We start from the raw sequence: 144,179 nt of genomic DNA on the forward strand, positions 1-144,179 counted from the left end.
TATGCTTCATCCCCTATTCCGACCTTCTGGGAATGATGTGCCGAGAAGTGTAGCTTACCTTGCTACCAGGCGACATTATTTCAGTCGATTCTTCATATCAGACATTGTCAGGCAGAACGGCCAGCAACAGCTTCAACGAGCTGTTAATAAAGAAGCATACCACGGGGGCGTAATTCACAAGACAAGGAGGAGAATGGAAGCGTGTCGTACTTACTTATACACACCGCGCCAAGCTCATATTGAGGCGATTCTCTCAGGCTCCCAGCTTAACTAGAACCAAGGCTACACACTCTGGCAATAATCATGACGGGAAGAGGACAGACGATGTATTATAATAATCGATCCATATTTTATATATTCCGTTTCAAAATTAGAGACTACCTAAAAATTTTTCGGAGATTTTCCGACAAATCTAATCACGATAAGAAAGCCTGAATAATATATCGGTCTACCGATACTTTACATTTCCAATAGTAAGTTGAAGGAAGCCTTCAAGAGCTTACAAAGGCTTTTCAGGGAAAGCCACAATGACAAAACTAGAGAGGATCTACCATAATCGTCTGCGTAGGCATTAAGTAAACCGCAATAATGAGACCAAACGGTATCTCCTATCGTTGTCTACATAGACTTTAAGAAATCCATAATAACGAGACCAGAGGATATCTACGTGAGTCGTCCTGATAGACATTATAATTTTAAAGTTGTGGGAATGCTTTACAGAAAAAACTCTTTGAATAGTCCAGAAGAAGTAGGGGCTCAATAATAGCGATAAGGAAACGAAAGGAAGTATGCGACGGATGTATTATCATACTTTATGTTTCCGGCCTTAAAGCAGTAAAAAGCTTTGTAAAGATTCTAAGCAGGGGTAAAATAACGTCGGTCCATACGTCATAATTCCTGCTTTACAGAGCGTGGCAGAGATTCTACAGGCCTCAGAGGAAACTAAGCAAAGCCGCAGTAACTTAAGGATAAGAAGGACGGAGACCGTGTGCTGTAATGGTCTACTCACATATATTTCTCAAAGTGAAAGAGATCTCACAGACTTTTCTAAAAAGTACCTTTGACGAGTCTAAGAAGGCCACAGTAATATGAAGTGAGGCAATGCGACATAATCGCCAACTAGTCAGGATCTTATATTTCGAATATCGAAGTGGACGGGGTGCAGGCCTGCCAGGAAAAGTTATACGAGGAAAAAAGTCTCCAAGGCGCCTGGTCATCTATGCAAAATGAAGGACCAGATGGCTACATTTCTGCAAAAGTTGCTACGGAACAGAGAGATAGTGCCGCAACTCACTGCTTGTCACTGCGTGTGCTCTTTGACAACGGAAGTGGAGTATATAAAAAAAAAAAAAAATTGGAAAAGAGTCCTAAGTTATGCTCAGTTAAGTCATACAAGTGGCAGACATGAAGAATTCTATCATATCCGAATTGTTTTTTTTTTTTTTTCTGTTTTTCTTATAATTTTTCTTAATTTCGTTTTGCGAACATCTTGAAATTGTGTTTGACAGTTGACGAAAATTGAAAAAGGAAAAATTCATTGGAACGTTACATACAATAGACTAATCGTGTCATAAATTTTATTTGCCTTTAGTCAAAAACAAAAAAAATATGTGTTTTTAGTTTGTCGAGTTAATGTGACCTTCACAGTGATGAGCGAGAGGGAGAGAAAAAAATATTGTAATTTGTTATGCTGATAAATCAAGTAAACTAAAAGCAAAAACAAAAAGAAACAAAAAAGAAATGAAGGAAGAAAAAGGAAAGACAACACTACTCCTACATAGTGCAAGCAGAGCATTGTTTTTGATAAATTGTTATCCTTACAATCTATAGGTTACCTTCTGATTGAAAATAGACATTGAAATAGACATTAACGCTCGCAGACATGCTGGCAAAGATGCAAATACAACGCAATTACAATATCTAGTATATAATATATGGCACTGACCTTGTCACGTTTCTTTTCGAAAATCATTATTTCTATAACTATAAGAATTTTGTTACTAACTTTCCTCAATGTATGCGTTCGTGCATTTGTTTATTACAATATGAAAAGACATATATATATATATATATATATATTTTCACAAGAATTGTTTAAGGCTTGTTCGTCTTGACTGCATCGTGTGTACAGTCAAAAATCACTTCACAATTTACTTCTACTTAAAATAACCTTTCGGACCGACCACCAACCTACATAACAAATAAAATTTCTTTTACGCAGTTTACGACTCGATGCAATTATTTATGGCAGGTTATCCGATTGCATTTTCCCCGTCTTTGATGGACATTGGACATTGTTGTTTTACATATCACGCCTTTTCTACCTTTTATGACAATTCTTTCTTTTCTTTCTTGTTTTTCTTTTCTGATTTTTATTTTTATTTTTATTTTTTTTTTGTTACAAGATTAGGTATAAAGTTAATTGCTTTTATAGCTTCGTATGCGAATATACTTGCTTTGCTTTCTTCGGAGGCGCGATAGTAGCAAGGTAATGTATGAAGAACTCATCAAATATTTATTATAATAATGGTTGAAATGCCGTTATTCACTATTTCAGTGATTAACTTTGACTGCAATAAAACGATTGCAAAAAAAAAAATTATTGCCAATAAAAATGTAAATAGTTGGCAGTGTATAAGTTAAGGTTTAAATATACGGGCATAAGAAAAATCTATTCCCAAGTTGTTTAACTAATTGGAGAGATGACAGCAGAGAGAGACATATCGTGCAAGGAAACTGCATTTGACTTGATCGACCTTGGCAAGCTTGAGATGTGGATGAGGAGTCGCATTTGTTTGCTTCATTTGCCGAACGGATGGCCTCCGCTCTCAGAATTTTTTTTTTTTTTCAATTTTAATATAAAATCACTTGATTGCTTCGATTCCTATCCATATATATATATATATATATATATATACTCAAAATCAATTGTTTGATAATAAATATGAATAAATAAGAAAATGATTTGTGGTTAGGTTTGCATCTCGCATAACTGCGATCATTAAAACTTCGACGTCCCATTGTTTGGTTTATTATTATGAAAATGTCTATGGGATAAAATTTATCATCCATGTCGGCCGCTATCTTTAGTTTTTGCGATAACCAAATATATAGATACGTAAGCAGACACCATCGAAAGATCAATGTTTCCTTTCGATCTTGCGGCTCCTTCCCATAAAAGATGAGGATCCTCTTGAGAGATAGCTCCTTATATAATAATAAGTAATTTTTAGCCTTCTATGACAAAGTAATGTCAAGAATTGTATAAGCGAAGTTCACGGTGTTTAATAGTTGGTTTTGTCGAACGTTTAACTTGTCATTGCAAGAGAAGTCTAAAGTTTTCTAAATATATTAACTATAGCGACTTGTAAACAGACCCAAGTTAAAACATATAAGCAGATATCAAAAGGATAGGAAAACGGACGGATAATCCGGCTTAATCAAAATCATGTTTTCAGCAAATTGACGGGATGGTATCTCAAACATTTCAAACCTATGGAAGGGACCCTTGCTACAAATAAAATAAGATTTTAGAAGACAAAGTCCAACTTAAAGTTCCACACTGAAGTCTTTAGAACAAAGCAAAGCTATCATTTATTTATTTATTTATTTTTTTTTATTTTTTTTATTTTTTTTTTATTGATAATAGTGAGATAAGCTTATCCAACGATTCTGTTGACTTTCAGATTTAACTTAATAAAAGTAGCGGTAGGAGAAATTTGAGATTACCTTTATTCAATTAGCCCAAGCTTGTGGACTGTTATGCAAACCTCACGCAGGAAGGAATTTTCATTGACAACAAGGGGTTTAAAACTAACAAGTAAGAAAATGATACTCGGCTCACCATCTTTATCGGAAAAAATGACAAGCAATAACAAAGAAATGGAAATAAATTTCCATACAATTCTATAGTTTTAGTATTAGGTGGATGTGGCGACTTTCTCCACCACGCGGACACGCGGAAAATTTTTCCGTTTTAGTTGCTGCAGTTAACAAGTGATGAGCAGAAATTAAATTTTTTTCTTCCTATCGAAAAAAAACTTTGTTTTCAGTTTACATGGCACTAAAGATGTGACCTTAGAACGATTTGCCCCATTTTCAAGGAGAAACTTTTAAACGTTTTGTACGAAAGGACAACGTTTACCTTAGATGGACAGACGGACATGTTTAATTCCATCGATCAAGAATATATACGCACCCTCTGAAGCATCCTTCTGGATATTGTAAACAATTTGGCAAAATGCATAGACCCCTCATCCTTCGGTGACGGATATCAAAAAGATAAGCTTTCTATTGACCTGTGAACACATTTACGCACATTCTTACTGAAATTTTCCCGGATTGTTTTGAGACGGTGCTCAATGTCTTCCTTCAACGCATTGAGTGAAATCTAGTAAATGGTCAGTAGGCCTCAATTAAAGTGTGTAAGCAAGCGATAAGAATTTACTGTAGAGCATTTCTCGAGAACGTAGTGGTCAAGTTGATGCCAAGTTGATGTCATTAGGCTCTCAATAACATTCTTACTAACTATATGGAGACTTTTTATTGACAGACAGCTTTAGTTTCCCAAAATCTTTTATCTAATCTTTCGTTTATCGTATTAATAGAGCGAAATGCCAATCGTTTGACATACCCGTGAATTCTTTTGAAGCGGTTTGCTTGCAAAGTGAATACAAATTTCTTAATTAAAAAAAAAGCTTATTAAGTGGGTTTAAAAGAGACAGAGAGAGAGAGAGAGAGAGAGAGAACGAGACAGAGATTAACTTAATCACATATAATATAATTAATTAACTTTCCAACTATCCCACCCATCATGTTTCCGTGAATGAATGTATGCAATGCTGAAAGTATTAAATTTATTTATTTTCCATTGCGTATGGCTCTGCTCTGTTGCGATGCTAAAGAAAATTTCACCAAAAATATTTTACAAAAAAAAAAAGAAATTTTTTTTTATTTTTATTTTTATTTTTTTCCCCCTTAATACGTTAATAAATTAAAAAAGAAATTCTTTTTTATTTTTTTTTAAATGAAAAGCAAACATTGTAAACACAGAAATACTAGAAAATTTGTAAAAATTTAAATTCAAAATAAAAAAAAAAAAAAAAAAAAATGAAAAAAGTAAATAAATAAATAAATCGACAGCCTGCTTAGAGGCACAGCAGTAAGCCAATGTAAACATGCACGCCAGGAGCAGCAGCAATAGCAACAGCAGCAACAGCAGCAGCAGCAGCAGCATCAGTATCAGCATCAACGAGCATTAGCAGCCTCCCAAATAGCAGGAATAGTAAGAGCAACAGCAACAGCAAGAACGGCAGCGATGGTAACAAAACAGCCGAAGATTCCTCAATAATAATAATGCAACCTAAAGGCATTTACAATATATCGCTACATACATGCGTCACGATGTATGTATGCATGTGTATATGCACGCCGGGCAATGTAAAACACTTGTGAATGACTGACTGACTAACGCGAGAAACGTTGTGTTACCACCTGCATTATTTTTCTGATATAATGCCATTGGATGAATTTGCTCTGCACACGATGAAGTGGGAAAGCAGGAAAGGGGTAAAGCAATCAAAAAAAAAAAAAAACGCATATTATTTGTGGAAAAATATCTTGACGGGCGGTAAAATTTTAAGCATGGCTACTGTTGATGTATGTGGCGAAAACATACAAAGCTGCTGCTGCCTAGGCATAGATATTTAGAATAAGGCTAAGAATAAGAAGCAAAGCAGCAGAGATACGCTAAGCTAATCAAATAAAATCAATGTTTATTTATGAAATCACAACAAATTGGCCATACTTTCGACAAACTGAAAACAGATTCAACAAATGCAATAACAAAAACAACAACAACAATAATAAAAAGAGCAACAACTCGCACTGACAACTCAACTTTGAGGGTAATTTAACTGACATTAATGTGAAACAATTTCAAGTAAATTACATCAAAATTTCAAATACATTAACGTTAAAAGGCGTTGAGCGATCTCCATCAAAATGTGAAGAAAAAACAAAAAAAAAAAAACAACAAATGAGAAAAAAAAAAAATAATAATGAACCAGAAAACAACTTAATCGTTGTCGAGTATGGATGATAGAGGTGGTGACGTTGGTGTTTATACTTTTTCTTCACATACATACATACACGCACATACACATAATTCTTTCTCTCTAATGTATATATTTTTATCCGACAAGAGATTTCCTAACAAATCAGTTTGACATGACAGGTACACTGTGTACACTGTAGATTTCCACATTCGTGTGTTAGATAACGAACTCCATTTTCGGTAAAAGCAAGAAAGAATCAACAAAAACTTAATTTATTTATACAAAAAAGAAATGGAATTTATTTGCTTTGTGTGACAATTGTATCAGAGAGTTAGCAGTTATACCATTAAGCCCAAGCAAATAATTCAAGTTCCACATAAGTAAAATGGGCCGGCAGGCAAGCAGGCTGGCAGGCATTCAGATCGATCTAAGGAGTACAGAGCTGAACTAAATCTTAAGTTTTTTTCTTTTTTTTTTTCTTACTTTCTTACTTTACTGTGACATTTTATGCTGTCGTTGAAGTTACGGTTATTGTTGTTGTTGTGTTGTTGTTGTTTGTTATTTTAAAACCGCCTGTTGCTTTTGTGTTATACATACTTGAAGAAATACATAAATTGAGCATACATACACTTTACACAAGCACACACACAAGCACACACACACAGACGCACACACACGCAGGCACACATGTATGAAAACACAATCACATACATTTAGAGCCGTTAACAACATTTTGTAAATTTTCAACATTCTTTTTTTGTTGTTAAGAAATCCAAGTCACAGAAATGAACAACAAAAAGAAAAAAAAAAAGCCAACAACATAAGGCGTGTCATAAGCGTTGCAAGCATAATTTTCAAACAAGACACAACACTCACTCGCATACACATACACAGCGGCAACTTTGGCCAAATCAACAGCAAGAAGCACTTGCCACACGCTGAGTGGTTTCTTGCGGCTGTTTGGCGTTTTGGGATTAGCCACTTTTTGCACAACGGACTCACTTATTTACTTGCTTTCAATGATTGTGCGCATGTATTGCGCCTGTATATATGATTGGTTTTGTTTGTCATTCCTCAAGCATAACCCATAACATACGCTTACATATATCCTTGGTATTTAACATATTTAGAAAGGTTTGTTTATTTATTTACTTTTTTTTTTAATATTTTTTTCAAGTATCTTTGATTTATTTGAATTAATTTTTAAAAAGATAATTGATATAGAGAAAAATAATTATTAAGAAGGATTACCTGCATTACTGCATTCATAGATATATTAACAGTAAAAATTAGACAAGTTTCAAAAAAAAAAAGTACGACAACATTGAGGTTGTCTTCAATCGCTGCAGTCATCAAACGCCGGTCAAAGTTGAAAAAAACAAATGAAAGCTATTTCATCAAATCTTTTCAATATAACAGGTATGTAAATATGAAACGGGAATTTTTGTATAGAAAATGCAGATGATTACGGTGAAAAATATTCCATTCAAAGTATGGCCCATCGTTAGCTACACATTTTATCTATCTGTCGGATAATTTGTGAATGCCATGTCGAGAAGCGATTGCAAATTAATCATTAAGACATTTTGTAAATTTTTGCTCAGGAAGTGCTCGCCCCATCGACGTCAATAAGTAGTAATTGAAATTACTAAGGTCTGGCGAGCTAACCGCGTAGGCCAGCATTTCCCAAATGAGTGCATGCGAATGATCGCGAAAGAGCGGGTTTCTTATATGCACAGAAGGACGGATGGACGGATATCAAAATTACCTTGCTTTGCCTTTCGCTAGCTCGATTAATTGTTTTGGTTAACTGCTAATGGCAGACGATGCTGTCCTAGTCTTCTTCTTCAAACACAGAATGTCGATGCAGTCTCGTGAATCAGTCTGTATGGGTCCATCCTTGGATCATGAATCTATGCTGGAATTCTCTAAGTAAGTTCCATTTTGGATATCTACTTATGATACAATGCAAATAAGACTTTCTTTTGTATCGCTTGCAAAAAGGAAAAAATACTGTTGATGAATGCCTCTTATTGGGTCCCAAAGTCGACAAATTTCATTGTCAGAAAAAATACCTTTGCTTTGCGAGTTATGTTTCTATTACGAGTGATTATTGTTGCCAGCTATTCAAGTTATGACCATCTATGGGCAAATTCCGATTTCATAGTTACACGTTTATTAATGAATTTCTTTAGCACGCGATCCAAATCTCACGGAATATATCGTACATATTTAATTTTATTTATAATTTTTGTAAATAAAGAACATAAGCTAAAGCAAAGGAGGAAATTGAACTTTCTTTCTAAGCCAAACTTTCGTATATCCAGAGTTGACATTATCTCCTCTCAAACAGAACGATCGACTTTGTTTACTGGTTTTCATCAGTAATGAAAGTCGTTAAAGAGAGTGAGCGCATTGGGGTCAGATTCAAAATATTGATCTACGCCATCCAAACGTTTGACAACAAATTAGAATACCATACTCTTTAGCGATCTTTTCGCGGCCTTTTTAAAATAAAGCGTTATATGAGGAGAGATCGACAAATCCAATCTATTTGCAATAGTGGTAGGTATTCATCATCATCAGTGTACAAATTTCTGCCAAAATATCTTAACAATTATGAATTATAAGTTTGTCAAAGATTTTGGACGGACAGACGGGCAGATCTGCCTTTTTGTGTTTTATGTGGATACCTGGCGTGAAGGCTAAATTGCACAGTGCCCAATAATACAACGAAAGTTGTAGTGGGAAAGCTACATGCATCGCTTCGCTATGGACGCGCCCTCGCCTTTGGCGAAGCCTATGTCAAACCTCTGGCTTTTTCTGGGTCAGACACCCAGTTTCAACGCAACTCCACAACAAGGAAGAAGGCATGTTTTTTCTTGCACCACCGTATGAAGGCAGAGACAAACCTCAATTGACTTAGAAACTAATTTTGAATCGATCGGTGCAATAAATTTCATGCTGCCGGAAAGATAACAAGAAGTTGCAGCTAGCGATGGGGTCTTTGCCTAAAGTAAACAAAAAGCAAAACCGGAGCTTAAGGCGAACCTTATGGAACCCATGAACACTTGTGCGTGTTGTGCATGTTTTGTATCAGTTATGAAGTCAAGGACCCAAACCCTTTGTATTTTGCGCCATAAGCAAATTAAATTTCATTATGCAAAAAGAAAAACAAAAAAAAAAATTATGGAAATTTCTTAATAAAGTTAAGGGTTAGGAGGCTTTAACAACCTGCCAAACTTCTGGCAAGTTTACCTCAAAATTTAAGCAAAAGCAAAATCTCTTAAGCGAGATTCGATTAATGTGAACACTTTTGGCCCTGATCTGTGATAAGTCATCCAAATATGTCTCTCTGTCTGACAACATTCTGCCGATCCGACTCTCCGAGACCTAAGCGGGATTCGATTAATGTGAACACTTTTGGCCCTGATCTGTGATAAGTCATCCAAATATGTCTCTCTGTCTGACAACATTCTGCCGATCTGGCAGGGGAAAGACTCTCTCTCTCAATCAAGATTGATGATAGCCTTTTAAACTCGCCAGGCTCAGCGGGCAAAATAAATCACAAGAACTGTTCCGTTTTGCTTTAGCTTCAGGCTTTTGCTGTAAATAATAATCCGTAAACAGATCGTTAGCATAGCTTTCGTTTAAAATATTTCAAAAATAAATAAATAAATAAAAAAAGAATTAAGCCATAAAAAAGTTGAATATATTTCATGTACGCAAAAAAAAAAAAAGGAAAAAAAAACATTGACATATACATCCTTGAGATGCGGTAATTGAAAAGAAAAGTGAAGAAAACCCGTCAATTGAACTGAATTGACTGTAAATCACGAGCAGACATTTATTAGCGCATCATTAAATGTAATCGAACACTTTTATGATAAGCGAAGATTAAAAATGTTTAACAAAAGAAAGCAAAATAATTGTATTTTCTCAGGCTAATATAAACCAAGATTTGAATTGAGATGTTTTTCATACACCACAGTCCGAACGTTCGCTAACTAAATGTCATAACTTTATAACGGCCACAAATCACAAAGAAATACTTAAGCGCCAGAGGGCCATGGCAAGCACTTGCATAAAATGCAAGAAGAAAAAAAAAAGAAGAAAAGAAAACAGTAATAATAATAAACAAAGTAAACAACAGCTTAGCTGGCTGGTCAGGCAGCCAACCAACAATGATTAGGTTGGTCTTGCAATTGATGATTTACTTTAAAGAAGAGCAGGAGCGAGCAGGAGAAGAGGGAGAAAAGTTAACTTTGCTTTAAGCTTAGTGCTTTTTTGTGTTTTCTGTAACTGGCATCATACAATGAAAGTCTTCTAAGCTTAGCTTTGCATTTGTCACGTCTGGAGTAAGCCAGAATTCGACAAAGCATCAACATATGCCTCCGAATTTTTTCTGTTCTTGATTTTCCAATTAAGAAAAAAATTCTTGCAAAAACTTGAATCCTATCAATGATTGCCCCTATGCCTCCATGCTCTGCTGCTTTTGCTGAAACCCTTTCGTAAGTTCTTCTTCGCTGGTTGATACGGCCAACTTATGGACTGGTCTGTACCTAGTAAAAGCTGTTATTTAAGAGACCAATCATCAAAGCTGCCGGCATATATACTTTAAGTCGGGAATAAAAGCATCAGCGTTTTGAAGATATATTATAATATTATATATATCGGTTACCGCAAAAGCCAGGACACACACCCCGAGCTTAAGAAAGATATTCGCCTTCAAATTTTAAGCGAAATTTCGTCGGAAATATTTTGGTCGGTGTCAAGGTGCAGTTTGCAATACTGCTTTATGACTACAAAGCTGGGGTATAATCCGTTTAACAAAAACAACCATCGTACATAACCTCATTATCGATCATTTCGAGACATTCACGACACGAAAAAAAGCTTGAAGTACGGCTGCTGTATGCTAGTCCAAATCCAAACACTCGACCGAATTTGCAGAACAAGCTTCAAGAGGTTTCAAATGCTTTCTCAAGGCTGAAGACAAGAGTTGCTATCTTTCTGAAGAATTACATGTGTCCGTATTAGAAGGCCTGCTTTATGGGGGCAACTACAGTACGTATGGTAAATAGAATAATCCGAGGCCTTTCTGAGAGCGATTCCTGAAAAAGCTATCGATAGTTGAATGACATCAAGTCGCGTGATTACCTAATTTGCTTCTAGCTTTTGTTATGCACTAGAAGGCTAGGCCTTATTCTTGACCATTGCTGCAGAAGAATTTGCTATGCTTACTCCATTTCCTACTGCACCTTTAGACAACTTATTAGATGGTAAGTCCTCCGCCCTCTCAAAGGACTTTGGATACATTTACGACAGCTGTAAAAATACCCAAGAGACGATGTTGGCCATCTATTTACTAAGCTTACATCATTTCTCAGTGCAGCCCATTAGCTCCACTTGCATCTTGGCCTGCTGCAGGTTTAGCCACTTTATTAGAGGAATAGGCCTTGTTTCGCAAAAGCCCCCTAAGATTCGGCATTCAGCTTATCTCATTCCGGAGAGACCCTATGATCAAAGCAGATTAGAACGCCCTCACCACGACTTTTGTGAAAATGCCCAAGTTTCCGAAGACAATCGTAGCCATTGCTGTAAAAACGCTCAAGGTTCCACACCGACTTAACCAACTATTTGCTCAGCCTATGTCTTTTCGTACTTGCTTCTGCTCGCATTTAGTGAATGTTAGTCATTTCACAAAACTCTTCCGGAGAAGTCTGTAGGGCTCGGAAGCTACTAAATCCAGTAGCCACCTGTTCTACTTTTATCCTTCCTTTCTGCTTGTAGACTACGCGTGAATCTCTTCTACAAAAGCCCTTCCGAATCAAGCAATTACCTGCTACATTTGTATCCTCCCTTTCTGCACGTAGACTGAACATGCTTCTAAACAGTCCCTTCAAGGCGACTAATTCACGCTCGTGATCAAATCGAGCAGTCGTCTTTTCTGCATTTATTCTCCCTTTCTGCAGGTAGGCTAGGTACTCTGCAAAAGTTGTTAAGACACGCAAGCGACCAACTCGAGCAACCGTCTGTTCTACTTATACCCGTGAATTTTGCATAGACTCGTACAACCGTCGACTTGGCTCGCATTCGTCTCTAGCCAACATTTACATTAACATTTTTGTAAAACGTACTCCATCATGACCGTTCGCACTACGTCAAGTAATCGATTGTACAGTCAACAAAATATGACATAATGGGACTTCTTAAGATCTAAATGACTCAAGTTGTGATGAGGGTTGTCGTTTTAACATAACCTAACTTATCTGTTTGCTGTTTGGTGGTTTAAAAAGCGTTGTGTCACCTTAAGGCAAATTTAAGTTTCTTATCATTTTTACGATTTCTCTTCAAATCACTTCGAACACTGTATGTTGCATTTGCATATGTGAAGGAATAGTTGGCTGATGCTAAAAAAAAAAAAGAACAAAGAACAATTTTATGTTGACAAAATGCCATTTGGCATGCAAATTATGAAACTGTTTAATATTCACACCGTAAGAACAAGAAGAAGACGAAGAAAAAGAAAAATGAAATCTTTTGTAAAATTTTTGTCGCTGTATGCATGTCTTTAAGGCAGTTAACAAATGTCATCTTAACAATTTTGTTAAAGCTCGATTTCCCGTGGAAAGCAGCTCTATTTATATTGTACTTTATTTGAGGCCATCTTTGGCCATCTTTGCCCAGCACACCTACCTCTTGCTCCTTCGCCTTATTCTTATTATTGTTGTTGGTTGGTTGGTTGGTTGGTTGGTTAGTTGGTTCGTTGGTTTTGTCTTTAATAAGTTTCGTGTTTAGTTTTGAATTATATTTTGATATTTTTTTCGGGGCCATTTGTCTGTTGTTTATGATGATTATCCATCCACACAAGTGACTGTGTGATGCATTTGTTTATATGTCTGTGCATATGCGGATATTCATAAAAAGGCGTATAGCTGCAGAGAAATATTTTGCCTACATATGGTATGACTTGGGTTTGGTCGTGAGCGTTTTTTTTTTGTAACTGCGTGTGTGTGTATATGTGTTTGTGTTTGCGTTTATATGCATACATGTTATATTGTTGTAAATATTCATTCATTTATTCATTCATTTGTTGTGCATATCTTTTGCATTTTTATGCCCATTAACTGTCATGACAACAACTCTTTGCCATTTTATGTGCGTGTTTAACGGGCGTACTTTTCTTTTGGCGTTTTATTATAAGCTTTGTTCTGTTTATTTATACGTTTTTTTTTTTTATATTTTTATTTTTATTTCATTTTTCTTTTTATTTATTTTTTTTTATTTTCTTCTCTTAACTAAAGACATAATAAAATTAAAATATTTATAAAAGCATACGCGTATATATGGATAGACGAGTGTCAGGCGCTAAAGTGAAGTCAAGAAATATGTTCAACGAACGTGTAATGAAATGCAGTTAAACATGCTATTATTTTAATCTTTAAATTTTTTTCTTGTTATAAACTATTTTTTATTTTTATGTTTTTTTATTAATTATTCGTTTTTCTTTTCTTTTCATTTAAATCAACTATACTTTACAAAATAACTTTAATTGTTTGTTGTGCATGAAATTTACACTTCTCCACAATTTACTGAGATAATCAAATTAAATATCAATCTCAAATGAATTTTTCATAATTAACATTAGCATAAGCAAAATATTCATGAATTCATTTTGTGAACCTACTCTTTAAATGCATATTATTGCCGGTTGTCTACATTTTCAATTTCACTTCATTTTAAGGATAAATTTCGAAAAAAATTTTAATAAAAAAAAAAAAAATCCAAACATTACCAATAGCTTTCTTTCTTGGATCAAAACAAATCGAAGTATCAAGAATTTCTACCCGTATGTTGAACACAAAAATACATGGATAGACAGACAGCCATAGTAGGCCTCTGAATCAAAATATCTCGAAAATTTCGACATATACGTTGAATAGAAGAGAACAAGATGGACAGCTGGACAGACAAGTTTAAATCGATTCGATAAGTGATGCTGAATAATAGATGGGCTTATCTCAACTTGTTCTGGGTGTTGCACACACCCATACAAACTGAATAATATAAAAAAAAGAAAGAAAGAGAAAAGAAAAGAAAATAGGCGAGGCATGTACACATCTAGCATGACGGCACACCCGCACCTGTATAGACCCATACTCTCTAAGCCTTTTCAAACTTACAACAGCTTCACAGTTGATAATAGTGTACATACTCACTTTATTATACCAAAGGAAGTTTTAATTCAGCTACAACGTAGGCATAGACAAGGGGAGCTAATTTGAGAGAATGTAAAAAAACCGATATTGAGATTACACTATAAATGTCGCTTAGGTTTTTGTAAAGGAAAGCCTAAAAGATTGAAAAGCTAGTGATTATATCCAAAAATAAAGTTCCTAGAAGAATAGTTGGAAACATTGAACTTTGTCTCGCTGTGATCAGACCGATTGAACAATCACACGAAATGTTAATGGTTCCTTTGGTCTGCTTAATGGCTTCTTGTATTTCCGATAATGCCATGCTCTAGTTTGAATTAAAAACCCAAATGCTATGGCTATGCTCTCCACTCAGAGGTCGATTCATTCAATGTTCCTGAATACTATATTTTTTACACTTTAGCGTCAAGTGAAAGTTTTATTGTTGCACAAATCTTAAAGATAAAAGTTTATTAAGGTGAGGTCAGTCTTCGAGAAATTCCGTATAGACAAAGTAATTCCATACATTAGGAAAGCTGGTAAAGTCTTTTTAGGTAACTGTTAAGAATTGTCTCAGTCTGATCAATTCCAAGAAAAATTGTCCTTAGCAATACCGCCTTTGTTATAACCTTGAACGAGGTGGCTTTGGAAAAGTTTGTCACCAAACATCTTTTACATAAACCTAAGCCTCCATCTGCTACCTACCTAAACCTAAGCAGCAACGAGCACTGTGCTCACACATTAAGGCGAGGTTTGATTTTTTCATGAATTCACAATTAACATTTTGACTTCAAGTAAGATGAATAGAAAAGAAAATTTGCTGAAAATCTAGCAGGCTTTGTGAACTTACTCACACTATTAAACATTTTTGCAAAATGGTATGAAGCACTGATAGAGTTATACTGCGAGCTCCATTGGCAGTGAGAAAGTAAATTATTTTTTTAGGGAAAACGCAGTAATTTAAAGAATCCCGCCTTAAAAAAGCGTTCTTATTAGGTGGTCCCGGAATTTCTTGCGGTTTTTCACTATGAAATAAGATAATTTTCTTTTTCTTTGTATAAGGAATAAAGGAGTTGTCGCTTTGGATGAATTAAGTTTCTCGTCAATCTCACGAATCGTTATGCAACTTTCTGCTACACTATTAGAGCGTATCACAGGCAGCGTTGCATATGTTTCTGCCGTCCTAATGTACTCTCTGTGATTTTCCATTTTAAAAATATCCTTTCATTATTACAACACAACCGATCAGTTTGAAAATTTTTAAAAAAATAAAGATAAGCCTTCTCTACATACCTATATATAACATTAATTCTTTTCTTCTTCTTCTATTCGACAAAACAACAACTAAAGATTCGCGAAAGAGATATGTAAAACAGCCCCATTAGCTCAGTCGGTAGAGCATGCAACTTTTTAACCTAATTATCTTTCTAGGTATCTGAAAAGAGTTAATTTAGAAGCAAGAAATTTCCGGACAACCTAATATCTATTTATATCATAATGAAGACATCATTATATACCAAAAAATCGTATCTAACTTTTCCGGATAAGTTTCATACACTCTGTGTCGAAGCTACATAGCTAAAAGTAAATTGAGAACGACAGATATAAATAGTAATATTAATAAAAAATCGCTGATGTGTGTGTGTGTGTGTGTTTAAATAAGAAAATTTTACGTTAATCAAATTTGAAAATTAATTTCCATTATCAGCTTAGTTAACTCCGTGAAACTTAGTTAGCTTGAAAAAACTTAACCAACTTGTATTAACTTATGGATAAATATTGACAAAAACTCGCAAAGCATGTATCCATTCGCCTTCAATGCTTAAATCTGCAAACTTCAATGGCTAACACAAATTTAATTGTTACCGAAGTGAAGATAGCTTAACGAGATAGGCGGCCTTTTTCGGAGGTTTAAGTGTTTGTTAAGAAATGCACATAAAACAACTAAGAAAATTATATTTGGTTTTGACCGAATTCTTTATACCCATCACCGTTATCCTGGAAAAGACAAAAAGAGTAAAAGAACTAAATTTTCATGCTCTGCAATATGGAGTGAGCGCAGTAAATTTTTTCTATTCTCAAAATAAGGAGTGTATCCTTGGAGAAGTTTAAGTCACTTCCAAATCCTTTTGTAAATTTGTAGGCGACATCTTCATTTCCGCTAACGGGAGAATATTTACCACATGTACTACACAGTTGCGCAGACAGACAGATGGACAGACGAACAAGGAGACTTGTTGCATAACAACATTTGAAACTGGCCGATAACTTTTGTATTTTGCAAGGTTTTGCAAGCCTTTCAAAGACATTAAAAAAACCATTAAATTTTGATGCATTATAATATTGGATAGGCGTGGTCAATTTTTTATAATTTTTTCGCAGATAGCACAACATCGCCCATACATGCTTTAAAATTTTTGTACATTTATCTGCTTTAGTTTGTGAGTAACGCGGAAAAAACCATTTTTTTATTCCTTTTAAAACACGGAGATGTTCTCAGTTTACGTGATGCTATGGGTGTGTCCTTCGAATGAGATGGCTCGCTTTCAATACCAACGAAGCCTACGAATTTGCAAAAGAATTTGGAGTTGACCTAAACTTTTCATAGGACGCGTCTACAACGCCCCTAAGCCTAAACGACAAAAGCTTTTATTTTGAAAACAGAGAAAAGTTAGCTGCGCTCAGTCCATATTGCAGAGCATGAAAATTTAACACTTTTACTTCTTTTATCTTTTTTTAAGATAACTGTGTATAAAAGATTCGGTTCTGATCAAATTTATTTTCTTACTAGTTTTAGTTATGCTTGTATTTCTCATCCGCCTGATTGGTCGAATAGACAAAGAATCTCGACTAAGAACTCACTTGTTGCGGATCCAAATCTCAAGTGCGGCGGAGTTAATTTCTCAGTAAAGTCGATAGCCTCAGATGCTTCGTAGCCTAGCTTAAGACTTTAGGCTTAGAATTTATTTCCCTGACCAAAATGGTTATAATAATTAAAATAATAATATTTTTGTTTAGTTAATCATTTCGTAATTTATTGATTAACATCCAATTATAACTTGCCTTACACAAGGTTGTGAACCGAGCGTGAACACGCATAGTGAGCTGACTTGACGCCTGTAACGTCAAAGGACATTAGTTCATAACTAAGACACCCGCCTTCCAAGGTGGACAAACTGAAGTGTACTTGCTCGAAAGCTTAAAGCGGATATCGGCGAAGTCATGCCTCTGTCATTCTTCATCCTGGAAATCTTTCCTTTTCTCAAGCTTCCTTGTCTTTGAAGTTTTTATGCCCACAACTTAATAATATAAATGCAAGTACTATATAGTTTCTCATCTATTAATTTCATAAAACTTGTCAATCAATATCGGATAACATTTCAAATAAATAATTTTTTTTTTTTTTTTTTTGTTTGTTCTCGAACACATGTCATTATTTTTAATGTTCTTACGTTAAATGACATTGATTTCCAATTAAGTTAAGAAAATCGCAACAGAATTGAAATAGAATGACTGACAAAAATCATGACAAGCTATCAAAACGATCAAAGCAAAATGGCGATGAAGGAAAATAGCTATTAATAAAAACTGCTTGCAAAATAAAATACAAAAAAAGACGACGACAAAAAAAAAAAAAAGAAAAAACACTTCTTATGCAATGCAACAACGAAAACATATATGCTAATGAAAAATATAAAAAATTCATTTAATTTATTAACGAAAGCATTCTTTAATAGAAATAAATTTTCATGAATAATTTTCATATATTTTTTTGAAAAAATATTAATAATATCTCTCTACCTGCTGTTGCTAATTACAAACAACATATTTTCTACTAACTAAATAATTACTTAGTTAAAACAAGTCATTAACCAATCCCGTAATTATTTTATACAACAAAGGTAACAGACATGCGTAAGCACGCCTTCTCTTTTCCTTAAAGCAGGCGTCTCTATTTTAACAAATCACTGCAGATATGCATATAAGGCGTAGGTGGAGAAAAGGTAAACAAAAAAAAAAAACACAAAATAAAAATTTACTCTTTGCGGTTATATTGTATATTATTTTACTTTCTTGTCCCATCAATTCAACCACCATTGTTAAAATTGTGTACATTCAGGGGAAATATTTTTAATAGGGAATAGGCAAAAAAGAGATGCAAAATCCTTTAAAATGATTCTAATTAGATTTCTTTTTTTATTTTACTTCTATATTGTGCTCTCTCTCTTTCTCATTATCTTTTAATACAATAGGCAGCCATTTGTTTTATTTTTTTGTAAACCGCAATATCTATAACAAGGACACTAGTTGTCTCGCTTTAACTGCTAAACATTCAGTCAATTGGACAAACTCACCTCTTTATTTAAGGAAATTCAACACTTTACTCATTTTCAATAGCATTCTCTCTCTAATTTTGTATAAGCATAGCATAGAGTGGAGCTCTTCTCGCTCTTGTATATATTTATATATGGAAAACTTGTTTTTACTTTTTACTCGAGCCATTCATATGAAGAAATTAAATTTTCTCTCTTTCTTTGCTTTTGAAATAAGATTTTTGTTTTTGTTTGGGATTCTTAGTGTGTTTATGCATACTAACTTGTTTTTGTATTATTTTGGTGAATTAGCTGTTGACTGACTGCAACACCTCGGTATGTGGCGCACGATTCCGCTACGTTAGATACTTTTTACAAACATACTGTGCTGGTTGATCTCGCTTCAGTTTTTTGTTATAAACGTGCCGTGCGCTTATATATATATATATTTCTCGCGCGTTGGCCAACAACAGCGGGCTTATAGAATGCTGTTACTTTCAGCACTTATGCATCGATATAGAGAAGAAGAAATGCATTGCGCAGCCAGCAACAACAAACACATAAGAACGCATATTACGATGCTTGGCTTTTTAGACACACACCCCAGCCAGGGGTCGTTAAACACAAGCCCCTTAGTGGTGCTTACTCGTATATGCTGAATACACTCATTTTCATCGTCATCGACATCGTTTGTTGTGTGAGTTGAGTTAACACATTTGCAGGAGTCAGTTCAGTCCTGCTGCGCATCTTGTATCGAAAAGTTTAGTCGTAACACAGCTGCCGCATGCTGTTTGCAATATTAAAATGAACGCGAAAAAATTATTCACAAATTAACGGATTATTTACAATTTAAAACAGAGAAGATTAAAGCAAACAAAAAATAAAAAAAAAATAAGAAAAAAAGGGAAAAAATTGAAAAAGAAATAAGAAGGAAAGAATACGTAAAGTGTTGTTAATTAATAAAAGAAGGAATAAAGTGAAGAAAAATGTGAACCTAACTTGTGTTTAAAAAATTTGCTACAAAAAAAGAAAGAAAGAAAAAGAAGAAAATTTAGAAGAAATTACCAAAAAAAAAAAAAGAAAAAAGAAAAAATTTATAAGTTAACAAATAAATCATTATAAATCATTATACATTAATTAATAAAAGTTTCCTTAGAACTTAACTTAACTTAACTTAAGCACGATGATGATGAACGCTTTTATAGATCCATCGACAAATCAACATCATCTGGCTTCGTACGGTCTACGATTGTCGCCCAATACACCGGGCCATCAGCAAACCGATCTAACGGGCCAACAACAGCAATTACATCAGCAGCAACAACAACAACAGCCACATGATGATCCCCAAAGTCATCAGCAAATGGACAGTAGCGGCCTTATGTCTACGGATATGTCTACGCCTTCGGCGGCCTATCAAAATAGCGGTTACACTCCTTTCAATCCTCAACTAAGTTCTTACTCATCGCGTGATTTTCTTTTGGGACGTCGGGCAGATCAGGATTATATAACGGCGACGGGTGGCAGTGGTCAAACTGTTGGCCAAACAGCTGCCGATTCAATGCTGTTTCCTACGTTTCCTGCCTCCCACGCTAACCATCCCGATCTGACTTCGTCCTTCGGCAATCATCCCTTTCATACTCATCCTCATCATGCCGCCCATCATCATCATCATCATTCGCATCAAATGCGCATGGGCATGGCCGACTATGCACCGCATCATCCCTATGCTCATGCGCAACATCATACTAACTTTCCGTCGGTACATGCTCATCATCAGCACATGAGTATGCATCCTGCCGGAGCTGGGGCATTTTTACGTTACATGCGCCATCAGCCGCCCACCGCCGCCACAACAATTAAACAAGAAATGCAGTGTCAATGGATTGATCCCGATCAACCGGGCGGACCAAATTCTCGTAAAATTTGTAATAAAATCTTTCATACGATGCATGAGATTGTCACCCATTTAACGGTCGAGCATGTCGGCGGTCCCGAATGCACAACCCACGTATGCTATTGGATTGGCTGTTCGCGTAATGGCCGACCGTTCAAAGCTAAATATAAACTTGTCAATCATATACGTGTGCATACTGGCGAGAAACCGTTCGCTTGTCCTCATCCTGGTTGCGGTAAAGTTTTCGCACGCAGTGAAAATTTAAAAATACACAAACGTACACACACCGGTAAGTTTATTATCAGAATTGAAATGTTTTTTTTTTTTTTTTTTTTTTTTTTTTTTTGTTTAAAGCCTTTCTCCTTCAAACCGTTACAAAAGGCGATGCGCATATATATATATATATATATACATCTATATATGGTTATTGTGCATAAGTGTTAAGACACCTTAAGCTGATAACGCGGATTTAAAAGTAGGCGTTTGCGCTGACTTCTGTGCTAGGCTTGTTAAGCGATTTTCGGCTTAAATTTCTTCCTTTTCTTCTTTTTTTTTTTTTTATTCTTGTGGTTTACTTTTGTTAGTAAATTTAACTCAAAAGTCATAAAGTTAAGAATTTTGCCTTTCATATTCATAAAGATAATGTAAATACCTACTTCTGGTTAGGATTAAGCAAAGAGAAAAAGGTGCGATTTTTTTCTGTTTTTCAATTTGAAAGACCGCTTGTAAATAGGATTAGTGAGGAGTATCTCCTATAGAGAGACTTAAGCAGAACTTGATAAAGTTTTTTAGTTAGAAAAATTGTTTTGCACACACACACAGTTAAACTGATTAAACAAACAAAAAAAAAAGAAAAAACAAAATGAAAATAAATTTCAAAAAGATCCGAGAATTTTTTATTATTTTCATATCCCACATGACTTCTGATGCAAACTTATAATTATAACCTTATGTGGAAATATGTATATAACAGCCAGAAGGACTTGAGATACATTCATCACTTACTATACTCGCTCGATTCAGATCACTTTCTAGGCTATTTTGTCCCTCTGTCCACCTGTACTATCTTGTATTCTTGAGTTTAATCGACAGCTCGTGGCATAATAATGCCAATCAATTCGGGATCACTGTCTACGCTAGTTTGTCCGTCTGTCATGTATTGTTGAGTGTGTACAGTGCGAAAGTCTTAAGATATTTTGATTAGGCCCACATGTTTTCGCCTAAGGAAGAACAGCATGTTCTATTATGTCAATCGATTCGGGATCACTTTCTAAGCTTGTTTGTCCCTCTGTCTTGTGTTGTTGAGTACAACCTTCAGCTCGGAAACTTTTAGATATTTTGATTGGGCCCACTTATCTTTCACTCAAAAACGAACAGCCGGAAGGACTTGCTCGCCTTTTTCGTTTGGTCCGAGGCGTAATTTTTAAGATATTCCGATAAAATTTTGTAGCTTGAGAGGTTTTGCTTCAAAAACAAATGCTATTGAAAGTATCACGGATCGGAACACTTTCTCTACCACTTGCTCTATATAGCGTCTTATTTTAAAAAGTTTTCAAACGAATAATAATGATATCTAAAGATGGAGTCTGGCCCACTATAATGCTCTTATTTTATCATTGTTATAGTTTTTTACCTCAAAGAAATATATTCTCGGAATGAAGTAATATAAGTACTTAAGTAAGGTGGCAGTTAAGACCATTGGTTCTGAGATTGGTTTTTATTATTATTATTATCTACAATATAAATTTTAGGACTGAAAGTAGATTGAGCGACTAAGACTATCGTCTCTTTTTATTTAATATTATCTGTCTGATCAGTATGGGAAAATTTTTTTTCTAAGAAATTTTTTTTCACTTGATTTATTATCGCTATTATGAATACAAACTTAAAGCCCAATATCCATAACGGCAAGGCACATAACTATAAAATACGTGACAGATTTTTGCATAAGTATGACATATAAGTCGATTAAAGGACTACTGATGTATGTAATCACGGCGCTCCTTACTCGCAGGAATCATTTCCTGATAGCGAGTAGAGAAAGAGGAGAAAAAGGGAAGTATTCGGTCAATTTTCCTTCAAAAGTATTCTGGGAATCACCAAAAGATTTCAAAAACCAGCAGCAACGCTTTCTAATACCGAGTTGCATGGGCATTAAAAGAATCGTTCAGCCAAAGGGATAGAAAAACATGATATTAGTATAGAAGAAATTCTTGGAGTCTAATTGAAGAATGAGCATTTTAAAAAGGTCATGAACGCAGAAAGAAACGTGGTCCCTGAGTTTGACATTAGAAACAAAACGTAATAAGATTGGCAATAAGTTGGACAATAAGTTGAACAGTGCGTCATACGTGGTGTATATATGTAATTATCGTATAATATGTATATACATATATAATGTATATATAACGTACAATGTACGACGGGCATATGGCAAAGACTTGAGTACGAGTACACATAATTAACATTAGTATGAGACATGAGAAGAGACCGAGAAATACCAGACTTGATTCGAAGAGACATCTCGATCTCAAGATTGCACAATTTTCGAAATACTTGCAATGTGGAGGCTCAAGTTAAGTTTGGATTCAGGGATACCTGGGATACCCTAAGGCATTGCATTGAAATACTGGGAGCAACTCGGGGACATTTAAAAAGTAAGGCCCCACTCATACTTGTGTCAATGCAAAGAATATTATCCAACATGCCAGAGTTAAAACTTGTTAAATATTTGTTTTTTTTTTTTCACTTTCGAAAATATACAAGTAATTTATAAATTTTTTGTTTTTAATTTGTTTTAAACGAAAGTAGTTTCTCAACAGACTTTTCTTTGCTTAGCTATGGTTATAGACAAAAACAATTTTGAGAAGATTTCTCTTTTTAATAAATTGTTGTAAATGGAATTGGCTTTGAATGCGTGTCTGAGTCTTCCCAGCCACATGTATCCTCCTCCGTACGCGAAATACAAAATTTAATCATTTTTAAATGATTAGCTTTTTTTTGTTGTTTTGTGCTTATAAGAGAAAATATATATTATTCGTAATTATCGATAGTCAAACAACCAAACGCAAATAATTTTATTTATTATATATAATATTAACCACTTAGCTGTGTAATTTATTTTTTAAAACCCACTCCCACACAAGCGAAAACGCACACACACATACACGGTACTTTAAAAATTCCGCCACAGACGCACATACTGTACATGAATGAAATCAAGTAATGAAATGCTTAGGCATCAAATACATCAATACATAGGTTCGTATAACAAATTTTGCCGAAAAATCAAAAAGATGCGAATATAACTTGGCCCAAAGAAGTGGCTTATTGGATATAACGCTTTGACCACTTTTGAGGCTTGAATCCATGACCATTGTTCACATGCTTTGCCTACTCCTTCGTTTAAGGTGGATGTGAAGCGAATAAGATATCATTTTTATAAGAAAAACAAATTAATTTATTATTGAAAATTTAAAAATTGCCAATAAATTAAAAAATTCATAAATATAGGAAAAACAAGAACAACAAAAAGTACTATAATGGGCCACAACTCCATTGACCATTAAATGTTCTCTACGTCACTCTACAGTTACAGGTATTCATGCAAAGGAGTTTCATAATAAGGTTTGGGGTTGAAAGTGGCTTGATCCGAACCATTTTCTGTACCTTGTTCTTCCTTGAGCAAAAAAATACGTAAATGCACCAAATTTCATCAAAAAATCTCTCAAAAATTACTGCCTGTGGGATAAACACAAGAAAACAAGACAGATAGACGGATGGACAGAAAAGATTAAATCGATTCAGAAAGTGAATCAGAATCGAACGGTATAATCAAAGGTGGTTATGTATCAAGTTCTTCTGGGTGCTGCATACATTCGTCCAAACTTAATATTTCCTTACGCGACAATCGGCGCGGGATGTAAAGAATTAAAGAAGAAAACAACATTTTTTTTTCATATAACACATTTACGAGATCAAACACCTAATAGAAGGAGATAGTGGTTCAAGAACAAGACATTTTCTTATTGTACTTTTCATCCGTTCTCTTACAAGTGTACAGTTATTCTATTACTTATTCTATTGCTCGTGTCATTTCCATCCATTTTCTTGCAATAATTAAGGTCTACTTTCCCGTGCGGGAATCATCTACGTGCTTCTATTTTGCCTTCTCCATTGCTGCAGAGCATACTTGGTTGTAGCGATAGTGAGGCTTAAGTTGTTGATTGTGCCCGCACGAACTAGGCCGCGTCCATTCCTTACTTCTATTTCTTTTCTCAATTATTTCTGACCGTATTAAGCATATAGGCGGTATGTCCTGAGTAATTTTTCAGATTAAATAAAAGAAAGCTAGAGCGGGCATTAGCAAATTTCGCTGATGGTCAATTAAACGAAACCTATTTCATGTTAATTAATGATGAAAATTGTTTCATGATAATTAATGACATCACGCTACAAATGATTTACGTCTGCCCGCACTGTCGCGTTGTCGAGCGGAAACGATTGAAAAGTTCTATGAAATATTTTTGCTAATGTCAGACGTGCTTATGTGCTATATAGCTTGCAATATGCTGTTTTTTTGGTGACCACGCCCTTTTTGGCTTTTTTTTTTTTGTAAAATGCATTAAATGTTTGCTTCAAATTTTAAAAGCTGTTTTATTTGGCATTTAAAACTGAATATTAATGCAAAATTTTAGGTTAACCTATCCCTTATATGCCTACACCTATGCATATGCTTATACATATGTATATATAAATATATGCATATATGTATGTATTGTATATTTGTAGAATGTATATTTATACATAGATGTATATATATATATATGAATTGTCGCTTATTGCAATAATAATAAGTAATTGATTGTCGTTAAATATCGAAATTTTATGTATGTTCAACAATATTGATAAAGCGATTGCGCTTGTCAGTAAGCCTGAACTCCGGCCATAACAGCACTTCTGCTTAACTTTGGCAATCTGTTGGGCAAAAGACAATAAAGAAAATTTCACATTATATGCTAACTTTCAGTCCCCTATTCCTTTATAAAATAAAAATGTAACTGACATAGGGACGGACTTAGTAACTTTGAGTCTTCTGCGTACTTATAAAGCGGAGAAAGAACGTACGAATGGCCAACTGGACGTGCAATTTTACAATAAGTTTCCTGGGACTTTGCTTATAAAGCAATGATATATAGACGGACATAGGGACAGACGAATGGCCAACTTGACTTGCAATCTTACAATAAGTTTTCTGGGACATTACTTATAAACTAATGATGTATAGACGGACATAGGGACGGACGAATGGCCAACCCCGACTTGCAATCATATAATGACTTTTCTGGCACTTTTGACAAATATTTCGCAACCGTCGGATCAGATAGCAAAACCATGATGTATCCTCAATTTTTTGCGATAGTTATACGGTAAAGATATTTCAAATAAAAAATATTATGCTTATCATGTTAAATTAATTAATTTTTTTAATTTTACTTTTATTATTTTTTTTTTTTACGCATGCCCACCTGCATGCATGCATGTATATAAAATCAATATAATAAAAAATTAAACATGTGTATGCGTTAAACGAAACATTCAAGACATAATGATGGATTAATTTCATTTCAAATAAAGGAACTAAGAGTTAGAGCTGAGTTTGAAGAAAGAATTCATTAAAATTACAATTTTTTTACATCAATCAAGAAAAAAAAAAAAAAAAGAACAGAAAAAAAGTGATTTACGAATGATGCGAACACCAAAGCGAAGATAATTGCCAATCATTACAAGACAAATTTTCTTGTTTTGTGTTTAATGAAAAATTATTTATTAAACTATTTGTTAATATTAAGAATATACAAATTATAATAAAAATTAAAAAAGAAAAAACTTTAAGACGATGACGAAGCTGAAAATGACGAAAACAAAAGCTTTCTGATCTGCTTATCATAATATTGAGAATATAATGCGATGAATGAGTTTAAGTGATTATCAAGAGATGTAGTATCGACCAGTGTTCTCGTATTGGATAATATTATGGCCAGCTATTCCTAAACAAAGTATTATGTTATGCGAAAGTAAACAGTGCCCGTAACATGTATTCGTCGGTTTTAGTTATGAATCACAAAATATTACTATAAGGGAAGCGTTTCTTTTTAAATCGTAATGAAAACGCTGCTAACAGTCATTTAGGGGTGTCGGTTGGGCAAAGTGAATACAATGGTCAGTGGATCAATTTTGTTTCAAATATTTTCCTTGTTTAAAAAATTCCTTTGACATTGAAAGGAACTCTACTGAAGGTAACCAAATAAGCTTTAGCATCTAAGGGATTCTGTTGCAGGCAAGCGCAAACTCATCTCTTATGAAGGCAAAGATACTGACAGGTGATTGGGGTTAGGAGCCCTTTCTTGGTTGTCTCAACGATTGATTAAGCCATAGGTACTGATTACAAGTTGCGTAAATATGAAACCGGAATTTGCCCTTAAACGACTCTGACAGAACGGGTCAGAAATACATATTTCTGAAAATGTGCTGGCAATAATAAGCGGCTGCAACACAAATGCATACCGCAACACAAAAACTTATTTCCTAACAAACAATATGTCTTGTTCGGTGCATTCCTCGATAGCCATTGTTTTTTTTACCCTAAGAATGCAACAGAAAGTCTTTTTACACTTGTATTTTAACTGGGAAGACGAAAAGTTGATCTATATTTAGAATGCCGGACGTAAAAATTCTTGCATATATCAAAGCGTGCCATCCACATCGATTGCTAGATTGAATCGCTTTGGTAAGAAGACGGATACTCGATGTTTGATGGGTTCAGAAGGGTTTGGTCTTTTATTTGCTGTATTAAGGGTGGTGGTGGAAAGATTAATAACGAACACTACCTACCAACAGCGATTAATCAGTTTGAAACTTTCGCTATTCAACAAAGCCATTTTCTTGCATGATATCCGTGGCTCCTTCCATACAACAAAACCCATTCGCGGGACGTTGAAAGCATTCAAGTGACAATTGCTAGCCTAAGTGACTTATTCAGGAAATTTGTGACCTTCCGATATTGCTTTTTTGCATCGATAGGATGTGTCCTTGCTGAACAGGACATAAATTTCCAGATAGATGGGGAATTAGCTAAAATTCCGGTTTCATATTTACATATCTGGTATATGAAAATTTATTATTGATCTCATATCTTTTGTTTTTTTTTTTTTTTGATTATTAATGTCCTTTTTTTCAATATTGATCATCATGTCGTTAAGCACGCGTCACATTGTTCTTGTAATCAAAATAAATTGTTTTTCGATTCTGCTTAAAGAGACTCCCTGTGCAGTTCTGTAACTAGCTAGCACGCTTCACAAGAAAGAGAAGATTGCAAAGAGATTTATTGCTGCAAAGGGTAAAAATGTTCACTTCTTTCATTCTGGTATCTTTTGCCAAAGATAGAGGAACGCAAATTTTTGGGAAAGCGATCGTTCCCGGGCGTTGCAGCCATGAAATTTTTGTTGCATTCTACAAAGACTTTGTCTCAATTGACTGCAGTATTGATTGGTTATCCATTTCGATAGCGATGTTGTTCGATCTTTCTGGCCATCAAGTTCCGGTCGAAGACTTTTTTGATTGATTGACCAAAACAAGAGGATTTTCACAGATTTTATGAATAGAGTCTTAAGTTTACCACGCTCGAGGCATTCTCTTCATATAAGCTAAGCACGTTTTCTTTTCTTTTTTTTTTTTTTAGTTATGTGCTTTGCCTTTAAAACGTTGTCATGCTTTTTGTTCCTATTGCCATAAAGAAATATTGAAATTGCATTCAAAATCTTTCAGATAAATACTTCAAAAATAGTTTTCTAAAAGATCGGTTTAAATGTCAGCTTTTATTTGACGTACAATATGTATGTTTGTTTGGTTAATAGATAAGCGAAAAAAACATTCGCAAAGAATACATATTCTAAAGTCGTTAGAGAGTTAAGTGTCCATTAAATTTACTATGAAAATTAAATCTCGTATATTGTTAAACTATTAAACAAGAAACATTAGGCATTTAAAAAAAAGACCCAAAGATATATCAAACAATTGGCATTAAATTCACCCTACACCACTCCAAAGTAATTCATATCGCAATTCTTCAAAGCAAAGGGTTATATAAGAAGTGATTGAAAAAGTGGTCCTGAATGAACCATTTTCCAATAGCGCTTGTCCTTGAGCCGAAACATGTTAGTGTACCGAATTTTATCGAGATATCTTAAAAATTACGATTTGTAGCCTGAATACAAAAAAAAACCAGACAGACAGACGGACGGACAGACAGAGAAGCTTCAGAAAATGAATCTGAATATATCGGTATAATAAAAGATGGCTCTTTCTAAAGACCTCCTGCATGTTGCTTGCGTCCACTCGAACATGATATATCCTTGTACCACAAGCGAGATATGATATACGAACTCGATGAAGGTTTTATCTTTTGAAAATATATTTTATTTTTTGTAATATTTACTTACGTTTTGCTACCAAAATTTTGAATTTTTATCTCTTGCTTTCATCTTTGTGTTGACCTCAAGAATATTTTTGTAGAACGTTTAACGAAATGAGCAAAATTCTGGAAAAAAAAAGAAAGAAAGAAAAATTTTATTGAAGTGTTCTTCAATAGATTAGATAGACGATGAATAGATGTTTTTTTTTTTTCTTTGTTTTTTCTATTTATTTATCTAAAAGTGTTTGTTTGCTTGTTTGTTTGTTTGTTTGTTGTAATCTCTTCCTCTTCAGTTAGTTTATTTCATTTATTCATTCATTCATTTATTTTTTTATTTATTTATTTTTTTTTTGTTTTTTTTTTTTTTTTTTTTTTGCTTTTTCAATATCTCTGAAGTGTATAATAGGTTTGTTGTTCTCCAACAATTCTTTTTTTTGACACTTTACATGCTGTGACGACACGTGTCAAAACTTCCCGTTAATCGTACGTGTAATATATAATCATGAGTGTTTGTGTACTTGATACCCCCTCTCTTATATATATTTATATATATTATTTATATATAAGTAGAAGGATTTTTTTTTTTTTTTTTTTTTTTTTTCCAATAAAACCTCCATTTTATTCGAGCACTTAGCTTACCATTGCAGTTAAGAGTCCAGCTTTTTTGATAAGTGTGTGTTTTGGTTTTTAAAGTGTGTTTGCTTTTTGTGTTAATAACTTTAGATATGTGTGTGTGTGTGTGCGCATGTGTGCGTATATATAAAAGGAAAGAATTTTAATTAAAAACATATCAAGTAAGTGTTAATAATGTATTATTATGAATTTTTCATTTACAAGAGATCAGCTTTGGCATTGAAATTGATATACGATATGACGATTTATATATAATTTATAATGAAGTCATTATGTGCTCCTCACAAAACTATTTTGAATGAATTGCAACATACTTATATAAGCTTAAGCATGCTTACTATTCTGTTTAGTGCGTGTGCAAGAAAAAAACAAAAAAAAAGATTTTGATCTTGTCCATCCCTTTCCTTCCGAATAGCGAGTACAATCGTATTACAGGAATAACAAATTTTGTGATATAAAAAATGGTTGAATTTAGCTGAAGAAGCAGAACATGACTTAAATCCAAAGTCCGCCTGCGTAGCCTGCGCAACTCTCAGGTTCAAATCTCAATGCGTAGGTGTAGTGAGTTCCATGTCTATGATGACATAACACTTAACCGACTGGACACGTCATCCACTAAGCCCTCGCTTTCTTTCTCCATTTCTTTCTGATTATCAATGTGTTACCCTTATAACGGATAATTAGACCTTATTATTTACTCGGCTGGAGTAGCCCTATACGTAAGAATCGCGGCTAACAAATAAGCCTTCGCGCGTTCAAAAATTGAAATTTACTTTCTTTATAATATAATCAGTGTTCAGGTGCTACGGACATAACACATATCGAGTGAGAATGTACGCATAATACGTGCTCAAGAAATTTGTAGTAAGAGAAGAACGATTACAGCCGAATAAAACGGCGTCTTATTAAATGAGTAGCCGAGTAGGTAAGAATCGTGACTAACAGGCGAGCGTTTGCGGGTTCAACTCTCAAGTGCTGTAAAATTTACTTTGGTTGTAGCTAAAGTGAGTGCTCCGCCGGTAAAGACATAACCCTTACCAATGGGGATGGGGACATGGAACCACTAAGCGGCATATGATCTGACGACCGCAGAGATTGCACAAAATCCGCCAAGTAAACTACAGAAATCGAACATAACCTCATTGAACGGCTATAAATATCGGAAATAATTTCGTTTAACGGAAGAGAGAGAGAGAGAGAAGAGAAAGAGAACGGACAAAACATCGTTTCATAACTGAAGAGATCGGATAGGATTTCATATGAAAACTATAAAAGTATAATGTCGAATATCTAGGATTATGTTAGCTAACGAAAGCAGAGGTCGAACAAAGCCTCCTTTGCTAGAAATCGAACACAACATTATTTGAGGACTGTACAGAGAGCGAGAAGGAGAGAGAGAGAGAAAGAGAGACTGTACAGCATAACCTTACTTGACCACTACAGAGATCGCACGTAACATCGATTACCAACTAAAAAGATGAACGCCATAGATATCTAAGACTATAATATCTGATATCTTAGTATATATTATTTGACGATCACAGAGACTGAGCAAAACTTGATTGTGATCTTGCAGGGATCAATCGACATATAGAGAAATCCAAGACGCTATCATTTGATAATTAGAAGGATCAAACCAAACTTATTTAAGAGTACGTGGAAATCGAACATAACTTCCTTTAACAACTAGAGGAACCGACTAGATGATGACTAGTAAGACTGAAAATAATCCCATATAAGCCCTTTTTAAGGCTTGAAACCATAAATATAACCTCCAAAATAATTCATATCTGAATGTTGCGGACTTCTTCCTTTAAGTTTACGCAAGGATGCCACGAAATTTGGAAAAAGGAGGAAATTTGAGTTTGGATTTTGTAGATAGAAAGTTTAAAAGAAACTACTTAAACTGCCAGGTGTCGGCCAGCCAATGTTATTGAAACCAAGAAATTTCATAAAACCCAATGTCATTCCCTTCCTTCCCAGAAAAGTATTTCATTTCGTTGCATTTTCAAATTTTAAACGCTTTCTCGCACACATACCTAATATGCTTTCTCTTATTTTCATTCATTTTAACTAAATTTCCTTTTGAAAACAATAAGAATAACGACAACGGCAACGACAACAACAACAACAACAACAACAACAACAACCATAGTATATAACCTTTCAATGCGATCTTATTGTGTTTATGTCAGTGATTGATGACTTTATTACGGATTTATTTGTGCAACGTATGTTCATTGCTGTGTTACGGTGCTCTCCATGTTGTTTTCCCAACTTTGACAAGCACAAAACGACATTTTACACTTAGCAAAAAACGCAAAAATGATGCACTGACTGACTTTCAGTCTGTCTAAGTGTCTGCATGTTTGGTCTGCTCTGTCGGTCTGTCTGTCTGTCTGCTTGTCTGCCTGCATTCACCTTTACACACTGTGTGTTATATATATGTATCTGCATATTAAAGGAGAACAACAGGAGAAAAACGTTATCCTTCTTAGAATTTGTTTTGTCTGCCACAAATCCTCACAAAACAATCAGCGCAACGTTATGCCCACATTTTTTGTTCGTTTGAGCCTTTTTTTCTTTGGCATTTGCTGTTTCCTTTTTTGCAAGCAGGTATAAAATCTGTACAGTGTCCTGTGATGTGTGGGTGAAGCAACAATTTGAAAATAAATATCGATTAGTTACGCTGTCCTCTGAAATAATTGTTTTTGTTGTTATTATTGTTGTTGTTATTGTTATAGTTCACCTTGAAAATTGATTTCTCTTCCTTCTCCTCTCAATCTTTTGCTCGCTCGCTCTCTCCTCTTTCCTATTTTCTTTGAAAGATTTTAGTTGAAGAAATTTGTGCATTTAAATCGACTTTTGTAAATTAGTTATGCAGTAATTTAGAAAAAAAAAACAACAACAAAAAAAAAAAATTAAGAACTTTAAAGGCTTGCTGCTGTGCGGATGAAATTAATTTTTTTTTTAAATACTTAACAAGGTATGACAATTTTTCGGAAACTTCTATAACATTGTCATTAAAATTAGAAGAAGTGGAAGAAGAAAAGAAGAAGAACAAGAAGTAAATCTTTCTTCTTTTTTTTCCTTAAAAAGAAACTGTGAATATCCAGCAGTGTAGGTTATCTGAAGTCTAACCTTGACTTTACGCACAAAAATTCATAGTAAAAATCGAATAAATTTTAAATGTATTTTGAAACAATGTTGCAATCGATATGATAAGATTGAGGTTATGTGTTATGCTAGTTGTAATAAATGAGTTATTTGAAGCTAGGACAGTGTTAGTAATTCTGGTAACTATCATGTAGTAAATCGGATAGTCGAGTGAATACTAGATATATTTTTGATCACATTCCTATGTACATTTTCGGCCAATAACTCTTTGTTCGTTTGGAGAAACAATCAATCAATTTCATTCAAACAAAGTCAAAGCAATGAGTTTTGATTGACATAAATATGTTTTATTTTTGACATATATTTGGACTGTGTTTCAAGCTTCACTGATCCGTGGGTTATACATGATCCTAAATTGAATTTTAATTTGCAGGTTCATGCCAGCGTTAGTAAAGCCAAAGCTTCGCAAAGGGTTCATTAAACCGTAGCCGCTTGAATTTAAAGACCCTTCTATTGGGACGGGTTAGGCCGATTTCGGAGAATTCACTTGTAGCGTGTGGGGTCCCCGAAGTACAGATGTTATCTAGATCAAATTGAGGCGACGCAGAAAGCTTTTGTTAATTAAATTGCTTGGCTTGGGATAGAGTCCGACAGATCCGTTTCCACTTACTATTCCGATCGTCTTAAACTTATATATCTTCCAATCTTGGAAAGTACACGTACTTGGTTCAGTGTCTCGTTTCTAATAAGATAATTGTCGTTCGTCCTTTTTGCTGAATGAGTTAAATATTGACATTTCGGCCAGAGAGAGAGAGAGAGTTATTAAGCTGCGAGATTAGTTTTTCTACCTGCATGATGCTCTCTTCCATGAAAGTCTTACTTAAAGAAGGCAGCCAAGCCACGACGCACGATTCTGATAAAGTCTTGCTGCTACATCGGGGTCACTCTTTCATCAAATCGAGACGAGGGACTTTTCAGAATATTTGATTAACAAAAGACTACGAAGTTTCTGAAGGACGTACATGGTTTCTGGTAACTTTTTGCTTCTACTTCATGATAACTTTTTCATAAAATTCTTGTTTAAAGAGAAATGCTATCTCAATGACTTTGCCGAGCGCGTAGTTAAGTCAAAGCTACGAAGTTTTTGAATAACACAAACATCACTGCTTCTTCTAGTAAAATTTTTTATTTTTACTTCGCTTTCTCTCTATCTCTCTCCTTTTGCTATTATTCTCTATATCTCTCTCTTATAAAAATCTGGTTTAAACTAGAAAGATAACGGACATTGTCGAACTTCTTCACTGAGAACTGCAAGGTTTCTGAGGGAAATAAATTTCTAAAATTTTGTGACTTTTTCGTAATCGCTGCTTTCGTCAATTCTTGCTTGAAGAAAATAGCCGAATAACTTCAACGAGCGGAGAGTTTGCTAAATGCTATTAAAATTAAATGATGTACTCCTTGTTCTTGCCTACTTCTGGATCACTCGTTCTTTCGCTTGTTATTTAAAGAAGAGAGTTAACTAAAGGCTACGAACTTTCTCGATGACACCATTGTCCGTCCGTCATTTTTAGTCAAGTTTTGGTATTATTTTATGGTTTCCCTTTCATAAAATTCTTAGTTAACTAAGCTGTACGCAACTTTTGATTGAGTTCAGTATCACTCACCACAATTCTTATTTAAAACAGAGGGATAAGCTTCTCTGACAAACGTGTTTACTCAACGCTACGAAACATGCTAGTAACATAAACTTCGCTCGATTCTCGTAAGGTTTTGCTATTATTTCATGGTCCTCGCTTCAAGACCCGTCGCTATACAAATTTCACCAAAAATATATCGAAGATTGCCACCGATAGTTCGAACACAAATTGAGATGGACAAACGGACGGGCAGATTTAGACCAATTCAGATTACGATGGATTTAACTTAAGCCCTTCTGCATGTTACATGCATCCCCACTAACTTAATATATCCTGTACCAGGAGTGGTGTAAGGTATAAAAAAAAAAACAAAGCAAATTACATCCATAGCTTAATAACATCGTCGTTTTGCATGGTTTTTAAAGGACCTTGATACTTGTGCGACATAATGTTTATAATCATTGCTAAATAAGTAAATTACATAAATTATCGTAAAAACTGAGAGAATCTATAAAAAAAAAAAGTTTAAGTAAAGTTTTTGTTTAATTTGCACGTAACCGGTAATAAAATAATGAATTTTATTACAGTAACAAGAAAAGAAAAAAAAAATAAATAAAAAATTTCGTGTTTTTCTGTCTTTCATAATTTCAAAAATAACAAAAAAGAGCGACAAACTTAAGGATCATTTACTTTTCTGTGACGCAGTGGCGTTGTTTTCAACTTTACTATTTATTTATTTTCAATAAAATCTCATTTAGTTCCCGCCCAACCATTCATTTATTGCATTTAATAAATAAACGCAATATTTTCATAATATCGGCACCAAGAACCCAAGCAACAAAAACAAAAAGGCGATCATAATCAATAAAATTTGCATAATTTTCTGCGTATTTAAGTGCATGTGTATGTGTGTTTGAATCTGGTCTTTACGTTTACGCTATAAAATATGATTTGTTTGCGAGTGTATTTTCACTGTTTTTGTAGTTTTTGTTAACAAAAATCTTTTTAATTGCTTTTATTTGAATTTTCGCCAAAAACAAATCACAAAAAAAAAACAAAATTTCATATTCATAACTTGGCTTATATTAGTTGGCTCGTTGTTTTTTTTGTTTTTTTTTGTTTTTTTTTTTTTTTTTAATAATTAAAGCCATTATGCGATCCCAACAATAACATTAAAATTTATTTATCGTCGATTTAAGGCACAACAATGTATTTATAGAAGGGTATGATAATGAAAAAAAAAAAAAGCCAATAACTGAAGGATGATAAGCAAACAAAAGTCCCTCTCTGTCAAAGCAGTAATGAGAAGACAAAGAAGAACAAGAAAAACTACTGTCATTATTAATATATTTAATATTTCCCTCAGTTTAATTTTTTTCTCAAATCAATCGTCCTGGCTTGAGAAGATGCTTTGCATTTAATTATGAACCAAATTGATTCAGTGAAATGGCGTTGATTACTTCGTCCATAACTAAGAGTTAGACAGACAGTTAGATTAACAAAATTGAAAAATTATTTCATTTGGAAAATCTATCCGAGCAAATGTTTTAGTTATTTTCACTACGTTAAGGTCACCCCGGAGAATGGCAAAGTAATTTACTTATGCCACAGACTATGATTTCAAATAAATACGATATGCGAAATTTACGATACGATATATGATTGATATGTTCAATGAGGCAATCTGTCTTCAACCTTGCTAGCAAATTGTAGAGTATACAAGTGAATGACGGGTATACAAAAAATTCAGCATCAGTCACCAGTCATAAGGAAATTGGTTTACAAGGATGTATTCACTTTGTGGGGATTGTCAAAACTTCCAGAAAAACTTGAGATGGACCCACGATTATATTCAGAATCACTTTCTTGATCGATCCATGCTTGTCTGTCCATCGGACTGTCTCGTGTTCTTATATTCAATCTGCACGACGTTATTTTTGAGAAATTTTGATAGAATCTGGTATAACAAGGTCTTTTGGTCCAAGAACACCCACCAAATGCAAATGATTTGGATCGGACTGCTTTTTCGAACACTTTTCATATAACGCCTTATTTTAAAAAGGGGGTAAGTGAATAACTCTATTAACCGATTTGGTGTAGGGTTTTCAGTTGCGACCATTGTACTGTTTCTGCTTATTTTTATAAGCGAATTTCCTAACCTAACAACTATGTTTTATTATAAAATTAATTTTGAATTTTGATACCGATATTGGAGAATTTCATTGCGAGACTATAGCTCCGGAATACCAAATTTGATACAAACTCATCCAAACTACGACAAGGAAACATATTGCTTTCATTTATGAGTAGTGACTGGTCACAAGGCTACAAGTAGATACAAGTCCTTTCTTGTTGTGTTCAGTGCAGAAAACACATTAGATTCGTCGAACGCCTGCAAAGCTTAGAAATAAGTAACGGACGGGGACTGCGAACTCTATTACGAACTCTTGATCGGCATCCATTTCGGAATAAATGCAATCATGACCGTTTGTATGAAAGTTGACTGTACCTAAAATCTTGCTTGCGAAAAGAGCTGTTTGTCGTACAACCTTCAATACTATCCGAAGTCGTCTGCATGAACTTTTTTGTTTGTAATCCGCTATTATGTACTTACAAGATTTGCTCAAAACTTGGATGCACTCAGGGGATCAAAGAAGCACTAGTGTAACTGTGAGTAAGGTATTTCTGTATCAAGACTTTTTTTTGCTCTTCTTTTTACCATATAGATGGGGACTCAGTTAGTCTTCTGTCAACTGTTCGACAAAGGTTCAAGTTACATTTAACTGTTTTTGGAGAGTCAAAAAGTGCATATACGACGTGTAATGCTTTGGGAATTCAAATAAGACAATAGCGCTGAGGCGGCAGCTGAAAAAATAGGTAGCGCATACGATGAAGCACTGATAACTGAACTTTCTGAAGACACGACGACTTTAAGAGACGGGACGTCCTTCCGACTTTGACGACAATTTTTTAAAGGGAATATTGAAGCAAGATCCACACCAATCAACAAGGTTGAATATCTCACAGTCAAGTCTTAAATTAACACAATTTTCTTATTCAATAAAAACAGAGCAAATGTCTGATAAAAGAATGGAAATTACTTATGACTCAATGTTATACATTCTTCATCCTACGAATTTATTGAGTAACGTGTTACTATATCATAAGAATCGCAAAACTTTTCGAATAAAAGGAAACGATCGCGCCCTTGTTCATTTATGCCATTACCTTCGGATCGAACAAACTTCGGTCAAGGTTTTTTATAGGCTTTATGGGTTCTCCAAAAGGACGTTCAAGCAAGAAAAAAAACCTTCACAGAAAAAGTTACAGTCTAAGAAAACATTAATCAACTACTCCTTTGGATGGTTTCTTTACCCAGATTAATAAAGTAATCTATCTATCTCGTCGTTTGAAAATTTCTTTTATTTCGAATAAAATTCAATTAAAGAAAACTTTCCAACTTTTTTTGGTAAAGTTTGTAAATAATAATAATTACTACACAATCAAGGACGGGAATTAGCCTGCAATTGATTAAAATTTTTGCAATATTCACCAACTTTTCAAGCTTAAGCTGACCGAAAGCGCAGAGAGGATTGGGGTGGCGGCGAGGTGGAGAGAAATTGTAGGTGTTATAGCTCTTGCTGTTATTATTATACGTTTTAATGAGGTTATAAAAACCGTAATTAAAAAGCCACTACTATGATGCTGGTTAACAATTTAACCTTAACATCTACAATTATCACAACAACAACAACAACCAAAACAACAACTCTAATAAAATTAAAATAAAACGTTTAGTTTAAAGCAAACAAAATATCACTATTGTAAAATTGATGGAGAAAAAGAAAGCAAGAAAGAAAGCAAGAGAATGAAAGAGAGAGAAAGAGTAGATAAAAGAGAGATAGTGAGAGAATAAACGGAAAGGGATGAATGAAAATTCCCCCCTCCGCCCCCTTCCATTTCCCACTTCGGAAAGGAGTTCATTTCAATTTATTTTTTGGCACAAGAGTTGGACTTTAATTTATCGTCATTTCAGTGTCAACTGCAGCAGTAACACAACAACAACAACAATAATAATAATAATAATAACAACAAAAACAACAATGCCAGTAACAGAAGCATCATCATCAGTTTTTACGATGAAACAATTCCCTTTTTAATTGACGCCATGTTTGTTTTCTGGTTTGTTGTTATTTTATGTTGTTATGAGAGAGTGCCTTACATTCTCGCTTATAGAAGGATGCAATGCAAACGAACAAAGGCAATAAAAAAAAAAAAAATAAAAAAGAATTAAATAAGTACAACATGCATACATGTATACATAGTATGTATATAGATGCTAGCGTATATGTTAACTATATATATATGTATATATATATACATAAATACATATATATATATATATTCGCCATGTAAACAACAAACCAAACCAAACCAAGCCAACAAAGTGCAGATTGTATGGTTGATTGTGTGGTTTTGTTTGTCTGTATATGCTGCCAAACCATAAATGAAGGTGTTGATGAACAAATCTTGTTTCTGTTGTTATTTGTATTGGTTGGTTTGGCTGGTGTAACATTAACAGTAAAATAAACATGAGCATACATACACACACACACATATGCATACCAGCATAGTCAGAGACACAATGGCTTTAAAGAACAAGTTTTACGTCGGCAAACAAAATATTATATGCATATACATATATATTTATGTATATATATATATATATAATATATATATACATGTATTCACATATATTACACGCCGGCACAAATATTTATGCATTTCATGTTATATTGTTGTTGTATTGATCTGTTTTTTTTTTTTTTCTCATTTTTGCAAACTCCATATTCTGCTTTTATAGCCAGAAAAGGAGGGTTTTGCACATTTTAAGTAAATATTAAATTAAATTGTTTAACAAAGACAAAAAAAAAAAAAAGGATACCAAGAATACCATAATAAGCATTCGAAGTCAATTCAATATTTAGTAAATTTGAAGAAGACAAAGACGATCGGGATATGTTTATCATACCAGCAGTTAAACGCATATAGCAGGCTTATGATTTTATTGTGACTTTAATACTAACAAGCGTGAGAGAAATTAAATTCAACTTAAGATGAATTTAATTGGAATGAAACCAGAAAAGTCTTAAATATATATATATATAATTATTTTATAATAGATGACGATAAACGATCAAAAATTTAGGTTTGTAAAAGTGTGAATACCAAAAATGATATTTTTATCTTGGTATTACTTTGGCTTTAAGAGAAGAAATTTAGCTTGATTTTGTTTTTCTCTGGACTAACTCAGAGAAGGAGCGGCCCTGATCCAAACTCCCTATATATAACGTCCTATATTGATCAAATATTAACAAGAAACCATTATATATATATAATCGATTTCGTCATGTCAGTCCGTCTTAGCATTCCTTAGCTGACAGAAACTCTTGTAAGACCTCAGCTCCCAATCCTGACTTATAATACGTTAAAATGCATAGTAGATACATATTCGATGCAGTCATGCCCGTTATTCATATCATCCCTTAACTGATAGATATCCGTGCTGATATATAATATACTATACTGATCAAAAACTAACAAAAAAACAATGCGTAATAAATAACCCACCAACCCGAACCATCCGTCTTAGCATTTCTCTGTTGGTGTTTTGCTATTCCGGCCTTCCCGCTTTCCATTTATCAATCTGTTGATCGTCAACACTAAAAATAAAGACAACCTGTTGCCGCTTACTATGTCCTTGGCTTAATCAAAAACTAACGTGAGTCCTCCAATATTGATCTCTGTTTTTGGATATCAACGCAGTTTCCGTTTGAAGAAATGCTGTCACAATTCCTAGTCAACTAGGATTTTCAATGAGGTCAACGACTTCGCATCCATCGTATCTATAATATTTTCGACAATGTGATATTTAACTGCTACGAACTTATTTCGTAATTCTTTTTGAGGTTCCAGTTATCAAATACACTCTTTCTCCTTTATCCCTTACTAAATTATTTGTTTAATATAAACTTTTTCGTAGTTAAGAACGAAGGTCGGCGGTCTCCCTAATTTAGCCAAAACATTTTCAAAGCCTAGAAGGAAGCTTTAGAGATCTTTTAAAGTGTTTGGATAGCCTTATAGCTAATTCTGTCAATTTGAATAAATCCGTCCATATGTCTGCGTGTGGTACATATTCTTTTCGTCACAAAAACATATAGATTATGTTCAAATTTAGCGAAAGCTTTGAAAGTTCTTTCACACTACCGCCAATTAAAAAATCTCTGTTTTCGAAATATATATATAAAACCCTTCCTTCTTCGCATATATACTTTAGCAATAAGTTACTTACTTCGTTAGTTTGACGATAAAAAATTTCCATGTATATCCTAGGGACCGGCACTAGTATTTACGCAATCCCTAGCCCCACCTTTTCCGAGTTATTGTACGCAACTTGCCGCATACGCGTATATTGAGGCTGTGCAGCCCACAAAAAAGATGGAGATAGGTCTATGTTTTAAGCTTTTCTGTTCGTCTGTGCGTCTTTTTTTCTATGTACAGCTTACAGGCCGCACTTTTTGATACATTTTAATAAAGTCTGGTACACAGACCTGGTTTGGGTCCAAAGACGAACTCTATTGAGAATGATTTTCTGCACATTTTCTTATTACGTTTATCCAAATCTATATTTATACCCTATACCACTTGTGGGACAAGGATAGATTAAGTTTGTGACAATGTGCACAATAGTCATAGGGACTTGAGGTAGATTTATCTTTTTTTACACTTAACGATTCAGAATCATATCCTAAGCTTGTCTGTCCGTAAGTCCAATATGTTCCCTTGAACCTATAGGACATAATTTTTGAAATATTTGCATGAAATTTGCTACACCAGCTGAATTTGAACCCAGCGAAGGACGCTATCTAAAATGATTCAGACCGGACCACTTTCCATATGACGCCTTATTTTGAAAAGTCACTATATGAATAACTGTATTGAATAAAATGGCATAGGGTATTTAGTGGTGAGCCCTGGCCAAACGTACTCTCTTCAGTTGCTTTCTTTAGTCAATCCAAGGTCTATTCATGTAATTAATGAAACTTTAAGAAATTAGTTACTGGCGTGTTTTTGCCCAAGAACTAATTCCAACAGAAACAAATTTGATTAAAGGATTTTTACAATGTTTCTCGAAAAGCCACCACGAAAGTAATGTAGAGTACCTAAAGATCACCCTTCCCCCTCATTTGTCATATTCTCACTTACTTTTGTTAACTAATTTATCCAAAGTGTCCAATATTTCTCACTTCATTTATAGAGTCCAGAGGGACGGGCGAGTTAGATGAGCCTAAACGAATTTCATACTTTGTATGAGAAGATATTAAATTGCAATTGCCTTCGCGGAAACCTAAAGGTTCAGTTCAATGCTAGAAATATGGATTAAACATGAATGTCACTACGTACTCAAAAGCTTCTATATCAACAGCATATCAATATCAAACCGTAAAAAATTCAAAAATAAATCAAGAATTATTAAATCGGCGAATCATAATGATTTTGAATATTCTTTTTCCTAAATCAGTTCTTTACTTTTATTGATCTATGTGTGAACTCAAGATGAAAAGAGTTCGCTATCTTTTTTATATATATATTTACTTTTGACGATGAGTGTGTTCAAGTTTCGTCTTAGAACGAATACAGTTTTGTTTAGCAATTTTCTGCTTTATTTCTTCTATAACTGTAAACCACCTGATTTATATTTTGCCGAAAATCACAACAAAAAAAAGGTTTCTAAATTTTTATTTGTTCCCAAACATCTCAAATTTCAGTGTGTTACGATTTCCAATAAAACCAGTAGCCGGTGTTTATAATTCAATGGGAATATCAACAAAGCGAAATGAAAAAAAAAAAAAAATAAAAAATTATTTCATTAGGAAAACTTTAGGCGAAACCGTTGATCCGTCTTTCTTTTCCTATAAAGTAAACAAATAACTAAAAAAGTTGTGCACGCTTCAGAACGAATCTCTAATAGCCATCATCTTGAATTAGCCCAGATATCCCAAAGTACTTTACTAAGAGTTGTTTCCAAAAAAAAAAAACAAACATAAACGCTATATATGGCCACGGCGCACCATTAACTACCTTACATCCCTTCGTTTACTGTAGTCCTTCATAAAATCACTTTTTAAAATAAAGCGTTGTACGGGATGTGATCGAAGAAGTGGTCCGTCCCTGAGCTAAAACATGTCGCTCAAGCAGATTTCATCAAAATATCTCACAAATTATGGCTTGTAGGATGAGCGCAAGAAAACAGACGGACAGGCAATCTTAGGTCGATTCAGAATCACTTTCAGACCTACAATCTTAGGTCGATTCAAAATCATTTTCTTATCGACCTAGGATTGTCTTTCCGTCTTTTGTTTTTTTTTTGTAAGAATCACTCTCTGATATTTAAATTGGAATGGACGATTTTTCTCGTTTACCTCTCGGTTGAAAAGAATTTTGAGAGTTTATTTGAGTGAAAAGCTGCTGACTGCCTTTCATTTAAGTACTTTTCAAACTAAGTAATTATATGGAAAGTGATCGGAAAGGTGGTGGGATTTAAGCGACTTTCAATAGCGTTCGCCTTTGGGTGAAAACCCGCAGTTGTGTCCATCATTCATCAAAACATATTAAAAAATAGCTGTGTCCGAAGGATAAACGCAGGAAAACAAGATGGTGTAGTGAAAAGACAATAAAGATTCCGATAAATTGACGTTTATTATACAACTCTTTGTTCGACTTTAATTCTGACCCAACTGAACTGTGCTCAGTATCTTATATAATAAATTGTTATGCTAGCTTAAGCACAATAGTACTTTTAAAATTAGGTTATTACTAAAGTTACATTTAATGTAGGTTATAACTAAAGTAGGTTATCTTAACTAGGTTATAGCTAGATTTAGATTGTGCGGAAATATAAGAAAGTGTAAACTAAGCACAAGCGATTAATAAGTGAATAGTATTCGATGAATCGATAATTCTACAATGGACAAATAGATAGAGAAACTTAAACCGATCCATAAAGTGTTCCTGCCACGGCCAATTTAATAAGTGATCCCAAGTATCCCAAGCCCTACATGCACACCCATAAATTTAATATATGCTACGCTTGCATCTCCAATTGTCTAGAGCACAAACATACTACCCTTAGGTCTTTTAACTAAAAAAAAAAAGGGCCAGATATGTCCATCTTTGGTATGAATTATAATATATATATATCGTATTACTTTATTCTTCTGGCCATTTTTTATTCATATCAACGTAGCGACCGACCGACCGACGGAACAGTTTATTCATAAAAGTCTACGATACGTGCGCAGCAGCCATGCAGCCATTTAATAAATCTCTATCTCAATGATTTATACAATTCACTCGAGGAATCTACGTGGGAAACTTTTCAACGAGTAGTTTATCAAGAGATACAAATTATCAAAATCTACAAAGCGATATGCAATCCGATTAGTTAGTCGGTTGGCTAACATTGCGAAAGTAAACCGCAGCTTGGTGTTATGATCATTCGTTTAGAATATCATATAGCATAGCATATCGTTTTTAGATACATAACTGACTCCCTCAGTGAAATTAAAATCATGCTTAAGTCGCTTTTAAGACGCTTTTAAGATTAAATGTCTTAGTTACCTTTTAAACTGAAAATAAGTACGAGTAAGTATGTGTTGTCTTTGTTTCAGGCAAAATAATTGAATCTTTGCTTTTACATGTGCGTATGAATGTGAAGAAAGAAAAAGTTGAAAATTTAATTTCCTTTTGTATATATATATATATATATATATATATATATAAATCGTAACGCCCCTCTTATTATAGTTGCACTTTGTTTTCATTTTCCGGTTGCTTTGTCAAGTTGTCAAATTTAATAAGCCTTCATTTGTTCGCACTGTTTGGCGATTATTTATTACTCAATTCCCTGTGATTTTGCTTTACTAGTGCATAGGTACACTGTATATTGTGTGTATGTTTGTTTGTTTGTTCATTTCATATATTGTTTTCTGTTATTAAAGTTTGAAAACCAAAAAGCAAAAAACGTTGCACTTAATCGGCTCAACCACGCAACGTTGCGCTTATCAACAGATAATAATGAATATATTGTTATTATATATAACAGTAACAACAACATGATATATATATGTATATATGCATATATATGTATATATCTATAAAATAAAAACAATAATATCTACAAACATTTTGTCATCATTTAGAAGTAAACTAAAAAAAAAAAGATGATAAAAAAATTTAGGGTAGTTTTTTTTTTTTTTTAATATAACACACACGCGCACAAACATATGAAAAATTTCCTTTATAGTTACAAGATAATAATGAATAAAAAATGGCTACTTATATTTGCGAATATTTCCTGCACACTACAATATGATGTATGAATCGCAAAAACAACCCTTTCCTTTGTGTTCTCGTACGTAATAAGGTAAAACATATACATATAAACGGACAGACATTTCATGGATGATGAAAACTAAAAAAGTGAAAATTACCACCATTCTTGTTATCACCTAAAAAAGGAAAAAAAAAAAAAAATAACCTGAGCTTGTGTGTTGTTGTTGATGTTGTTGCTTTTTGTTTTCTACTACACACATTCACTTAATACCCATATTATGTACCTTGAAATTATAATGAGTTGTTAGCTATTTGTAAACTATTTTGACATTTCCAAGTAGTTCTCGGTTTGATATGCTCTTCACACACACACACACACAGAGGTATGCACACACATACACATACACACATAATTGTGTACAGATTACTTTTTTTAATATTCATAAGAGAATCCTTTTGAATATTAACAAAAAAAAAAAAAAAAAAAAAGAGAAGAGAAGAAAAAGGTTTTTTTTAATAACATAGCAAGAAAAAAAAAAAAAATAAAATAAATTAAAAAGAATCAGCGAAAACACCCTTAAATGCTAATTTGAAAGGAAGAGAAAATAATAAAAAAAAATTTTTTCTTAATAGTGGGGTGACATGCATATGTTATAATTTAAATAATGTTTGCTCTTCTAAGGATTGCAGTCGCTTGATATATTGAATGATGATTAGTTAAATGTTTGGTCGAATTTTTAAGATATAGATCGACAAAGATCGACACTGTGAAAGCGAAGGGAGCTGCTGAACAAGATCATTTGAATGATTAAAGTCTAAATGATTTCATAATACATGGCATCTTGGAGACTAAAAGTTAAAACGTTTTCATCACTTCACCAAGGACTTCTGAATTTTGAATTTACGCCTTTGTATTGGGAATGATGATAAAAAATATTTTAATCGAATTCAGGAGTCTAATCTCCTGTGAAAATATTCCAAATATATTTTATTGAATATCTCAGAAATTTTCGAGAGATATCTTGAATATAGGTATGTGGACAGGTGGACATTAAAAGCATAGAAAGACTTGAATTCTTTCAGAAAACCATTCTTAAGCAATCAGGACACAAAAACAGATTTCTCTCGGAGTCGTTGCCGGTGTTGCTTACATACGGTGCGTCTACATACATTTTTATGCCTTAGCCCAATTATGGTACAAGGTAGATTATATCAGTGCGGACGTATGTAATACGCAGAAGGGCTTACGATAAATCCAGCTTTCATGATAACGATCGATTCAGAATCATAATCTGAATTGATCTAGGTCTGATGTCTGTCCATGTAATTCTGTATTGCTTGCCTTTTGTCCTTCTCATTAAGTAGAACTTTTAATTAGTCATAATAGAAACAAGTGCAACCGGTAACTGAAGGAGCAAGATATAAAAAGGAAACACTAACAGACGTATTGTGACTAAAATCACAGCTACGTCACAAGTTCAAAGCGTTTTTTTTCCTTGAGTTTTTTGTAATTTAACCATCGCAGAAGGAGTTATGATAGATCTAATTTTATTGTATCGATCTATTGATAATCACAATCTGAGTCGACCCAAGCTTTTCCGTCTGTCTGGCTGTCCAATTTTCTTGTTCTCAACCTCAACAGACCGTAATTTTTGATGTATTTTGATATGACACTTAGGTGACTTGGCCCAAGGGCGAACGATATTGAAAACGCTTCGGATCGGATCACTTTTTCAAGCACTTTCTCTTATAACACTTTCTTTTGAAGAGTCGTACTGTGTAGTGTTTTTACTAGGTTTTACGACTCTAGCGTTTACCATAAAGCTATTATCTAAATTCTATTGTTTTGAAACTATATCCGATTTCTTAACAAAAAGCGTGTGCGAAAAGCGATCTAAGAAAATATCTAAAAAAAATGTATTGCAAAAATTTTAATTAAGCAAACGCTGCTGACATTGATTAAATCAAGTTTGTGGTGATTATCAACAGACAATATTGATATGCGCCCCATTGCCGGAAGCGAATAGAGGACTTGCAACAGGTTTAGGAAATTTCTGGCAACAAAACTTACCACACACTGTAATCAACTAATCGCTATAAATGTCCATCAAAACGATTTCCTGATCCTTTTCAATTGGCATTTATCAAGCAAGCTTGACACGCACTTCGCCGAGACGAATGCTTTGTAACCAGTCTACGAAAGTTCTGCACGGAGGTTTACATTTCTCAAGTGCGCCTCGCTTGACCGCCAACTAGACAAATTTCATTATTTCATTAATTTTCCATGTCCATCGTTAATCAAAATGTGGTGAGGAATAACAGTTGGGCTCCACAAAAGTAAAGAGCATTAAACCAAAAAGAATTCGGGGCTATAACCGAAACGAAAACTAATGACAGCAACGGGTTGGGGGCGAAGATGCTTTAAAGATATACACATACGGCGGCAATGTCGTGGCAAAAGCGATGACTTCTTTCAAATCGCTCTTAGTCTCATATCCACACCGTGCTTGTCTCAATAGACTTGCAATAATGTATTTTGGTTCGGAAACGCTTTTAACGCGGAATCTAAACATGACATCTGTTAATGAATAAAAAAAGTTAAAAATCAACAGGCAAGACCGTAAGGAACTTATGTTCTCTTATGTCCAGGTTCTAGTGGATTCAAAGCGTTTGTTAGGTTGATAAAAAAAAAAAATCGTCTCCTGAGAAAATTTGAGGTGGAAAGATCTCAGTTAAAAAGTTTCTAAGTAAATCAAAAATTCTCCTTTATTTTTGATCAAATCATTCGCGAATTTAATATACGGATAAAATGTACCTAATAAAAAAGATCGATTTTCTGAAAAAAATTCAATTAAAAAGAATCTAAGTAAATCAAAAATTCCCGTTAGAAATTTTTAGGTAAAAAGTTTATCGTTAATTTTTGATCAAATCTTTTGCGGATTTTGAGGCGATAATGTATATATATATTAATAAAACAAACATTAATATATTAAATATTAATGTTTGTGGCGGATTTTTTGATATTTGTATATATATTCTAGAAGAATTGCATGATTTTGGAAAAGAAAATTTAAATACGAAAATGTAATGCTTTTTGGGAACTTCGGAAATGCATATCTTGTTATCAAAGCACATGTAGTTACAGAGACGGACGGATAGACGATAAAAGATCGATGACCAGACATGTTTTAATCAATTTAAAATCTTACGTTTCCCAATACCATAAGTTTTTGAATAGTTTTTATCGTATATTGCCGGAGACTTAACCCTGCTCCCTGCTTTCCTTGACATAGCTATTGCCAGAAAATAAAAAATATTTATAAATTATTTTTCTTATATCAAAAAAGAAATATTTTTTTTTTTTTCGTTTTCTTGTTTTACTTGTTTTTTTTAATTGAAACTATCAGAGAGTGCATACTGAAAACTTCAAACTCTATGCCGAATGCGATCAGTCTTTCTACGTCGACTTGTTGTAGACACATGTTGACATGAATGTCAAATTTGATTAGTTGACAATTAGTGTAGTGGAAAATTGTAAATTAAACCTTCTGGCCGTACATATGTAACTAAAACATTTTCAATAATATTTACGCGTATGTATGTTTAAGTGAACACACATTATATCAACCGAGTGTTTACAACTATACTGCTACTAACACTATTTGTATTGTTTATTTTTTTAAGCCAAAAAAAAAAAAAAAAAATAGAAGGAAAAAAGGAGAAAAAAAAATTTGCGGTGTTTTTATAATTAATTGAATTTAAAGGAGACTAAATAACACGCACAAACAAACTTACGAAAAAAATTTGGGTTAAATATATCAAACACTTTCAAAATCGCACAAATACATTTATAATGTAAAGCAAAAGAAGAAAAAATTGACTCTAAGGCTTTGAGAAAACTTAATATCAACCGAAAAGGCGTTGAAGCATTAAAAAGAATTTTGTCAATTAACGAAAAGAATGAGAACACCGAACAAACAGCTACACGTTGCTACACATACGTACATACGCATTGAGATGGAGATGGAGATGTAGTATTAAAATACGCGACTACATACGCGACCGCATCTCGTAGAGAATTTGGTGGGCAGCATGTCAAAAACATTTTCATATACGTATACATAACCAATGACTTTAATAACAACTGATGTGACAACAACAATGACAACACCGACAACATAGAATATATTGGTTAGCCATATCACAAAGATGAGGTAGACATTTAAGGAGAGGAAAACAACGCAAGAAAAGTAATAGAAAAAGAAATAACAAAATTAACAAAGAAATTATCTTTGGATTAATACGAATCTTATGATACCCATCAGCACTCGCTTATCGTCATATATCTCTAGGAAACTCGCTATCGTTAATGAAGTTTTTTATAGGAGCGCAGAGATGCTAGAAATATTTTATTAATATTGTCATCATATATTATTTTTGTAGTTATCATTAATTGTGATCGATTCATATAAACAGATTAACATCAGGCTTTGCTGTTTATATATGTCGAGAAATGATTCGCGTCTATAAGTCAATGTTAAGGTTATGTTTAATCTTCGGAAACCGCAACAGTCTATTGGAATCGATTTCATTTCTCAACTTATGTGTAAACAGTTTGCAAACATTTCGCGTTGTCTCGAAATATTTCACCGGTCATTGTTGAGGTTATGTTTGATGTCATTATCAAATGTCTAATAGTTGCAACCCTCAATAGCCAATCGGAATTGAGTAGATTTGTCGACTTACATATAAACAGTTTGCAAATATTTAACTTTGTCTCGAATTAGTTCAGCGGTGATTGTTGAGGTTATGTTTGATTTCTCTACCATTATCAAATGACTTATCTTTGCAATCCTCAACAACCTCCTCGAAATTGACTAGATTTCTCGAATTGACTAGATTTACGTATAAACAGTTTGCAAATATTTGACGTTGTCTCGAATTAGTTCAGCTGTGATTGTTGAGGTTATGTGTCATCTCTTAGAACATTGATTTGACTGGCATTTGTTGTAATAGTAGCCACCAAATCGACAAAATAGTAATGATTAACATATTCGAGCAAAAAGCATTTTGAGAATGTCAGTTTCAAAAGCAATTTATTTGCAAAAGTTGAGGTTATGTCCGATTTTGGAGTCAACAAATGGTAGTTGAAGTCGCATAATGAAGGCGCAATCAATGTGATTGAAATAAAAAGCATTTTGGAGATGAAAATTTCTAAGGCAATTTATTTTTCATCTTTGAGGTTTTGCCCGATCTATATAATCCTTGAAAGTCAATAAGCATCGATTAAAATCTTCATTTCAGTCGACCCCAGTAATGACTAGATGATACGTGCGAAGAGCACGTTGGAGATGATATTCTCCGAAACAATTAATGGGCAAATGCCTGAATTCTACAGTCATCGCATACCATTTGGAATAGTTAAGGTTTTGATCTCATCGACAGCGCTAATGATGAATCCGATGGCTATGATCAGAGCGCTGAACATCTTGAAGACGTCAGTTAGCAAAATAATTTATTTACCGAAATTGAGTTTATATCCGATTCCTACAGTCGGTTTAATTGAAATCAGTAGGGCTTGCAGATGAGAGTGAAGAGTATCTTCATTTAACACAATTTATGGCCCAATGCGAGGCTTAAGTGCGATTTTTGCAGTACCCGGAGGATAATAGGTGTTGGTTAAAAACCATCATTAACGACTGAACGATAAGAGCGAAGGTCATTTTGCATACGACTACTTTCAAAACAATTAGTTGGGCAATGTTGAGGTTTGGTCCGATCTCTTGTGCCATGAAATACCTACTGGAGTGAATTAATGCCTTGATTTAATGAAAGTCGAATATGAGCAAAGTTTACCTTGGAGATGACATTTTCCGAAACAATTTACGACCCATTTTGAGAATTATATGCAATTTGTGCAGTCCGGAAAAGCGATTTGGAATCGCTCTTTACTTCACTTAAAACGAATCTCACATTTTTCATTTTACTCTTTGGTATAACAGTTGGGCTCAACATATTTTTATAGCGTGTATTATTAAAAGTCCACTAGTAGTAATTATCAATTCATGGATGCGAGCATAGATTAAGAAAACTTCTGATAAATTCTGAAATTAATTTTCTCCAAAAGATGTTACCCGAGATTTTCGAATTTATGTTGGGATTTATTGGAAGAACGTTCGAATTATTTAAGCTTTTTAAAGTTGTTCGAATACTAACAGACGATTGAGAGACAGTTTAAAATTGACTTTGAATTTTTCGCCGACCCTGATGTCCTCGACAGGTACTTTCTTTCCATTAAATTATATCAAGTTCTTCATTTGGACTGTTCCATGTTACTTTTTCAATTTTATGAGAAATTGACAGATAAACATGATTCGATCGATATCTGAAATAAGCATACGTTACAATCGTTTGTTAAAATTAATATACATTCTGCTTAGTGGATATGCGCGAACAGAAAAAAAAAAAAGGTGAAACAAATTTTTATATGAATAATGATTTTGTATTTCCCATAAAATTTTTTTTATTCAACCCATTTGGCTTAAAATAATTTCTTCTCTTTTTTTTTTTAATGTGTTTTCTTACGTTACTTTATATATAAATTTTTATTTATTTATTTTTTTTTTTTTTGTTCATAATACATGCAATCTTGTGTTGGGTTCTTTGTAGCTATAGCGTTCTTAACGGATTAGTCAGGCTTTCATATATACGTATATGTAGATGATGTGTGTGCGTGTATTGGCTAAAAGGACTTGCGTTCTTGAATATCTAAAGTTCTCTGTCTTTTTTCCAATTCTTTTTATTATGAAAATATACAAGTTGACAGTTTAATTTTATGGTTTGTCTGAAGTTGTGATCTGCTTTGTTTGTGTTATTTTCGATTATGATACTTTTATAATAATATTTTTTCTTTGCCATTTTTTTTTTGTTTTTTTTTTTGTTTTTCGAGTTCAAACTAATTTACTGAAGACAAGATTTTTTTTTTTTTTAATCTTTTTTCCAATGTTTACTAGACGAACTTTTTATGGACGATTTTTATAGAATTTTTATATTTTCTAGATTTCTACCTGAATGCGAATAGTTCTTGGTAAAGATTTTCAAAATTACTTTAGTTTTTATTTACTTGTACTTAAGAATAAACGTGAACAGTTAGTTGTGCTTACAACTGATAGAGAAATAATTACAATAATATTATATAATATTAAATTAAAGAAAAAGAAGTAAAAACGCTATTAATATCTTAAATCGCCTTAGGACTTGAACGACTTTTCGAAATAAGGCTTTATTGTGGGAGGCCGACCGAAAAGATAACCCAACCTGAACTATTTTCAATAGCGTGCGTTTTTATTCCAAAGCACACCATCTTAGTAAATTTCATCAAGACGAGGGTGGACAGACGGACGGACAAGTTAAAATCGATTCAGAAAGTGATTTTGATGAATGGTGGGCATATAACTTAACTCCGTTTGGAGTTTTTTGGTTAAAGTTCGGCAAACGTCCGCGCAAACTTTATGTGACTTTTTACCACAAGCGGTATAGAGTACAAAAAATTATTACATTGCGTAATAAGGTAAACTTCTTCCTCGATTAAGCCTTGCTTTTAATAGAAAGACGAAGAACATGTACACATATGTGTGGCTTATAGAAGCCAAAGATGCGAAACCATGGCCATCCAAAAGATCAATACACGTTAAATAAATGTCATAATCTAAAGTTCAATTTGCGTAAGTGAGTTATGTAAAACCTTAGTTGTTTGAACGGCCAATGGGGAAATGGAGAAAACAATTATCTCAACTCAAAAATTAAGCCTGATGTCGATCTAAAATTTTGAATAAACATTTCTATCCAGTGGTCCTTCCGTCTTTCCAACAAATTACTTTTTCTTGTTAAAATTTCAAAATAAAAATAAAAGACCTTAGGTCGAAATTAGAAATGGGCAATTCTATTCAAGCACTCTGACTCTACTAGCATCGAACAGTCGTTGATTCCAAAATTCAATTTGCAGTACTCACAGATGTAAAGTTGAATTTGTGGCAGCGATAGATGTGAAAACTCAATCATCTAATAGACATCGAATTCGGTGAAAGATATCGACTATCTGACTATCATCTTCAATTCCGATACAAATCTCTTTGATAATGGACTAAAGACCACACCCAAAACTATTCTATATTTATAAGGTCGTAAGATTGGCATTCGGTATTCTTATTCACGATCAGCATAAAGTTCATAATCAATTTCATTCTTTCGTTTGTCTATCTATCGCTCTGTCTATGATTGGAATATTCTTGCAAAAAGCAAAGGCAGATAGGTAGGTGAATCTTGATGTTTACAATTTTATATAACGGCCGATGACACATGTCAGGCGCCATATAAACGATTCCAATTCGACAACCATCCAAAAGGAATGGATTCCTTGACACACTTCTTGACGTTATTTTGAGATCTTCAAAGCAATTAAAATAAAGACTGAGTAGAATTATCGCACGGTTCGAGACAAAGGGGCACAATATGCCTTCATTCCTTAAAGTAACAAATTTTTCTTAAACTCTTATAAATTAAATTAAAAAAAAAAAAGTTCAAAATTTTCTATTCATATAGTCAAAGTACAAATTGCTGAACTCAAGTGAATAGTTAGTTTATGAAAAATGTTTAATGCATAATAAATAACATATATGCATATAACATATTAATGGTCGTGACTGTGAATAACTTTGAACAGTTTTAAGCATTTGTTTCTATATAAATTCATTCGCATTTATGTTAAACACAATTCTCGTAACAAAGCACTCACTAATGTACGAATATTTACGTAAGTGTATACACCTAACTAAATACGTTGTATGTATATGCGTGTATGTGAATATGTATATACGGTGTTAAAGCATAAGTTTATGGAAGAAAAATGTGTGCATATGAAGTGCATACAAATGTTTTTGGCATTATGAACATGTCTACAGTATTTTCAATTCAAAATAGGAATTTTCATATGTATGTGTGTGCGTGTATTCTTAACAAAAATTGAAAAATGAAAAAAAAAAAAGAAACTAGAAAATAATAAAGAAAAGAATGAAAAACTACAACATCTAGTTGACTAGTTGTTCTACAAATGACTAAAAGTTTTTCAACTCAACGAAATATGTTATGTTAACAATTTAATATTAGTTATAAAGGCAGTAAGTATTCGTTGAAAAATTTTTCATTAAGACAACAGATATAGAATGAAAAAAATCTTTAAAAAAAAGGGAAAAACTATACACCATAAGATAAAGCGATAATAGTTGAGGGCCGTTCCTCTCCTTAATAGAATAAAGACATTATCGATGTAGTACGCGAGTAAAAGAGTTTCTCTAAGAATAAGTGATTACTGTCCGGATACCGGACTCCTGGTGATTTGCTAGAATAATGAGTTATCGTGTATTGGTTTATAATTGCTTAAATAGAGTAAGGGACGTTCTTCAGTTTATTAGAATAAAGACAATATTGATTTAGTATACAACTAAAAGAGTTTCTGTAATGATAAGTGATTAATGTCTATATCGGATTCCAGGTGATTTGCTAGAATACTGAGTTATCGTGTAGTGGTTTATAGAGTAAGGGACGTTCTTCGGTGTTTTAGAATAACGACATTATTGATTTAGTATACGCTTAAAGAGTTTCTGTAAAGATAAGTGATTAGTGTCTATACCGGATTCCTGGTGATTTGCTAGAATAATGAGTTATCGTGTAGTGGTTTATAGTTGCTTAAATAGAGTAAGGGACGTTCTTCGGTTTATTAGAATAACGACATTATTGATTTAGTATACAACTAAAAGAGTTTCTGTAATGAAAAGTGATTAGTGTGTACATCGGATTCCAGATGATTTGCTAGAATACTAAGTTATAGTATAGTGGTTTATAGTTGTGTAAATCGAGTAAAAGCCGTTCCTCTCCTTATTAGAATAAAGACATTATTGAGTATACGAGTAAAAGGGTTTCTGTAAAGCTAAGAGATTAGTGTCTATAACGGTTCCTGGCAATTTGCTAGAGTTTTAAGTTATTTTGTAGTTTAAATACTGCACTGTGACCGACATTCTGCGATTATTACCATATCACAACTACTGGCGACTTGCTATTATTAATCCGCAATTTAATTTTAAGTTCGAGTTAGCTTAGTCTTAAGTAAGTAGAATTCATCTTATAAATTAAGGTTAAAATTTTATTGTTAAGCGTCGACTTATTATGAAATTAATCAAGACCATTCTTTCACTTAGCATGCAACGAACATAACATAGGGCCATATACAAAATTTATTGTTATTTTTCCGATGTTGTTTCAGTCTCTTTTCCATTCATCGCTTATATGAAGAGCATGGATCAAATTAGCCGCAGAAGTATATATACATCACCGGTATCTCGAAAACCAGACCAAATAGAAATAAGTGATATATCCATATGCGTATATCTGTATACGTACATACAAATGCAATCGCCGGCATGCATGTAATGCAACAATTACTTCAAACTCAATTATCAAACATGCTAAAGTGCCTTGCGATCATTTCCTCGGTCAACAATAACTAACCGTTAGAAAATGCTCGTAAATAATCGCCGAATACCGTTGACGAGTAAAGAATTAGCTTGAGAAATGAGATTCTGTTATTGTAAACTGAAAATTCTGATTAGCTTTCGAGCAAACCACTTAAACTGGACTATCCAAACAATATATGTCTCAATATAATCCTATGTCAAGCCCAAACAAAAATCTAAGTAAAAAATAATTACATATACTTTTTATATACGTATTCCCATAAAGGACAATGGCAGCAAAATAAACACACCACTATTGGTGTATTTGTCTTGAAGGCATCGATTATCAAAGATATTTCTGTGAAACATTCTCTCTATTCATTAGATTGGGCCTTCACATCAAGACGAGCCATCGGCTGCCAAATGTATTCGACAGTCAGCGAAGCGGACGAAGCAGTACAACTAAGTCAACTACAATTCGTAAACTAAAAATTTCATGAAATCTAGACGCGTATCGTTTAAAGGTTGGTTCTATGAAGGAATCATAGGTCTGTCAACAGTGTTGTCACATTTCTGTTAGATAGAAGAGTTCGGTTGAAGGTTGATACTATGCAGAAGTCAAAGGTCTGTCATCAGTGTTGCCATATTTGTGTTAGATAGTGATATTAAATACATATCTACACGACCACTGTCTGATGGCCTAAATAAATGTTATTTATATATATGCATATATGCATATATATATAAATATGTAATGTAATAATAAATACGTACGTATACACATATATATATATATATATATATATAAATATGTATATATATATATATATTTATTGTCTACATATATATATAGATATTTACTTAAAGATATTTATATACAGATATGTATAATGTATTCAAAGGCTGCCGGATAACATAGACAATGTCCTCGTCTGTATTGAAAACTCTACGGCACGTCAGCTTTGAACCCGCGACCATTGATTCGTTAGTTTGCGATCCCTCGCCTACTCAGCCACTCATGCGATCTATATTTTATGTATGTATACAATGGATGGTTATTCAGCCAATCATGCGACCTACATATATGTACACAATGGGCGGTTACGAAATTTTCCAATGATGCTTGTCTCAAATTCGTCTATGAGAAGCAAAACTTATTAGATATAGAGTCACATTTCCATGATAGCTACGAAATTTTTCAATAATTATTGCTCAGAGCCTAAAGGAAGACAACTACATGTCTAAGCCCAACAATAGAAACACATTTATATGTATAAATATAAAAATTAGAATATTAGAATTTTAGTGGTCTAGCAAACATTATTCAATCTAATCTCATGATAAAATAACTCGTTATAGTATCTGCTTCTGAGGAAATCTACAAGTGATAGTTTTTTGTTTTTTTCATTTTTGCAAGAATCCGTTCCTTCCCCGTAGTTTCTTATGTAATCCTCACGCTTTGTTAGAGCAAAAATTAAATTTAATATCATATCAAGATCTTTGTTCCGAACAAATTTTTATTCATTTATATCGAAAAATAAATCCACGATGACATAATATTTGTTCCCTTCAATATTTGCTATAGTTATACTTTAAACCTTTTTATGCTAAATGCGTCTCTTAAATTTAAACGCTTCACATTACTTAAGAACGAAACAAAATACAATGATAACAACATGAAGAAGAATGCGATTCTGATATTATTACCGACATTTAGATGACATTTAAAGTAGGGTATCAACGTACTTAACAAACGCTTGTATACATATGCTTGTTGTTACGCTAAGCCTGAGTTAAAAAGGAACACAAAAAAAAAAAGAAAAGAAGTATGAAAAGAAAGAAAAACACCTTAAAAACGCGCAGACAATAAGTCTATGAAGTGTTTTTAAGCCTATTGTCAGCGATATCTTAACCGAAAGCAAATGAAGTGAAGAAAATTACCAGCAAAAAAAAAAAATTAAAAAAAAAAAAAACAGCAGAGAGGAAACTAAACGAAATCGGGTAGAAACCCAAAAAAAAAAAGAAGAAAAATATGTAACAAAACACCTTAATAATAAATATAAAAAAAAAAAAAAAAAAATTAAAGAAAAGTAAAAAAGCAAAGAATATAACGAAGACGAAGATTAGCCAGCTCAAGAGAAGCACCCAAACAACAGAAGAAGTAAAAGGAATACGTTAAGGGTAAGACCGGGGAGGGGAGAGAATAGAAGAATGCGAACATATATTATCATCTTAAGGATGAGTAGGCAGGCAAAGGCAAAAGATATATAACCAACATATAAACACTTTTGCCGTCGGTAGATACCAAAATCATATTTAAGGGATTTAATGTTTTTTTTTTTCTTTTTTTTTTTTTGGCAAAAGAATCGAGAAAACAACAAAACAAATAAAGACAATATAAAACAACTAAAGTGTTGACATTGCCAGTAAAGTAGAGTAAAACAGATGATAATGATGACAATGACAATGTTTTTAATACTTAAAGCTGGTGCGTATATACGATAAACATACACTTACTACCACTTTGTAACGGTAAGCAACATACAGAATATATGCATATGCGTGTATGTGTGTGTATGCATGTTTTGCTTTCAATCTTAAAGAAAAATGATGTTAAAATTTTCTCTATCTTGCTGAAGAAGACCTATGAACAGAAAGTGACAGAGGGAAATGTGGTAGAAAGAAAGAGAAAGAGAGAGCGGGAGAGAGAGAGAGAGAGAGAGAGAGAGAGAGAGAGAGAGATGAAATTAAATACGATCAAGAATGATTTCTTTCTTATTGAGATTTTTATGAATGAAAAACTTAAAGTGGTAACTTACACTTACATACACTTACTCACTTATAACGAAAGGAGATATTCTTAAATACATACATAAATCGATCTACTTAAAGATTATATATCTAATCTTTTATCGAAAGAGAATAAAAAAAAAAACAATTTAAAAACGCAATCTGTTCGTTCCTTACGAAGGAGGGAAACAAAAGCAAGATAAAAAGAAGAAATTAAAATATCTCGTAAAGATTTCAATCAAATAACACAACTACTTAACTCTTTGTATCTTGACAGTTCATCTCTTCTCTCTCTCCCCACCGTTCTGCACTTTATATTTACATTTGTCAATTTTAACAAGATTTCTTATGATTTTGTGATAGTAACTCGCTCGTGCTGTTGATTTCTTGCGATTAATTTTTTTGTTTTTTTTATTCCTTAACATTTGTTTTTTCATCTTTTCTTTTTTTTTTTTTTGTTTTTTCTTTTTCAATGACGTCATTCTAGTAGAATTTTATAACTTATTTATAAGAAGGTGTGTATTTACGTTTTTCCATATTCAAGTGTAACAAAGACCAAGATGGTGTGTCATTATTACGATGATCAAGTATTTTTCTTCTTTTTTTTTTGCGAACAGGATCTGGTAGTACTTGGCAAAAGTTGCTTTTCTCATTTGGTTATATTTTTTTTGAAATCGGTTATAGTTTTAAAAACGAACTATTTTGAAACATTTTATATACACAAACAATCTCTTCTCTATTTATAATCCTTCCTGATATTCATTACAACTCGTTCCGTTCATGATCTAAGTGGCTGATCAAATGAGAAAGCCAAAACAAAAAGAATGAAGGTTTTGTCTGGCCACTGTAATCCTTACTTGCCTATCGAAATTGATTGATTTGAATGCTGATTTGATGAATAGACGAAGAAGAAGAAGCTGTAACCGAAAGCAATTTAAAAATATTGCGATAATATCTAAACGCCCTGCACATCATTACTGGCCAAGGACGTAGTTTATTGAAGGCCTGCCTGCATGCCTGCATGGTTGACATTACGTCCGATGGCTAAAGTCAGTAAATTCCCGTCAGTAATTAAAAACTTTTGCAATGAGGTTTCCCAAAGGTTACGGGTTCAATCATTGCAGTTCATAAAAGTTGGTTAGTGTCGAGTAGCATCATCAAAGTGTTAGTGCGACCGACCGTTCGCATTTATTCCCAAAAAAGTGTGAAGCAACAATCAATGTCGAGATAAAGTTTAAACTTCATATTCTTCACACGTCGAACCTAAAAGGTCCCGGCGGCTGTAATCGTCCAGAGGAAAGTCTTGAAACAGGTTTAGCATAAACTTTTCCACTATTTGGAAGAACAGTTTTCACTAAAGTCATCCACGACAAACGAACGAATTTATTCAAAATACTTTGGATAGCCATTGAAGTAATGAATAGATTTGATGAAATATTTTAAAGTGTAATTGAAAGATGCCTTAGAACCATGTTAAGTAGAAAAATGAGAGAAAAGTGAGTAGGAAAGGAAATAGTGACAGAAGAGTTTCTTTGGTTTCATTATATCTCCCGCTATTTATTGTATTCGGCGTACTAAGTTTGTGTGGACGTGGAAAGCATTTTTGCTGCACCTTACGATGCGATTTAAGGGCCGTCCTTTGCTCTGTCTGTGTGGAAAGTTTCTTTGGTGTCATTAAATCTCTCACAATTTTTGTTTTTTTTTTTTATTGGACACAATAAGTTTATGCGGACGCATGTAAGACATAAATACACTTGAAAAGAGAGAGAAAAATATTTTACTGTACCTATCGATGCGATTTAAGCTCCAACCTTTCCTCTTTCTGTCTGGAAAGTTTCTTTGGTGTCATTATACTCCCCACTATTTATTATATTGGACACACTAAGTTTAAGCGGACGTATGTAGCACATGAAATGACTTAAAAAGGATTTCGACTATACGTCCGTTCTTACCTCTGTCTATGTGCAAAGTTTCTTTGGTGTCATTGTATCTCCAACTATTTATTGTATTGGAGACATTCAGTTTATGCGGACGCATAAAACGACTTCGCCTCGTCCTTCCCTATGTCTCTCTAATCTCTTCGCCATTTTTTTTTTTTTTTGTTCAACTTGCAGATCGCATATATTGCGATATATTGATAATATTTGGCTCAAGCAAGATCCTTATGGAACATGAAATGGATGCAATGCCTTATCGTGACATTTTGGTATTTTCAAAAATATCCATACATTGTATAAATTTCAAATGAATTTGAAAGATTTCCCTTGCTAGGAATGGGAAATGAAGATCACTTACTCACTCTCCAAAACTCACCGCTTACGCTTACTGGCTTATCTTCTCACATTTGTGGTACACTTGGGATGGAATAGCGATGAAAGTGATTAGTTTTTTCGGTAGCTTTGTTACGGAAAGATGTGATTTACGGTATCATATAAAATTCTCTTAGCAACCTTTTTAAAGCTTGCTGGTCTTTTTTTTTGAGCTTTTGGTACTTTCAGATGCTTTGGTTACTTTTGAATGTTTTGATGAATGATAGGTAGGAGTTGTTCTAGCCATAACGAATTCATTTGTTTTCCCAGTTGCTATTTATTAGACAAACTTCCGTCTTTGTGTTAAGGTAGTAGGGACAACTATTCCTTTGCGGACAGGGGTCTACTCTTAAATTCCTATTTGGAGAGACATCAACTTTTATTTGTCTAAATTTTATTCATATAATTATTTTCGTGTAAGGTCGTACGTAAGATTGAACGAGCTAGTGGATGCTTATAAACCTATGGAGTATGTCAGACCAGTATTCTTCTCAATTTCCGTTCCACACCACGGAGTAATATTCGTTTGTCATTATTGCATTATTAACCATTCTCGCGTCGCCTTAGACCAGAACGAGCTAACCAGTTGCACGCTAAAACTTCTAGACAATGCCCGATGGAGTGTCTTAAAAGAGCACATATCTTCATGTGATTATTTGTCTATCCAAGATCAGAAGATCAGAATTCAACCGAGACACACATATACCGTCACACCTGTAATGTCGTTTACGCCATCACAGAGGCTGAGAAAACGCTGCTTAAAGCTAAATTAACCCAGATTACGATCTCGATCTTCGCTGATTCCAATCTCAAAATTTACGATAAGATCGTAGCTATAACGAGGATGCGGTAATTATTCTCCTCACTTCTTTCTGATCGTCAGTATATTACATGAATAGGGAGCATACCCTTGAATGACAGGTAGGTCATATTAAGAGAGAAAAAAAAAGAAGATAACTCAATATGGCAACTCTTTTCATGAAGTCATAAGAAAAATTGTGTTTCATAACAAAATTATATGGACGACACTTTGCTCTCTATTCCCAGCTCAGAAGAGAAGATAGTAGTCACTAGTTACTATTAAATTGAAAATTTTTATCATAGCAGAACCTAACTGACACTGATGCAATGGGGAATGTAAGGCCACTTGAGATTTGGGATTTCTAAAGCTTGTTCGCTGAAGTTGTTGAAAGATTCAATTTCTAGAGATAACTATATTTATTTACATCGATTTGAATTAATTTATCGAAAAACTCTTTCAACTGTACAAAGGCTGGTTACCTAAGCAGGCGAAGGGACAGGGAGGACACGGTTCAATTAATATAAATAGAAATTTCTATTTATCTCTACAGATAAGGAGGATGTCTGTCTTTGTAGCAGATGAAATTCGTATAACGTTTATAGTGGAACTATAGCTCATGTAACAATAACAAAATCAATCTTCCTGTTAACAGACGGTTTCGTTTCATAATTTTAAAGATATTTGTTGATATCATTGCATGCATTCACTCTTCTCTTTTTTTATGATTTTTTTTTTTTTTTTTTTTTTATATCCTTATAATTATCAGTTTATTAAATTGTTTTGTAAATAACTCAAGTGTAAAATGATTAGAAACATTTCCCATTCAAATGCACGCACACAGGCACACGCACGCAAGAATTTAACATCATAATTTATGGTCCTTTGGTAAAATAGTGGAAAAACCACAATGTCTCAATATTATGAAAGGCTGATACGCTTTCCTTTCCAATAAGGAAGGCTATTGTATTTTTGTGTTTGGCAAACAGAAGAGCGAAGCGGCAAAAAGTGACCCCAATTGTCAATTATTTACGTATCACTTGGCAGGGCTTTGAAAACCGACAACAGATATACAAGAGCAAGCAACTAAATTATGATTTTAGATTTTTTCTCTTCTTGCTCTTCTTCTTATTATTCTTTTTTTTTTTGTTTGTTTAAATTGGAAACGCAGACCACCATAAATCACAAACATATTTCAACATACAATGTTTTTTTATAAACAATGCAAATCCACACGCATACCCCGTATGTGTGTAGTTATATATGTCAGAATGAAAATATGGTCATTTTCCCCTTCAACCCTTAGCATGCAAAAAAAAAAGTGAAAATACAAATGGAATCAACCCTTGGGCGAAGTAAAAGATGTTTTGCATAAATCTTCTCATCTAAATATCATTCACTATATATCTTCTTTACGGATAATGTAAAATTGCAATAATATACTTAAAAGTTTTGGCAACTCTGGCAACAAGTATTATTATATATTATAATAAACAGCTGTTTGCAGGAAGAAAAGTAATCGAATATCCTTTAAATCCCTTTGCGAAATAAGGATCATATTGATGGTTGATGTCTGTCTATGTGATTGGTTTGTATCTCTTTTCATTTTTTTTTTTTTTCTTTTGCTTTCCCCGACATTATTGTACGGTTTGGCTTTTCCGGCTTTTCTCACACACAATAATAGTCGTCTGCAAAATAAGGAAAAAATAAGCTGAGTATCGCGTCTCTCAAGCTATCTAGCAACTAGCAACGTATTATCTATAAAATACGATTATGGAAAATCAAGTAAGAACATTCTAGTCGGGTAAGACAGATCATTAAATACCTTACACCACATGGGCTAACACTATTCTTTTTTATAATATTTCATACAAGTTTAATTCTTATGTAGGGCGGAACCCAAAAATAAACGTAGATGGTCCAAATTTGGTAGAGTTCATTTTTGTATGAAATTACATAGTAAAACTTAGACTTTTCTGTTTTACAAACAATCAATTTTTGTGAAAATTTTTATTTGGGTGGGATCCAAAAAATATGCCGAGATGGTCCAAATTTGGCGCAGATAATTTTTTTATGTTAAATTACTATCATCATATAATTATCATCAGGAAGTATTGGAAATGATAGCTTTTTGTTATATCAACTTCAGTTTCCACCATCTTCTATAGCCTTCGTACTTGGGCCAAAATATCACAAAAATTGCGACCTGTAGCTTGAACACAATTTTAAATGAACAGACACCAGACGGACAGACAGGCTTAGATTAGTTCAGATTATGATTCTAAATCGATCGGTATAATAAAAGGTGGATCTATCTCAGGTTACTCGGTATGTTACATACCTCCGCACTAACTTAATGTACCTTGTACCACGATTGATGTAGAGTATAAACATAAAAAACTAGCATAGTCGAATAAGACCGATCTTTAAGCACCTTGCATCCCTTTGTCTAACACTGTTGTTCGTTTAGTTTTGTTATAGAAGGGTAAGCATCATACTCTTATTGGCAGTTAAAGGCATACCTTTTCTGAGAGTCTTTATAGGGAAGGTATCCAAATGCGTGAACTGCATAAATTTAGAAAAAATTAATTTTCTTGTCTTCATCCCTCCGTCCAATACAATTCTCCATTAAGTTTTTTTTTTTTTTGTGAGAGCTCTTATAGGGAATGTGTCCCAATCTGAGAACTGCACAAATTTAGGAAAAATTAATTTTTTTGTTAAAAATATCATCGTTCTTTTCTTATCCCTCTCATAAGGTATTAATAATGAGGCCCAGTTATCATATAAAAGCTTGCTTTTGATGAGACTCGTTATAGGGAACGAGACCTTGCAAATGCTTTATGTGATCCAAATATACAACAGCTAATTTTTATATCAAATTGCTATTACGATCCAAGTTTCATTATACAATAAACTAAATTACACCCATTTGGCAAACAAAGGCTTATTTTACAGAAGAAAGGGTATATAAGAGAGGGCTAAAAATATTGAAGCACCGTGTCCAATTATTGTTTATTAACATACTACTACCCATCGACTTATGTTGATAAATTTCAAAAATTGTAAATATTTTTCTTATAATGAATTATAATATATATATCTAGCAAGGCGTAACATGGCCATTGGTCCTAAAAGCCATTTCTTATCAAGTCCGCCCTGCGATAAAAAGAAAGAAAACGTTAGTATACCAAATTTCCTCAAAAATTGTAACGCCTTGTCGGTCGAACACAACTGTAGATTAACCGACGTCAGACAGACGGACAGACAAGCTTAAATCTGTTTTAAAACTGATTTTAAATCGATCCATGTAAGCTCTTTTGAATGTTACATACATCGGCAGAAATTCAATATATCCTGTACTACAAGAGGTGTAGGATGTAATGACAGGGAAAGGGAGAGAGAGACAGAGAGAGAGAGTGAGAGAAAGAAAATAAGAATCACGTTACTATGCGCTACTATGCAGTAAAATTGCATTTTTTTATTTTTTGTATTTGCTTTGCTATGCGGCTTTTCTCAATGCTCGTCTACTTTCACTACTCGGTAAAAAAATGTTCATACGTATATATATATATATATACATATATATTTATAAGGAGACATATGTATCTTTTTCCTTTTATTTTTATTGGCAAAGGGAGGATTTTTCTCAAATAAATGAATAAAAAATTGCGCATCAATTGCTCTGATGTTAAATATTTATTGTTTGCTTGTGTTGACATCGGGTTTTCATGGGGATCAGTATTTTTTTTTTCCGTTTTTTTTTTTTTTTTTGTTACTTGTTTCCTAATACTGAAATGCTATTTAAAAACTTCCGTTGATTTAATCATGATTTATGATATTGTTGACATTATTGAGCAAGAGAGAAAAAGAGCCGAAGATAATCATTAAAATTCTTTTCTTTTTTTTTTTTTTTTTTTTGGTTTTTGCATTTAAACATTTATAAAATACTTCAAAACAATAAATTTGTTTTATTTGTGCATTGTTTGTCTGTGTAATAAAGTGATTTATTTATTATTCGTAAGCCAATACCGTCTCCTTATATGTATGCGTTTTATAGTTCATTGACTTTTTCGTCGATCAACTTTTGAATATTGCAAGAGTATCGTGGCGTTTTTCAAAGTTAACCGATCGATAGTGGAAAGATTACGCATAAGGAAATTGAAAGAAAGTTAAGTAAGTTAAGTAACAATTGCTGACACTTACATTGGTCCCCACCACTTGGTTCACATTACTTAATCATGATCATTACTTCTAAAAAATAGGAGACTTATTTTCTTGCATCACCCTACATGTGATTGCGGATAGATGAGTTTTTGTAAACATCCAAAAAAAAGCGGTACTACGTCAAGCACATCCATCTGTCAGTCAACTTCAAAACGAGTTAGCAGGCTCACGTATGGTGAACGGTTCAGGTGAATGCGAATAGATTCGTTTTCAAACATAACGAACTGAGCTTTCAGAAGACGTAAATATTCCTAATCGACGTAGAACATATCCACCCGTCTGTCAACTTTAGAGGAAGTCAACGCGCACCTTGCTAAGTGTACCACTTTCAGTACACGATAAATCTTATATCCTCGTAAATAGCTGAGTAAATAAGGATAGCGATTACGAAGTCAGCTCTTATGGATTCAAATCTCAGCGCTGTGGAGCACACTTGCTACTCCCAACTCAGGCGGTAAGGACGTGACACATAATGGTTAGGCACATATCCGCCAAACTATCTCCACTCCCCCATCTCTTTCCCACTTTCCCTACTTTTTTTCTGAGCATCACCGTGTTACACATATAGAAGGCGTCCCTTGAGCGAGAGGACTAAATAAATGTATACGTAAAGCGCCATTTTCTAAATTATGAAATGAATCTCTAAAAACTAATTGTTGTTAACACAATATCATACGATGTAATTAGATACACACCACATGATGTGGTGTACCGATAACGGTACAGTCCATCAAGCAATTATTTGTCGGCGAATATTTCAGTCGTCCTTGCTCTTACTACATTAAATAATAAAAAATTTTGTGATTATTTAGCCCGTCAAACTTAGCACAATAAGTTTACATATCAAATCGCTATACTGAACTCATTCCCTTCATAAATTACTGAAATTACGAACTGATTGCCTTAAAAATTGTTGCTAAAGTTATTTCATATATAGATCGACTTGATCGAAATAAAACATAATACGAAAAGTGATCGTAAAAATTATTAACATTTTGTCATTTTTTTTAAATAAAAAAGTAAGAATATTCTAGTGGACCAAGGCCCACGGGTTATGAAATACTCCAACATCAATTTGCTTATTACAGGTATTCAAGCAACGAGTTCTCATAATAAAGCATTTTATGAGAATTGATCGAAAAAGTGCTCCGATCCTGGTGTAAAAACAGCACCGATTTTCGTCAAAATTCGTCAAAATATCTTAAAAATTGTAACCTCTAGGTTGAATGCAAGAATATGAAGCGGACAGATGGACGGACAGACAGATTGACTCAAAACTGTTTTCTGAATCGATCGATACAATGAAAAGTGGGTTTATTTCCAATTTTTCTTAGCGTTGTTTGCATTTGCACCAACCTAATATATCTCTCTATCGGATCTAATGTAGGGTGTAAAATGATAATGCGCACAAATTTCAATCAAATCCTTTAAAAACTTAATCGTGCAAGTTGAACGTAAAAATACATCAATAGACATTAATCGGATAAAGAGAAATGCTTAACCTACTTTAAAAATCTTTTCTGAATCGTTAGGGACAATACAAGCTTCATCCATTTTAAGACTTTCTGAATGTTGCACACATGCGTAGAAATTTAATATATCCTACACCAAAAATGTTATAAGATCTGAGAAATGAAATCATTATAGTCGGGCAAGGATGAAAAAATGCGTAGCCTTAGCATCTTAGTCGAGGCAATAGTAAAAAATATATCGAATTATTGTTAGAATTCCATCTCATCTTCGAAACCCAATTCCTTTCGATTGAGTTAAGATATATCATCTGCTTTCATTATCATAGCTTTTTATTGCCTAAATTATGAAACTATAAAACTGAATATTGCGAGAAACGCCACGAAGTTTTTTCCGATTTTTTAAAAATTTTACCTCATTTCATCGAAGCATTAGGTCCAATGAGCTTTATAAATTAGAGTCATATTTTTTCTTACCAAATGCATTTGGAAGATGGTCTGACCTTTTTTTAGTATTGAATAAACTGAATGACCTTGACAAGGAATTATACAAGTTTCAACATAATTGTTATAGTCTTCACTTTGTGATCAATGTTTGCTAAAAGTTGCAAGATTGTCTTTTTATTTTTATACCCTGCACTAGTTGTGGTACAGGGTATATTAAATGAGTGCGGGCTTAAAACAGATCCACATTTTATTATACCGATCGATTCAGAGTCATAATCTGAATTGATCTAAACCTGTCTGTCCGCCAGGCCATCTGATGTCTATCCATATAAATTTATGCTCAAGCTACAGGTCGCAATTTTCGAGATATTTGGATGAAATTTTGTACAGCGACATGCTTTGACTATTGAAACGGGGTTCGGATCGATCTACCCATTCGAGCACTTATTATATATGGAAAAAAACTGTAATTTTGAAAATTCTTCAGCAGAAGTGTCTAAGTAGTAGTATTTCGGCATTCTAAATTGGTATGAAAACTTTGGACCGGTTGAGGCAATTTTTGAATCTCCTTTCATATAATGAAAACTGAAGTTCATACGGCAAACAGATATAATTTTCACTGCCTCCTGATGAAAATTTAATCGTGATAGTAATTTAACGTGAAAGAATTAACTTTATCGAGTTTGTACCACCTCGGCCTATTTTTTGGATGCAGAAACGCCAAAGTTTTAATATGCGGTGATGAAAATTGGTCCATAATAGCAATTTCATACAAAATTTGGACCACCTACGCCTACTTTTAGATCCTGCCCTATGTAAGGATTAAACTTGTACTACGTTAGGTCGCGTGCGTTTTGCAGCCCGCTTCCCCACAAACACGCAAATGAAAAATATGCCTGCATATGGAAGACATAATTTTTGTATTCTATAATAAATCTAAGCATTGTATCAGACAATGTGGAGTAGGGTGTGGTGGCCGGCTCCGCCCGACTATAATGTTCTTATTTGTTTTTAAGAATGTTTTTGCGATCTGATTAGTTTCGTTTTATCATTGACGTAAGTAAGTGCATAAGTTTTTATTTTATCTATATTCACTATAGGATATATTTTTTGATTAATGTCGGCTGAAGAGTTTTGCTTGTTTTTGTTTCTATTGTATTTCTTTCTGTTCACATTTGTAAGTTCATCACGTATATTTTATAGGTAAATTTTCATAGAGTCTTGGCAAGTAATCGCAAAGTTCTCTGTGTCTCTGGTATGGAATCTACGTTTAATTTGGATATCTGTCGTTTACCAATGTATTTGTGAATCGATCAGGTTTACCTTATTAGATAGTTTTGGCAAACAATTGTACAGTGTTTTTTGTCTTTAGTGTGCATGCATGCTTAACTCTGGTCTTGCCATGTTTTTTTTTTTGATAACAAATCATACCACGATGTGACACTCAGGCAATTAAAATATTATTACTTTTGTTTATAGTTTAATTGCGTTTATTTAACAAAGCCGGCTTATATATAAACACAAAGTATTGTACGCAGGCCAGAAAATATTCGTTCATTCATTAGGCTAGAAGAGCACATCATTAAGTTTATGCGGACGCATGCAGAGGGACTTGAGATAGATCCACCCTTTACCATATCGACCGATTCAGAAATCCTCTCTGAATCGATATAAGCTTTTCTGTCCGTCAAACTGTTCTCTTTTTACTTTCTTGTGTTCAACCTACGAGCCACAATTTTTGAGATAATTCGATGCAATTTGATACATCGACGCGTTTTGGCCCATCGGCGAACGCTATTGAAACTGGTTCGAATAGGTTCACTTTTTAGACCGTATCCCATATATCGCCCAGATTCTATAGCGCCTTATGTTGAAAATCCATCCCATATCCCATAACACCTTATGTGGAAAAGTCGGGTAGACAAAGATGGGCAGTCGCTGTGGTCCTCTTACTACATTTCCATTCTTCTCATTCAATGTTTTCGATAATTTTCCAAATTACAATAGTAAAAAAAATCCTTCAGTTTATTATGTCACGTAATACTACTTCTCCCATAATATTTCGCATGTTTCCAATAAAATTTTTCTTTCATTTTTCATTTTTCTCCTGTTTATCCTGTTAGAGATTCCCTTCTTTTAAGAATACACCTCCAAGAAAACGTATTGTTTTCGTTTTTTTTTTTTTTTTGCAGGCACATCACTTAGTATGTTTGTTGTATGGGATGGAGATGCTAATGGGGGCGCATTATTGTCCTTAACGAAATGAAAATCTTATTATTGTGGTGAATGTGTCTTCAATTTTTGTGTTAAGAAGGGATACAACCATTTTCTTTCTTACTTTGCTCGTATGTCTAAGGACTTATGTCTGAAATGTTTGCTACTGACAGCCTTTAAATGTATGTACTTTCTTAAGCTTGCACATAGGCAGAATTAAAATACTTTGTAAATGTTACGTATGTGTACACTTGTGTGTGTGTGTGTGTGTGTGTTTGTGTATGTAAGAGAGAAAAGCACCCTCTAATGCTAAAGTATAATTTTACAAGCGAAAAACGCCCATTTAAACGAAGGATATTACTTTCAACCCTCTACTTTAAATGAAAAACTTTTTGGGATTCACTCAACCACCACCATCATGCATACACTGGCCACCTAAATGCTCATCACACACATATCAACGATACGTTACACTTTAAATGCCTAAAACACTAAAAACTCACTCTATGAATTAAATTTTCTTCTTGTTCTTCTTTTAAAGTAAATCGGGCTAACAGTTAATGTAAAAGACAAAAAAAAAAAAAATAAACTTTATATTTTACATTAAACATTATATATATATATATATCTTTTGTATAATTTTAAGCCTCGAAAGCCATTACCAAAAATATAAAAAAAAAAAAGAATAAGAAAAAAATGTTGTTTAAATAATGTGAAAATTATGTAAAAAATTTATGTATCACGCGCTTAAAAATCACGCAATTTTCTTTTGTTCGCATGTCGAGCTGTGAAACACGCAAAAGAAAAATGGAAAAACGACACCAACAAAAATTCGCATTTAAAAGCTTTGAACAATTTTATTAAATCCTCATCATTATATATACATACACACATATATATATGTGCCTCTGTGCTTCGATGTACGTGTATATACAGATATATATCTATGTACGTATATATGTTTATCTGTGCATATGTATATTGATGTATGCGTGTATATGTATGCCTGCATGTACATGTTTGTGTACACATCTGTATACGTTTGTCTATTTATATTTGGTTTGCTTGGCTCAATGTGTGCAATTGAATTTCATATATATTTATACATATATGTATATCTCTATAGCGCATGTATGCGTGTGCTTATGTGTTTGTAATGGCATTGCGCAAGGATTTAGAGATTTTTTTTTTTATTTTTTTTATTGAAAATATTTAAATAAGTTGTCGATTTGGTTTAAAGCTTTTAAATAGAATTTATGTCTTTAGTACAAACACACACACACTATACACTCATACAAGTACAAACACATACATACATTCCTACTTATACAAAATTTATTTACATATAATTTCTGCTCTGTACGGTTTTCTTTACTGCTTTTAAAAGCAAGCAAGCACACACACACACACACACACACACACACACACGCTCGCTTACGTAACCAATAGCTATAGATGGGAGAATTCTTGGTAGAAAGAATTCATTTATGTTCGTTCTGATCGTAGAATACAGACAAGAACTTAGGGTAGAGAGGAAAATTGAAAAAAAAAACCAAAAAAAAAAAAAAAACGAAGAAAGAAAGAAAGAAAATAAATATGGTTGAGTAACATAAACCTGCAATTGACATTTACTTAAATGAAAAAAGGAATAACAAAATAAAAATAATATATAAAAAAGTACAACGAAATTGTTAAAATCGGGAAACAAAATATATATATCTACTTCCTTTACACATACAAAGACTTATGCATGCATACGCAAGCATGCAATAAAACTGAGAGAAAATAAATTAATTGAAAACCAAATTTTTTCTACAAAATTGTTGATATATACGTATGTATACGTATTTTTTATTTATTTATTTTTTTTGCTTAAATTAATTTTCCCACAAATTTTTTTTATTTTTTAATTAAATAATCTCTTGTCTTATTGTCACATAAAATCAAGTAAAATCTGCCGATAGATAAATCGAAATGAACAAAAGTGAAAAAAAAAGAAATTTTTAAGCTAAATTTCTTCTTATCTACCCAACACCCCTGGCTTATATAGAATCATCAATTTTTCGGTTCCAAAAGTAAACGTTAATAAGACATACTTCCGGTTGAGATTTAGATCAAATTTTTTTTTAATATATTATGTAATACAATAAATACATTGCTGTATAGCGTGCAGGAATTATTAAAAGTTCTCATCGGAACAATGAACCACGGGTTACGCTTTGTTCACGTGGGGTGGAGCTCATACCTGGTTAAATGAGTTTTTAAATTAGGATTGTTGCCCCTTTGATGTCAAGAAACTACATCAGATCGTCCTAAAGAATTTTTGTGCAAAAATTACTTTTAGGCGGGATTTGTGGGCTGAAAATGTAATTTTTGGTCATGAGAATGGAATTGCAGAACGCTAGCGAAACATCGATTCCCTGGGGTAGGCTTATATCTGTCTATGACGAATAAACTCAACGCTAATATTTGCTTTGCGGTTTGCCACCGTCGATGTCGGGGGAACTCCCAAGTCGGCGGGTCGAGAAGCTAGTTCACGTCTGTCGACGTTGAATAAACTCGACGCTATTATTTGCATCTACTCTACAGCTATTCTTATAACGGCCATGCAACATAAGGCGTTATAAGGGGAAATCATCGAAAAAGTGGTCCGTGGACCAAAACATGCTACTATAACAAACTTTAACAATATATATCAAAAGCTTACCACCTGTAGATTGAATATAGGGTTACAAAAGAGACAGGCAAACTTGGATGTATTTGGAAAGTGACTCCCACTCGATTGCTGCAATAAACGGTGAATCTATCTCAAGTGCTTCTGGGTGTTGTGTACTTCCGAATAAGCATAATTTTCCCTGTAGCGCAAACATAAGCCTTGGGCTATTCTGTACTCCATCCTAGCTATGGTTCCCTTCGGCCCATGATTTTCAAAGGGAGACCTCGATTCGGGTAGGGTACAAAACAACCAAGGGCTTACTATCTGTCCCGCTATTCCTACAAGTGTAAAGTATGTGCAATTCCTTTAAATGTCACCGTCTGTGGACTGTCCGTCCCATCTATATCTCCCGAACTAGGTAACTCAGCAATGGCACGTGCATCCGTCTCTACAACTTTCGATTCTCTTCACGTGGCACTTCAGAGTCGCCTTAAAAATCATAAAGTCAATAGTTTGATATTCAGACACACAGTGATTTCCAAACACAGCCCTCACATAAAAGTGGCGCCAAGCTAAGGTAAAGAGTCTCATGCTCTACCGGCTGAGCTAGCCGGGCTCTTAATCTCAAGATCGTGGGTTCGTTACGACAATCTTTGTTTAACCATAACCTCAAGGGAAACGGTAACCTAAACAGGAAGATTAATATCAATGAGAAGCTGCTACTCGTATGAGAACGAAACCTCTTAAAAAGAGAATAAGTTCAAACATCATCATAACCTTAAACCAGAGAATAACCGTAACGGAACCCCAATGAAGGCTTTAACCTCAGCGTTAGCCGTTAACCCGCATTACCGGCAATATACTTAACAGGGATCGTAACCTTAATGTTAAACAAAATGTCTGCACGTAGAATGGCAATAATAAGAATCTTCGTAACCCCAATACATCATAATATCTCATTACTAAAAATAAGGTGATTACGAGCCATCATTAAATACCCTACAACAGACTACAGATATTCAAAATAAGGATTTATATATGGAAAGTGGTCAAAAAAATGGTTTGATCCGAACCATGTTCAGCAGTGTTCACCGCTGGATCGAAACGCGTCAGTGTAGCAAATTGTATCACAATATCTCAAAAATTATGTGTTGTAGATTGAATGAAGGAAAGCAAGACAGACAGACGGACAAGCAGAAGTTAACTTCGATTCAGAAAGTGAATCGAAAACCATCGGTATAATAAGAGGTGGATCTATGTGAAAATTTTCTGTTCTACCACAAGATGTGTAGGATATTGAAAAAAAAAAGAAGAAGAAGAAAAAACATTCAATCGTTATTTAGAGTAGTTTGGACTTTTCAAACTAATTTTTCAAAATTCAAAATACAAGCTTCATCATGTCAGGGTATGAATGCATATTTCTTAGTTTAATTTTATTAAGGTTTATGGTTACACGAAATTCCAAATTTTATATATATATACATTCACATAAATAATTTTCAATGAAATGATAAAAAGAAAAACGTGAAATTTAATATTATCAGGTAACACCTTTCTTTTGTTCTTATAAAATGGCATCAACGACCGACCGAATGAATGTCTTTGCGTTGACAAGAAACCCATAAGCCATAAATTATGAAAAATAAAAAAAATAACTTTACTTTTTACTTACTTTTAATCAAGTGATCCTTTAACCTTAACCGCTAATCTTTTTTTCACAATTTCGTACAGGTGCTAAGTAACGTCAACTAAATAAATACAAATACTAATAAAAAAAAAATGAAAATTCAATAAACAACATTTTCATCTTTAATCAATTTAATATTATCTTCTAGCATTGTTTTTTATTTATTTCTTTTTTTCATTCTTCTCTTTCTCTCACTTTTTTTTGTTTTTTTTTGTTTTTTTAACATTGTATGGATACACACCCCACACAGCATTGTAATTTATGATCTACAACTCTTTTGTCTTGTAATGTCAAGGAAAGTGTTGTAGTAATTGTTGTTGTTGGTGCTGTTGTTTAACTATTAAGAGTTGAGTAGTGTTGCTTGCAGGACATGCCATCACATTGCTCATAGTTCTTCTTCTTTTTTATTCCTTTATGTTAAACCTTTTTTATATATAGAAGTGCTTAAGACATAAATATTGTTATTTATGGTCGATGGACCGAATATAAAAAAAGTTTTCGGTAAAAATTTTTTTTTTTTTTTTAATTTAAAATATCTTGTGAAATAGTTATAACATTCATTAGAGAAACTTTCAAATTTTTTTTCGATTATAAGAAATTTATGGATTCATTAGCTTCACAATAACACGATCTATCTACGTTTTTATTTGTTTTCGTGGGACTGAGTTCCCTTTAATTAAAAAGAGGAAAAAATTACAAAAAGCTTTCAATTGCAATATAAAAAGAAGAAAAAGTTATCCTCCTCAGCTCGTATGATATCGATTAGACATCGATAAAATCGATTTTAACTGATTTCAGATCACCGAGCGTAAAGAGTTCGGGAATACGTAAATTCTTAAAACATCCAGGACAAAGCTTCAGAGACTCTAAAAAGTCAGTACATCCCTGATCGTTACGAAATTTTCGCTCGACGTAAGCATGTCCATCTGTTCGTCGCTGATAAGGAAATTCGCGGTCGTAAAGATTGAGATTTCGGCTTCAAACTCGGTAAAAAACATTGGGGATTCCCGCAGGCAGGTTGGTAATCAAAATGGATCATATTAGTCAAAGGACGCACCTAACATATAATGTAAACTAAGAATTCCTATGTTTTTAAAAGCGAGTTTTTCAGGAGCGAGAGCTGTTACTGCGCGTATTTCAACTCCACGGGTATGGCGATCCTACTTAAACAAAATTAGGAAAATTCAATATTGCGGAGCATGAATATTTTATTCTTTTTTTTTAAGATAAAAAAGATAGACACAAGGTATTCGAACAAATCTGCTTGCAATTAATAAAAGAGTTGCAATGCCTTCAGGGCAAACTTTACGGAAAGATGGATGAAAGCGAAAACAGATAAATAAGTAGACAAACAGACAAGCGACTAAACAGATGAACGGGGTTGCAAAATAATAGATAGACAGAAAAATGGAAAGAGGGACTGACAGAAGAATGGAAAGAGGAACTAACAAAGTAACGAAAAAAAATGGAAATGCAAAAGGACACGAGCAGACGGATCGATAAAATCGATTTACAATTTCGAATTGACCTAAAACATGTACCATCTTGGCGTCGCTCTTGCGTGTGTATTTGGATAGGCGAAGAATAAATGAGTAAAGAATGTCTCCCGGACATTCCACAGCCTATTCATTTTCATCTTCGTAGAAAACCTTGACCCAATAAGGAATTGTCACTCCTTACTTGGATGTCCCAAGGTCGCAGGCATGCAATTAATAGCCAGTTTTTATACCCAACACCACCTGCTATCCAAAGATATGTCAAGTTTGTATAGATGCATGCCCAGATGCATTTCGGATAAACTCACCTTTCGATACGCCGATCAATCGATTTAAGCCTCTCTGTCCATTTTATTCTCTGATGTTCAACCTAAAGGGCGTAATTTTTGAGAGATATCGATAAAGTTTGGTATATTGGCTTAAAGACCAAAGCCAGGAGGACTTCAGATGGACCCATCTTTTATTTTAGAGACCAATACAATATCATTACCTGAATAGACTTAAGACTGTCTGTCTGTCTGTCTGTCTGTTTTTTGGTGTTCAACCTGTAGGGCGTAATTTTTTAGATAATTGACTCAAAGACGTGCGCTATAGACAATCGTTCGGATCGAACCACTTATGATACGCTATTTTAAAGTATTTGAAGTCGTTGTATGCGCAACTGTAGGGAGATATAAAGGCTGATGCCCATTATAGTCTTCTTGCTTATCTTATAGTTAAGGTGATGCGACGAGGCCATGAAACGCTTCAAAGGCAATTCAAGTTTTCTTTCTTTTGTTTTCTTCAAGTTTTGCATTTGACTATTTATTAACCATAAAATTTCATAAGATATAATTTCTTAGTCTACAAGTTTCATTTAATTCAATGTCCCTTTATATGATATTTTGAAAGCAAGCACATTAAGATAATTCTTTCGAGCATTTTTAGCAATTAATCATCAAGTGTTGCCATCGTCATCGTCGTTCTGCATTCTGCATTCCTTTGCAAAGCAAAAAGCTTACCTTATATTTCTTTCGATTTGAGAAGAAAATTTATGAAGACCACCAAGTCACCAAGATATGTGTGTACAAAAGCATAAAAGAAAATAAATTAAAATGATATATGAAAAAATAAAAACAAAAGCAAAAAAAATTTTGATTTTAAAAATTCATTTTAATGAATTTATAGTCAAATTTAAGAAAATCAATCAAGTTTTCATTTAACGAAAAATTCAAATTATTTAAGATTTTATTTATAATTTTTAAATATTTTTAAAAAAAAATTTTTTCTTTTTTTGTTTTTTCAATTTCAGGTGAAAAACCGTTTAAATGTGAATTTAAGGATTGTGAGCGTCGTTTTGCTAATTCATCGGATCGTAAGAAACATTCGCATGTTCATACCTCGGATAAACCCTACAATTGTCGTCATATTGGCTGTGATAAATCATACACGCATCCCTCATCGTTGCGCAAACATATGAAGGTAAGTGCGAGAAGAGTAAGTATGAAATATTGGTTAAAATCGAAACGGAGACAACGCAGCAGCGATAATTTCAAATCATATCCAATCTATAATATTTTACAATTCAAAATTAATATCAATTCTTTTTACTTCGAGAACCTATTAAGAGACTATTTATCCTTTAAATTGAAAATTTCCTTAATCGTTATAAGTACAGTCATCATCACCGACAATATATTTGTGTTCAGAATCGATATTATTTGTTAATAGATTAGAAAATTGATTACGTAACTGGTGTTCGTCTGTAAAACATTGTCTGAAATGCACAATCACTACAGTTTTCCTCCTCGTTCTTGATTCCTAAGGTGATCGTAGCAAAAATAGCGGAGCTTTCATAAGCGAAATGTCTCAAAGCAACTCGTTTTAATGTAGAAGTTTTATCTTTCGGTGTTTAGCATAGGTCTCCATACGGTGCCTTATGCCTTGCACTGGGAGCAAGAAAACGTCCGTCATCGTCTCGAGGGTACTTGTTTTCCGAATGGCAAATGGATATAGGCTACTAAGGTACAAGGGAGCGAGGCCTATCTAAAATCTTTGCTTTTCTATAAATCGAAACATCGTTTACACTACACATCCTTACTAACGAAAAGTTCTTCCCGCCACGGGCACCACGAAACTCATAAAAGCATCGTCCCCGCTGTCCAAATCGGAACTTTGCTTTAACAAGAATATGCCGAAATTATGTCCAATGTCGATCTATTTTCGCTAAACCCTCGACCATTGTCCTATGGAAATTCAATTTTTATATGGCAAAAAGGCTTAGTTTTCAATACTTTTTAGAGACAATACGTTCACAATAATAATTTGATATAAAAACACGACCTTCCCGAATTTTGACTAAAGAAGCCGATTTTTTGTCCTGAGTGAATCGGCTATCGTGAATTTAGGCCACACAAATCTATTTCTGAGACCGCATGTGGGCAAAGCCTAATTTGTGGTTTATGATGATAGCACTTGGAATAAAATAAAATCTTTGAGAAGTAAATTAAGTTTTGACCGCGTTGACGTTCAAATATCGTGTAAGCTGAGGGCCTTCATGGAACTTATAACTTTGCATAAACATTTAGCACAATGTTCGGTGTGCTACTAAGTGTTGCAGATTATTTAAAGGCCGGCCTTGTCCGACTACAGCATTCTTACTTGTTTCGCTTCACATTTAAACAATAGTTAAACCGTATACATTATCAATCTTGTTGGATACTTTTATAAAATATCCGGACTAACGTGGAATTTTATTTAATGTATGAAGCTTCATATTTTTGGAACATTTTAAAAGGAAGAAAGAATACTTTCGACAATATCGGTTGGAATGAAATGACGAAATTGTGCGCATACAAAGTCAGGAACGGCTTGCTTAAGAGGACTACTATACTAAAGCGCGAACTTAGACGAAATGATATAGAGATAGATGACATTCTTTTTCTTGAATCCAACCTTTCCTCTCGTGGTCCCTCTTGTCGGAGGGCGTCGGAAGTTTAATGTTACAGAGTCTGAACGTCCGCGTAACGAATAACATCACATCGCATGAGATCTAGCATGCAGTTCCTCACATGATTGGGCCTGTGGTCCTCAATTTTACACGCTACGAATTTTTCGTTCCCGATGTCTGGCTGTCCGCTTCATAGGGTCTGACTTTCCGTCTTACGAATTCCAATTTTCCATTCTACTTACGCTTTTCACGCTACTTCACTTATTACCTATTCGGCTAAGTACTTAGGCCGAGCGAATGCACCGGCCTGCATTTTCCGTTTAACTTCAAATTTATTTGTAAGCAATAAAAAAAAATTTTTATGGTTTACTCCTTGCTTTGTTTGCTGTTTTTTATATTTTTCAGGTGCACGGTAATGTGGATGAAAAATCGCCATCTCATGGTTATGAGAGTGAGGGCGAGGATTCCTCGTCTTCTAGTATTGTAACGGGTGGTGCTCAAACTCCACCGTCGGCTCGATTAACAAATGACGGCTTGTCATCGGCCAATGGAAATTTAAATAAATCATCACCTCTTTCTATTAAATCGGAACCGGGAACTTCCAGTTTGCATAGTGTACATATGGGAGCCTCGTCGAGCGGTAGTGGAGGCAGTAATAACGGACCTGCTTTACAGCATAATCATCAACATCAGAGCAACAGTAACGGTTCGCAAACGGCACTTGGCAATAATAACAATGGTCTTCTAGATCATGGTAGTGCTGCAGTAAGTGGAAGCGGTGGCGGACTGGTGGGAGTGCAAAATTCAACTAAAACACCCGCTTTGCAATTAATGGCAACTGCTTCCGGCCCTTACTTACCACCACCTTTAGGACCACCACCGTCGCTGGCGCCCGCACCCGGAACCCATCATCATCCTCATCATCATCACCATCATCATCAGCATGGCATGAGTCCCGCTACCGCTACGCCGACAGGCAGTAATAATACAACTGCTGCCACTATGCAGGTTACTGGTCATCATCATTCCAATTATCATTTGCTTTATCATCATCAACATCATGCTCCGAGCGATTGGTATCATACGGCTGCTCCCGCCTCCAGTACGGATGCCATAAATCCTTTAAATCATCATTTCGGGCATCATCTGATGCATCCAGGGACAGCTTATTGAATGTATTTAGATAATTGAATTTTGTTAGAATATGCCATCGACTAAACATAGAAGTTCTGTTCAATATTTGTTTTCAAATAGTAAAAATTTTTAAAAATTTTCGTTAAAATTAAAAATTGCAAAAAACATAAAAAAAAAAAAAACATAAATAGGAAAAAAGCCATAAAAATGCAACTGTTTGCTTAAATATTTTGACAGCTTGTATACTTTTAAGTGCGTAAGTATGTGAGAGATGAATTTTCTTGTTCTTCTCAATTGCTTTCTAGTTTGCTTTTTATTTTGGTGGAAATTAATTGATCTTTTTCTGTTTCCACGCCCCTCTCCTCCTTGCATCGTGAAACCAAATATTTTCGCTTCTTTTAATTGTACCCTACACCACCTGTGTTATAGGGTATATTAAGTTAGTGCGGACGTACGTAACCCGCAGAAGTGCCTAAGATAGACTTATCTTTTATTATACCAATCGATTCAAAATCATAATCTAAATTGATCTGGGCCTGTCTGTCCGTCTGTTCACTTTCCACAAGTCACAATTTTTGAGATATTTTGATGAAATTCGGAACAGTGGCGTGTTTTTACACAAGGACGAAAGCCTTTGCAAATGGGTCAAACACTCCACATATTATGCCTTTTGCTGAAAAATCGTTATATGGAAAAAAATTGAAATTTGCAAAATTTCTCCATAAAAGTGGCCAAGTAGTAGTATTTCGGCATGCTAAATTGGTATGAAAACTTTGGACCGGCTGTGTCAATTTCTCCGAGCCTCGCTCGTACAATGAAAACTGAAGTTCAAGCGACAAAAAGGTATAATTTTCAATGCTTCATGCTGAAAATTAACTTTACCAAATTTGAACCAACTCAGCTTATTTTTTAGGTTTTACAGTAACAAGGTTTTTCACGAAAATTGATCGCTTGTAGAGTAGAAAAGTCTACGTTTTAATATGTGACAATGTGGTGTAGAGTATTGAATAGTCGTCTTTGCCCGACTATGTAATTTCCTTATATGTTTTTATTTGAATTTTTTTCAAGAAAATTATAATCCGTTTTTTTTTTCACTAATTAAAAGCAAAAAAAAATAAAAAAAATATATACTGAAATTATTATACCTGAAGAAATTGATGATAATTATATTAATAAATAAAACACGAAACAAAAAAAAAATGTAAATAAACTGTTGTGTGTATAATAATCCATACCGTACGTCGTAGTGTCTTGATTATTAAAATATTATAAAAGTAAGAAAAACAATTTCCGAGAACGAAAGTTTGATGTTGGATATGATCTATGTATGAAAAGTCCTCGCATTTTCAATATCCTTTCTATACGTTGTACTTATGGTTGTTATTTTAGAGAATGTTTTGTATTTCCCGTTAAAATTTATATGTGCAGCGAGATCTTTACTGAATTTTTGAATTTTTAAAGCCTAGCAATAAGTATCAGAGGCTCTATTTGGGTCAAAGTGTAGCCTCCATCGATGATGGGCCGTTCATTATTTCCACGAGTCAATTCCACTCTTGCACCAGTTAAAAAGGGGGAAACGAACCTATAAAGTATATAAACTTTTCCTTTTTCATTACGAACTTATTATCTGAACTATGATCCATGCGAACTACGTAGCTATGACTTCTATCAGTACACTTGTTTTTCTGTTAGTTAACCTTAAGCTTATATTAGCTTGTGAAGTTATTCAGATCATTCTTCCATAATGCTTACGTAGGAAAATGAACAGAAAAAATATTCTGACTTGCTTTATAGATCTCTTCATGCTTTTGGACAGACATACCAAGAGAGTGTTGTCGTATCCCTGTCTTGCTTCTAATTGAGCCTTCTTTTGACTTTCTCTCCAGTTAGCATTTTATAAAAATTTCAAATTTTTATATTCTCCACTACACATGATATAAGAGTATATTAGCTTAATGCACATGTATGCAACACCCACAAGAACATGCGTTAGATCCTTCTTTTATTTCACCGATCGCTTCAGAGTCACTTAAGCTTATCTGTCCACTTGCCTGTCTGTCTACCTGTCCGTCTTGTTTTATTGTGTTGAAATTACACGTCACAATTTCTTAGATATTTCAATGAACATGTGATCAGTGATGCGGTTAGACCAACCAAAAACGAACACTATTGAAAATGGATCGAATCGAACCACTTATTTGACCTTTGAAAAGTCGTTGGATGAATGTGTTTGTTGAATGTGGGGGTTTAATGGTAGGCTGTGGTCCACTATAGTGCAAGCAAATAGGTGACATCATTTGCTTTATCCTCTTAGTATGAGACTTCAATTCAATCAATCATTAGCTTGAGACAACGTCGCTTGGAATTCACTGTAACTGTTACGCCCTTCGGTATCCTTGCAAAAACTCAGTAGACAAGCAGTATTTGTCAATAGGAAAGAGGCAGAGTTGTATGAATATACAAAGGCAACTTTTAACATTGTATCGTAGCTGTTAAAATCACTTAAGTCACAGGAGATAAATATTGCAAATATAAATTTTCGATTCTCGTGAACGTACAGTTGGCATATCTGTATTGCGGAATGTTTTCAGATTTTACACCCACTCAGATGAATATCGAAGAGCAAAATTCAACGTATGAAGTTTTTGCCTACTTTGAGTGAAACCTACAGGATGTACTCGATTCCTTAAGTATGGTCTTTTTCATACTTTTCATAAGCTCTTTAGAAAATTAGTTACTTACTTTCGCAATCCTTGGTTTAGTAAGATGACTATGTTGATCGGAAGAGCAGAAGAAATATGAGTTTTACTGAACATGGGCGTATTACACGTCTTTTGGCCAAGCATGATATTTTCTACATTCGGTTACTGAAGTAGAGTTTTTGAATCTAATGGGCAGCCTTGCGTTACTATGCGTTAGCAGTCAGATTAAGTGCGACCAAGGTCACGCTACATTTCCCGTTTTCCTAGTGAACGGAGGCTTTTATCTAAGCGATATACAGAGCGTGGGTTCTCTTCTTCACAGAGACTTTCACTAAGAGTGACTGTGTGTGTGACAGTTGGGAATTTTGATATGCTTTGAACACTAGATTTTGTTATTTAGCTAGGCAATAGTGACGACCGAGAGGCGAACAGAATTGTCGAGGTTAGTTTTCTATCGGAAGCGTAATTTTTGTGATAAATTTGAAGGCATTGCGAAAACGTAGTAACTCTCTGTCTTCTACTGGTCCTTCACTACTGACAGTAGCTTCCCCCTTCCATCGTCCTTTCACTGCTGACAATAAGTTTTACAAACATGCAAGTTTTTCTTTGTCATGCTCATTTCTTCATATATGCTTAACAGAGATGGCAATTCCAAGGTTAGACTAGTTAACCTAGTGCTTATGCTAAAACTCGATAACTTTTTTCTAAAAGCAGTCTAAAGCTCATTTTAAAACTTAATGAATTTTTCCTAAGAGCAACTTAGGATTAATTCTAAATTTTCGAGTGAAAATTATTTTTTGAAAATCAAATTCTTTCTAATTGATTCAAGGATGTCTCTTCCTGCCATATAATAATTTCTTAATTTTTTAATTATTTATATTTTCTTCTTTCTTCACGTTTCTTCAAATTAGAAACAGTTTCTTCATGTTGCAAATATATTGAAAATTTAATTCCTGTATAATATATAAAATTAAAAAATTAAATATAAATAATTTTTTAAAAAATGTTAAAAGAAAATAGTTATATAAGAAATAAATTAAGCAATGTTTTTTTCGGTTTTAATAGAAGAAAAAAAACAAAAAAATTGAAATAAAATTATTACAAACAAATTGAAAAAATAAATTTTCTTCAAGTTTAATTAAACGCTAATAAATTTTCATTAAATTATTCGCATACTCACACACACAAAGCTTATTAGTACAAAACGAAAGATACTCTCGAAAATAAATCATTACCAAAAACGCATTAAAATATTTTTTTTTATTTTTTTTTTTCTTTTCTGAAAAATGAGAAAACATTTGTAAAAATATTTAAAAAGAAAAAAAAAAAAATTATTTCAAAAAATACGTAAATTTCGGCCTTAGAATTTATGCTGTTTTTCAAATCATATGCAATTAAAAAAAAAAAGCAAAAATTGAAAATAAATATATTTAAAAAAATTATTAAATTGCAAATTTTTTCATCTTTTTTTCTTCTTTCCATGATTTACGATTAAATGTTAAAATCTCAATTAATGATTGCTAATGCAAAAAGCAGCAATTTTAACGTATTGACATATAAGCAACAGTTGAGGGTCAATCATAGAAAGGTAAACGTCTCTCAGGTTTATTTTAAATATTGGAGAATTTTCTTGTGAATTAATCTTGAGAGACAAACTGAAACAAATAAAAACAACGTAGTGGACCATACCCTACACCACGCAGCTATTCACGTGAAGACTTCTCAAAATGAGGTCTTGTATGAAAATTTGTTGAAAAAGTGATCCGATCGGCAACATTTTCAATAGCATTCGTTCTTGGGGCAAAATGCGTGAGTATACCAAATTTGATCGAAAAATTTCAAATATTACGGTCTGTAGATTGACGCAGACGTACAGACGGACAGACAAGCTTCGATCGATTAAAAAGGTGATTCTGAGTAAAATATGGGCCTATCTTAAGTCTTCTTCTTTCTCATAACCGGTCCTGAAAGCTGTCGTACCCGCACGTATGGGGTACATCCCATCCTAGCTGCACAATTCCGCACTGATTTATTATACCTACAACTGATGTAGGCCATAAAAAGTCAAATTTGAGAATTTTTGAACAGTTTATAAAAGGTCGGCGCGCAAATTTCCGGAGAAGCCACAAACACTTCTTTATACGGACATCAAGTAGAATTGCAAACTAAACCGACGAAAGCGAAATGGTTTAGATGGAAACCCCCTGTTACGAAATATATCAAGAGGCAAAGGAACCATCAGGCAATCCTCTTACACCATCTACATATATATTGCTTTATGCGGGCATCACCATAGCCTCTGTGTGGCCTGGCAGCAAACCACGCGCTATTTAAATGTTTCGAGTTCTTCAAGTTCAGCCTGAACGCCTATTATGATATCCTGCCTTGTTCTCTCTTGTTGTCCTCTCCTTGTCCTAAAATGCTTCCTGCTTAATTGGGTCCTTGTCCAAATTGAGCAACGTGCCCATTACGACGTACTTATCTTTTCTGAGGTAACAATAGGCTGCTAGAATGTGGCATCCTCTGAAATTAAACGGAAAGCGTTTAACGGCATCCGCTGTCTACCAGTAAACCACGAAGCTCCGCACGAATATCTTCACGATTTTCACTCTACTAACGTCGACGATCTTTTTTATTTCATCGTATTCCCAAAGTAAGGTGAACGACTCAAACAACTTCCATTACTTATCGAAAAAACCGTCCACGGTTTAATCTATCCATTTAGCCAGTCTGACATTCTGTATTCTTCTGAGATACCAACATTCTGTTTAACTTTCATGTCCTTCGAAATTAGTCGTTTTCCAAGCTAGCAAGAATGATTTCAACGGTACCCTATATGTTTCCAATAGACGAATCATTGGTGAATTTCTCTCTTCTTCGAATACAACGAACGCGTCTATTACAATATTTTTTGTTCCTCAAATAACAATGTGCTGGATTTACATGAATTTACTTCCAAAGTTAGGCCGAATGTCTTTAGCACCGTTAACGTCACTCTTGGAAAGCGACCATCGACAAACCAAAGCCGGTTTAAAACTATCACAAGATCCTTTCCTCCTTAGCGCCGCCAGTGCTCTGTCCGAAATGAAGCAGAATAGTGTCGATTATACTTCCATTGCGCCCATAAGCAAACTACACACCCTTTAAATGCTCTGCATCCCTTTTACGACGTATATCATTCTTCTAACACTAATGCTCTGTCTACGTGCAGTCTTTTTTGAAGAAGGGAATGCGCTCTTCGAACTTATTGAGAACAGCTTCGGCAAACAAGTACGAAATGATAGAAAATCCTGGTCGCATCTTTCCGTACGAAAACTGTCCAGTTTGAACTCACAAATTTTTTAAGCCGCCTCTCATATCACCGTTCGTACAGAAACTGAAGTTGTATGTGGTAAAAAGGTCGAGCTTCCAATATTTCAAGATGAAAACATGCTCATCCTAGAAACGTGGTAAAGAAGTCATCCTTACCGAATCTGGGCCACATAGGTCTATTTCTTCGATATCACCGCTTATAAGGATTCTCATGAAACCCCTATATGCCACAAAAGACTAATTGCTACCATTTTATGATGAAAATTTGCTCACGATAGTTATTAAATAAAAAAAATAAACTGGACCTGACTTGTACTATGTATGGATCTATTGCTTCCCTCATTCCATATAAACTTATCTCATGATGTCTTAATAATTCAGAGAAGCATTTTAGCAAAAAATCTCAACGGTAGGGAATTTGGATCATATAGGTTTATTTTTTCTCGGCCTGCATTTATATAGGAAACGCAGTATCTTATATGGAGATAATCTAACCTTTCACTATGCGGGCTTTCATGAAAATAACGTATACTTTTTGACTGTATTATTATCAAAACGAGGGAATAACTATACTAGGCCATGTATTTTATGGTATCTAATGGTCAACTTTGCCAGACCATAATGATTTTATTTGGTTTGACTTTTCATTTAATTGAGTTGCTATTCAATTATAATTTAACTAATTATAATATGAAAATGTTTAATGAAATTTTAACCGCAATAGCCAAAAACCAAATTAAATATTAAACAAAAAAAAAACACAACACAAGTATTATTGAAGACTTAACTGCATAGCATTGCTTCTGTGAATGGTGGACACTACATTAGTCCAATAGAAAAATAAAAAAAAAAAACATTCATAAACCGAATCAATAAACAAAAAAGTAGAAAGAAAAATTTTTTTATATTTTTTGTGGTTATTCAAAAAAAAACAGTTTTTCATTAAAATCTATTAGCAATTTTATGCATATATGCATATATGCATATAGGAGAATGGCACAAACACAGCAACATTTTGTCAACGTTGCACTATGGCAAATAAAAATTCATTTAACATGAACATATCTGACCAACGGTCAGCTGCTGCTGCTGCTGCTGCTGTTGCTGCTGATGTTGCTGCTGCTGCTTGGTGGTTAATATTTATTTCGTTTATTTCAATTGCTTTTTGTTTTTCTGTCCATTCATCGAGAAGCAATTGATTTGTGGTCATTTAAGTCGAAAATATCGTTAAACGATCATAAATTGAATCAAGTCGATAGCATTAGTAAATATTTTTGGAAATTAATGTAAACAAATTGTCTATTAAGGTTATTGAAGCAATAACCGACTACATCTGTACATTAAATTCATAAATCGATAACTAAACTATAGTTTGGCTAAATAACGACGATTAACAGACCATAGATACACAGATGAGCTAAAACCTAACAGGCAAGAACTTGGCCCATCGAACGTAGAATACATTTTTATCTTTGCTCAATTGGGACTGTGTTCACATTTGGTTCGGGTCTTTGCTTTCCCTACACCACTTGTGGTAGAGGATATATTAAGTTAGTGCGGATGTATGTAGCATCCACATGGGTTTAGGATTGACCCAGCTTTTATTATACCGATCAATTTAGAGACATAATTTGAATTAAACTACGCCTGTCCGTCCGTCTGTCCGTCTGATGTCTGTCCATCTAAACTTGTGTCCAAGCTACAGATTGCAAATTTTCAGGTATTTGGATGAAGTTTTCTGTAACCTGTTTTGAGCCAAGGACGAACGCATTCGAAAAAGGTTCAGATAAATCCACTTTTTCGACTACTCCGCATATAATCCCCTACTTTCAAAAGTGTTTATATGGAAAAAACCTGCAATTTTCAAATATCTCCGATTTACGTAGTATCATCTCGGCAGCCTAAATTGATACGAAAACTTTGGACCGGCTGTGGAAATTTTTGAAGCCTCTCTCATGTAATGAAAAATGAAGTTTCTACGAAAAAAAATATAATTTTCAATGCTTCACGATGAAAATCAAATCCTAATGACAATCCAACATAAAAAAATTAACTATATCAAATTTGGACCATCCCGGCCTATTTTTTGAATACTACCCTAATAAGGATTTTTACATTACAAAGCACAAAAAATCTAAATTTAAATGTGTGATGATGAAAATTGACCCATAAAAGTAATTTCATGCAGAAAAGTACTCTACAAAATTTAGACCACGTATGCCTATTTTTGGATCGTGCCCTAAGTATGGATTAAACTTGTACTACGTTAGGGCGCGTTTTGAGCCCGCTGCCACATAAAAACTCACATGAAAAATATGCCTTCATATAGAAACAAGATATAATTTTTGTATTCTAAAATAAAACTAAGAATTGTGTTGGACAATGTGATGTAGAGTATTTAATGGTTGGCCTTGCCCGACTATAATTAAGCGAGAGAAATAAATTGGAAGACTAAAGTTTTAAATCCCTAACATATCTAAGGCTATTGGCTCTATCAAAAACTCAAACACACTTGAGATTTGAACCCACGACCATTGTCAATTACTAGTTGAGATTTTTTGCCTTCGGCCACTTAGGCGAACAAAATGATTATAAAATTTTAATAAAATTCGAAAATGCAAGCATATTTTAAAAACGCAATCATACTTTTTTTTGTTATAAAAAATGCAAGAAAAAAAAAAACATTAATCGATTCCTTTCACCATAAAGCTCATGTAAACGATTGGCGAAATGTTACGATATGTAAAGTTTTGTTATGAAAATCCCACATTTATTAAAATGCATTTATACGAAAACTTTAATCGATTTTCTAAGAAACTAAGTTCTAAAAATCGTAAAACCACATCTATACTCAAGAGGCTTTGCCTGTAACATGCAGCTGGCGATTGTCAAAAAGATTAACAATAATATGTAGAATATTTTGGAGAAAAATGGATTAATAGAAAATAAGTAAAAACAATTTAGTCAGGCTACGTCGCCTATTAAATACCCTACACTACACTGACTAACGGAATTTTATATTTTTGCAATAGAAAACAAAATTTGTACCATATTTTTATAGGAACTTGCTGTTATGGGATTGTATATTAAAAATTAGGCTTCTTTGCAGATAAAGGCTTGAGAATGATTGCGTCCATACGGTTCAAAAATTGCGGTACGTATTTAAATCTCGGCACAGTTAACTTTTGTATCACATTACTATTATGGATCAATATTTATCATAAAATATTAAAACTTCAACTTTTCTGGCATAAAAAACAAAAATTTTCGTAGAAGTTCTTATACAGGGTAGGATCTGGAAATAGGCAGGGGTGGTCCAAATTTGGCTCAAGGAATTTTTTTATCTTAAATTACCACTATGATCATGAAACATTGAATTTTAGACTTTTTGTCGTTTTAACTTTAATTTTCATTATATGAAGGAAGGCTCAAAGATTGCCCCAGCCAATCCAAGGTCTTCATATCAATTTAAAATGCCGAAATACTATTACTTGGCCATTTTTGCGGAGAAATTTCGAAAATTGCAATTTTTTTCCGTACAATTCAGAGTGAGGCTTTATATAGAGAGTGGTCGAAAAAGTGCTCCGATCCGAACCATTTTGGATAGTGTTCGTCGTTGGATCAAAACACGTCACTGTATCAGGTTTCATCAAAACATCTCAAAAATTGCAACTTGTAGCTTGAACATTAATTTACTTGATCAGACATAAGACGAGCTTGCATCAATTCATATTATGATTCTGAATCGATTGGTATAATAAAAATTGGACCTAATTTAGACCCTTCTGCGTGTTACATACGTCTGACTTAATATACTTTTTACTACAACTAGTGTAGAGTGTAAATAACACAACGACGTTAAGTGCTCGTAACTTCGAGTCGAGTCAGTGAAGTCCAGAGAGTTGGATCGCTCTATTCGAACAACTTGAAGAAAAATTAAAACATAAGTTGTTGCGATTGGCTCAATTGTAAATATATTTTCCGAGGGGCTACGCTAATCTACAAAGATTCAATGGTACAAATTGTATGGCTGAGGCAAAATATGTTCGATGAACAGGACTGCTTTATTATCTGTATATATCCCAATTATAAAATATAACTTACTAAATTGGAAGACGGATTTGTCATAGCTTCTGCCTTGTTCTTTCAAACATGGTCGTGAAATTAGGTTTTCCTGATCTGTTTTAGGGTCTTTTAAGACTTATCATAAACCTGCAATTGCGTTGATTCTTTAAAATTGTGTATAATATAATCGTGCATATTGAGTATCACGCGGAGAATTTTCAATACGACCTAATACTCTACATATCGTAACTTTTCGCTAAGTGCATACATGCACTCTATGGTAAACAGTAACAACATTTTTTTATTCATATGCGTATTTTCTATATTTGTTTACTTTTTCTCACCATTATTTTACTCCTTCAATAACGTTCAAATTGTCAATTACCTCAGCAATGACGCGAACCAAATGTGAAGATAAGCTATCATATAATTGTCTCGTATTACGGAATACTTGAAACGTCAGCTAACTTGGTCCAATTTTGGAAGATTTAATTAACTTATAATTTTTGAACCATCAGTTGGACTTTGTCCACATCGAAGCATTTGCTTCTCAAATCTAATCCAAATTAATTAATGAATTTACTAAGGAAAAAATTTCATCGTAAAATATTAAAAATTTAAAAAAATAGACCGACGTGGTCCAAATTCGGTAAACTTTGTATCTTTGTCAATTGACTATTATGAACGTACAGAGGGATAGACAATCTTTGGCAGAATAAAAGATGAAAAGTCAAAACATCCTTATATGACGTGGTATCCAAAATACAGATCCGCGTGGTCCGAATCCAGTAAAGTTTGTGTCTTTGTCAATTCACTATTATGAAGCAATGGTATACTGAAAATAAGACAGTTTCAATATGTATGTATCCAAAGGAACAGTTATATGACAGCGGGTTCAAAAAATTGCAATCCTTTCATATCTACTTGGACAGTGGAAGTACTGAGCGCATTCTGTCGAAAAATTTTTAAAAATTGCAGTTACTTTCCATGTAATGAGTTTTCAAAATAAAACGTTATATAAGGAGTTATTGAAAAAATGGGCCAATCCGAACCATTTTCAATAGCATCTGTCCTTGGGCAAAGCACGTCAGCTTGTCAAGTTTCATTGAAATATCTTGAAAACTGCCACTTAAGGATTGAACACAAAATCCATGGACAGACGGACAGACAAGCTTGAATCAATCGGTATAATTAAAGTCGAATCTGTCTTAAGATCTTCCAGGGGTAACATACAAACACTTTTAGTACGGGATATAAAAAGAGTACATTGAAGTCATAACTTATCAGTATACTTCGAAGTTCAGATGCAGGAAACATTCTATTCTAAAAGAATAGAATTCTCTGGGCGAGGAACGACGAAGTCGGGTTGGTTACATGACATTTTGTACTTCTTCACATATTATGCTACTAAGTCCCAAATCACTGGCGGCGAGGCGTAGGTAGATGTCAACTGTTTGCAGTTAAAGGAATGATTGTCCGAGTGGTTTTCCAGAATCAGACCATAGCTGGCAAAAACTCGATTTTAAGCCAGTGAAGCTGGTACAAAAGAAATTTGCAAAAAAAGTTGAAAGCCTTACTTTAACCATCCTACGAAAAATACATGAAGAACGGTAACTTAGCCCTTGAGTCATACGGTAAGTTAAGCTTATTCGGAAGATAACAGAATCGGGTTTCGCATATTTATTTGTTTGCTTTATTTATTTAATAATTTTGACTGTTTTTTACATTGAACGTCCGATCATATTAACAGAAACTGATAAAAAATTATTTTATGCGTAGTGGTCTGGTAACTTTTCGATCCGAGTTGCAAAAAGAATGATAAAATTTATGTAAGCATAATCGCCATTATTGGATTTAATTTAAAAATATCGCTTCAATATAATAAATCAAAACTTGTACTTGTAAAGCATAAAAAAAAAAAGGAAAAAAAAACAGAAAACGAATCGAACAAATTGTTAAGAAAATGAAAAGAAAAAAATACATATATATATATATATAAAATTTACTAGAAATGTGAAACTAAAGCTTGATTCGTTACGCATTACAAGCAAAACATTGCGCCACACCTCAGTTCTGAATCTCTTATACATATTTATATGTGTATGCACGAACGTAACATACTCTATGTACATATGCGCGGTTTTCATATTTCTATGAACAACGTGTAACAAATTGTGGGGTTAATTAAAAAAACATAAATCGCTTGAAAAAGAAAAAAGCATTTTCTCTTCATTAAACGCTTACATACATCTTTTCTAATCTTTGTATGTATGAATGAAGAATTTTTGGTTTTTTTTTTTTTTCAACAACACAAAAAATTTTAAAACGTTTTTTTTTGCACTAAAAGTAATAGATGCTTGCATGTATTTTGATCAGCGACATCTATTGGTGAAAATGATAAAGTAACGCAAAGTACCAATGCACACAAGGGTTAAATACGATGATTTTGACCTTTCTCCACATAGAATAACAGTTTTCCATTTACTGTTATTGGGTTTATAGATAAATTTACTTCATTTTTGTCCTGGCAGTCCGCTAACGTGTAAAGCTGTTAACTACAAAATAAGGTTTAGGACAACCTCGCAGTGCCGTTTAAAGAGGAATGGAGGCCTATGACGTAAGCGTACGTGCTAGCTGAGTTTGCTAGTTCGTGAGTTGTAGGAGGAGTTCTATAAGTCGGTCACGCACACTCCTAGGATGCTTAGACAAAAGAATTTGCGCGTACTTGCCTCTTACCGAACACCAGGCGGACGAAACTCTAACTAACCATTCGGGGGCTTGCCCCTGTGTCTATTTTTCACACACTCTGCCTATTGATCTCCCTTCGGCCCATAGAAAGGTTGGGAACGCTCAATATTGCCTTTTCGACTCTCGTTCCTTTTGTTGTTTGATTTGAAGAAATCTGCTGTCGAAGCCTATTAATCACTTTAAGAAGCTAATGGCAATGCTTCTCCATTATATCCAAATTGTCAATTTTGGTTTCAAAGTGACTTGATTTTGATGTCAATGACTAACTTGGACGGCTTGGAGGATCAAACAAGTTCGCAGACAACGAATTGCAAGACTTATTAGACGAAACCCCCGTTCAAACTCTGAATAAACTTTCGAACAGCTTAGCTTTTGATGAATCAGCCGTTTCTAGACACGAAAGATTTAAAAGTAGGAAAAATGGCTGCCACATGAAATAACTTAAAATGCCCTTTCGAACCCTTTCAGTGCTTGCCAGGCAAAAAAAGAACAGTTTTCCGTGGCGTACTGCAACTGGCGATGAAAAGTGGATCTATCACAACAAAGGCGAGAAGTCATGGCTGAGTCTACGAACGCCATCCATATTCGCAGCGTAATAGTCACAGCCATAAAATTTTGCTGTGCACATGGGAGGACCAGCAAAGTGTATTGTATTACGAGCTGCTAAAACCACAGGAAGCTATTGTTACAGATGTCTACCGATCTCAACTGAATAAATTGAACGATTATTGCAGCTATAGCGATTAAGAAATGCAAAGTCAAGCTCTTGCATGACAAGACTCGTGCATGACCTGTTGCACAAGTTATCAACGATACACTGTTCTGTAGATCGAATGGAAGTCTTCGGAGTTTGTTCAACTTAACCCTGAGTGATCATTCGGTAGTTATGTACGAAATATTTTAATATTTCTACTACAATTTAATTAACGAACGTACGTATCGACAACGGTTTAGAAAATTCGTTTAATGGCATTATAGTCTTTAAAATATTTTCCGCTTGGATCCGTCAGTGTTGATGTCCTCTTCTAGTCAGGCATTATTTAACGATGATAGAGATATCGTTCATAACCTCAATACATTTTCTCCTTTGAAATATGTTAGATTCTCTCCAGAGATTTTTATACGGAAAGTACGTAAGCTATTAATGAGCAGTAGCAAGGGCAATGTCTTATAGGTCACTACAACAGCCGAACAATTACAGAGGAATCTTTCTCCAGCGATTATAGTCGTGCACAAGTAACTCTATAAAACAAGTCCGCAAAGGCTCGATTATCAGCTTGTACCAGGCCTAAACAACAACAGACATTACAACAATTAGAAGGACAAACTCTTAATAGCAGAATTCAGAACTCCCCATAGCACTATTCTCACTCGCCGTACGAACAAAGTCCGAGGACTTGATTCACAGTTCGGCGATTAAAATATCAGTAACGGAATTTGATTGAACGGTCCGCTATTCTTTTACAACCAGGTTAGGTAGTCGACCTAACTAACTCTACGCGAAGCCGAAGTAAGCGGTTTTGTTATACAACCGGGATAAGTAATCGTGCTAACTAACTCTACTCGAACCCGAAGTCAGCGGTTTTCTTATACAACCGGGATAAGTAATCGACCTAACTAACTCTAGGCGAAGCCGAAGTAAGCGGTTTTGTTATACAACCGGGATAAGTAATCGACCAAACTAACTCTACGCGAACCCGAAGTAAGCGAAGTAAGTTTGTATTTATTTCCTCATTACTTTAATCAGTGGCGATCTTCGTTCCAAGAGCATGGTTCAAACTTTTCTCAGATAGTTTTCTTTTTTTTTTCCTGCCCTTTGAATTCAAAGGGAAAATGGTTTTTTATTGACCCAATTTATATTTTTATTTTAATCGATTATGCGAACAGGTTCACAAGGTATATCCTATCGTATCTGGACAGAAAACACAATAGATTAAAAAAAAAAAAAAAAAAAGTAAATAGACAAAAAGGTAAATATGCAATCATACAAGAGCAATGGCACGTTGAGGCACACACAACAACAAATGATTATTTTATAATTTGTTTACAATTGAAATATACGCGAGACACGAATAATATTATTATTGTATGAAGCTGCTGAGACCAATTGATTTCAATGCACTGAGTGAGTATATTAAAGATTTGTGGCACATTGTTGTTAAGATTGCCGTTGTTATTGTTGTTATTGTTGTTGTTTTTGCTATTGCTGTTGTTGCCATGATATTGTTACAATATTGTATAACAACACAATTGCAACAAAGGTAAAAAAGAAAGAAACTCGACTCATCGACTCGATAAAAGCAGAAAAAAAAATAAAAAAATAAAAATAAATAAATAAATAAAAGAAATGAAATGAGGAGATGAAATTTGTTGTGGTCGCTTCACAATAATGGCTATAACAAATGCACTTGTACGGCGATGACGGTGGAGCAACAACAGTAACAGCAGCAACAGCAGAAGCAGCAGCAGCAGCGGCAGCAGCTGGAGTAACAACAGCAATATCGGAAAAGAAGTTGCATTTGTGTGTATGTTTGTGTTATGTGCGCTGTATAGATTATGGTTATTCACACATGCAGAGTGTGGTGCATGCATGCATATGAGTTTCCGAACAACGGGCAGCACACGATTTGCATGAATTATGAGTCCGCAGTGGAAATAGTGACGGAATTTATGCCTTTAAAAATATGATTTAAATGCAATTGATTTGAGATTTTTTTTTTTGCTTTTTTGCTTTTTTGCTTTTTTGCTTTTTTTTTTCTAAAAGCATTTTACAATGAAATATAAAATGCAGAGGATAGAGAATAACTGCCAGCAGTTAGTCTTTTGCAACACAGATATATGTATGTATGTATGTATGTATGGACGTATGTATGTATGTAAGCACAAGGGTATATATAGGAAGAGACAAACAAGTACAAGGAAATCTTTTGAGTGTTGCTTAAGAAGAAAATTGAAACTTTGTGAAATTTTAAACTTAACCCACACACACACAAGCACACAAGAAAAAAAAGAGGAAGAGAAGGTGAATCAAAGTTCACATACATCTTACACAAAATATTCGCCGAGAGATGTGATCGCACCAAAGAAGTTCACGAAAATGAATTATAATCTACAATAAAAATAAATTAGTTTAATCGTTTATATGTATGTATATATGAGCCTAACCATACATACATACATACATAGATATTTACATATATATATATTAAAGTTTCTTATGCATGCTTACCGATTAAATGCCGTTCTATGTGAATTTGATATGAATTTTTCATGTTTATGATGAAAAAAGAAAAAGAAAACTTCTTGAAACTTTCAACAGGAGTCTGGGTGTCTGGCATTTTCTTTAGTTAAATAAATCATGAAACGTTAGCAAGTTCTACAAGTGTCTTGTTGATCGTTTGTTTACAAACAACAAACAGTGATTTACTAACAATGCACTACGCACTACCATATGATAAGTATAGTGTATCGTGGTCTTGTGCATTCATTCTTAGGCTTCATACTTAACTAATTAGTTGTTGCAGAGAAGTTGTTACTGTTCTTGCTCTGTTCTTTTTGTTAAGTGCCTTTTTCTTTTTTGTTAAGTACTTCATATCTTGGATGATATGCATATGTATAGATACTGCTTTTATTATCTTACATATTTTTAGTTGCATCTATTAGTTAAGTCACGTCCTATGCAATAGGCTACGAGGATTTCGACAACATGCACTGCTTCGTAAGAACATTTTCGTTCATAGTTAAGTAACGAGATTTTGATATTTCTTTGCTTAACCATTTGCTCACCTAAAGATCGCAAGCAGAATAAGTCAAAATTTTCAATCAAAACTTTAGATCATAGTCAGTCGGTAGCGGGGTTCTAACAGCTATCGTTGGTTATTAGTTTCGCACAACGGTGTCACTTACTGATTGAAGACGAAACAAATGCTCATCTCTCTAATCTCTACAAAAACATGCACTAAGGTCTCACACAGATAAGGAAAATTAGACAATATTCTCGGAAAGAGGGCAAAGAACGCTCCGGCGACAGCAGCTTCAATTTCGCTTTCCAATCGTACACGTTTGTCGTATATTTATGTGAAAAACTACAAAAAAAAATTTACATTGACATCTGCATGAATGTACGTACACACGCACACACACAATTCCATAGCGGAACTTCAGCAGTGTCGATTGCCGTCATTTTTTTGCTTGCTTATGTATCAAACATACAAAATGCCTTGGATTAGGTGAACAGTGCTTGCCTCGAAAAAGTGTTGCACCAAATGGGAACAAACGTTGGGCGCTCAAGACAATTTTGGTGAACGTTGCGGATCCGCAATGTTAGCTGTTATGTACGCAGTGCCAGTCCGACGATTTAATTTACTTAAGGCTCACTTACTTAAAGGTGATCAACCTCCTTGAGAATGTGGCGTAAATTCGACACAATGTTCAGATATTCTCGCAATTAATATGATGGCTAAGCAACGGAGCCGTTACTATGGTATGAAAACAGAAACAGAAACGGAAAGCTAACACCAGAAGGAAAGCAGCTGCAGAATCCTTTAGTGTACATCGAAAAACTTTTCGCAATGCCGTGGTTCAAGTGCCTGTTGCCAAGCTTCCGCACTCATGGTCTGCATCGAGTAGGCCACGAAACTGGTGCTTCTTCTTCTTCTTCGATGGTTGAAAGCAGAGGGAACAGCCGGAAATATGTTTTTTGGCTGCCCAACAAAAGCTATTGTAAGTGGGTGTTGGCTCCATAGAGAAGCAAGAATTTTGCTCCCACCATGGGGCAAGAAGCCATCCCTCACGTCATTACAGAGATTCACGCCATATCCATTCATCCTGTCAACCTTTCTTTGGTTTTCTACTGACATTAAACAACAACAGAACTCGAATTCAACTTTATTTGAAGATTCCAGAGATCAAACATAACCTAACTTATGAGAACTTTAGAAGTTAAACATAACCTCATTTCCAAAGTCTATAAACAATCGATACAATGTCATCTTTCACCAATTACTTGCCTCATAATATTTGCGAAAGCTTTGTATGGTAAATAAATACGATTTTCGGTAACTAAAGCAGGCGCAGAATTAATTCGTAAATATTTTCATTTAAATTTATACACGTTCGCTTGTACGTTTGACCACATTTTATGAAATGACATTTTTTCGACTTTTGCAATATATTAGTTTGGGGAAAAAGAAATCCATTATTTTTTCGGTAGATGGCTGCACTGATAGATTTCTCGTAAAGTATCGATCAAACAATTTCATATTTATGCTCGTTGGAAAGGTGACATAATAAAAATAATGGATTTCTTTTTCCCCAATTTAATATATACTAATATCACCAATATTTGCTATGATAAACACTGCAACGAGAGCATATGCGTTAATGCATAGTAAGGTAATCTAAAAAATATTGAGCCTAAAACTTACTGTCTCCCGTATTTTGGGTACGCAAACGTGGTTTCACAGAAATAACTACAGACATGCAACAGATTCTCATCAAGTCCAGCACACTGGGATTTGTTCTCCATTGACGCAAGTTATGTACGTAAATAGTAACAAAAATTAATCTTAAAGCGAAAGCGAATTTTAATTCTTCTTTTTAATTTTCTCTCGATGTTTTCAGACTGTTTGGCTTCTTTTTAGTCGATGCCCCTAATTACTAGCCACTTGTAACACTTGCAATGTTTACCATAAAAAAAAGGTTCTTAAAGAAAAAAACCGAGCAAAAAAATTAAATTCGGTCGTTGTCGAATCTTTCATACTCATAATCGTTATTCTAAAAAGACAAACAAGAGGCAAGAGAAGTAATACCCCAAAAGATGAGGTGAGCGCGGATGATTTTTTTCCATTTTCCAGTTTTGAAAATTTCTGTTCCATAGGTCTGTGCTTATTGTAGGCATGTCCTTTGAAAAATGAAGAACACTTTCAAATTCCTTTGCAAATTAGTAGGCATTTTTGCGAATGAGAAAATGTTTACCACGAGCACTGCACAAGTGCGAAGACAGACATATAGAGAGGCGACCAGACGTACATGTTTACGTGCATTCCAAAGTTGAAACTAGCGAAGAATTTATATATTTTATCGGAACTTTGAAAGTTGCTTCTAAAAAAAATAAATTTTTATACACCATAATATTACGTAGGCGCGGTAAATTTTTTCAATTCGTGTACAGGTGTTACAGCATCGCCCATATAATACGAGTTCAAATTTTTTGTATATTTATTTGCTATAGCTTATGAGTGATGAGCAGAGAAACAACTTTTTATTCCTTTTGAAAAACAGAGATGTCCTCGGTTTACATGGTGCTGTTGGCATGTCCGCCGACCGATTTGGCCCATTTTCAAAACCAACCTGCGTACAGGAACTAGCAATGTTTTTCACAAATTTGAATTCGATAACTTCACTTTTGCAACCAGGAGAATGTTTATGACGGACATTACACAAATGGACAGATGGACATCTTTAAATCGATTTAGAATTTGAATCGGAAATATCTAAAGAAATATGCTATGTGACGCCTTTTTGCTATAGAAAAGGTAAAACATGCAAAAACATGCTGAAAAATTTGTGAAGTGTACGGTGAGTGTACGGTGTGAGGGAAAGAAGTACCCAGGAGTGGTTTGGCCGTTTCCGTTCCGTAATTTTCGATGTCAAGGATGCAAGAGTCAAGGAAATTTTGCACTCGTTGGAGCAAGACCGGCACATAAGCTGTCAGGCATAGTTTGAGAAAAACTGACTACAAAAAGAAGCTCGAAATCGGGGAAAAAACTGCAAAGATTTTTTATATGACGCATTAATGGCCCTATTGTTACTGCTATCTCATAAACGTTGCAAGACCTTTTATTTTTTCTGTGTTATTTATGGGATTTGATGACCCTGTTGTCTAATAAAAGTCATATCAAAGAGTCTGACAAGAATGCACAAAGCCTTTTTTTTTGGGTTTAATAGTCGAGTGACTTTCAAAGAAAGAGATCAATCAAGTGTGTGCTTATGAACACAGAATGAATAGAATGAAGCGGTGTGAACACAATCACTGATAGATTAGTTATCACATCTTTCTTCCAACTTGTAAGTGGATGAATCGAAGAATTCGAAAAAGCTCGTCACTGAACTTTTTTATCATAGTGTAACGGTATAGGGAGAGAGAGAGTTCTTATTTTTGTTTTGGACCACAAGAATTATATACCCTGTTTTTATGTGAACTTACTATTATTAAAGAATAGTATATTAAAAATTAGACTTCTTTGCAAATAAAGGCGTACTTTCCATAAGAATGGTTGTGCCCAAGAGGTACAAAAATTATAGCACCTATTCAAAATTCAGCATAGTAACTTTTATATCAAAATTACTATTACGGCTCAACGTCCATCGTAACGTATTAAAACATAAACTTTTCTGCCCTAAAAAATAAAGATTTTCGTGCAAGTTCTTACATAGGGTAGAATCTAAAAATCGGCATGGGTGGTCAAAATTTGGTACAGTGAATTTTTTTTTATCTTAGATCATAATTATGGGTTAAGTTTCATCATAACAAATTATAATTTAGACTTTCCTGCCTTAGGGTAGGATTCAAAAATAGGCCGATATGGTTCAAATTTGGTACAGTTAATTTTTTTATTCTAAATTACCATTATAATCTGATTTTCATCATGAGGAATTTAAAATAAGGTCTTTTTGTCATATGAAGGTCAGTTTCTGCTATAAGAGAGAGGATTCAAGGAATTGCTTCAGCCGGCTCAAAGTTTTCATACCAATTGCAACCTTTTCTATATAACATCTTGCAAAGTACAGCATTATATCGCAAGTAGTCGGAAAAGTGGACAGATCCGAACCATTTTCAATAGTGTTCGCCATTGAGTCAAAACGCGTCAATCTACTAAATACCATGAAAATATCTCAAATATTGCGACTTGTCGCTTGAACACAAATTTACATGAATAGATATGAGAGGGACAGACAGACAGACAGGCTTATGTTCAGAACCATTTTCTGAATTGATCGATATAATTAAAGGTGGATCTTCCTTAGGCTTTTCTGCATATTACATAGGTCCGCATAAGCTTAATATATCCTGCATCACAAGTCGTGTAGGGTATAATGAAATGGAGGCCAACATAAATACGATATATGTACTTAATTTTGTAGAAAATGAACAAAGTTGGGCTTATAAACAAGACACAAGCTTGTGATAAGTTTGCGCGGACATATACGACACTCAGAAAGAGACACTTTTTACATCCAAGCTTAGCTGGTCGTCTGTCCGTCTAGTTTCTTTAGGTTCAACCTACAAATCGGACTTTTCGAGATACTTGGATGAAATTTGGTATATCGGCCCCCGGTTAGGGATCAAGGAAGAACACTATTGAAAATGACTCGAATTGGACCACTTTTACGACAAACGATAGCAATGCTAGAACAAGGCTGTTAGACGCTCAAGGTGATTAGGAAAGAGTATGCTGAATATTATTTATTTATTCAAGCCTAAATAGATGGATCAATTAAGACGAAGCGGAGTCGCACACTCAAGATCAAGATTAAGTCAAATATATACACATAAATATTCTCCGTTGTAACTGAATAACTAAATGCATTAAGATCCTCAAGCTAGTGAGGAGTAAGTACACACCGTTCTAGATGCCCAGAGTATATACATATATACATATATGTATCGGTGTGTGGATGTGTACACCATTCTAACTGAATGGCTAAATGCCTGAAGATCCTCAAGCTAGAGAAGAAGAAGTACACTCAGTTCTAGGCACACAGGCTAACAACGACCGATTTAACCTGGATACGGAAAATAATGAAGAACATGTACACGCTTCCTATATTGACTTAGTTAGCAAAAGAGCTACTTAAAAATGTACATGCGTAACTCTAGGCGGGCGATGGACCAACAACTAAACAAACTTGAAGCTTTATGGAGAACTTGCATCTCTTTTGAAAAGCAAACGTTAAGTAAACCAAACATGAATTTTCCTCAAGTTTTTGATACATAGTTTCGTACAAACAATTATCGATTAAATGTTGTGGCTTTCCTGTAAATAGTTTCTCTAAAACTGCAAATCAAATCAATGCTAGTCACCGTCCACTGCTGCAAACCTAACTTGAGGACGCTTAGGAAACACGGAGAAAGGAGATTATGTAATATGTTGAAGTGCATAGATGGATAAGTAAAAATTTTACATAAAAATTCCGAAAAAAAAACTACTTATAGGATCAATGGAGCTTAGTTGAATAGATTTTGATTAAAATTTATTTTTTCATTCAGCTAAGTTTGGTTGGAAACTTTTTGCTCCCAATCGCATACCAAAGATTTTTCTAATTTGAATTTAGAGAAAAAGAGAAACAAGGAAAAAGAGAACAAAAAAAAAAAAACAAAAACAAAAATATATCAAAATTATTTTCTTAATTTCAAAGTTAATCCTGTTAAGCATAAACTTTGGATTCACAGAAATCATAAGAAGTTCAAAAATCTTTTTATTCCAAAAATTCATAATCATAAAGGCATACATATTAGAAATCAAGGTTTGTGCGGTTACATACCCATACATATTTATACATCTTTTATTAATATATGATATTATGCAGAAATATATGAATTTGTTTGCGAGTATGTGTATGTATGTTTATTTTATATGTGGAAGGCACACGAACAAGAAACAATTTCAAATCGATAATAATCACACGAATATTCATTCGTAGAACTGAAAAGACCTTGCGCAAAACACCAATAACAATAATAACAAAAACAACAACAACAACAACAACAATAATAATAATAATAATGTGCTTAATACAGAAAAGTTGAAGCGTTTTTGAAATTTATAGCACTAAAATGTTTAAAATAACAATAACAACAAGAACAAAAACAAAAAAAGAAAAAAAAAATAAAAAGAAGAAGACAATAACAGCAACAGCAGCAAAAACTACTACGAATAGATAGAAACATTATATGGAAGATTCAAATGAATGGAGGCAACAATTTGGCAAAGCCAGACGCTAGCTTTGCTTTACATATATACATATATGTGCGTTTGTTTGTGCAAGCAAATGCGGTCGTGTGGGAATGCCAAACTCGCGCCAAAAGGAAGCACCAGCTAAACAACATTGAGCGTACAAACGAATTCAAAAGCTGCACAGACAGACAGACACATATGTGTTCCTTAAGCTTTGGTCTAAAACACTTTGTCAAAAATATTAAAAAAACATACAATACATACACGGACAAAAGATATATATTAAAACGAAAAAAAAAATAAAAAATACAAATAAAAACAACAGCAATAACGACAACAACAATTGGGCAACCCCAAGATCAGTTCACCCAGAAAAATCAAAATATGGAAGAAAAGCAACAAAAAACAAGAAAAAAACTTACGACAACCACTGTATGTATATATATATATATATATATATATATGCAGCTGATCTTACAGCTCTTTGCTATATTGTGTGCTTTGCCTTAAACCTGGCTTAGAGAGTGGTAACAAATGTTCATATATATACACACATACACACATACATTCATGTTCAGTCGTTTATAAACACATGTGTATGTTTATCTTTTTTAAAAGCCAAAGAAACAAAAACATTCGCTACGCCTGGCTTGTGTTACTCGTACTTGCAATTTCCAGAGAAGTGGTTCATGCCATTGTCTTATCATCGAACAAGATCAATATGCACGATATCAATATTGTTTCTCTTTTATTTTTTCTTTCTTTTTACTAAGTTGAATAAATAATATAAATAAAATAAGGAACAAATAAAAGTTTTGCTAAATTTTAAGATATATACACCTATATATATATATATATATATATATACTTGTTTGTATATAACTATCATATGGCTTACCTTGTTTCTGTTGCACAGTCAATCATCGAAACATAAACTATTGGGCGAACACTAATCAATATTGTCATTAATTATTATTACCACTTATTTTTTTTTTTTTTTGTTAGTTATTTAACTTTTACTTAGTTTGCTTAAATTCGCAGAATTATTAATGAAATGATTTGATCAAAAAATTAACATAATTTTCTAATTGTTCGCCGAAAGTATTTAATCTTCAATATATATTTATACCGTTCAACGATGTCCAAATTGCTTGCGACGTTAAACTAATAATTCATTTTGAATCGTATCATCTGAAGTTTGCTTTATGATGTTGTCATAACTACTTGAAAAAGTTCCTTGCTTTATTCATGGTTGCATTTATAACAAAATCATCACACCGACCTACAATTCCGACTATTTGTTAATAACTTCGTCACTTCACTGCGCTTGGTTCATTTTTCAAATTGCTCACAAATTATGAAAAAATTTAATTTAAACTAAGTTCTGCTCAGGCTCGTCATATGCAGTCCAAATGTCGAAATTTCTCTCAAGTTGACTAACAAAGATAACAACATCCCCGTTAACTCATTGTGAAGGATATACAGCGAAGAATTAAAAAATTCGCTATACTTTTTCATCGAGCATGCGAAGCACCATTATTCGATTACATAGTGTTTGGAAGAATGGATGAATTAAACGAATCAGTTCAACTACAATTATAATTAATTTTATGTTTTACAATAAATTATGGAAATCTTGAAAATACTTATCGTGGATTAGCACAAAGTTTTACTTTGAAAACATATGTTTTTAAATCTTATGTTAACACTTAAGTATAAACTTTAAGTACTATATTTGCGCGATTTTATCGAAATGTGTGTAATGCGTTAAAAACTTAAGTCGAATATAACAGATGTCAAAGGATTTAAGGCGGGATTTACTCTAACACGCTTATAGCGTTTTTAAGTTACTTCAGTCCTGCGAATTTAAGAACTTGACAATGCGAGCTTACAGAAGGTCTACCAATTACCAAATTAACTCGTCAAGCATTTGTTATATATTGGAAAGAACTTGAAAAAAACAATAGTATGCAGTCATCCATTGTCAGTGCACATAACGCGATGCTTCGATTACCAAATTAAGTTGACCAGCATTAGTTATGTATTGGAAGGAACTTGAAAGAAGCATTAGTACGCAGTCGTTATCGTTGAATATAATACCAAGCTTATGCGTATATGAATCCAACAAACGACGGTTATCAAATTAACTTGACAAGTATTAGTTATGCACTGGAAAAAAATCGACACATTAGTATGCAGCCATCCTTTGGCATTGAATATAATAGGAAGATTGTGAGCATATTTCACTTAATCCTCAATATAATTGAATCGACTTTGTAAACTAAAATATATTAAATATAATATCGAAAACTTTTAAGTTTTATCTGTGTGTAAAAATTGCTTCTTTACTCAATTTTTATATTAATCAAGAGCCGATAGCCTGTGTTGCTAGTGCTCAATGTCTTTTTTTTAGTCTAAGAATTCAATTCATTAGTCTAAAATTAAAATAATAATAATAATAATAATATATTAATCAAATAATTCACATATTGTTTTCAATAGAAATATACATTTGATTTAACTTTTTGTGGCACTAACAATAAGAGGTTTTTTCCACAAGAAGCTTAATGATTGCATTCCATTATACTTACAACACTCTTTCAATCTTTGTCTTTTCTTAACCACTTTTTATGTACACAGTGGGTTTAGCTATTGTAAAAGTATTAAAATTAGGTCTAGTTGTTGAATTTCCAATAAAAAATTTTCCTTCTAGGACTTCCCGTCTTTCCGTGGTTGCAACTTATAGAAATTGTGCGAGAAATTAATAAAACCTGTAGCTAACATAATTTACCCAACATACAGTTGGGTATGTGCGTCTTATTAAATTGACACAGAATAACATATCGATTAAACGCACATAAAATTTGTAATGTGTGTTCGCTGCTTGGTGTGCAATCTAAAAGATATAATGAAGTACCGGTCCAGAGACCTATCGTCAACCTCTAAAGTACTATTCTGCTTTAAAAAGAAGCCATCAGAACTATCGACAAACCCTAAAAAGCAATTCAGCTTTAAAAAGAATTCATCGGAACGATCTTCAATCTCTAAAGAACAGTTTAATAGTCTTTCGGGAGTTCACACCTTTACAAGTTGAAAGAGTTCAGTTTGAAAGTTAAACCATATTATTATCGAATTAAAACCGAAAAAAACCAAATTTAAAGACTTTAAAACTTATATAAAATTTTCACTTATGCAAAGTTAGTCTTAATTTACGCAAATATTCCTTGCCTTAAAATTCTTCCTAAGGTCTTATATGAGTTTAAGCAAGTTGAAAATTAGCAGGAAATTTCAGCCTTTGATAAAAATAGACAAGACTTAATTTCTTATTAAGCCGATAGCCTTAGATGCTAGTGCTTTTAAGAGTTTAGTCTTAGAATTTATTTCTCTGGCGAAATTAATAATAATAATAATAATAATTTCTTATTATTTAATGAGAATTATTCAGTTCCTTATTATTCCTTGTTTTTGAACAAATATTTACTATTTTATTTTATTTTTTCTCACTCTTTCACTAAATAATTTCTTCACTTCCGCAATTAGTAAAATTCAATCTTATTTCGTGAAACATAACCTACGGCCATCTTTTAATACAATACCGAATCAAATTACAATAACAAAACAACTTTTCCAATACTTATCACGCACAAAACGGATTTTATACTAACAACTTGTTGACGACTCTAAAAAGCTACTTGTGTCTCTCTATTTAATGTCTTATGTCAATAATATTTTCGTGCATTAAATATTCCCAAGAGTAGCTTGAAATTGTTATTATCATCAATTACACTTTGATTGATATCGTTTTCACAAAATTCTATTACAATGTTTTCAAAGGATTAAACTTAATAAAATTGCCATTACACGCTGAGACGAACTTAATTAAACGAAACGAAATAGAGAAATGATACATACAGTGATGCTTTATATCGTAACATTATTACACTTCTTAATCTTTCTCTCACTTTTTTTCAATGATTTTGTATTTGGTCCGATCATTGCCATTTCAAAATGTACATGCAGTTAAGGGCATTGCAAATGTAAACATAAATAAGAAAAATATGCATTTTATATTATTATCTATGGCTATGTTTTGTTTCAATTCACGAGAATATTCGTTGAGTTTTACGCAATAGTATAATAATAATAAAATTTTACTGAGAAAAAAATATCTACTCTCATGCCTCAAGGATTGCGCGCTATTCAAAAAAAAAAAGCCGACAACTAGTCTTTCTTTACTAGAGTTAAAAGCTAATGATGGCACGCATTGTAATTGGTTTTACAATAAATGCTGTAAAAGCAGTAATTGGCAAACCACAAGAATTTACTTTCATATCTGTCATTAATTGTTTTTATAAAACCACGATGGTTAGACATTTGGTTAACGTGAGAAAGGATTTGTTGTGATTAAATAACAATACTGGAGAGTATTTTAAACATTAAGTGAATAGAATATAAATCAATCTATCCGGTTTTTTTAACTTGGTTGTCGAAGAGATAAAAGAAAGGAATAGTTAAGGGAGTTAATAAAAGCGTTAAGAAATAAAGGAAAACTAACTCCAAATTTCTAAAAAGATAATAGTAAGCAGCGAAAAATTAATTCATGCGGCTTAATACGAACAGATGAAACGGGATTTACCAAACTTCGTTCAAAGTAAAATTAAACTGGACTAAACTGGACGTAATATCCACTTGTGAAAGTATATTTGGTCGATAATGAAGGGGCGTATAGTCGACATAAGTCAAGTAAAGGGCGAAGCATTATTAATATGAATTTGAAATAAACTAAGCCGGATTTGGACAGGCAACGTGAAAAGGTTTTCAAAATTTAAATCAAAATGATTAGTGATCGAGCAAAAATTGTCTTCGAATGACCCCTACTTTCTTTAAATTTTTTAAATGATTGGCGATAATTCGCTTTAAAAGTACTACACTTCATTGATTTTTTTTAATTACATCTTTAATTAGATCGATTAATAAAACTATTTATTTATTACATCCTATAAGTTATTTGTTCAACAATATAAGTTCTCAGCTAATTTCTTTAGCTAATTATAGCACAACATATATATATATATATATATATATACATATATACGCAGCTGCAAAGAACTTATCAATCATATGAAAATTCTATAAGGGAATATTTTATTACTTACATAATATGAAAGAAAAGACAAAATTTTAATTGTTTATTAATTCTGCAAACTCATTGAAATTTGTTGTCTTACTTTTGAATCCATCTTTTACTGTTATTGCCCTAATAAGAATTAAATTCCAAAAGTATTACATTGCATTAAAAAATTGAAACACAAAGGAATATAATTTTTTTTTTATACTCACCACTGTAAGATAGGGTTATACTAATTTTGTTTGTTTCCAAAATATATATAACACCCAGAAGGAAACTTTAGAGACCCTATAAACTATATATATTCTTGATCAGCGGGAAATTCTGAATTGTTTTAGCCATGTCCGTCTGCCTGTGTGTCTGGGTGCTGTGTGTTGTTGGCACTCTTCTGGTCGCAAAAATGAAGATCTCCACTTTAAATTCGGCAGGTTGTTATTGAAAATGGGACGAATTGGTCAGAGCAAAAACGCGCAGTGAAGCCTAAACTGAACACAACTCTGTTTTTTTTACACAAATTTTTGCATTTTTGCTCATTACTTGGAAATTATTAGAGTTAGAAAGCTGAAACTTTCCGCAGTTGCTTTACGGAATGCGTTACTCTCTAAGTCCAAAACTGGAATCAATCGGCCGTGTCCATATCAAGTTACAAGTACTTAAATTTAATTTTTTTCATTTTTTTGAGGTTTAATGCTTATTGATCATAAGGCAAACAAGATAAAACGTTTAAAACTATTTTATACACTCCTCAAACGAGGATATATTATCTGCTTAAAAATGGATTAATTTTAAAATGAATATGGTCGACACCGCCGATTAATTTTTTCTTAAAAATACCAGCGATATGGGTGTCAAATAAAATAACTTGGAAAATGTAATCCGAAAAGCGTAATGTTGGATATGCGAGATTCGGCTTTCGCCAAATGAAACGTTCTTACTTGTTTAAATTGATTTATTATTTCAAATCTCTTCATAGTGCACAACATCACGATAATCGAAGAAAGCTATTAAGAACACTTTGTTTTTTTTTAATGCTTCAGATATAAGATCTATGTTTAAGAGCTCGTTTAGTTTTGTAATAGTTACTAAGGCTTTAACATAAAAAGCTAAAAGTTATTGTACAAGCATAAATCAAATTTTAAATGAACAAAACTGATTCAAATAAGCACAAAACTGATCTAAAACCTATTAGAACCATTTTTCCAAAAGTTCAATGTAATGTGTCATCTCATGCTCAATGCTCATAATTAGAAAAATATTGAATGAATCAAAGGTGAATTGAAAGGCGAAAAACGAAACTGATCATGAAATAAACTACGTGAGTAATTAAAATTCTTCTTAGCCATTGAGGAGCCAACTTTGAAACTCGTAGGCGGCAAAAAGAGCGAACTGCACACATTTAGCTATGACAGGGCAACTAAACATGTTTAGTTAGTAAAGTTAAACGAAAATTTAAGAAAAAAAAAGAAGAAGAAGAGTAAAGTACACAAATAGCTCTAAAGAAGAAAACAGAAAAAAGGAGTCCATTAGTGTCATTAGCACCCAATTATGCTATAAGCGTTTTGTTTTCTTTATGCTTGTTATTGTTGTTCTTCAAATTTTGATGCATGTTTTAAAAAATTTGACGTCTACTATGTTTTCTTCCTTGGATATTTATTTGAATCAGAAGAATTTAAAATCACAACAATGTTGCTATGTGTTGTTGAATGTATACATGAATTTTTTTTTTTTTTTGTTTGTGTGCGGAGGTGCTCGCAGAGAATTTGAGTAATTTTCTGGCGCGTGTTCTGTGCGTGTTTGTAGCGCGAGGATCTTTTCCGTTTTTGTTTTTTTTCTTTTTTTGCTTTCCCCTAATTTTTTCATTATCAACAACAGGGAGAATATATCACATTTGATCAATCATTTGTTACTCATATAAAATTCGTTACAAACCCAGGAAGTAAAAGTGACATCGATCTGCAACACTCTGGAAATTAACCATGAACTGTAAACTCAAGCCCATCTCCCCATTTGTATCTAGAACTCTTCATGGATAAGTCCATTTAAGCTCATGTATGCAAGCAGTAACTGTCGAAGTTGTGCTCTTGTTTAGTATTCCCCTTGCTTCGTAATCCTTTCCACAGCTTTCCACAGCTTTCACCGCAGCTTCTCCAGCATTGACTGTTACTGGAAACTTTTACAGTTGCAACACAATCTTATCCTTTTCCTTATCCTTGTCCCAACAAGAGCATGATATCTTATTCGCCTTACTTTCTCCGCCACTGTCTATTACTGGAGGCTTTAACATTTGCCACGCAATCTTATTTTTTTCCTTATCCCTTTCCCAGGAAGAGCTTGGTATCTTATTCATCACAGCTTCTCCATCACTACTGAAGACTTTAATAATTTCACTACAACCGTAGTTCCGTGATCTTTGGGCTTTAAAGGATGGCTCTGGAGAAAAAATCCTTTTCTATCAACAATTCCTATGAAAGAATGCAATATATTGTAGAAAATTTCCCTTTCTCTTGAATTGATGGTGCGAAACAAAGATTCGACTTAAGCCGAACATGACTGCTACAATGCTAGTCAATTTTTTTGAAGAGCTGTTCAAGATGCTTGTATAAAGTATTTTGCTCAAGGGTTTAATTTTCAAAAAATCATTTAATTGGTTAGTTTCTGAAAAGAACGCAGCACACACACAAATCTGCCGCAAATTTATTTATGTCAGATAGCTAAACAGGTAAAAATACTGCAAAACACTCTCAAAAACTAAAAAAGTAATAAACGACTTAAAGAGAACCTTCCAATTCCACTAATGCGTAGGCCTGGAAAATATTTATATCAACTTTTAGATGATTAACTAGTAAAAGGAGGAAGCATTGAAAGCAAATCCAAGTTTGAGGGATTCTTTGGTGTCATATCTAAATAAAACATAAATATATTGAAATAAACGGTTATTAGTTAGCTAATAGCAAATGTGAAGATGATCAGCCTGAGCGTAGAAAAAAAAATTTTGAATCAAAATATGCTAGATATATCCAGTTTGTAGGCGTGTTGACAGTACATATATTTTTATACCTGACGTTTAGAATTCGACTTTGATAGTCATGTCGTGCGACCATCAGTTAGTGTTAGATGGACGCTTTGACTGGCACATTACATAGCCAACTTCGAATCTTACTCCGATATAGTATAACTACACGTCAAATATTACGAGCCGGCATATGGACAAAATTTTTATTATTCCACATAACATTTCTTGTTAACTGTTAGACGCGGCGCAACAAACTCATAGTGCACAACACCACGCTAATCGAGAAGAACTATGAATATCATCTTAATTTTCGGGGCGACTTTGATGCGTTTTTCTGACTCTTGCTCTGTCTACCAATTTGAAAAAAATAAATTACTGATATTCGATATAACTGAGCGATCTAACTTGATCGCAGTATTTGTGTCTCTATCTGAAGGACACCCTTTACTCGTAGCCACGAATCAAGTGTGATAGAATCTTCTTCTTCTTCTTACTTTTGAAAATGACTTACTTAATGTGGATTTTAGTTAGGTGCGATTGTTCCCAACGAAATTTTCACTCTATTTCTCTCTATTCTATTGGTGGTTTATATCGATTATGACCGGTTTTTGCAGAGTGATGAATCTTAACTGCAGCATCGCCAAATCGCCCTCAAAGACAACCTCCTTTGGAAGGCCAGTTGAAGAAGATCAACAACTTGATTTCATGAACATTAAAAAAATTCTATTGACATATTAGCAATCGATATTCTTGCACCACAACTCTTCATGTGATTTCGGAATCATGCCGCTAGTGACCTAGTTTTTTATATGGGACGCTTATCTTTTCATAGGTAAGCAATGCGCCTTTGACTTTCGAAAATTCAGAAAGCGAAGTGAACATGACAAATCTGATCAGACACAAAGAATTCAGTTTTTCGCCTAGATAAGTAGGAAAACAACTTCGAACGATATTTGTCAAAACTGCTCTACGAGCTATACATAAAGCCTATAATTAAAATTAAATTTCAATAGAATTTTATTGTAACACCTTTTGTACGATTATCTGCTTTCAATATACGCGCATGAAAATGAAGCACAAACAATATAAATTTGTATTTATATATCTATTTGTTGCGTACAATTTACGCATCATAAATTTTCATCGCCATTAAATCATTTACGAAATGGTATCGTTCTCCATTATAGCTATTATCGCCATTATCATCATCATCATCATCGCTAGTTTTCTTGATACTCATTTTCTTTGTCGCTGTCTATTTATTTTTTATATATTCTATATATATAATTTTTTCTTTTACTTGGCGTATAATTTTCGAAAATGTCAGCAAAAGATGTGTTGTGTTGCTATTCACAGGAAAAGGAAGTAATGTTCCTTTCAGAATATAATCATAGTAGAAAAAAGGAATCATAGATAGTGAAAAGGAAAAACAGTAAAAGACATCACAACTACTTAAAGAAAAAATTACTGCAGTCATATTTCTTGTTGTCAGTTAGGAAAAGCGTACAAATTTACGGATTGTGCGCTAGTGACGTAAAAAAAAAAACGCATTACACAGTTGAGTACGGTTTAATGCGACTCTTTAATATCATTTTTTTTTCTTTGTCTCGTGCTGATATTCGAAGAAACTTTAGACAAAAATTTCTTCTCTCAGTTATTAAAGGGTTTTCAATTCTTAGCTGATTGTGAATGCCAAAAATTTTAAAATTGCATTAAAAGTAAACAGTAAAACAGAACAAACACTACTACTGACTTATACGGCAGGAAGTTTAAAAGTAATTCATATTCTTATGATATAAATGAAAATACTTTTCTCTTTCTTTAGATAATAATACTTGAATTTCTTTCTTTCTTTTCAAACCTTCTGAGAAACACTAATCCTTACTCCTACCACATTAAATTAAATAGTAATTCATACTCTTAGGATCTAAATGAGAATATTCTATTCTTTCTTTTGCTAATAAAACTTAAATTTCCTTCTCTTAACAAACACTAATCCTTACTCCTACCGCATTAAATTGAATAGTAACTCGTACTTTTAGGATCTAAATGAGAATATTCCTTCCGTTTTTTAGATAATAAAACTTAAAATTCTTGCTTTCGTTTCAAACTTTTTAATAAACACTAATCCTTATTCCTACCGCATTAAATTAAACGGTAATTCATACTCTCACGATCTAAAGGAGAATTTTTTTTTTTTTTTTTCTTTAAATAATAATACTTAAATTTCTTTCTCTCATTTCAAACTTTCTAAAAACACTAATCCTTACTCTTACCGCATTATATTATATAGTAATTCGTACTCTTAGGATCGTAAGGAGAACATTTTTTCCTTCTTTAGATAATAAAAATTAAATTTCCTTCTTTCGTTTCAAATCCGAAATCCGTTAGTCCTACCGCGTTAAATTCAATAGTAATTCGCACTCTTAGGATCTAAAAGAGAACATTTTTTCCTTCGTTTCCAATTTAAAAAAAAGAAAACCTTTTAACGGTTTTTCGTTTCTTTTTTTTGAAGTTGATCTTAAAGCTCCACAATGATAAAATGTCACATTATGTTTTTTATTTTTCATTTTAGGTTTTCCTTTGTTATGTGCACTTATTGTTATTACATTCAGTACAATGTAAACGAATAGTTAGTGCGCCATGACAAAATATTTCTGCAACGGAACCGGATGGAAGGTTAACACAAAAACTGTACACATTATGGTTAGTTTGAAAAGAGCAACAAATTATTGCAGGACACCACTAAAAGTATATATGATGGTAATGTCAAGCTTTAATAGCAATAGATTAAATTGTTAGTATATCAGTTTTTTTATTGCAATATCTATAAATAGAAGGACGACGTAGTTTGCAAGTAAGTTTCGACAGATACAGGATGCAATTATTATCTCTGCGCGAAACTATCAAACTTGTCTTTTATTAAGAAATACTTACATCAATTTCATAAGTCATTCAAAAACTTTGTAGCCTCACATTTTTTCCCGTAAACTTATTTGATACTTCCAACCACTTGTAGCGTCTTGGAACCGTACAATTGTACTGAATCCATCGATTATTACACTTCACGATCACAGTGAAGTTAAACTCTTCTTCTTTCCCTACTCCTTTTAAAGGTTTAAACTTGTTTGAAAATTTTCGTCAGAAGGAGATTTCGAAAATGATACATGCTTTGTCGATGGCTTTCTCATGATTGTCAACCCCAATGACCTCAATTTAATTAATCAGTGGTACTTTAAAGCCAAATCATGCAAATGAACAATAACTCATCGATCAATAAGTTTCGGTACCAACACATAGATATATTCTCCAACAAAAAATACATACTTCCAGACCAGGTGCCAACATTTTGGGATCGATCATTTGCGCGGAACAGTAGCTTTAGGTAGATTACTTTTGTTACTTTCAAAACAATGAAAAAACTTCAAATTTCGTCGGTTAATCGCGCGTTGCTTCTTAATGGGAAAGGATGTCGTTCAAGCTCAACATTGGCTTGGAACTCATCTGCGTCAAAAATAACAAATTGTTGATGTTTTGCTGATTTGAAAGGAATTCGTACGTACATCAATGTTATTGAACACAGTGGACGCCCGAAAGAGATGGTTACGTCAAAATTCGTCAAAAAAATACTAAAAATTATTCCCGATAAATGGAGAGTGAAGTTGTAAAAGATAACTAAAACTCTAAATATATAGAAAAACAGTACATCGTATGAAATTTTTAAGCATAAGGAAGGCATTTTCCAAATGGTCTTCGCGTTCGGTCAAAGAGAACAAAAAACATAGTGTGACAAGTCGATGGCTTAGATGACAAAATTGCAGAAATGGCTTTCACTAACAATTATTTTTTTACGAATCTCAAAAGGATGCTCCAGAGGAAAAGTTGTTGTTGTTTTCCGATGAATGGGACGATCTCAGCGGTCTTGCCTTATCGTTTGTAAGTTCATTAAAGCATATTTAGAAATATCTTGCTACTTAATCACTTTCTTTTCTTCCTCTTCTTTTTTTTCCTTGTTCCTAGTGCATGCTATGAATATTAGATAAATCTCATCACTATTTATAACAACTGTCATTGAAAACTAATTTGTTGCATTTTTTTTTTTTTTAGATATAAAGAATAGAAGAGGGAACCAAAAAGAAATTAAATAAAAAATAAATCCAATAATTTTCTACAAATCGCAAACAACTAAATGAAAAAAAGAAGAAAAAAGCAAAAACAAGACGAAAGGTATCTACTCTAGAATATACATATATCCGAGCAATAAAGCAGACATATTGAAATGTACACGAACGTGTGTGTGTGTGTGTGTGTGTGTGTGTGTAGTTAGTTATGAAAAACGGAAAACAAATCGAACCAGCAGACATATTTAACAAGAGCTAAACAGGCATTACCATGTGGCTGACTGGCTGCGATGGGATGAACAGACAAACAACACTACATTTTTAAATATAAAAGGCAACCTGCTACACTTACAATCAGTGTCATGGCAAATGGTTTACAAGAAGAAAGCTGGCAGAATTGAAAGACTGACAAATATGTGCAGCACATACAAACTTAAGCTAAACAATCAAGCTCAGCGATATGCAGTTGAATGGTGGTGACTGCACAATTCAAACAACCGGCCAACCAGCTAGTTTTCCTATATCAAGTCAAACATCCTCTAACTAAGGGCAAAAGAAAAAAAAACAAAAAAAGATAAAAGAAAAGAAAAGAAATCATCCTTTCAGCTGTGAGCAGAGCATTTAAACTCATTCAAAATAATAACTGGGGTATGTGAAGTACACAACAGAAGACACGAGAGAATCACAAAAAAAAAAAAGAAAAAAAAAAAAAATTAGCAAAAAATAAAAGGTTGGAATATATATAAAAAAATATGACAAGCTAGCGTGGAAAAACTGCAAGAAATTATATCTCAACACACAATAATGCTCAGGCATAACTACAGCACAACTCTTAACTTTATATATATCCATTTATATATATATATATAGATATATGCTTTGTAGAATAAAGACGAGGACGATGATGGGGACGATGATGTTGCATTTAAGGTGAAATATAATTTCACAACTGTCTGCACATGCAGATTATAGTACTCTATGCTAAATTTACTCATCGTCTTTTCTATAGATTCAGCGAGGCAGCGAGACATGTAATGTGCAGCATATCGGAGGAATATACTCGGCACATATGTGCATGCAAAACAGTTGAAGGTGTTTGCATATAAAGGCGACGGTGGTCATATCGTTCTTCTTGTGCCTTCATGCCTATAAGAAAAAACATAAAAGTCTTACACGTATGTATAAAGTGATCATAACTCACACAAGTTGTGAATGTGTTTCGGAATTTGAACATTTGAAATCATATTTTTGTTGTTCGTTCGTTTTTTTTTTTTTTTTTTTTTTTCTCTTAGCACAAGATGACTCGGTTTTTATGCGGACTTGGGCAAAAAAAAAAAATAAATAAATAAATAAAAAAATATTTTTCTCCAAAAAATTCATTTACTTTTAATCTCATTGATTTGTCATAGCTAATTTACTATATCTTGGCAGGTGATGGACATATTTTAAGAAACTTTATCGAAGAATTAGAGAATGTAATAAATGAACTTCAAGAAAAAAACAAGTGAAAACATTAAAACGGGACATGGTCATGGGCCATTAAAGATCTTTTAAAGATTTTTCAAAATAAACTGTTATACGGGAAACACTCGGCAACGTAGTCCAATCCGACCCATTTTCAATAATGTTCGTTCTTGGGCCAAAACACGCCAATGTACCAAATTTCATCAATATATCTCGTCGGCCTATAGGCTAAACACAAGAATACAAGATGGATGGATAGACAAGCTTAGGTCAATTTAGAAAATGTTACATACATCCACACAAACTTAAAATACCCTCATACCACAATGACTAAATCAGTTCTGCATTAAATTCTAGAAGAGTTCACCTTGTCACTTAAGGCAATGTTTACATACCCATCACACACTTGTTCCTGCACCTGTCACTCATTCTAGTTAGACTAATGCTTGCATTATTTTTTCGTTTATTTCCTTTTCTTTTTTGGGACCATTTATTTATCTTTTGGTGTTAGTAAACTAAGCTAGCAAAAGGCTTTATGATCATTGATTAAATCCACTCGTGGATGGAAATGGAAATAACTTTCAATTCCTTGAAACCGCTTTGATTGAGCATCTAAGATCACCGCTTTATTCTATGCATCAACGAATGAACACACAACGATAGGAGAATAGTTATACTACGAAGAAGGTCTAGTGTTGACTGTTGATTGGCCAAAGTTGAGAAGTTATGTCAGATCTCTGCCATCAACCTCAGTGCATTATTGCAACTTTTTAGTGAAAGTGAAGTGAAGTAAGCTGTTGATTGATCAATTTCAAGGTTATACCTAAGCTATGTAATTGTATGGTTTCAATACGCAATGAAATAGCCCAAAGCACTTTTGCCTTACTCTGCGCTTATGATTAGTATTTAGTAGTTAAGTAATGTTTAAAGTGAAGTATTGATCAAAGTGAAGTAATTCTTAACATGAAATAATGATTTTCTTTGTTTATTACAACGACCAGTCACACCGTTGATGTCATCTATGCGCGTATAAACATGAAAAGCGGCCGAAATCAGGACATAAAGAAATGGGCATAGAGTAATTAGAAGTGACCGCGCCGTGTGTTTGTATCCAATCGGTAAATGTTATGGCCTTACCGATCTATAATTCGCTATGGATGCGGCCGCGTGCCAAAGCCGTTAAAGTATAATCGACGGTACTGGGCATTGAATCTGGATATACCAACCTGATAGTCGTGATTTCTACCTATTAGTCTCTGCGGGCCAAAGGTGAAGTAATGCTTAATACAACTTAAAACCTGATCGAAAATGTGTGCGAGCGAAGTGCTGCTGAAGTGCAGCTGAACGGTGCGAAGCAATGCTGAAAAAATACTTGATGCGCAGTAGTGCTTAAAACGTAGCGTTGCCAATGCGATCAATATTTAATGTTTAATGCGAACTAAGGCTTGACGCGAAGTAACGCTAAACGCACGATAACGTGTGAAAAAACGCTTAACGATAACGCTTAACGCGAAAAATACTCAACGCTAAATACTGCTTAATCCAAAGTAATGCTTAACACAACTCAACACCCGAATATAATGAACGCAACAATAATGCTCAACGCGATGTAATGCTTAAGGTGAAGGAATGCATAACGAGACTTAAGGCTTAGCCTGAAGTAAAGCCTAACGCGAAGTAAGCCTTAACGCGAAGTAATACTTAAAGTGAAGTAAGGTTCACCGCCATATATTGTTTACTGTGATGTAATGGCAAATGCGAAGTAACACTTAACGCGACGTAGTGCTTAATACAATTTAATGACCAAATGCAATCAATATAATAATAAGGCTTAATGAAAAATAATGCTTATAGTGAATCAATGCGGATCGATACGTATAGCTTAACGTGAAGTGTTGCTTAATGTAAAGTAATACTTAAGGGGAAAATATGATTTAGGCAAAATACTGTTTAACGCGCAGTAATGCTCAACGAGGCTTAAGGTTTAACGTGAAGGAAAGATTAACGCGAAGTAAGCCTTAACGCAAAGTAATACTTAAAGTGAAGTAAAGTTAACCGCAATATATTGTTTAATGGGATGTGATGGCAAATGCGACGTAACGCGTAACGTGCACTTTGCTTAAAGTAATCTAATGCTTAACCCGAAGTAATGAGGCTTAGCACTTAACGTGAAGTAAAGCCTAACGCGAAGCAAAGCTTAACGCGAAGTAATGCTTAAAGTAAAGTAATAGTAGGCTTGGGTACACACTTGCCGTTGATAATCAATAGGAATGATATCGCCACGTCAAAGGCTATAGAAAATACGTGAATTACTTATGTAAATTACGCATCGTAAAATAGTATAAATCGTAGAATAAGGCCGTCGTCCAAACAAAAGCAAAGACATTGAAGTTTTTTAGAATACTCTTATGGGATGTTTCATAAAAAGTTAGATAAATATTTAATTGCTATATAATGAATCGAAGCCAATCATCGAAAGCAAGGGACTATTAAAACTATGCTTGCCATTTTTAGGGGAAGAAGGACTATTCCCAGCGACCTATTGTAAAATGAGTTCATAGCATCGCCAAAGGCATTACGAATTATTTGTACCATAAAACTTCTTTCGTTGCCTACTAGGCTATGGCCTAGCCACACTTTGGGACCTTCTCGCCCGTGCTTAAAAAGCAAAAGAAAGCCAACCTTTGATTTCTTTTGTTATTAATTCGCGTATGCCAATGTCTATCTGAAATATATGGGTTTTGTATTTGCATTTTAAAAATGTTCGTTCAAATATTATTTAATACATTTTTTGATTATTACTGCTAGAGGCTTTACTTATAAGGTATTCTTTTGCGCATGCCTGCGATACCTAAATGAGTTATCTCGAGGAATCGCAAACGCAAAGCTTAAAAGTGACTAAAAATCAAAAACAAATAAAAAAAAAAAAAATGCTGTGATATTCAAAAAGAGATAAGTTTACTAAGGCTGAGAAGCAGAGAAGACAAGAAGAAAAAAATAATATTTGTTTTTTGCAAAAGAACAAGAAATAACAAATAATCAACAATAAAAAGGAACAGGAGATGTAGTTAAATGCTAGAATTTGTTGGATTTAACTCCTTTAGTAAAATTACTTGAGTTTGTCTCTTGATGATGATATGTTTGTTAATTTTCTTAGTGTTGTTGTCGTTGTCGTTTATGTTTGCTGCATATTTTTTGTTCTCTTTTTTTTTTTTCTTTTTTTTTTTTTTTTTTGATTTCCACGTTTACCACATCTTGTGCGTGTTGTCATAATGAATTGCTAAACTAAAGTCATTTAATTTTTGTCGTGCGCGTTCATATCAACGCATATGTTGGTTAGGTTAGGCAGGCTCTGGCCATTCTGAACGCATTCCCTTCGTCTTGTCTTGTCTTATTGTTAGAGCTGGTTGGTCAATTCGCCTATATAAATTGTATGTTGGTTGATTGGTTGGTTTCCTTGTCGAATACGCTGTTGCTTTTTATAGTTATAGTGGCGCCACAAAATATTAAATTACTACTATGCTATGCACACAAAGCTTCTCGTAAGAAAGACAAACAAAAAAATAAATAAATAAATAAAAAGAAAAGATCATGAAAAAACATGTCTTCGTTTTTTTTTTCCTTCTAAAAGCTGCTGATCAATGTTTTGTTGCTGGTGTTGCGTTGCTGCTGAAATTGCAACATATTTTAGCAGAAGTTGTACTCTTCAATGTTGTATAAGCCTGATATATTACATATCCGTAAGTGTGTGTGTGTGTGTGTGTGTGTGTGTGCGCGAGTATGTATGTACTTCTTTGTTTTTTCGGCAATTTCTCTGCTTGCGATTGTAGTGCTAATGAATGCCAGATCTTTTTATTTATATAAGCAGTTGTTGTTCTTGCAAATCATAACATGTCGTAAAGACCGCCTTATGCGCTTAATAATGTTTAAATAAACTTTCGTTTCTAAACGTGTACTAAAGATTATTAATTTATTTCTAAAGCTCTTTTAAAGTACGTTCAATATCAATCAGGATCAGTTTTAATCACACATTAATTGACAAGTCACTACCTCCTCTTTCTTATATTCGTGTTATCCGCATGAGTAGTCGAGTAAGTAAAAATTACGATAACCGAGTTAGTGTTTGCGGATTCAAATCTTAATGCGGTAGAGCTTATTTTGATCGTAGTTGCAGTGAGTGCTCGGAACATTTACCGATTGGGCACACACACCCATTAGGCCGCAGCCGCTTGTATGTCTCTTTCTCTTTACTCACTTCTTTCCCACCATTACCGTAATACATGAATGCGGGACATCCCTTAAGTGATTGGACATAAAATATATATATATACATATGTATATATAAATGTAATGTGTTTGCAAAAATTGTGATCAGTGACTTTTACAGGCATATATTATTATATAGCATTTTTTGGCCACTTGTTGTAAGCATTATCCAGGAGGCACAACTACAGCTTGAATGGGAAGTTCTGCCACACCCGGCGTACTCACCAGATATGGCGCCTCCTGATTATCACTTGTTCAGATTAGTATAGCATGGTTTGGCCGGTACGCGGATCCGCAAAGTTGAAAAAATGCAGAAGTGGATCGGCGGATGGGTCGCTGCTAAGCCAATATATGCTCTTTTTGCATGATATCGCCATGTTGCCAAAAATATTGTAAAATCTTGTAGAAAATGATAGAAACTATTGAAATTGATATACATTGAATCAATTTTCCTCATTAAATGTCTTTTCCAAGTGAAAAGTGCTCAAAATTTTTAATATATATATTTTTATAAAAATAGGTTGTAATTATAGCAATATTTGCAAATTTTCTTTGTTCGCGGGTACTATGAAGTTATTGTTCTTCTTCTTCTTCACCGTACCAAATTGTATAAGTTCAGGGTGAATGCAAAGTTCTTCTTTCGCAAGCTTAATAAAGTTAGGGATTAGTTTGGGTTATAGTGTTGTTTTTTGTTTGATTAGCCTAAAGATCTCGAATAAACATCTCAATGGTCGTGAGCTTCAATCTCAGATGCGGTAGAGTTTCCAATAAAGACGACAGCCTTAGTTGCTAGGGTTTTAAAACTTTAGTTTTACAATTCACGGGTTAAATTAATTATAATAATAGTAATAATGTTTAAATTAATATGTTATAGGTCCGTCACGTCCTTTTTTTGCCTTTTTACGATGCTGTGAAATAAAAATATTTACTAGTGTTGCAAGAACTTCAAAGACCTCGCCGGGAACAAAGAGAACAGCGGTCCGCACGGCCATCAGCGTAGACCGACAAACGACATGCTAAGGAAGTCACAGGTATGATGCTCGACAATCGTCGATTGACATTTCGCTGTGAGTAGTTCATTTGAATCAATCCAAATCGTTTTACATCTTTAACGTTTTAAATCTTTACGGGTTCCTTGCAACCATTCAATTGTTTGGGAATAAATTTTGTTTTTTTTTTTTTTTTTTTATAAAACCAATGATTCAATGGATGTATCTTATTCGTGTAATACGATGACAGTCGGAAAGAAGCGAAGAAGAAGAGAAAGAGGTAGAGAAAGTGACGGTCGCAGCCTAATGGTCATGTGCACAATCGATAAGCGATGCGACCAAAGTAAACCTTACCGCATTTGAGATTTGAACCCGCGAACAGTAAAAAAAAAATCGAAAAAATAATTAAAATTACTTGGCTGTCAAACACTATTCATCTTCAATTCTCTATTGTCTATTTCACGTTCTTTGGCACTCTGTTCTGGTGTAGAGCCGACTTGACATCCTTCGCTTTTTCTCCAGAAATCCTAGAAACTCTCCAAAGGTAGCATAACGATTTTACCACAAAAAAGGCAAAAGTTTATCGATTCAAACAGAACATATTTATTTTATTAACGATCATTTCGAGAACATTAAAAAAAAACATTCGAAGTTTGATGAAAAAAAGGTAGGAACATTTTTCTTGAAGGACTCTGCACGTCAATGGTCGCCACGCGCAGTAATTATGAACCATGACGGACGAATAGATCGATTTAACGACTGGCTGAATTACCGCTGATGCGCTGATGCGCTGATGGGCTGATGGACTGCATAAATCTAATTGTGAACTTAGCGATCCATGCAACATGTTAAAGGCTAAGAATTGAAATCTATTTTTTTTTCCTTTAAAAAGCTCTTCAAATTGTATATCTAACTATTTAAACATAAATAATTTCCCCATAAAACACACACTTAACCTAAAACACCCTTCAAAAATTTGTTGACAATATACCGGCAATACGTTTAGTAACCACCGATTTATGAAATGCATTTTTATAATCAAATCGAATCGTAACGAGAAAATAATTTCAAAAGAATGTAACGAAAGTGAGAGAAACAAAAACGAAAAAAAAAAGAAAAAAAACAAGCCAACAAATGTTTTTGACATCGTAGATAACTGTATGGGCGTTAACCTCCATTTTCATTTTCTTCCCACCTCCCCCATCCCATCGTTTCTTACTATTTTTCCCTTTTGCTAAATGGACTGCAATGTAATTTTATACTTGTGTCATATGCCGTTGAAATAATAATTATTAATGTTGTTATTGTCAGTTGATAAGTGAATGACGTAAAGGATTGCAGAGAAGGAGAAGCAAATGCAAAGGAGGTTAGATGGCTTATATGAAAGCGAAATAAAATAAATCAAGTGCTTAAGAGGGAGGCAACGAGGAAAAAAAAAAGAAGTGAAGAAATGTCTTTGATTATCATAGATGTAGTTGCATAAAGCATACATTTAGGATGAAGGTATGATAAATTTGTACTTTCGTTTGTAACGCTCGGAAATATGCTACAGAAATAACATTGAACAAAGAAATTCTTGATTAGCCGGATTCTGTTATGAGAGACAACTATGTGTTTTCTTCTTATAGTGTTTACGATGTTTTTTTTTATGAAGTTTGACATTCTGCCGCAGTCGTCGCAGCAAAATTCTCCTTTATTGTAAATTTTTTTTATAAAAGAAAGCAAAAAAACAAAAGTCCTTTATGCCTTGTGACGAGTGTTTACGATGTTGCTCTGAATACGCCTGTAAATGAAATATATCTTGTACCTTAGCCGGCATGTCCGTTCGTCGGTGATCTGTTAAGGAGACTAGCCATGGCTAATGATGAGGGCGGTGAACATAGACGTGCTCCGCCCATAGACTAGCTTATTAGATGAATATTATAATTATTCAATTTTCAGCTTACAACAATAAGAGCTGTGGTGTTGTATGTTGCTTACGACAGAAGAATGCTCTTCTATAGCGAAAGATTATAATTATGTCTTGATTAATGTCAATTTCAATTGGCTGAGTTGAATTTAGAGACATACTGTGTTGGGACAATTCGATCATTAGAAGCGATATGATGATTATGACTTATACGTCCTAGCAAAACTTGTTGTAAAGCGGAAAAATATCTGTGACTGATACTGAAACTGTCACCCTGACAGATATTGATAGGAAAGTCCGTCCGGCTAATTAATTTTGCTCGACTAATTTTATTGTGGTTGTTGGGTATTAAACGTTCGCTGTGAGATCAATAAATAATTTTCATATTTATTTTCGTTAAAGTAAAGTATGCCGGTTCCCTGAGTATTATTACTTACAGCATATCCGCTGTTTATGACAAGACAAGACAAGACAAAGCTTTGCAATATAGGTTAAATAAGCTGCCTTTAAAGTTATTTGTATAATTCAAATGCAAAAGAAAAACAAAAACAACAACAACAACAGAAGAAACTCTTACTTTTATGTTTAAAAATATTCCTCATCGCTGATGAATATTATTCCCGGAATTAATTCAATAAATCTGAAGCTAAAACTAATTTGACACATGCAAAATATCTGCTTAAATGCTTATATATATATATATATATATATATCTTTTTCACATCGTTAAATTTCAAATTTTCAAAAAAAAAAACTCACCTATTCAATGATGCGAGCATCCTTCGAAATGGATGTGCGTGCCTGTGTGTGTGTGAAAAAATCCACAAAACATTATTTAAACAAACAACAAATTCATAAAACATATCAAATCATAATTTATTAGCTACACTGCTAACACACATTATGCAACAGAAATAAAAAATAAAAGAAAACCACCAAAAATTCACTTCAGACAAAGATCAGGAGATGCAAAAAAAAAAAAAAACACAACAACAAAATAAAAACATGTTTAAGTTGAAATTTTATGTAGCGAACGTCAACTGACACATTTCGATGAAGATGAATAAGGTAATAATCATTTGGAAAATGTTAAACATTTAACAAGCGTAACCCACGAGAACAAGACGCGGCAGACCCACGAGAAAATAAAATTCAGGTATTTGATGGATACACATTATAAACGACACTCCAACCAACCAAGCAGCCAGCCAGCCAGCCAGCCAGCCAACTAACCAACCAACCAACCAACCAACCAACCAACCCACCACCGCAACCACCACCATTACCAATCATGAAGAATAAATCGTAAAGATATTCTCAAAGCGTATAACCGATACCATCAACATTTCTTTTGCCCTCGCCTAAAAAACAAAAAAAAAAAAACATATGTATACGCATTAAAGCGAAATTATGATGCATTGGCATAATCACAAGTTTTGTTTGTGGTCTTTGTCCAAATTTCTCAACCAAGAACCCAAAAAAACAAAAACAACAAAAAATAAATAAAGGAAATATAAAAAATGAATGAGTGACTGAATGAATGAATGCTGCTTGAATAAGCAACACGACATAATTCATTTTTATTTATTATTTGCATATATGTCCAGCATAAATCAAACGAATACACCTTTATATCTAAATGTTTCAATTTTCCATCGGACCACTTATGAAGATCTTAATACCAGAAGTTTCCAATCCAATTTAGATCAAAAGTGTTTTCATTTCTACTAAGGATTCTTCCTGCTATCCTGTTGATGCCGTAGTAGACAGAATGCGTGGAACTAACTACCGCCCATCGCTAATATCGTAGATCGATTTTATTATACTTTATATCGTAGGTCCGAAGGACCTAGTCAAGTAGGTAAGAATCGTTGTGTTCGCGGGTTCAAATCGCAGTGCAATAGAGTTTGCTTTATTCATCACTGTTCAGTCGGAACGGGTATAGCACTTGTCGATTGTCAACACATCCATTAGGTTCCTGTCACCTCTCTATATATATTTTTCCCTTCTCTTCCCTCACTTCTTTCTGACCGTCTTCACGTTATGCCTTGAGTGAATAGCCATTTAAAAAAATAATGTAGGGCTTCAACTTACTTCGAGTTTCTTGTGTACGTTTGGAGCTCAAAGAGCAGCAGAAACGTCATTAATTATAAGTCAATGCTTGATTTTTTTAAGAACATTCTTGTTTAGTGTACTTGTTGCAATTTTCACAGCCGCTGATCTGTGTCCGATCTGTGACCTATTTATTTAACATTTTGCAAGCTTAGTAACCGCTTAGCGGATATCTGTCACACAAAACATAAGCAATTAATTCAAGATCTGTTTTTAAAGTTTGCCATACGTCGCCTTATATCCGTAATAGACTTTTTGAAGATCTTTCAATTTATCGCTATCCTATAATTGCTAGCGCTTTCTTTTAAATTTTACTTACGCAAACTTCTACTAACACGATAGAAACTGACTGATCAAGAACGTTTTCGTTAACTTGTGTACTAGTGTTCTCACCGCACAGATTGGCCAGAGTTCTACTCTATTTGCGACGATCAGACCGCTAGGTTAAATTGCCCGAATGACCTTCTTTTTGATGACTCCAGTCTTCTAGGCGATCTTGCTCCATCCACACAGTCTTGTAGTCTTGTAGTCGTTAATGTCATTACAAAGTTACTCCATATAACATATTGGTCTCTCTAGGTTGAGTAGGGTACCATACATGAGATTTTATAGGAAAGATGGACGACGACTATGGTACACACACATCTTGATCGTTAATGTTGCCTTTTCCGTTCTTAAATGCATAGTTCTGTCTTGCAAATGGCTTCTTGTCATCTTAACTAGAGAGGCACCCAGTCGTCGACGACAAATTGACGCATTTGAATAGGTCCAAAGAAACATACTACTCCTTGCGCTGCGTAGTTGAGGATGGTACTCTGATCATATCATTTCTCCGTCTGAACGTAGGTTAAAAATAATTAATCTTCCCATCGATCTTCTTAGAGAAAAGGCTCGAGTGCCTACGGCTTTTATTTATGGCTAAGTTAATATGAGACGATCTATGCTACTCGGAGTTGCTTAATAAAATTGTCTTTAATGCTCCTGGTAGGTATATACTCGGCATTATGTGCCAGGTAGGTTCTCGTAATGTCATGCTAATTATGTGCTTTACGATAAGTTTCGTGACTATAGATTCCTACCAAACCTTTAAATGTTGCCTATGCACGACACTAATTACCAAACTTTTTTTTACTTGTGTATTATTTATTTCTATATACATATTATATTTCTCGAAATTAATATATTTAACTTTAAGATTATTATCAAAAGCTCTATTGTTGTTCGTGTTATCCTTTCGAGTATAATGACAAACGTTTACCTCTCGTTTGCCAAGTTAAATAAATATATATAAATATAAGATAACAGTTTCCCACCCAGTCATGCTGAAATCATTTCTAATACCTAATTTGTTTTTCCCGGTACATTCAATAGCAAATCGTTTTTTGATAAAGTCAAACTTGACCTTAGAAAAGCAATTTCGGTTCATAATCTCTTTTACTAATCTAATTAGTAGCAAAACTTTTCTCACTTTCTCACGGATCTGTAGAAGGACGCTCTATCTAATCGGATACCGGGCTTTTGCAACAAATTAGCCTTTGTCACAGTGTTGACAAAAGGACAAGTTTAAAGCCTGACCGCTGGAAATATTCCACTTATTATAGTCTTCGTCAAAAGTCTCGTACTTTTGTCAAGATCAGCCAACCTTCTAAGTATATAGTGTATAATCTCATCAAAATTCTGTGCTCTGCTCGGGGCAAGTTTTCAATTTTCTGCGTTTGTTTTCTTGTCTCCTGAAATGATGTTGGTGCTCGTAGAACCCACACTTGGTGGAAAAATATTTCAATAGCTCGTCAATTTCACCCAAAGTCACATGTCTCGTCTCGAGTGCCACTCCAATCTCTTTAAATTACTTAGTCTAGTAAAGTTAATGTTCCTTGACGAGGGAAAAAAGGCAAGCATTTTAAAAAATGAAACTCTTGATCAATATTCAATAGGTATTTAATGTAAATATCTCCCCTGCAGCTTAATCTTACGAAGTCTGCTGACGGGTTATTTTAGCGTAATCCAGCGCCTCCCAGAGAGTAAGACAAGAAGCTAAAGTCTCTGCTATAACTGGAGTATCAAGTGGATTTAATTTGAATGACCAATAAACCCACTCTGACGAATGTTGAGGCTCTAGATTTTCGCTTTCTGTCGCAGTTTGAAAACCACTGCCACTTTTCCCCGAAGAACAGTGCATAGCAGTCAGGAGTTACTAGCACAACTAAAAGTTTCCCTCCAAAAGAAGTTCCTCTACATAGCCTTATACAGTAGGTGGGCCCCTGATCCACGTGGAGCTTAAATTTAAACAATGAAGCCTCTAGCACTGCTTTGCGTGACTGCAGTCATACTTGCCTTTTAGTCTACCATACAATCTGGGTTAGCCAAATCCAAACTGTACTTTCTTAAGATATATGTTCGTCGGCAGATACAGTTGACATGGCTTACCCAATGCTGCCAACTACTAAAACTTCTCAGTATTCTACAACCCAACTGATTGATTACCTCAGTTAGTTTGTGTTTCCTTATTACAGAGGGTAACATAAAGTTGTAATATAATTAATAAACTTCACAGGTTTACCGTTGGCAGCATACATATATAATAGCAGGTGTTTTCCTTCGCGTCATCAAGGTATAGATCGTTTTTTTTTTTTTTTTTAAAAACTCATTGAACTCATTTGAATTTCTATGGAAAACTATCTGAATGATGCTCTCTTTTATAATACAAATAACTGAATAATGTTACAAATGCAAATGTTTAACATTTTGTATTATCTCACCAAGTACACTACCGACTGATCCACTTAGTAATTAGAACTTTAACAGATTTTCGGGCATTTGTAAGCGTTTCACCTCATCTCTTAATATTAAATCGGATCGTTTTCCAAGCTCCCAAGGCCCCTAAACATATTTTCGTATTAACTATTTTTGTATTTCCTAAGGAAAAACTAAGTTTTAAAAGCGTTAAATAACTTAAATAAATCATAAAATCTTAATGGAATATCGGTTACAACATCCGCATTCTTTAATTCTTCGTACATTTCAATTTCTCATAGGTGTTACAGTTTCTTCCCTCTTTCTCAGTCTCGCTCTCGCTCGCTCTTACTCTCTCTCTCCCTCTCTTCATTTCAAATCAAACTAAACATTTGCACAACTTGTCGGCCTTTTTACTTTAATCATAATTGAAGCACGCTTTTCAGTGAAAAAATCGCAGCACATTGTTTATAAATTGCATAAAAAGTGTTAATTAACAACTAATTAATATAAAACTAATTCCGTCGTCCGCAACTATATATACACATGCATATATATATATATATAATTGCGATATTAAAGAGTAGCAAAGTAGCGGCTTCTTATTAACCATCGAATAAAAAAAAAAAAGCAACAAGAAGCACACAACAAATGGACAATAAAAAAATAAACAAGAAGACCACAAGAAATTACAAAAAAAAAATGACAAAATCCAAGACAACACATTTATTATTGTGCGGAACAGAAGAGCATAAATCTTCTTTACGTGATTTTTTCATTTTGTTTCTGCCTTTAAGTCAAGTACGCTGTGGTTGCCGTTACTGTTTCAGTATGTTAAACATTAACAAGTTCATGGCAGACATGCGACAAACGCAATGAACGTCACAAATGCCAAATGATATGTCACATTATGTCCAGTATGCCTTCCAATAAGATATTTTTATATACATATGTTGATCGCGTACGCTTATTCGCTCATTTCATGCCATCATTGTCGTCATCGTCGTCATCGTCGTCATCGTCATCAAAGCGTAACGTCTTGACTTGTCTCGCTTTTGAGATAACGATAGAAAGACTACTTACTATATATATATATATATATATATATATATATATACCATAGTAAACCAAGTTCGATGATGAAGCAATTAAATATTGATCACGTTTTACGCGACGTTAACCATCATCCATCAAAATAAGCATTACGTAGTGAAATATAATACAATATATATATGTGAATGTATGCGCATGTGAAGAATATGTGAGTCGATGAATCGGTGGCAGTCTGAGATTGTTTTACTTGTTGCAATATATCACAAGGATCACAATTTAATGGTGACAAAAAACAATATGAGTTGACAAACTCTAACAACATAAATACATATATATATGTATAAATATATATATATATATATATAACAATAACAACAACAATAGCGGTAAGAGTAAGAGGAAGATATAAAGGCATAAAAACATTAGTGGCGTTGCACTTGATTTGCTTCAAAGCGCAAACCAGACATGCATAGCGCATTAAAACGATGGCGGTTCCTCTTCTGAGATATCATATAAAGTTTTTACTTCAATAATAGTTTTCTTCTTTTTTGTTATTTCATTTTCTTGTTTTTGTTATTGTTTAAGTAAGTAAGAATCGTTTATAATATTTTATTGTTATTCTTTTTTTTTTTTTTTTTTTTTTTTTTTTTTTTTTTTTTAACCCAAAAAAAATTTTAAAATTTTTTTTTAAAATTTGGTGTTTTACTCTTCACCGCACTTTTGATTGTGTGTTGTTTGGCGATCGTAGTCTTTCGTAATTTACGCACACAAATCTTATTTGATGTTGGTTACGTTGCGTTATATTTGCGATTCTTTAGGCCTTTGTTTCGCTGCACTGATTGAAACCTGCCGAATGTTTGACAGCTTTGAAATGTTATTAATGTTCGCATGCGGTAGGTTGCAATTTTTGACGTTCTGTAATGAATGACATTCGTATTCGCTTTGCCTCTCCTTCATTCATTCTTAAGCCGTGAAACCTTAGATACACTTATGCATCGTCTCAACTCCATAAACAATCTGTATTCAATGCTTATTACGTTTAATTTCGCAACATTTCTTTTTTCCTTTTTTTTTTCTATCATACAAAGAGTTTATTATACTCTTTGCAAGATCGATAATGATTTCAAAGGTAAAGAAAATATATTTAATTACGAGTTAATGTAATGTAACAATTATTGCCACGAGCAGCAAATAGGATCATGAGATTGTAACGCATTTATTTTCACTTAATGGATATATTTTCTTTGAGAAGATTCCCGAAAGACGGGAAAAAGACTATAGGTGGACACCGCTCACCATTAAATACCATATCGCACATCGAGTAATGCCGTTCGTCATGTAACAACTTTTCCAAATAAATCGTTGAAAAATTTGTTCTATCCGAACCATTTTCATTAGTACTCGTCGTTGAGTCGAAACAAGTCGATATCATCGAAACATCTCAAAAATTTCGCCATCTAGACTGAAGACAAGATATCAATCGGATCGGATGAAGAGACGACCAACAAGCTTAGATCAATTCTAAGAGTGACTTTGATCGACATAATAAAAAGCGGATTTGTCTCCAGTCTTTCTTGGTGTTACGTATATCCGCACGAACTTGATGCACCCTTGTCCCACATGCGGTGTTGTGTATAATAATGGGAGAGTAAATTAAAGCTTGTTAGCAAATATGATTCATTTTAACTTTCTAATCTGTCTGCGACAGTGTAAGTTAATCTATCGGTTATGCGTAACACGTTACTGCTGGGGAAGTAATATTTGTCAGCGAAAGTTTTACCAGGTTTAGCCCATGGAGTATAAGATGGGGAATTTCCTATAATAATGCAAAAAAATACAAGATTGCATTAAAACCTTTAAACCTAAAAGCTCTAGATATTTACTTCATTTGACTAGAATGATCAGTAAAAATTTTATATGAAGCGTAGTGTTTTACAAAAAGTATTGAGCTGTTAAGCGCTAAATACGCTAATGCTAGTCAAGTTCACGTACAATTTATGGAATTTTTAGTACATACTTCTAGGCGTTGGAAATATTTTGAAAACTTAACATATATCCTAGGTTAGCGCGCATGCAGTTCCGAAATATTTTGCTATGGCAGACATAGTAATAATATATGTAACTCAAATTAGTTGTAATGATCACTGAATAGTTCAGGATGGTGGACGTTGAACGGGATGAGCAATCCTTTAACACTCATGCATAATTAACTATTTGAGCATGGTGGGTAACCGAAATTTAGCTCATAGCTTTTCTTATTGGATGCTTTTTTGTAACATTTGTTGACATCTTGACAATTAACATTTGATATGTGACCCAATTTTATCGTAAAGCTTTTCACATTTATTTCATTGCTTTCAACTATGTACGAGAGATACTATTTGCACATAAGATAACTATAAAATGGAAACCTAATTAAGTAAGATACAAAGAAGAAAGTCAAGTCATATAAAAAGTAAACAAATGTCAAATGCAAATCTATATATAAAAGTAAACAATAGAAATACTGAATTAAATCAACAAAAATAAAGAAGAAAACAAAACGTAAATGTAAATGTAACAATTTCTTTCAAAAAACACAAACACAGCTACAATGCGGTGCAAATCGCTTACATTCAACACACAATAGAGAAAGAAATGTGCTTATGACATCCATTGCAAAAAAAAAAAAAAAAAAAAAAACAAAGAAAATATACTATTATGGTAGTGCAAGTGTGTGTGCAGCGAATACTACCACTATTCACCCTCATCTTAGGTTACAAGGCACGGCCTCATTCTACCATTCAACATACGCATCATTAACATTTAAAGTATGATAACTTTTCTCTAACCAGTATAATAATTCTTGTTATATATATAAACATTGCTTGGTTAACCACAAATGAAAACAAAAAGAAAAAAAGAAGGAACTTAACAAACAGAACTAATGCCAAAGATTCATGTTGCAGATACAATTGTTTGCTATGACAATAACGACTATGATGATGATGATGATGATGATGATGATGATGATGATGATGATTATGATGATGACGTGTAATCAGTTCAAAAACTACTTGAATGGACAATAACTAGAAATGAGATAATATGCCTCTCACACTATTTCCTTACACTATTGTCAAACACTATTGCCTAACGCTACGACCTTACGCTATCAAAACTTCTACAGAGATGTACGAAACGTAAAACCAGATGTCCTCCTTGTTTAATGAATGCATTTGCAAATTCAGGTACGCACACAGCTGCGAAAATCTATGTAACTTCTAGTCACAACATTTGTTGTCACTTGGTCTCGGTTTATGTTCGTTAACGTAACCGTAGTGAAATAAGCAAAGTTTTTCCTTTCTCTCTACCTTGAAATATACTGTGACTTGTTAACTGCTTCATATTTATATTTGAACAAAAAAAAAAAAAAAAGAAAAAAAAAACGCAACAACATCGTTGTTACGCTTATTGCATTGTTGCAAGTGAACAACGAGCCATTTTCATGCCACATCACACACCCTTTAACCCATAACAATCATGGTATTCAGGTATTCATTTGTTCGTTTTATGTTAAATGTTGTTGCGACTTTCAGCACTTGTCTGCAATTTGCAAATTAGTCAAATTGTTCTCCACTTAATAAAATACCGCTTTTATATTATTATCGTTATTATTGTTGCTGCTGTTGTTCTTCTTGTTAACTTTATTCAATTACTTCATTAATGTGAGAACTTGAGATAACTGAAGTGAGTAAGAAAAAAAACTCTTGGGGAATTCAATGAGATGCAAAACGAAGTCAAAACGAATCAGAGCACCAAGCGAAAAGAGTGAATAAATTGAGGGTGCGATACCATCAACATCAAGTTACACATATACAAATTCGTATTTTACAAAGGTATTCATATCTTTTTTGTATCTTTCTTTTTTCGTAGATAGTAGAGATAGTAGATTCGTCAAATGTTTGCAATGCATGGAAATGTGCCTTGAAAAGCTTATGTACCGTATCTATCACAAAAAAAAAGGGTGCAATCAAATCACTCATCTCGACACGCAAGTCTTTTCGCATGTTTAGCCTTCTTAGTTAAAAACTTGAAAACAGAATGTTAAAGATTATCGTAAATTTTGCTTTTTATGCTTATCAAATTGCGTCATATTTGCTGTCCCTTCCCGAAAACCAACCAACTTTGCGTGCTTCTCCATAGATTTCGTTTTTTAACTGATATGATAACTAATTAAGAAGTAACGCTACCGCAATCATTTAATCGAATTTATTTGTAAGGTAGTTAATCAATGTATGAGTAACAATTTTTGACGTAGCTTTTACTAAGGTATTTAAAAATTTTTTCTTATAACTTTTTAAAAAAAAGAACCATTTCTTTTATGTACTCGGGGTCTCCCATAGAGATCATAGGCCGAAGGAGGCCATACGCAGGGTGAGTACAGCAAGACCCAGAGGCACAGGGAATGCCCATTCGATAGGTTAGGTCCATCCTTGTCTTCGTCAAGGGGTAAGTAATTGCTGTTCTTTTAGGTGTAACAGATTGAGGTGTGTCAGTGAGCCAATAATTTAGAAATGCTCCCAAAACTCAGGGACTAGCTAGCTCAACAAAGGCACGTACATCGGTCTCATAAGCCTCGAAACTTCCTCAAGTAACACTTTCCTTGCCATAAAATTTAATGCAGTTGATAGTTTTTTCTAGGTAGACAGGAAAGATATAGACAGTGTGCATTACGTACTGTAGTCGATAGGGATGCTATTTATACCGTTTACGCCATACTAAGCCTAAAGCATAATTCTAGTTGAGGGCGGAAACTTGAAGATCTTTCTTGCGGATCATCAAACGGGAATAACGAGGAACGCAGATGATGGTGATGTAAGCTATGATGTTGTTATGTGTGTATATAGAACATGTGTTTCACAAATTAAGTTCTTTAACGGTATTACTCCACTTTCTCATCATGTGCACCCACTCATCCTGGCATATGCCATCAACCTCACCACCAAATGGATTGCCACACTTGATCGTTCTTGAACTGCACCCTCGGTCTTATCACCGACCTATCTGCTGCTCTCTCTTTGTTTCCGTAGCCAATCGCAGGAGAGTAGTAAGGATATCAGCATACACTAGAATTCCGGTGCAGCTTTATTAGTCCCTCGGAGATTGAAAGTCGCGAGGAAGTGATAGACCCACTACATCACAAGGGCTTGTTATATAATTTTTAGTGCGCCCAGCCAAACGTCATGAGATGATCACTTGTCGACTAGGATGCGAAGAGAAAGATACTAAGCCCACTCGTGACGATGGATAATAAGTGAGATGCACTGCAACGTTTTTTGCTCTCGATCTGTAATCTCGTAGCACGTGCACAAGCTATTTTGCCTTCGTAGAAAAATAAATAGTTTTTCAAGGTTTCGCAAACAACAAGAACTTATCTGTGTGCTTTTTATAATCAATTCGTCAGAAAATTGTTTGTTTGACATGTTCCCACAAACAGCTGTATGAGTACTTCGGAACATTCCAAGATAGATCGCAAATATTTTATATCGTGTTCAATAGTTAACCTAGTTCCGAGGCAGGACTTGTTTTCACTATCGTTACTGGTGAGAATATCAAGCCTATGTTAATAATTTTTAATCAGAACAATTTCCTGGTAGTGGAACATTAAGTCTGTATTTCAACACTCAGCGACACACAGCAACACACCCATCTTCGTATGGGTGTTAGAAACAAAGTAACAAACTGAAGGCACACACCATACATACATTCTTATTGTAGAAATTTTCAATCAAGACACAATTTTGCCAAAACATAAATTATAAAAAAAACAAAAAAAAAAAAAAATTCTATTAAACAACATAAAGGAAAAGAAAGAAACCGATAACAAAATAATAATCACGTGTCAAGGATAACCACTACGGCTCCTTGCTTTGAACGAAATAAAGGAAAAAAACAAGAAAAAAATCTAATGATACATTGATGTAACGGGAAAATGTTTCAATGAAACTCAAATAACCATAAACTATGATCTCACTCACACGCACCAAACTCAAATATTGGGACGGTACGTCAGTGCATTTAAAAAAAGACTGAAACAATTGTTTCGATGTCTGGAGAACTACTTGGCAAGTGGATGCGTAATAAAGGCGCTAAAGCCCTGCTATTATTTATTCACACGCAGCCTACATATATCGATGCATATATATATATATATATATATATATATAAAGTCAACAAACATCCTGTCTCTAGCACACATTTTACTTAGATAGACAAACAATGCTTACGCACAAGCAAACGCACGCGCGCATGCATGTAAATATACTTTATTTGCTTGCTAACCATACCGCCCCCTCCCTGTCTAACAAAGAGCAGAGGAAAAAGTCAATTAAAAAAGTTAAATAAATCATAACGTTGGCAGTTGTTGATGCTGCTGCCATTGGTTGGCCTAGAACACATGATTTGATTGCGGCGTGTGTAACTCATATTTTTCATAAAGACAACAATAACAACAACAACAACTACAATAATAATGGCAACAAAATGAAAAAGTACGCTAAAGGGAAGCAAAATCCTTAGACTTTATATTTCTTTTCCTTTTTCATGAATTTTTCCTTTTCTTCTTCATCAACTCGTATAGAATTTCCTAAAAAGTGTTGCTATTAGAAGGAAAACTTTATCAACTTTTCATATTTGGCATAATTTGCTGTTGCTGCTTTTGCTGCTGTTGTTGTTTTTGTTATCGTTTTTAATGGTGAATGCCTTGGAAAGGCATTGCCCATATTGTTTTTTCTTTTTTTTGTTTGCGGTTTCTTTCGTTTTCTGTTCTTTTGTGGGGCGACATTTTTACTACATGTACATTTCAATGAGAAAATAAAATATTTTTCTTTCTTGGAAATAAAATAAAAAAAATTCCTCGAAAACTTTTGTATTTAGTTTTCGGCGGTCCTTCGTAATGATTATGGGTTTAACTTCCGCACATCCACCGAAATAATTCATCGTCAATATCACCATTACTGAACGTTTCCTTAATTGGTTGTTAGCTTATGTTGGGTTGTTATGGCGACGTGAAAACGGAAGTAAACTTTCATTTCTCGCCTAACAATAATAAAGTTTTTTACATTCTACTAAAGCATCCATATTTTCAGTATTCATCCCGACTCGTCAGCTAAACGGAAACGCGTACTTTTGACTTGGTTCCTTTTTGGGTCTTTACAAATATTTTTTTCTTTTGCCGTTGCCTTCCACTCTACTATGTAACAGTAATGATAACTGTTTCTATTTCAATTCCTTTGCATTTTGAAAATTTATGAAGTGTATTACCGTTCGTACGCTTACACCGCAAACAACATACAGCGTACAACGTACAGTAATGTCAACGTCGTCGGTGTCGTCGTCGTTGCCGTTGTCGTTGCTTTACGACGACACGTGCCCACAAATATCATGAATATTACAATTGTTTTTTCTTATCCTTCCTTTCAATGCAGATACAGTGGACTCGCCTTGCGATAAATGTTTATGAAGAAAATTTTCCAAATATAATATCAAAAACCATCTGTTAAATTTGCATTAAATTCGAAAATTTGTTTTTCATCTAGAAGTATTAAATAAAATTGTTATCTACTTTTACATGCAAACTAAATAATATTTACTGTCGATATTTAGGCGCATTTAATAAATAAATATTGAAAATAATTAAATCTGTTCTTATAATACGCTTAGAATTTCAAATACGAAAGCTTGATAGGCCGTAAATCGAGTGTCCACTACCTGACTTCATTTAAGCCAAGATCATACGAGCCAAAATGTAGTCTTCCACTTCAACTTTTTCAACTTCAAAGCTTTTACCCACACGCGTCCTGAACGGAAATAATTGGATGGAAAAATTCGACTCAGGATTTGAAAGTGGAATTTTTAATGTTCACTTCTCCCTAGCGGACAGTAAATTAATTAGTAGAATCTACACAGGCTCGTGTCAAACGGCGAAGAGACAGGGGAATGGAAGTAGCTGTGATCATTTGGGACGTTAGCTATGCTCGCCGCATGCTCGACAATGATACCCATTTACAATCGTTGCATCACGAAACAGAACATGCCCTCCTTAATTCTTCACTAGTTAAATCCACACTTCCTGAAGCGAATTCACGCACTTACACAAGTAGAACTCCAAAGTTGCAGACATAGTTTTTAAGGGGGCAATTTTCAAAGGGTTAATATCGTATGTTAATTTCAAGCACAGTACTGCTTACTTCGTGCGGACATAATGCGAGATCAACCCCATGAGAGAAGTAATCCATCTTTTCTTAGTTCAGCAATTTTTGTGTTGCCCATGAATTAAGCTTCAACTGCCGACTTTGAGTTTAACGAGCGATAATAAATTGTTATTGAAAAATTCTTACTATTGAAAGCTTGTGTTCAGTTTGGAAATTATTACAGTTCCCCTTTTCGTGGTTGGTACACTATAAAAATATTTATAACCTCTTAAAAAGTAGTCTTCTCGCTACATAAATTTCATAAGCGTTTGACTTTTTACTCCAGTATTTCAATACAACATTTCACTTCATTTATAAGCGATTCCATTATTTTAGGCCAATGAAATAAATACTAGGACTAGGATCTTCCTTTCGTTTTAAAAAAGTAGACTAGATGGTTGGCCCCTATTTTCATCATAGAAGATATAAATATAATTATAATTTACTTGCAAAACTATTGCCTATTCTTAGGAGTGAACATAAAGTTATTCATTGCCTACATTTTGGCTTAAAATTATTAGAATTCTGAATTGGGACATGACATTCATCCATTATTGATAACCTTTACGGTATTAAACATCTTTTCCAAGTTTTTAGCACACATAGCCTATCATTAAATTTGGTTCAGTTGTTATGCACAGGCTTACACTTTCTGATGCTGTTGCAAAGTTGACGATAACATAACAATATATGACCTGCTCTAGAGGCGTAACTTGCATGTGTCAGACAGGGAATAGTGTGCAAGTGATGATTTAAAATATTTATTATTAATAATATCATTCAATTTTTTTTTTTTTTTAAGACCATGCATACCAGAGTAAAGGAAAAAGCTTAAAAGATATAGTTTTATAGAAAGATGTAATAAAATATTTAAAAGTTGAAATGCAAAGCTGACGCGACTACCAAAAGTGTGCGCATTAAAAAGTAGACGTACAAAATGTTGGGCGCCACCACAACTGACGACTCAGTAATAAAAACAAATCAATAAAAGAAATGTAATTAGAAAGAAACGAAAAGAAAAAAAAAGAAATGAAAAAACATGCGAAAGATTTCATCCATTCTATGTTCGTGATCATGTCAACAGGACTATTAAATGTTATTAGTTCCATAGGTAAACATATGAATTAACTCCGTATAACTGATGAAGACAATTAATGCTCTCTTGATGTGTGTTTGTTTCTTGACTATGTTTCTTGTGTCTATTAAAAGCTCGGGGGTGGTGGGTTATAAAAACGAAAAAAAAAAAAACAAATTATTATTACGTCACTCCATGTAGAGTACAGAAAATTACTATTGACTTCCTGTTAATATCGTGTAACTACTGAATAGCGACAATAGTTTTAATGATGATGATGATGATGATGCGTCGATTGTTTGCAGCTTACGGTTACAACGAGCAGTCTTCAGTTTTTTTTTATTATCACCGATCGAGTGTTACGATTATGAGTTTTTAATTTAATGATGACATTAAATGATCATAAATATCCCTTACGCTTTGACAAATTTTACAAAATTTATTTTAAAATACTTTCTTCGTCATTCATTAATTTGCTAATGTTGTTAGTTATTAAAAAAACAAAAACATTTATATATAATATATATAAAAAAAATATCCAGTTGCGTACCCTAATGATCTTTAGATCGTAGCACAATTAAATTTTATGAGTTATTAAATTGTCAGTGGTATCCACTTAAGCATAGGCTTCAGTATTAGATGGAAATATGTACTTCGTGTAATCATTGACTTAATAACTGTTTTTTTTTTTTTTTTTTTTTTTGCACAACTACATTCGATTATTTGTAATTATTGTAGAATTTAATTAGCGTTTAATTTAAATTTTAATAATAAATGTGGCGCCAGTTAAATAAATTTTGATATTAACAAGTTGTCAGTCATATCGGTTACGTTGGCCTTAATGCGACAATTTTAAATTAAGATAAAAATTTATTGCAATTTCACGATCAAAACACATATATAAAAAATTGAAATAAAGTTCATATTTTGCCTTGAGTTGACTTTAAGTTAACTTGGACATAAGAGAGAGTTGAAGGTCCTATCATATCATGTGCGAATGCCAGGCCACCTGCATGATCAGATATTCAGGCTTTTGACGAACACTTTGTAACGCCGAACGCAGCCTGGCCTTCCGAATGTAAGAAAATGGCGGGATTCTTAAAAGGCTTAAAGCTGGAGGACTAGGGGCACAAGCTAATATAGTAGACCTTTTTAGGTCGCAATCCGGATTGCTTACACACTCTAAAATAACCATTATTTTCAAGTTGATTAGCCGAATTTGAGGTTATGTTCGATTTTTGTAATCGCCGTGCACATATCCCAACTCCCCACCCCCTGCTTCTCACCCCTAAAACTAAAAAAATTGGGCCATTAGCGTGTACTATAGGCGTTCTAAATCGCTGTACGTTATTCCGATACGATGTTAATAATAATAATATCGTCACAAATGACCAACCTCCAATATTTCGATTAACCAACATTGAGGTTATGTCCGACGTATGCTCGCATTAAATGCTAATGGCAAACAAGCGCATTGAGTTCTCGACTTGATGGACTTGTAGACTAGACCGGGCAGCGTTTTGAAGCTAAAAAATTCGTTGAAAGTAACTTGGTAAACTACTTTCGACACACATTTCTCGCATTCTCTTCGCGTTAGTAGCCGCTTATCCTTCCTTAATTTAGGATCAGTTTTTGAACCTTTTGCCGCCATATTCAAAATTGAATTAGAATTTGCGTATATCGTACATCTCGCTAAAAGACTTCTCAACGTAAATTTAAGCTTTCACTTAGAGTTTTCCCTTATTTTGCACCCGAGTTAGAAGTTGGAATCTTCGTAGGTATCACTGATTCACATCAGCAGTGTGCGCGATTCACTTTTCATATTCCTTACGAATTCAATTCATTCCCTGTAAAACGAGTGAATGAGTAGGCAAAGAATTTCGACTGGTAACTCAATGATCGTGACTCAATGGTAGTAACTCAATGATCAAGTGCGGCAGAGTTTTCAATAAAACCGATAGAGTTGGATAAGTTAATGACATGTGTTACTGATGTATCACTCTTCTTCAGGAATATAATATGCAATACCGTCACTATAAATGATTTTGTTTTCAGCCAACTTCAGCCTTAAAGTTCAAGTAATGAAATCTACTCATTGAAAAAGCGTCGACCAAAGTGCATTAACCTTAAATTTAAAAAACAAAGAAAACTTTTCTTTTTAGTAATTTGCATTTTCTTTGAACGCATTTTATTGTTGTTGTAGTTGTTACCAAATCAAAAAAAAAAAAAAAAAAAAAAACAAGAGTATTTTTAATTCAACAAACAAAAACTAAACCCTAATTATGTTATTTATCATTAACATTAATTAAACCAAAATAAATTATTTGTATACTTAATTAAAAGGTGAAGCATAGAGAAACCGATAAACAATTTGTATGTTTAGAATTTTCAATTGAGAATATCAGGCGACGCACACACAACACTGAAGTAAAGTCTGAAAATGAAATGTGAACGTACGTTAACCAATGAACATGTGTTCAAAACATTCACTACAAAATGAAGCCAGCGTAACAATCTAAACACTGGTGGCAACTAAATAAAATGTTAAAACCTTTACAGATAATCTTATCAAAGTGAATTTTATGGATTTGTAAATGACACCATTGTCAGGCTTATGTATGCGGTGATGTACATTACAAGCAATATAAGAAATAAGAAAGAGAAGGGAAAAGCAACAAGTGGAATATAGTTGAAGTTTGTATTTTGTGTGTTTACTTTTTTATTCATTTACTTTTTTTTTCAAAGTCTTTGATTATGTTTAATTAAATGAAAGTAAATTAATTGAATGCAAAGCACTTTTACTTATTCCGTCTGAAGAGTATATCGAGTAAATCTCGTCAGTTGTAGCTTTTAATGCAAAAATTCAAAAAAAAAATATATAAAAATAAATGAATATATAATATTTATATAAGCATGTATGTGTGTGCTTTTTTTTTTTTGCTATGCGAGCTGGAATTAGATAGTGCTAGTCTGTATCAGCAGCATGTATGATTAGGCAACCAAGGCCTTTACTTGCTCACCCTTCCTCCCACAAACATCTGTTATCCCACCCTCTCCCGTAGGATCACTTTTAAGTATCAGTTCGCGGCGGTTAATTCGCTAGTAGCAGGCTAATTCCCGGGCTCTCCTTTCCCTTCCCTTTCTTCTCATCCTGTAACTCTTCAGGCATCGTAGTTCATAGAGTTTATCTGTTGCCGAATAGGTAAGCACCGTGACTACCAAGTCAGTGCTCGTGAGTTCAAATCTTACCTGAGGTGCAATTTTCTTCAGTCATAGCATTAGTAAGTGCTAAAAGGCGTAACATTTGCAGATTGAGCACGCGCCCATTGGGTTGCGGCCAATTCCCTTTTTTTTTTGTGTTTTTCTACTTTTTCCTGATTATCACCGTGTTATACATATAGAGGACATTCCTTGAGTGAATGGTCATATTAAATTGGTCATCTAAAAAAATTCACAAGAAATCGGGGAGAAAAAGCTTTCCATGTTCCAGATTCAAAGATCAAAACTACTACAGCAACTTGCCTTGTTGTGTATACGGTTGAAAAATCTGATTTCGAACTAACTGTTTAGCTCAAAAGATTCGGCTTTAAGCAACTTTCTTAGGCTAAAACGTTAATGAGCATTTGCTGTTACTTAATTAAATTTTATATCATTTTAAGTTTTTCGAAAATTAATTCTGCTACTTATGCAAATAAGAACATGTGAAGTAGGTGGAGACTTTTATCTTCTATCAACCGTTGACTGTGCAGTCAATAACGAAAAGTTTAGTCGCTTCAGAAGCAAACTGTACAATATTTGAAAAGCTTTCGTAAACGCTTGGGCAAGCTTCGTTTTTCCACGGTCGTCGTATATTCTATGCGATGAGGTCAAGTGCCAGTCTTTGACAAACTTAAACTTTAAATATTAGTAAATGTTATGTACGATCTATGTAATCATCAAGCGCTAAACTTGACTTGATCAAAGATTTGATTCCTAAGCAGGGTGGGTCGTAACTGGCAGATCGGAATTCGGGTCATATAATGATTGCCAGACCAAAACAATTATTCCCCTGCAGATTACAGCCTACGAAAAAGTGATATGTCAATGTCAAAGTTTTTTTTATTATTTCTAGATCTTATCCTGCAGACCGCCGGACGAGATTAACGGGGAACTGTTAATTAAGATCAATATTGATTGACAGATCACAGTGAAAAGCATTTTCGAAATCAAAATCATCAAGATAAGCTATGTGGTATTGTTGAGGTTATGTATAGATCACAAGCCTCACGCCCAACTCGGACAAAAATCATTCGTAGTACCGAAAAGCGAAACTTTGCGTATGTGCTGTTTAAAAATCCGTTCGTCATGACTTTTGAGGCACGAGTGTCTTTCAAACACGAGAGGGAGCAAATATATCTTCAAACTGTTTTACAATCGGGAAGAAAATGCTAAGATAAACATATACCTGAGAAATTATATATTCAAAACGCCTCAACATTTAGTGGAACGGTTATTGCGGCTGTCAACAATTACCTGGACATGCAACGACCGATCGTCTCGTAATACATTTATCCTTGGGAGAAATATAACACATAAAGGCAATGGGAACCGTAGCCAAAACAAATCTAACAATACTGTAATGTGTAAAATGATCTATGTAAAAATATGCTGCGAGAAAATTGGAAGTGATAACGAAAAAGTTTTGCGAAATTTTAATCCCTCGTGTAGATCATGGCGTTAAGGGCCTTTTAAAGAAGTCTAATAACCACAGACCGAGAAGAAAAAATGTCTATCGAAAATGATTTCCTAAAATTTGTATCTCATACACGCTCATCTTTATGTTCTCCAAGTCCGTCCATCCGTCCACCCTCGTGTAGATCACGGCGTTAAGGCTCTTTTAAAGAGAGAGGAGGAAAAATGTCTATCGAAAATGATTTCCTAAAATTTGTATCTGATACATGCTCATCTTTATGTTCTCCAAGTCCGTCCATCCGTCCACCCATCCGAACATCAACACAAGAGTTTAATCGATTGCAATTGACCTTTAACTCGTCACTTGGCAAAGACAACTTCAAAGATCTATCAGTCCGTTGTTTCAAAGATTTTTTTACCCAAAACGGTTTTTGCTTTGCTCTGGCAATTATAATGGCGCTTGACCGACCACATGCACCAGGCATTGATCAATCAGTTTTTTCGAAAATTTCGCTCCCAAAATAATCGCTGCTCTGCATTGTCAGTTATAATTGGTGGCAATCAAGTCAAGGATTGAATCGATTGCGATCGGCATAGCTATAGTGAGGGCGCAACCGGTAAAGCCATAACAGTTAGGTGTTGTGCACACGCACTAGGCTGCGGGCATCGCGTTTCCTACCTCCATTGTTTTCCTCTCTTCTTTCCGATTATTACCGATAGAACATTCCCCATATTCGTGATTAATCGGCTTCATATTTTAGACACAAACTGAACGTTGTTGCGAAGATTTATTTGTCCAAGATGACCCTTGCTCTGGTCTTGCCATTTTAAATGATAACGACAAGCTCAAACAAGGCCAATCAACAAACATTACGCACAACCTCAACATTGATCAGTCAGTTGTTCCAAAGATTTAATTATCGAAATCAATACCTGTTCTGGTCGATTACTCATAACTAATGCTAATCAAGCGTTAACTTTAAACGATTCTGTTCAGCCTAACCTCAAAGCTGGTGAGCTGCCTGGCAAGAGACATATGTGCCATATGCTTTATTGACATTTGCCATATTTTGCAACAGAAATTAATGAGAGGTATATAGAATTAATTAAATTTTTTAATTACAACGTCATTCATATAATCAGCGGTTTTAATAAAACAATGAAATTTCCCGTCATACTCGGTCTACTTAATATAATTTTTCATCAAAACGATTCAAGTTACACAACAATATTATTAATGGCGA

The 144,179-nt window shown here is 33.8% G+C and overlaps 1 protein-coding gene across 2 annotated transcripts; it reads left to right on the top strand.

Moving 5' to 3' along the window:
- The first annotated feature begins 18,923 nt into the window (after window positions 1-18,923).
- On the top strand, window positions 18,924-79,796 carry LOC119639867 (pair-rule protein odd-paired). Of its 2 annotated transcripts, XM_038037551.1 has the most exons (4): window positions 18,924-19,264; window positions 19,773-20,753; window positions 76,610-76,779; window positions 78,653-79,796. In XM_038037551.1, exons 2-4 carry the CDS (start codon window positions 19,931-19,933, stop codon window positions 79,418-79,420), a joined length of 1,761 nt encoding a protein of 586 aa, XP_037893479.1. In that variant the 5' UTR covers window positions 18,924-19,264; window positions 19,773-19,930; the 3' UTR covers window positions 79,421-79,796. The 2 variants fall into 2 exon arrangements, with proteins under 2 accessions (XP_037893479.1, XP_037893478.1); XM_038037550.1 differs by lacking the exon at window positions 18,924-19,264 and having other exon boundaries at window positions 19,669-20,753.
- Window positions 79,797-144,179: the final 64,383 nt, after the last annotated feature.

Source organism: Glossina fuscipes, unplaced genomic scaffold (genome assembly GCF_014805625.2).
Source record: "Glossina fuscipes isolate IAEA_lab_2018 unplaced genomic scaffold, Yale_Gfus_2 114, whole genome shotgun sequence".
NCBI lineage: Eukaryota > Metazoa > Arthropoda > Insecta > Diptera > Glossinidae > Glossina > Glossina fuscipes.

What these genes read in the sequence shown, in the direction of transcription:
- LOC119639867 (XM_038037550.1), top strand. Translation starts at nt 19,751, where the DNA reads ATGATGATGAACGCTTTTATAGATCCATCGACAAATCAACATCATCTG. An exon ending in ACACAAACGTACACACACCG is followed by an intron (nt 20,754 to 76,609) that starts GTAAGTTTATTA and finishes TTTCAATTTCAG; the next exon opens with GTGAAAAACCGTTTAAATGT. An exon ending in CGTTGCGCAAACATATGAAG is followed by an intron (nt 76,780 to 78,652) that starts GTAAGTGCGAGA and finishes TATATTTTTCAG; the next exon opens with GTGCACGGTAATGTGGATGA.